The sequence below is a fragment of the Hypomesus transpacificus genome, chromosome 26 (genome assembly GCF_021917145.1).
Source record: "Hypomesus transpacificus isolate Combined female chromosome 26, fHypTra1, whole genome shotgun sequence".
NCBI classification, from domain to species: domain Eukaryota; kingdom Metazoa; phylum Chordata; class Actinopteri; order Osmeriformes; family Osmeridae; genus Hypomesus; species Hypomesus transpacificus.
Window position 1 is genome coordinate 6,844,271 of NC_061085.1, and position 120,207 is coordinate 6,964,477.

Here is a 120,207-nt window from a genome sequence, read left to right on the forward strand (position 1 = left end):
CTGAGTAAAAAAAAAATATATATATATGTTTCAATGTGTACCTGAAAGCATCCAAAGTTTCTTTGAGATGGGGCACTCACTGTAACATTTGTGGAAAGGACATCACCTAAAGTAGAACATTTATACTATTGACTCAATCATTTAGATAAATAAAAACAATCACCAATGTAAAACATTTTCTTCAGACTCACCTGACAGCATGCCTTTAGCTATGCCAAAGGCCATGTTCCCTGCGCCAATGAAGCCCACCCTGAAGGTAGAATCCATCCTCTAGGTCAGTTTGAATCTGTGGGAAAGAGGTGATGAATTGATAATCTACAGGGACACTAAAACAGCTTGGCGGTGTTTCATACACCAAAGAAAACCTTGGGCACACGCCATATGCAGAATTGTAATTGTTCCGATATTTTGAATCACAGCTAAAAAAAAGAGCAAGCAGTAGCTGGTGACAGCTTTGTCATAATTGATTTCACTACCGGGTTCAACTTGAAAAAGTATTTAACATGATACACGTGTTTGTCCACCATAACGTCGGTTATTATGTCAACTGGGCTGCTAAAGCATGCTAGCTAGATGGCTAAACGTACTTGTACTTCTACTGCTCTGTTATTGTTTCACTGCAAAGCATATTACAGTATATTACCTAGGTGTTTACCTTGATCTCTTACTTAATCTTGATTTTTGCCCCTAAACTTCATACATGCATGTTGGCTGGTTGGTTCAGGGTCAATCTTGCACTGTTTGGATAGTAAAATGGGGAACCACTCGATCGCTTGTTTTGTGTCGTTGCACCAAGCAAGCAACTTCTTGTGCCATTGCGTTTACGTTTGCGTTTAAATTGTACCTCGGCTGCGCAGTGGAACAAATCAAGCAGACCCACACTGTATGCCTTTCCAAGTGGCTATAGCTGCATGCTTGTCATTTGAAACAAGGCGGGGCCAAATTAAAGGGCTTCATCATCAGTTTCATCCTTACCAGCCGTGCAAGCCCAACCACAGAATTTCATTCATTAGTTAAACTGAATTATATTTGTCCAAGGACTTTTTAAAGAAATCGTAAGGTAATCGCGTTTTTATTTCAATGCTCAAAATAATAGATGTAACGTGCTATAAACTTTTTTAGATGTGTATTGTTATTGTAGCCTACGCTTAGATTGATGTAACATTTGAAAATGTAAAACGCGTAGCTTACATATTTCGTCTTCATCCTACTACACCATACACAAGTAGAAACATTTATAATTATTCTAGCAAATGTGTAAACATTGCTTTTGTGGAGCTCAAAATATGACTTTGTTTCACCAGCTAACATGTCCGGGCAAAGCGCGCTTTGTATGGCGACTGTTTTGAGCGCTGCATTCATTATGCAAAAGTGAATTGTTTGGTGCTGGGTTATCAAATTGTGCTACAACTCTCTTTTCGATGAATATACACTACGAAGTGCATATCTTGGAGTTGTAATCAAATTGACGTCTTTGGGCGTTAACATGTATATTCACAACATTTTGGGGGGTGTTTCTCTTAGGTTTTAGACGTCAAGGATGGCTCACCTGGTGGTGGTCCATCATGCTGTTCTGGCCTTGCTCCTATCTTGTTCCACATCCACGGCCTTTTTTGACTGGATAAAGCGGCCTGCAGCTCCATCTCCCTCTCCACCACCAGCTCCCGTACAACCTGGGGGAGATGCACCCCCCTTCGAGATGATGGTATCAGATGAAAAATTCCTTGTTGAGGCCAAGCAGATGGAACTTAGTCCCCTGGACAGCTGCCATTACATGGTAGGAACTACTTTTGCACAGTCTTGGGAGTGATTTGTTCAATGTAGGGTGCATATCCATCTGTAAATGCATGCATATTATTAATTGTTCCCCCAACAAATTAAACAAAAGTTGTTTGCTCTCTTCTAGGTGGTTGCTCAGTTGAAGTCGACCTGTGGTAGCCTATCAGAGGAGCAGCTGGCTAAACTGGGGGTGGTCCTTTTCAACTGTCAGGCAGAGGTGGAGGGGCGCAGGACCTATCCTTGCACAGACGAAATGGTGCGGTCTGATCAATTTCACAAACCCTTTTGTTTTCACACTTCCTGTCCCTAAATCGACAGTTTGTATTGCACTGTATTAACGTTATAAAAAATTAATTAAAAAAAAGGTTTCTCTTGTTAGTCTTTGAGACAGTGCACAGCAGACATGGACTCGGACACATGGAATGCGTACCACATCGTCAGCAACCGAGCGCGCGCCGTGTGCTACGCCACCCGCCAGCAGCACTTCCGTCGCAGGGCTGAGCTCACGGTCAACGCTCTCATCTCCACAGCAATCAGCCAACTCGATGCCATGAAAGACTTGAAGGTCAGTCCTGTTTCTTTCTTTGTTGGGGGGGGAGGGGGGCATATATGATGTAGTAGGCAATTCATGACCAGTGATCTGAGTCTTTTGTGGAAAGGAGGGGCAGTTGGAGCTAAGGGACCTGACTGCAGCCTCCCTGGAGAAGCTGCTGCAGGGCCACAGCGCCCTTCAGGCCCAGCAAGGGGCCTTGTGGCTGGGGCAGGAGCAGCTGGAGAGCTCCCTGAGCTCCAACCTGGAGCGGTTGGGCCAGGAGAAGGCCCTCATTGCCTCTGGACAGGAGCTGGTAGCTCAGCTCATCAAGGGCATCACACAGAGGATGGGTGAGGAGCATACACGATTCAGAAAAAGATGGAAATCACATACTTATGTGGAGTTTAAAGACTGGACAATAATTTAGCCCACTGACAAATTTCAATGTGACGTTTCAGCTTGGTATTGTTGCAAAGGGCATACACATGCATACTTTGGTTTGATTGTAGCAATCTCTTATTGACTTCCCTGTCTCATCAGCTCGTTTTTCTGAAAGGGTTGGAGGAACGACTTTAGTAACAATCTCAATTGGGTATTTTTGTTTAGTCTGTTTAGCTGTGAAACCTAAACTGTATCACTAAATGTGTCCATTGTTTGCCTTTTTTTTTTCTAGAAAACGTAAGTGAGCAGATGAAAGGTCAAGGCTCAGAGGTGCAGGAGGGTCACAAGGCCATTTTGGATGACCTCGCAGAGGTCAGAGGGCGAGCACAGGATATCTATAGTAAAATAGGTAAAACCCCCTTCATTCCTAATGTAATTTGAGGGTGAATCGTAATAAAAATAACATTGTACAGGAAACGGAAGGGTATGATGTCAGCATCTATTCTCTCTAATTGTGTCCACGTCCTCTTGCTTTCCATGACCCATGGATCTTCAGAGAGCAGCATGTCTGGGTTCCTGCTGTACCAGAACCAGACGGCCAGGTACTATGCAGACCTCATGGGCAAACTGGAGCGCATGAACGGCACGTTGGGAGCCATGCTACATTACCTAGACAACATGCACACCCGCCTGGAGGACCGACTCCATGCCATCCAGGACTACCTTGGCTGGGCAGGTACATTTATAGTAGTACCAGGATCAGAAGAGGCTACTTTTTAAAAGATTTTGATTTCGTATTTGTCTTGGTTTGCCTGCACCAACCACCTCCAGCAATGTCAGTGTTTAAGGTATAAAATGTAGATGGAAATTGTACAAAACCATTTTTCTGTCTGTGTGTACCCAGGTCTGAGCTTGGCAGCGCTGTGGACTTGTGTGATGCATGCTGGGTATTTCCTGCTCTGCGCAGTCCTGCTGACGTTTCTTCACTGTCCGTGTTTCACGCGGGCCATGCTGCTGCTCACTGTGCCCCTCAACGCTGTGGCTGAGATCAACCGGCAGCCTTCCCTGGACCTCATGGGCCTCAGCCTGCTACTGGTCACGCTGTCACTAGGTACCTTTTTTTAGAAGGGAGATTTGCCCATCAAAACCCTGTGTTGGCGTATTTGCTTAAATTTCAGTAGGAATTTGATGGTCTAAAGTGATAGGCTTGTGACGCACGTGTCATTTGTCTCCCAGGTCATTGGTTTGTGACACAGTTGTCGAGGGCTTGTTCTTGGATTGGAGGAAAGCAAACGAGTTTGCCCCTTCCACCTGCGTGTAAAATCCTGGAACCAGAGAAGCAGATTGAGTCCCCTCAGTCTCACTATCAGAAAGGCCCATCCTGCTCCACCCCTCAGAAGTAAGTTTGGTCAGCCCTGTTAATCCTGGAGAGCGGTTAGTAACCGGTTACACCAGTTTTGAAGTAACGTGCCCTCTTCCAACCTCTCAGAGATGAGTTGGATGGGGTCATGGAGCCAGAAGACTTCCTAGATCAGGAGAGCTACATGGGTGGTGAGAATGTGTTTCATGTTAGAAATGAAGATCATTTTTCTAATGGAGTTCCTTAATTCAGCACCCAAGTGAAATTCTTGTGACCCTTTTTCTGCAGTGCCGTATAGCGGCCAGCAGATGGCAGAGGCCAGCTTTGAACCGGTTATGGCTGCACCCAACCAATCCACACCTTGTGTCATGGTTCGGCCAAGCTTTTCTGCGGTGAGGGAGTAGCCTATGGTGACGAAAACAAACAAATGCAAAAGGCTGTACTGTAGGATGTGCATTTAGATTTTACTTTTCAAATTATTTTAGTGTTAGAAACCCTTCAGATGCCTTATTGACACCAACACGTACTCTGTATGTTGTAATTTCTAGGCTGTCCTAGAAAGTCTTCCTCACAGGAATCTGGGTGGGGGTTTTGAGGCAGTGTATGGATCCCGCAGTTCCAGCCCCAACCAATCCTTGGCCAGCAACGGGTTTGTGCTTTCTTTCAAAACCTCACCCCAACTGACGTTTGAAACATTCTCAGTATTGTGAACAGAAACAATGATTGGGACCTTAAAGCCATAAGGTGAACCCTGTTATCGTTTCATCCCACTCCAGTCTGGCATCTACACAATTTTTAGCTCATGAAAAAGAACGAGTCGTGTTAAGCCACCAAAAAAAGATTGCCGATGCATCTTTTATGCAGAACTAGTTTCTTCAGATTGTAATAGGATTTTGGTGGCACGGTTCAACGCGTGATCGGTCTACACCAATAAGGTAGCTGCTTTTTGTCAACAGAGTGGCAAGATGGATGGATATAGTTGGCAAATATAGGATGGGACCTTGCACGTGACCTGTGTTGCACAGACTTGATGTAAAATTAAATTCATTCATTCTTACACAAATGAAAACAACACTTATCAACCATAAAAACAATCTTTATGAGAAATATGATATATTAAAGGAATAACAGATTAAGGACACTTAGTCCTCACTGTCAGGACAGTTATCTTCCATTTCCTCGGGAAAAGAATTGTTGTGTTGGCACAATTACAACAACGACATAAGTCTGTGCAACACCGTCTTGCAGAAAAACAGGAACCCATCAGGTCCCATCCTCTTTGCCAACCATAACCATCCATGTTGACAAAAAGCAGCTACCTTATTGGTGTAGAACGATCACGTGTCGAACCGTGCCACAAATCCTATTACGCTCGTAAGAAACTAGTTCTGCATAAAACATAGACACATCGACAAACCACTGGAATTTCAGCGACAAACTTTTTTTTTTTTTGGTAGCTTAGCACAACTCTTTTTATGAGCTAAAGATTGTGTAGATGCCAGACGGCGGGAATCATTTTGTAAAAGACTTTCGTGGTTCACCTTGCGGCCTACTTCCCTTCTGATGTTCATGTACGTAGGTCCTTGTCTTGTCGCCAGCTGTGTAACGGCACCACCAGAACAGGGAAGCCGTGTAAAAAAAGGGCAGTTCTGGGGCAGGACTACTGTCGTGTCCATGACGGAGGCTACACGTCCTATATCCACCCTTGACTGATGTCAACCGAACACCTCCAAGATTTGTACCCTTTTTATAATTGAACCGTTTGAGTATTTTAAAGCTTTGATTTTACATGTCAATTTCTGCTTACATGTGTGGGTAGTGTGTGCATTAGGTAGATATGTAGTCGTTTTTCTTGGTGTTGTAAGATATTTGCATTTTTAGTAAATTATTAAGTGTCAGTCATTTGAACCCACATATGTGAATAAGTTACATTAAGCTTAAAATCAGGCTATTTGTTTGAATAACATTATAATAAAGTGTTTTTTATTTATTAGACATATATACAAGCGAAGTTATTCTTGAATTAAGTTCCTGCAGGTTTCAGTATGTGAAATTTAAGACCATAAAGATTGAAATTTTAGGATGCTGAAAAGTGACTTGAAAATGAGTTAAGTTCATCGCACCACAGAAGAATGTTCTAACTACACATCCAAATTCTAATGGAAAAAAACCATGTTAAATTAGGCTTTGAAATCTTGAGAAAATCAGCAGGTTTGAATCGCAATTTGATTAAAAATAGAAAACATTTGTGAATCGTGATCCCAAGAATCTAATTGTCAGGTACTAAAAGATTCCCACCCCTAAAAGAAGGTAAGCTGTACATTTCTGTTTAATATTTATCCATGTTGCAGAAATAAATGTCCATTCAAGAAAAATCTACTTATCGTGTCTACTGCCAAACACTGTACCCCTGGTTCAAATCTCGCTCAAACCAATTGATAATTCATTTAACTGACATCAGTTAAATGAATTGTTATTTCCAAGTATATAGAAGGGGGACTTCACCTTTACAGTTGCATAAATATGGTCACTCTCCTCTCCACCAAACAATTGTTAATTTCAGGAAGATTCTCTAGTTTGGTTAAAAAAACGGAGTGCGAATTATACTCAATACTTTTTTTGCTACTTTGTAATAACTTTCTGTGACCAGTGCTTCTGGAAATAAACGAGGGTTAAACATTTTTTTTAGACCTGACTAAATTAAATTTAAGACCTCGGATGAAAATCTGGCCGTTTAAGACGTTTTGAGGCCTTGAATTTAAAGTACAGAATGTTTTAATTTAAGACACCACGGGAACCATGTAAGACGCCTACACCAGTGTAAAACAAATTTCTTTATTTTTTCCCGGTCCATGATTTAACAAAATGGATACAAAAACCACAGCCCACAACTGAAAAATATCCAGTATGACCATTAGAGATTGCCCACCACATATTAGGGGTGGGGGAAAAAATAGATTCAGTCTTCTAGCGATTCAGACATTTCAAAAATCAAAGATTTTTTTTAATTTAAAATAAATACTCATGAATCGATTTTTAATCGAATCGTGAGGTATCAAAAAATTCCCACCCCTACCACATATGTACAGTAATATAATCAACCTAATTGAAGGCATGTATATCATGAAACATGTTGAAAACTTGACTAATGTATGTTCTATGGCGTGTAGACAGAGGACGTTACAGAGGAAAATTACAAATGTCTTGCTGATCTGTAAAGGAGCTCATTGATAGGGGTTATGGTACCTGAGCGAGACCGCATCAACATTGAGGTACATTCAGTACAGACAATCATCATACGTTCTGCCTTTCTACAGTACCCAACTTGGCAGCATTGACCGTCACTTACGAGCTGTGTCGTAATTGGCTACAAACCAGTCACATGTCTCCTTCAAAGCTGTAAAAACAGGAAGAAGAAAAGATTGTGCTAGCATCAGTCAGGACAGGTCTCAATGTTGACTCAATCGGTCTGACTCAAGTGGTTCTAAACCCTGGTCCTCAGGGCCCCCCTGTCCTGCATGTTTTAGATGTGTCCCTGGTCCAACACACCTGATTCAAATGAATGGTCGTTACCAGGCTTCTGCATAGCTAGATAACGACTCATTCATTTGGAGCAGGGAAACATCTAGGGTGACATCCTGTTAGGGTGATCCTGGAAACCGGTTAGACCAGTTTTGAAGTCACGTGTATCACGGCGTTTGCTACAGGGGAACTAGGCAGCCGTCTAGGGTGCCATGAAAAGGGATGCGCCAAATACAGAAGTGCGGGGTGGGGGTTGAAACATCATTCAAGGTACTGCACGCAGGGAGACGCAGGGGGCCCTGAGGACCAGGGTTGAGAACCACTGATTGCCATCATATCAGAGCTCCTACCTTGATTGAACGGCGTAAACTTGATGTCGGGCAGGTAGCGTCGCAGCTTGGCATTGCTGGCTGTCTTTTTGAACTGACCGTCTGATTTACTGGTGTCAAACTGGAGAACACGGTTAAAGAATGAAACTGTCATTTTAATATTGATAAAAACATTTCACGTTTTACGTTGTGCCTGTCTGTGTGCCTGTCTTTATCTGACTAATGTTACATTCTTTCATTGAAAGGATACAACTACTTCTCCCTTGAACCCCAGGGCTTGGACAACAGACTCGGCTGCTTCCTTGATAGACAGCTCATCCTCCTCATCAACTGTGTCACACAGGCAGGAGCAAGACTTAAAACTCAGCAGTGTGTGGTTAAATAAATACAAGTTGATAATACATCCAAATATAACCCCGGCCCCGTGTTGAGAACTCACCAGATAATATGATTGGGTCCACTTCTTTGTATTCTCTCAGAACCCACAGAAAAAGACGGGCCAAATCTAAGGAGTAAATGAACTGCCTTCTGGGACTGCCTGAGCCCCACACTGTCAACGGACTTCCTTCCTCTAACAAAACAAACACACAATAGAGATGCACAATATAAAAGATCCAGTCGGCAGGCATAAAGCTTACGCAGGGGTTGGTGAAGTCGTATGTTGTCGGAGCAAGGGGGTGTCTTACGTTGTGCTATAAAGGCCTTGTGTATGAGGCCTGGCAATACATGTCCATCCTCAATGCTGAAGTTGTCATGGGGACCAAACACATTCGTTGGGATAACTGCCGTGTAGCGACTCCCATACTTCTCTGCATGCGCACTGCAAAACACACACACGCAAACTGATTGGTCACACGGCAGTAACAGATATTTATTAAATGATTCCTTCTGACTTCTCCACACACCAGTTGTAGACATCGATCATTCTCTTTGCGTAGGAATACCCAAAGTTGGACGGATGAGGAGGCCCGTTATGGATCTGGAGAAGAGGAAATGAGATTAACATCAAGCCATTCAATAACCATCATATGGACATAAGCTGTAACCGTGACACACAGACACAGTGCCTCCTACCATGGTTTCGTCGATGGGGTATGTGGTCTTATCAGGGAAGATGCAGGTGGAGAGGCAGGACACCACCTTGACCACACCCACCTCGTGGGCTGCCTGCAGTACGTTGTCGTTTATGTGGAGATTGTTCCTCTGAAGCACACAGACAGACAGATCCATTAGCATCACAGCCCCCAAGTAAGCCCAAGTCTCTCCATTATCTATCTGGGTAGGAATAGGGTTGGGTATCGTTTGGATTTCTACAATTCCGATGCGGGGTACTTTTAAAACGATTCTGATTCTTGAAAAACTGAAAGACAGGCTATTTTATAGGTTTTTAAATACATTTTTTTTATTTAAATCGAACTAAATATTAACGTTTTTAAGTAGCCCACTTAAATATATAATACGTAAACCTAAGTCACCTAACACACAACTACAATAATTTAATAATAAAAAAAAAAATACACTATTAACAAGTAACAATGTTTAGTTGCTATTGTGGCAACCCAGGGGCACAGCACTATGGACAGCGTCCCAGAAGACACAACAGGCACTCCGATCAGCGGCATTACCCCTTGGTTGCCACAGTAACTAAACCAGCTTCAAACTTTAACTGTTTTTTTTTTGTTGCAGAAAATGTACCATATTTATATATGGATATATAGATGTCCGCAAGCTGTCGAACACGGTGCATCGCTTTTCTTCATGAAGTATCATGTTTTTCAATAAATTTGACGTGCTTCCCCCTTTGCACATAATCGTTTTCAAACATTTGTTGCATTATGCAACAAGGAAAAAAAATGGAGCCGAGTTTCGGTACCCAACCCTAGGTAGGACTCAAAACCAGTCCAGTATGTTAAACCGTCATTTAATTTCCATTTACCTTTGGCAGACATACAGTAAACACAGGGACATTCCCCTTAGGCAAGTAGGCTGAAGTGCCTCGCCAAAGGACACAACTTAATTTGGCACAGCCGGGAATCGAACTGGCAACCTTCTGATTAATAGCCCGATTCCCTAACCGCTCAGGCATCTTACTCTGTCTGTCAGACGGCTGTCACCATGATACAGCCTGGCTCTTACCCAAAAGTCCAGGTTGGCCCTCATGTTTTTGAAGAGGCCACCAACCATGGCAGCCAGGTGGATGACATGGGTAGGCTTGTGTTTCTGGAAAACAGCCAGCGTCTCCTGGAAGTCCCTAAATTGGAGAACACACACACAGACATTAAAGTAGTGTTTGTACTGAAGCAGGTGATCTGTCAAACTGAACTTGATTTTGTGTGCGTAATTAAAACAGGTGAGCACTCACATGAGGTTGGCATCCTTGGAGGAGAGGAAGACCCACTGCTCTGCCTCCTTAATTCCTTCTTCCTCATTGACGACGCGCTCTATAGCCCTGCCCACCAGGCCTGTGCCTCCAGTCACCAGCACCCGCATAGAGCCCTTCTGCTTTTCTGAACAATCCATCTGCTGAGAAAAATATTTTAGTTTCCTTTTGTTTTGGCAAACTCCACACATACTGTTGGTATAGAAAATAGTGTCAGGTTTTTAAGTGAGAATGGCTGACTGCCAAACCTGAGGCCTGTACTGCGAATCAAGATTTGGCATTAACGAGGTAACTTCAGGTTCAACCCAGGGTTTTCTGTATCACGACGGTGGATCACTTGTTACTGGGTTCAATCGCCGTGGTAACTCATGCTGAACGCCTAACCTGGTTGGGAGCAGGTTAAGTTGGATATCTGAGATCAACCGGTATAAAAGCACCACCCACAGACCGATTCAATCTCGGTAATAAGGGCGTCCCCGTTCTTAGAATATCCTGTGGCTTGGTGCGCGGATAGTGAGAGGTGCGCTCAGAAGAGCCAGAATATTTAGAGACCGACAAAACCCTTTGGCATTCCCTGATGAGTATCTTTATGAAAGTTATAGATTCTCAGCTAAGGGGAATGATGTATCTTTGCCAGCTTCTTGAGCCGTATGTTTCCAATGCGACACATCAAAACCGTGCACTCACAGTCCCACAGACTGTATGCATAGCGTTGCGTTACTTTGCCACAGGTACTTTTATGTATCAAGTGGGTGATGCGGAGAACCTAAGCAAGAACATGGTCTGCCGCGCAATTCGCGAGGTGGTGCTTGCTTTAAAAGCTAATTTGATTACATTTCTATAGGCCCTTTGTTTACCAATATCCTACAAAAGGGACTGACTCCGCCCCTTTTATGTGAAAGCGCTAGGGGTGGAACGGTACACTGAAGTCACGGTTCGGTTCATACCGCGGTTCAGACATCACGGTTCGGTACGAGTTCGGTACAATGGAGGGAAAAGCTAAAGAAAAATGCAGGAGCAGGGCTCCAGACTAACTACTGTACATGCAAGTCTTAGCTAAATGTCTTAAATGTATGATGCGCTTGTTGATCAGTCCTCCTACCATCCACGATAGGCTACTTGCTGAGCAACAGTGCAAACACAGGCAGGGATACAGTACAGTAGCAGCAACGCTAGTGCTAAATAAGTATTAAGACATGTTCGTAGTCCAGGTATAGCGAAAAATAGCCTAACTTTACTTTTAGCTGCGGTACTAATGCTGAGGGCTCGCTGATATCGCTTTCTTACTAGAACGTGCATTAGTCATTTATTTAGCAGACGCTCTTATCCAGATCGTCGTATCTATGAGTCGTTGCTAACATGTACTGTTGTTGTGCACACGCAATACATTCCACATTTGTAGGTCGCACATGCGCGATTAGGCTACAAGTAGAATTTTCTCGCCCTAGCTGTCTCAAAAAACTGTCTGAAGCCCTGAGAACTTAAAGCCAATTTATTTTTATTGTGTATGTCTCAGGCTGTATCACCTACAGTCTCTCCCCTGAGCTAGCTGCAACAGCATGAAGTGTGTAAAGTAGTAAACAGTAAGTACCCCACATAAACTCCAGACTCCATAACTTGTAAACGAAATAAGAGTTATAAAACTGAAAACACAGCATCTCTTATTTATTAAGTACATAGAATACCTCCTCACTAAGTCCTTGTCCTATCCACTACTCTCTCGCCTGTACTAGAGTAGCGTTAAGTGACTGGGAAACAAGAAGTCGGCAGGTCCTCTAGCTCGTGTGTGTCGCTAGCTATCTCTGACTCACTCAGGCACAGTTCGGCTACACAGGTGACGGCGACAATCAGTTTCAGAGCTTTCGGATCTACAGATTAGGTGTTCCTAAAGAACACGAGTATCAAACAGTAGTTCCACATTAGGCTACATTAATTAAATTGCACGCAAGTTTGATTCATTTTTATACCGTGTATTCTCCGTGTAATTTCATGCACCGAACCGTGAAGCCCCTACCGTACGGTTCGGTACGAATACATGTACCGTTCCACCCCTAGAAAGCGCGCGTCTCTAGATTGGACATACCTGGGGTGATTGAACTAGTTGATAACCACAGTTGTGACATAGGTTGTGCAGGAACGCGGTTGTTACCTAGTGAAGCCAGGTAACTGAAAGGAATCCAGGGCAAGTTGACCTTGATTTATAGTACAGGCCTATGGTGAATCTAAAGGGGAAAACAATGGTGTCCTTTTGTGCTCAGGGTGTGTATTGTTGCTTCAAAGTAATGGAGACTGGCACCAGAAATCTGAGGCCTCATGTATAAAAGATTGCGTAACTGACCTACCATAAGATGGCGTACGGCCATAACCTACAAAGAGTACCAAAGAAAAGTACCTACGCACAGAAATAAAACTGGTTGTATAGGTCCTGCGCACCTTCTGATTAATAAGTAAAGGTTTAGGCCAGTGATCCCCAAACTACGGCCCGTGCATTTGGACCGGCCCTCTGAACAATACCAGACTTATTTTTTACATTTATTAAAAAATGAAAAAATGTGTCAGTTCACACTGATTAATATGCATAAGTAGGTAACTGTTTTGATTTCAATAGGAATTTATCTGAAAAAAGGTCATTACGATAATAATAATGCTCTTTTAATAGGTTATATATCCCTTGATATGTACGGATGTATGGTGCATAACAAAATAAAAAACTAATCTAGCATAATAAATACATTTTTAATCATAATCAAATCTCCACAATAATAATGGTAGTCACTCCGGCCAAAATCTTTGTTACAGACCGACCCGGCCCCACATTAAAGAAAGGAAAATGTAGCTGGGCATATGGTCAGTTTTGGCCATATACAAATACTATAACACCTGTACAGGTGCACGTTGCATTGCTATATCAAGATCCCGGATCTTACCCTGTAAGACCCGGTTTAAAATTACAACATCACTTTTAGCTTTCCAAAAAACAAATTTGAAAATAATTCGGAAAGAAATAACATAAATATACCACATAAATGTGGTGATTAGCAATTAAAGCTAAAAGTGACGTTGTAATTTTACAACCAGGGGTCTTACAGGGTTAAACAGGTATTGGTCATTCACTATTATTGGCCACACATTGCTACCTAGGTATGTAGCTAGCTTACTTAGTATTATATTAAATGATGGGTAGGTGTGGGCACGTAGCTAAGTCTGTTAAGTAAATTATTAGTTACTGTAAGTGAAGCCACATTGAGTTAACACAACGAGGCTCCAGAAGTACCGGTTGTTAAGCGGTTTGCACACTTTGCCAAACGCTTCAGTCCAATTAAGTTGTCTAGCTACATGCCAACTCTGAAAGCAGATGCTAGTCAACTTTTGGTTGAAAAGCTGAGTACGTGCGTTAGCCGACTCGGCTAGCTAGCTAATTATTTGTCGCTAGTACTGAAACAATCACACCATTGCCAACAATATTAAGACATGACAATATTATCCAACGCTACGTGCCCCAAGCAAGAAAAATACATGTCTAGCTCTTACCAACTCGCTCTTCTTCTTTAGAAAACGTCTTCAGACGATTTGAGTTGGGTATGGCTGCAGTCTGGAGCCTCCCGTGTCATCATGCCTAGAGGATTGGCAGAAAACCGCTAAATGACGTAATCAGTTAGATTGTTGCGGTTTTTTGGGGCATTGAATAACTTCACACTTAGTCCGTTTGCTTGGTCCGAATGAGAGGATGATTTGCTACTTTGTTGTATTTTTCATTAGGTCCGGTTTGTGTTCTCACGGTCCTGTTTTAAGCGAACCAACGTTTGTAAAAATACAATGACGTTAGTAAAAAACAATGACACGTGGTCATACAGGTTGTTAATCTATTGGACAGAAAATTATTGAGGGAAAATCACTTCCTTGTCACAAACAACAATGGAGCAACAGCAGCGAATTGAGATTGCAATCTATCTTTAATTGTTATGACCACGTTTTTTAGCTTGCTCGTTGAGGATTTTATCCAGGTCATCAAACCATGGGAATTATTTTTTCTCGTCCGACGAGCTACCACTTTTCCATAGAAAATCACGCACTTTTCTGTTGCTGCCTACGTTTTTTAACTTTCAAACGACGTTGGTCCACTGTGCAATAATAACCCTTTATTTCAGTATATCACTAAATAATTTAAATACCTCGCTATTCTTATGTGTCTCCACAAGTATCTCTGCAATATGATCATATTTGCAGAAGAGCTTTCACTTTATCAGTTCCCCACGTTTTTCTCTCAACTAATTTTGCTGCTAATGAGTGGCACGGCTGTCTCTGTCAAGTGTCAACATCCTTTTTTAACCCACAATGCACTACATTTTGGTTTGCTTCCTGGAATAGGTCAATAATATGTCCGATTACGTTCACACCTAAAGCGAACCGAACCATGGTTCACATGGAACCGGACCGACAGATTTTAATGTTGATCGATACTCGCGTGATGAGATCAGTAGCTACAAAATGCTGGGGACACTAAACGAAAGTGTTAATCTTATAAGATTTTCAAACTGTGATAGACCACAAACATGAGGACGATTTTCACAGAAAATTCAGGAAAAAGAAAAGGGTTTGCTGTTGCCACAAATCAATTCCATTCAACTTGGTGCTGCACCGTGACTCCCGTTTGTTTTGCTTCCGTCTTCTCTCAGCTTGCTTTCTGATTGGATATTGTTTCGTTTCACGTGATAAACTCGGCGTTTGTCCTCGGGGTTCCCCCACACATCAGGATTTCTGATCGCAAATATTCAACATGTTGAATATTTAGGATTCGCGATCGGGCACCTCCTACGTCCTTCCGAGCAGATTCCGTCACTGTTGACACACGTCACGCCAAGGGAACATCTGATAAATTAATCTGTAGAACCATCAAAATAACCGGGACGTTACCTAGGATTGTCGGAAGGGGCGAAATCGGCCCGATTATCCTGTAGGCTAGTGTGTCCCCAGCATAAATTTCAATTTATTTTATTTGTCACATTCAGTAGGCTACACAACTCCCTTTACAACAAAGTGGTTGTGCAAACACCGCTCTCTCACTTCACTCAAGCTCACTTTGCCTCTCCCCAGCCTCCGAGTTGTTGCTGGCATGCACGACTCAGCAGCATTTTGACAAAACTCTTTGTCCTGTTTTATTATGATCATAATCATTATCAACTTATTAAAAGAAAAATCATTCAATGATCATGAAAATACAAATGTTCAATTTTCATTCGTGCATATTTATGATAGCCTACATTCACTTCATAGATTATGAGGCATTGCTTTCCCTTAAAATAAAGTATAAGCTGCTTTTCTAAGTAAAAAGTATCGGTATTAGTATTGGCAATACTGGCCCTGTATTTATTTGGCATCGGATCAATACCAAATTTAGCAGTATACCTCATGCCCTCCCGTCGCATGCCCAGGCTGTCCAACCGGAGTCACGGATAAGTTCGTGAGCACATTTGTTGCAATCAATTGAACACCTGTTAAATTGCCAATTTTAGCCATAGGCAGTGTTGCCAGGTCCGCGGTTTTCCCGCGGAATTGGGTTACTTTTGAAGTGTTGCCGCGGGTTGAATTTTTTGTCCGCTGGTTCGGGTAGACCTATTTTGCATGCAAATTACATGAAAATCTTTAAATAAAAATCTATATTTTAAAAGAAATCATTTATTCATGCCCAAATCCTACCAAACTGACTCCAGATCAGCACATTCACACATGGACATGGGGCATGCCCACATACACACGCACTGTGCGTGTGCACACGTGCCTAATGCTCTCAGTCTCCTGAGAAAACCTCCTGAAAACTGCTTTTAATGCTGGCATACTAAACATTTGGTGTTACTTTGTAGATATTACAATACATTTGGCAATGATAGCAATGCTGTTGGACTTTAAAAGCAGTGTATATGGTTTGACAGGGGCATATTTTGAGTTCAGATATTGGGCTGGTTTTGGGCTGGTTTTGTCACACAGACCTGGCAACCCTGGCCATAGGTTACATATAGTATCTGGATGTTATTGTTGGGTCCCTGATATATATTTGAAACCTGCAACGACTTCCATTTAAAACTGCATCAGGGTTTTATGTTGACATTTGTTAGCGAATATTAGCTAACGTTACTGTCGAAATAATTGAGAGAGTCCTTACTTTAACTCCAAGCCGGTTTTGTTTATTTTATAAACTTCTTGAATTTACAGGCTACACAATATAGCCTATACTTGGCGGGAGGTGAACCCGAAGCCAACCACGGATGTGCACTTCCTCAAGTTAGGTGTCAGGTACGTAGCATAATCGCCAACATAATCATTCACCAGAATTAGTTAGGATATACTGAGGCATTTACAGATCTGTAGGCCACCTCTCCATGAAGCCCAGTTGGAAGCTGATGCCAACTGCAGAGATATTTACATATTACATTGAGTCATTTAGCAGACGCATTTATCCTGAAGTGCCTTGCCTAAGGACAGTAATTTTTTCACAGCCAGGAATCGAACCGGCAACCTTCTGATTAATTGTCCGATTCGCTAACCGCTCAGCCATCGGACCCCACTGATGGGCATTCCTTCCCAGACAGAGGAGTGCAAAGGTCTTAAATCGCTCTTAATTTTCTGTGGGTACAAAACAGTACCTTTAAAAAAAAAAATGAATGTAGACTACTGGCACAAGTGGGTGCTCAGTATTTTCTGTGGGTGTTCAAGCCCGGAGCACCCACGGTATCGGCACCTATGGGCTATGGCCGTTACTGTTTAGTAACACAGAAAACACCAATGAAGGAAGGAGACATAGTGGACCAGACGCAAGCTTTTATTTTGGAAAGTAGAAGCTCGGGGATGGCACCAGGCGAGCTGGCATGAGACAAGAGGGCACAGGAGGCTCCAGCCATACAGTCTTGGACGATTTTCATGCTGGTGGGTTTCATCAGTGTCCTGTGTGACTGAAGTGCATAGGACAAAACCTTTATCGCCTCCTTCTGGACATAAGGAACGGAGTCTCGATTAAATCAACATCGTTTTAGTACAGACCCTTAGACCGACGTAGATGTAGATTCTCTAGAATATGACATTGACTAAGAGAATGACGGGACAGAAATGACAACTACAGTTGGAGACATTTGTCATAAGGGGTACTCTGACAGTATATCTGACATTGAAACCGTATTGTATAGAGTATGGGGCCATATTTGAAGCAAAATAATGCTAACCCTTTGAAACAAGCTCAACTACCGTGTCTGAGGGCGTAGAATTTTGTAAGGACGGTACTAAATGCGTCTAGTGACATAATCTCATCATGTGGAGTGAGTTTTTCTGGGAGTTTTTCCTTGTCTTCCTTGAGGGGTTAGGTTGGTTGAGGGGCAGTTCTATTGGCATTTGTAAAGCCCTGTGACATGCTTGCGTGTACAAAGTGCTATACAAATACATTTTCTTTATATTTATTTTCATTTAATGATACTCAAATGCGTTTAACAATCTGTAAATTGGCGATTTGTCTGTGCCCCAGTAGCTATACAACCTCCATACCACCAGTTGGCGGTATAGTACCCAGTGATTTTTATGTCAGTCTAGTGTCTTTAAAGCAATCTGTAAATTGGCATTTGTGAATACTTTTGCAACAATAATGGCACTGTAATTGAGCATCCAGTGTTGTGTGCATTAATACAATAATAAGATATTTTTATGAAAGTAATGATCTAATGTCAGGTGTGGCAGGAACATCATATTCTAAGAGCAAGCATCTTAAAAAAAAAAAAAGAAAACGATTGTCAATAGTTTAACAGTATATGTGTCCCAACTTGCTTTGGGTGGAGTGACTTTAATTATTTGAAACATCAACAACGTTGACCACATCACCCCCACCCGCCACCTACGGTCTTCTTCAGACAACCGCCTGGTGGTCCCACCGCTCAAGACCAGCCGGGCTTAAAACAAGCTCTTCTCCTGCCTGGCCCCCCAGTGGTGGAATCAACTCCCCACCTCCATCAGAGACACTGACTGTCTCCCCACCTTCAAGAAAAGGCTCAAGACGAACTTGTTCCGGGAGTACAACGGTACTTAGGAATGGTTTGCAGGACCCAATATTAGTTTCCTCAAGGATCACAAAGTTGTTCACAATATGTGCTTCATGTTTTGGCTACCCATAATGTTTTTGGAGCTATCTTGTTGTTATTATCAGTGACCTACGCACTTTGTAAAGCTCTCTCTTGGAAGTCACTTTGGATAAAAGTGTCTGCTAAATTAATACATGTAAATGTAGATGTAAACATTGCAGCTACATGTCATATCAATTTGCATACAACATTTGATTATGCCTGTGTGTGTCATTCCACATTCTGGTTACTTGGTCCACATATAGTGAGTGCAGTGTACTTTATAAAGAGCTGCTCCCAGTTAATGTTCAGTTGATCACCTGCCGATCCAAGATGAAGCTGATCCTGACTATCTCCATTATCTGGGCTTTTCTCCTCACAGGTAACACAACATCCTCCACTGAGCTGAACCACAACCAAGGAGTTTCTTAAAGGGGTGATTGACTGAGTATTTCACACTGTTCCTTAAGGTCTCCAATGAGGGTATGTAACATTGGTTAGGCTGAAAATGGCCCGGGTGCTGTTCTATGCCCCGTGATGCTTCCAGTGAATTTGTCCTGGGGAAAAATGCTAGGTTTTTTCGTTTTAGGGTATGCTCATGAATATATAGATGAGCTGCATGCTGATTGGTTGGTCTACAACGAGTTAAGCTGCGGAGCAAAGACACAACATGGCCAACACTCACTGAAACGTTGAAGGTGGAGACTTGAAATAAAAACGTACAAATAAATGTATTGTGACTACACAGCACTGTTTTCAACAGATTGACTAGATGCCATTTCAAATGATTATGTTGGTTGTTTCCACTTCTGTTGTCGAAGCAAACAGGATCAACTTAGGTGGGTAATGTTAGCACTACAGCTTAGCAAACAAACTATCGTGATTCAACTCAGCTTCAGTTTGTTAGCTCTAGCTATCTTGCTGAAAAATAAGTCTGGACAAACATGCATCTTGAATTGTAGATTTACATGACAACATAGGTTATTTATTTGAATGAAACACAGTCAGGTACATGAAATAACGTTAGCCCCATTGCCAGTAAACTAAATCATCACACATTCTACCAATGCTATATACAGGTGTATAAAATAATTCGAGTGGCACTCTGTAGATCTGAACAGTCAAGGGATGAGGTTTCAATACCATTTATTTAAATTATTCAATTACATAAGATTAAACAAAGTACTTTGTGATCAGTCATTAATGAAGGGTGTGCTAGTCACAAATGTTTCGCAAGAGTGATAGAGGACAATAAGGAAAGGTCTCCCTTATATGAACAGATACCAGATGTTAATAATCAATCAATACAGCGGTAACCATGATTGGCCAGCACTGGTCAGTGACAGTTTAAGACAATAAACTCCCAGGCCTGGTCCCACAGTTCTGGAGTTGGTTAATGATACACAAACAGGATGTCTGACTTGGCCATCTCCTTGGCCAAAAGGTCAGGGCAGCTCTTCCCAACCCCCAGACCTAACTAAGGCCCTCTGGCTCTTAGTTAGGTATCATAAAACGACACCATAAATACCTTAAGACCATCCGACTGTCCTTTCTACAGAGTTTCACTCCACAAAACCTCAGTTCCTTACATTTGACTGTCTATAACAAAGGAACTTACTTTATACCGCTTAAAGGAACATAGATATTGTAACTATGTCAAAATATACCATTACACAGTCAGGATACGTTAGCATTTCTAATAACTGTTGGCGACAACATCATACTACAGCTTGCGGCTGTGATGAACATAAGGTCTGAACAACACCTCTTTTCAGCAACAGCTTCATAGCAAATCCTGCTTTACATTGTCATAGGTTTTCAAAACTTTACTCAGTGTAAGGATTCGAGCGTAATTGAGGGTCGAACTGCACAGGGATCTTCTCATAGACAAACATCACAGCCAGTCGAGTGTTTGGTTCCTTGGGAAGACTCTGAAAAGTGTCAGCATTCCCTGTACAGGCTGGAACACTGCATTTACGACCGTAGTCCATTTTCAATGTCTTTGAAAAATGTTCTTCTTACAAATTCCGTGAAAGTAAACAGAGCAGCACGCAGCAAATTTTGGGGCGTGACAAAGGAAAAGACCAAAGCCAAAAAAGGTGGAGCCCCCGTTGTGACATCACAACGGTGGATTTTTGTAACCGACCGTTTTACAGCAGCAGTTTCAAATGGTGAGATTTGCATAGGAAAGAGGTGTCAATGGACTTTGCGGTTCACTGTATGTCCATTTTACCCATTGAACAGTCGTTATTCAACTGTGACAAGGTAAATTCGGTTCTGCAATCAATGACCCCTTTAATAAATTACATGAATGATGGTGAGATGCAGGTCGGAAGAGGTTTTGATTATGTCCTTACTGTATATATTCTATAGACTATTTATAATAAGTTTCTTGAAAATTTGTTCTAAATGTCTATTTGTCTCCCGGGGAGCCCCCACTACTGGCCCGGTGACAACCCTAGCTCGCACCATTGGTGCGCCAACTATTACAGCCTCGGGTACTGACCTGGTGACTACCACGGCCTCCACTACTGGTCTGGTGACTACCACAGCCCCCACTAATGGTCCTGTGATCACCCAAGCTTCCACTATTGGTGCAACAACTACCACGGTCTCCACTACTAGTCTGGTGACTACCACAGCCCCCACAAACGGTTCGGTGACCACCACAGTTATCAAAGACCCCACTGCTAGTCTGGGGACTACACCAGCCACCACTACGGGTGTGACCAGCAAAGCCCCCACTACTGATCCGGTGACCACCACAGCTCCCACTTCTGGTCCGGTAACCACCACAGCCCCCACTACTGGTCTGATGTCTACCACAGCCCCCACTAATGGTTCAGTGATCACCCAAACTCCCACTATTGGTGCGCCAACTACCTCAGCCTCCACTACAGATCTGGTGACTACCCAAGCCCCCACTACTGATCCGGTGAACACAACAGCCCCCACTTCTGGTCCGGTAACAACCACAACCCCTACTACTGGTCCTGTGATCACCCAAGCTTCCATTATTGGTGCAACAACTACCACGGTCTCCACTACTAGTCTGGTGACTACCACAGCCCCCACAAACGGTTCGGTGACCACCACAGTTATCAAAGACCCCACTGCTAGTCTGGGGACTACACCAGCCAACACTACGGGTGTGACCAGCAAAGCCCCCACTACTGATCCGGTGACCACCACAGCCCCCACTTCTGGTCCGGTAACCACCACAGCCCCCACTACTGGTCTGATGTCTACCACAGCCCCCACTTCTGGTCCGGTAACCACCACAGCCCCCACTACTGGTCTGATGTCTACCACAGCCCCCACTAATGGTCCGGTGACCACCCAAGCTCCCACTATTGGTGCGCCAACTACCTCAGCCTCCACTACAGATCTGGTGACTACCCAAGCCCCCACCACTGGTCCGGTGACTACCAAAGCCCCCACAACTGGTCTGGTGACCACCACAGTTATCAAAGACCCCACTGCTAGTCTGGAGACTACACCAGCCACCACTACGGGTGTGAACAGCAAAGCCCCCACTACTGATCCGGTGACCACCACAGCCCCCACTTCATGTCCGGTAACCACCACAGCCCCAACTACTGGTTCAGTGATCACCCAAGCTCCAACTATTGGTGCAACAACTACCACGGCCTCCACTACTAGTCTGTTGACTACCACAGCCCCCACTAACGGTCAGGTGACCATCACAGTTATTAAAGACCCCACTGCTAGTCTGGGGACTACACCAGCCACCACTACGGGTGTGACCAGCAAAGCCCCCAGTACTGATCCGGTGACCACCACAGCCCCCACTTCTGGTCCGGTAACCCCCACAGCCCCCACTACTGGTCTGATGTCTACCACAGCTCCCACTAATGGTCCGGTGACCACCCAAGCTCCCACTATTGGTGTGCCAACTACCTCAGTCTCCACTACAGATCTGGTGACTACCCAAGCCCCCACTACTGATCCGGTGACCACCACAGCCCCCACTTCTGGTCCGGTAACCACCACAGCCCCAACTACTGGTCTGATGTCTACCACAGCCCCCACTATTGGTCCAGTGATCACCCAAGCTCCCGCTATTGGTGCAACAACTACCACGGCCTCCACTACTAGTCCGGTGACCACCACAACTCCCACTTCTGGTCCGGTAACCACCACAGCCCCCACTACTGGTCTGATGTCTACCACAGCCCCCACTAATGGTTCAGTGATCACCCAAACTCCCACTATTGGTGCGCCAACTACCTCAGCCTCCACTACAGATCTGGTGACTACCCAAGCCCCCACCACTGGTCCGGTGACCACCACAGCCCCCACTTCTGGTCCGGTAACCACCACAGCCCCCACTACTGGTCTGATGTCTACCACAGCCCCCACTATTGGTCCAGTGATCACCCAAGCTCCCGCTATTGGTGCAACAACTACCACGGTCTCCACTACTAGTCTGATGACTACCACAGCCCCCACAAACGGTTCGGTGACCACCACAGTTATCAAAGACCCCACTGCTAGTCTGGGGACTACACCAGCCGACACTACGGGTGTGACCAGCAAAGCCCCCACTACTGATCCGGTGACCACCACAGCCCCCACTTCTGGTCCGGTAACCACCACAGCCCCCACTACTGGTCTGATGTCTACCACAGCCCCCACTTCTGGTCCGGTAACCACCACAGCCCCCACTACTGGTCTGATGTCTACCACAGCCCCCACTAATGGTCCGGTGACCACCCAAGCTCCCACTATTGGTGCGCCAACTACCTCAGCCTCCACTACAGATCTGGTGACTACCCAAGCCCCCACCACTGGTCCGGTGACTACCAAAGCCCCCACAACTGGTCTGGTGACCACCACAGTTATCAAAGACCCCACTGCTAGTCTGGAGACTACACCAGCCACCACTACGGGTGTGAACAGCAAAGCCCCCACTACTGATCCGGTGACCACCACAGCCCCCACTTCATGTCCGGTAACCACCACAGCCCCAACTACTGGTTCAGTGATCACCCAAGCTCCAACTATTGGTGCAACAACTACCACGGCCTCCACTACTAGTCTGTTGACTACCACAGCCCCCACTAACGGTCAGGTGACCATCACAGTTATTAAAGACCCCACTGCTAGTCTGGGGACTACACCAGCCACCACTACGGGTGTGACCAGCAAAGCCCCCAGTACTGATCCGGTGACCACCACAGCCCCCACTTCTGGTCCGGTAACCCCCACAGCCCCCACTACTGGTCTGATGTCTACCACAGCTCCCACTAATGGTCCGGTGACCACCCAAGCTCCCACTATTGGTGTGCCAACTACCTCAGTCTCCACTACAGATCTGGTGACTACCCAAGCCCCCACTACTGATCCGGTGACCACCACAGCCCCCAATTCTGGTCCGATAACCACGACAGCCCCCACTACTGGTCTGATGTCTACCACAGCCCCAACCATTGGTCCAGTGATCACCCAAGCTCCCGCTATTGGTGCAACAACTACCACGGCCTCCATTACTAGTCCGGTGACTACCACAGCCCCCACTAACGGTCCGGTGACCATCACAGTTATCATAGACCCCAATGCTAGTCTTGGGACTACACCGGCCACCACTACGGGTGTGACCAGCAAAGTCCCCATTACTGATCCGGTGACCACCACAGCCCCCACTTCTGGTCCGGTAACCACCACAGCCCCAACTACTGGTCTGATGTCTACCACAGCCCCCACTATTGGTCCAGTGATCAACCAAGCTCCCGCTATTGGTGCAACAACTACCACGGCCTCCACTACTAGTCCGGTGACTACCACAGCCCCCACTAATGGTCCGTTGACTACTAAAGCCACCACTACTGGTCCGGTGACTACCAAAACCAGCACTATTCGTCCAGTGACTACCAAAACCACCACTATTCATTTGGGCAACAACACAACCCCCTCTACTGGTTCAGTAAGTGTAGTGCTAATGTCAATTTGGGTTACTCTGTTGATCAAACTTACCTACTAAGTAAACATTAAGACAAATATATGTATTTATTGATTGTACTGTACAACATGTTTAATTGTTGACCATTAATGATACTAATGAGATCATAAGAATTTAGGACATGTAAAGAGAATTACTTTTTAGGAAACCTTCAAACAATATGTAATTTTTCTGATTGAATGTTTGTTGGGTTTTTATATCACACAATGAATTATGTTAAGAACTGTAATAAACCACTTATGATAAGGAGGCCAGTCTGTTATTTTTGTTGTAAAAAAAGAAAAATGTATTGCCTATAAACCAGACCACATGATTGAACCTTTACAAAACCTATTTCCAACTGTGCATACATTGACAAGACAAACTAGAAGTCAATGGGATGTTCCATAAAATATTTTTATGCCAGTAAATCTCTACCCACTCTAATATATGAATACTTTCTCAGCAGTGTTTCAGCAGGGCTATTGTTAAATTAACATGTGACTATACAGGTTGTTGTCTGGTGGTGGTGGTATCATGTTATGTTGGAGGAGATGTGCTTTGTTTTCTGCATTCTAACTTTCCAAATACACAGCCAGTGAATTTGAGGATGTACTTGAATCAGTGTAAAGCTTCCTAAAATTGGTAATCATTCCATAAATAAATACATATATTGTATATACATATACAATATGTTAGAGATGAACAGTTCTGGGTTTGTGGTCCTGCTTTTGAACAGGAATAAAATGTAAACAACTATCACTGACACAGTATGAACACTGAGGTGCTGAACATCTTCAGAGAGCTATCTACAAAAATAAGATTGGGAGAGTAGTAGAAGTGCTCTGAGGGGAAAGTTCTTCAAATACGAAAAGTGTCTCCTTCCCAGCTGACCAGACTTATATCACTGTAGTCCTAACATCCTTGTAATACAGTTAAATAGATCAGGGTGACATGAAGATCTTCATCAGGGTGAGATATTTGTACAAAACAGATTCGTGAGCAGAATGGCCCAACCTTTTAAACCAAAAGTCATAACAAATATAGTACTTTATTTTGTCGATGTTTTGTATATTTATATTGTTGATGACTATATGTCTCTGTTACTCACTACCATCTGATGATATTTAGACATTTTCTCCTCAGCAAAACACCTTCCTTTGCTCGTCTTGGCTACGCATATTTGAAGTGAAGTTCTAGATGTCATTTAATGTGTGGATGTCTTTTAAGCAGGAAGCTGAATTCACATGACAATATTGTCCAACGCTAGGTACCCCAAGCAAGGAAAATACATGTCTAGCTCTTACCAACTCGCTCGTCTTCTTTAAGAAACGTCTTCAGACGATTGTCATACTGGTGGGTTTCATGTGTCCTGCGTGATGGGATTGCATTGTGGACAAAACCTTTGTTGCCTCCTTCTGGAAATAAACAACAGGGGCTTTAGATTGAATCGACATGGCTTTAATACAGACCCTTGTAACAACATAGATGTAGATTCTCTAGAATGACATTGACAAAAAGACAGACGGGACAGAAATGAGTGTGCCTCAGTAGTTATACAAACTCCATACCACCAGTTGGCGGAATAGCACCCAATGATTTTTAAGTCAGTCTAGTGTCTTTTTCTACAATAATGGCCCCATAATGGGGCATCCAGCGTTAAGTTATTTTTATGAAAGCAAGGAACATAGAATGATCTTAGTGAGGTGTGGCTGAAATGTTTACAATGACGCATTAATTGGTACTTTTGAGGTGGCCCTTCAGGTTTGAAGTTTGTTACGTACTGAAAGATGGGTGTCTATCCCATTACACAGTTACTGTGACTGTCAAGGCATTTATGATGACGCACCACAGAGACCAAGACAAATTTCCCTGAGCGGGACAATAAAGTTCATCGTATTCATCGTATTAAGGTGTCGGTTCCATCTGTAAATATATGTGTGACATCAAAAGGGGAGAACAAGGTGCTCAAAAGGAATGCACAAGGCATGATGTTGCACCCAAGATGGGTTGTTATTGTTCTACTGTAGGCTGACTATGAATACAATTATGTAACATGGTAGATGATATTGTTATTTTTGCTCTGTTTGGTTAAAACACACACTGTTCCTTGGTGCTAACCACTGAAATACTGTTACATTTGTGCACTGTTAGAACTGCATCTGCTAAACGGATGAAATGTAAAGGTAATGTTAATAAATAATAATACAATAAATATTGTCAGTCTATTCTTATAAGGGCAATGAAGGTCAGAACCTTCCCCTTATCTCTCAAACACATCCAGTGTATGAAAGGAGTCAGATGGCTGAGCGGTGAGGGAGTCGGGCTAGTAATCAAAAGGTTGCCATCCTTCAGTCAGACAGGGTAAGGTGGTTAGGTCTGTAGGGTAAAGTGTGTGAGCCAGGAGGAGGTAGGAGGTATACCTGAGGTGTTCTGATAACTACAGTTAATGAGGATGGTGTGGGACCAGATATTCCCCAGACATGGTTTTCACATACACTATTTTTTTCTAACTTGATTTTTGTTATGAAGTCTTGGATACCTGTAGCCTGGCTCTGCCCTCCTACGTAATTCCGTTCAATTTGGATTTTGCTTCTGTACTAGGAAGCTTGACTTTGAAGTCTGTTTCCAGAAACACATTTTTTGTAGGTCCAATCAGCGAACAGAGGGAGTGGCTGAGAACGATGACGTTATTGTCGTGCACTAGTTTGAGCAGTTTATTAATGGCGGCGGAGAAAGATGCGAGCAAAGCTATTCTGCGGTTGTGGCAACGCTGCCGAATATCCATAGGTTAAAGCCAGAGCAAGAATAGTCCTTGCTTAGTTTTGTTTACATTTACATGTATTCATTTAGCAGACGCTTTTATCCAAAGCGACTTCCAAGAGAGAGCTTCACAAAGTGCATAGGTCACTGATAATAACAACAAATAGTCCCACAGCATTGCGGGTAGTCAAAAACAAGAAGTACATATTGTGAACAACCAAAAAATAGTGCTAAAGGGAAGAAACCATAAGAGCATGTAGTTAAACAAGTTAAAAATTACATTACTTACAACATTAATCTCTAAGTGCAGGTGTACCTGTAGGAAAGCAATAAAAATAGGATTAACTAAAAAAGAATACAACAGTTTAAATCAGCTACCACTAACCAACAAGAGCAACAGTCTAAGCAAGAGTCATTGTGAACCTTGAGGAAACTAGCGTTGGGTTCAGCAAACCATTCCTAAGTACCATTGTACTCCCGGAACAAGTGTGTCTTGAGCCTTCTCTTGAAGGTGGAGAGACAGTCCGTGTCTCTGATGGAGGTGGGGAGTTGATTCCACCACTGGGGTGCCAGGCAGGAGAAGAGCTTGTGCTGGGACCGGGCGGTCTTGAGAGGTGGGACCACCAGGCGGTTGTCTGAAGAAGACCGTAGGTGGCGGGTGGGGGTGTAAGGCTGCAGGAGAGACTTGATGTAGTCGGGCGCAGTCCCGTTCACTGCTCGGAAGGTCAGTACCAGGGTCTTGAATCTGATGCGGGCCGTTATGGGTAGCCAGTGGAGGGAGATGAGGAGCGGGGTAACGTGGGAGCGTCTGGGTAGATTGTAGACCAGACGGGTCGCTGCGTTCTGAATCCTCTGAAGAGGGCGGGTTGCGCATGATGGGAGACCGGCGAGCAGCGAGTTGCAGTAGTCCAACTTGGAGAGGACAAGTGCTTGGACAAGCAGCTGTTTGTGGCCATAATGTTGTGGCCCTCCTCCCCAAGGGCTTCGGGAAAAGTTTGATTTTCCAGCTACGGCAGCTAGCTCCGTTACAGTGTGGTGAAGGAGTTGGCTAAGGCGAACGCTTGCGATTGGTTATGGCAAATCAGAGTGGCTCTGGGCAGATCCAATAGTTTTAAACTTCAACAGAGGACCCGCCTTCAAGGAAGTTAACGTTTGTCAATGGAGAGATCCCAGACCCTCTGTACAAATGAAATGTACGAGGGTCTGCCTTGTTAGGACCAGGCTAGGGTACCTGTACCATCATGGTGAATTATTTTGGCCGGCAACTGTCACAGCAGTAATAAAGGCCCTCTCCATATGACTTGGGAATGGAGTTAGACTTATTAGCTTCAAGATTGAATTTTTTATCATCTGGTGACTACCGCAGGCCCCACTACTGGTCTTGTGACTACCATAGACCCAACTATTGGTCAGTAAATTCAGTCATCTGCGCTGGATGGTCAAAAACATGAGGATTTGTGAGACCAAGACACAAAAGTTTCAAATTAAAGTCAATCAATTTTTGTGATTAAACTAAACTAGTGATAATACCTACAAGCAGTTAGTATTGTGTCTCTTTCACGTTTTAACAGGCCACCATCACTGGTCAGTCGGAAGCTTGTTATAAAAGCAATCAATAAGTCAATCAGAAACATCATATTCTAATCAAGCATCTAATTAAAAAAATAAAATGATGTTCAATAGTTATACACTGTGTGTGTCCCAACTTGCCTTGGGTGGAGTGACTTTAAATATTTGAGTCACCAATAACGTTGACAACTTCGCAGAATCATATCAATTGTCATCCCTGTATCTGGTTTCTTGGTCCACATTCCTATAGTGAGTGTGGTGTACTTCATAAGGAGCTGCTCCCAGCTTAATGTTCAGTTGACCTGCCCATCCAAGATGAAGCTGATCCTGACTCTCTGCATTACCTGGGCTCTTCTCCTCACAGGTAACACAGCATACTGTATTGAGCTGAACCACAACCAAGGAGGTTCTCAAGAATTTACATGAATGATGGTGGGATGCAGGTGGGAGGAGGTTTCAAGTATGGGGTTGATTATATCCTTACTGTATATATTCTATACATTTAGTCATTTAGTCATTTAGCAGACGCTCTTATCCAGAGCGACTTACAGTAAGTACAGGGACACTATAAACTATTTATAATCGGTTTCTTGATTTTTTTTTCTAAATGTCTAATTCTGTTTTTACAGTGGAATCATTGCAGTGTTCATCATGTGATCCACCGTGCACAAGTGACGTTTTAAACTCTTGTCACTCAGGCTCACTATGTATGACGTCTACCAAGTTAGGTAAGGTTATTTATCATTTTTCGAGGCCTTGTTTTTCTATCGCTGTTTTTGAATATCCAAAACGTCTACTTATAAACGTTTCATTGAGCATTCATTTCATTTAGCATTTCATTTTGTATAAAAAATGAGAACATTTTAGTTGATGCTCCGATTTGATCTATATTGCAGAGTCTTCTCCAGTTGGAAACTTGGTTGTCGTAAAAAAGGGCTGCAGAACAGCCTTGGAGTGCAGAGCACCTCTGAACGTTCCGCTGTCTTATTCGTTCAACATCGGTCACCTCCAGCAGTCTGAATCTGTGCTCTGCTGTGACTCAGACAGCTGCAACATTGAGACTCAACCTGGTAAAAACTCCTTTTAAAATTCTAAAGTTGTCACTTTAGCTAAACCATGTAAGCTAACAATAAGGTAGATACATACGTTTTAAACAGTGTGTCAAAAGTCAAAAGTCCGAACTATTTCTGAACTACAAATAGTGTTCTCACACTATTAAGAGGATGTGTTTGTCTATGAATAATAAATACAGTGAGAGAATGGGAGGTGGATACGAACCGTTAGGAATCTGAAATACAAGTACTTAGGGTCAACTTGGACATTTTTTTTAAGTTGACTGGCTGGTAAAAACTGCATATGGATGGAGAAGACAATAATGAATAATACTGAAACAGAACAGTACATTAGACATGTTGTGATCTGTGTTTCTCTGCAGTCCCAAGTTCAGTGCCAAATGGCCTACAGTGTGATTCCTGCAGAAGCTCCTCAGACACTGTGTGTAACACCCCGGCATACTGTGTTGGACTGGAGGATACATGTGCTCAAGTCAACGGTGAGTGTCTCAATGGTGAAATGATCATGAACATGTGTCTTGCAGAACTAACTGTAGCACCCTGTGTGCATTGAAGAGAAGTACAGCAATGTGTGTTCTTTCTTCTTTGACAGTAATCGGGAGCTCCGTCAAGGGCTGTGTAACCACAAATGTGTGCAGTGTGTCTCTCCTGGCCATTATTCAGCCTGATATAACCAATGATCAGTTTTCCTGCACTGGTGCGATGACTATCCCAGCCCCCACCACTAGTGCTGCAACTACCACAGGCCCCACTACTGGTTAGGCGACTACCACAGCCCGCAGTACTGCTCCAATAACCACAACAGCCCCCACTACGGGTCCGGTACCCACCACAGCCCCCACTACGGGTTCGGTGACTACCACAGCCCCCACTACTGGTCCAGTAACCACCACAGCTGCCAATACTGGTCCAGTAACCACCACAGTTGCCACTACTGGTCCGGTAACCACAACAGCCCCCACTACTGGTCCAGGAACCACCACAGCCCTCACTACAGGTCCGGTGACTACCACAGCACCCACTACAGGTCCGGTGACTATCACAGCACCCACTACAAGTCTGGTGACTACCACAGCCCACACTACTGGTGTGGTGACTACCACAGCCCACACTACTGGTCCGGTGACTACCACAGCCCACACTATTGGTCCGGTAACCACTACAGCCCCCACTACTGGTCCAGGAAGCACCACAGCACCCACTATAGGTCCGGTGACTACCACAGTACCCACTACAAGTCCGGTGACTACCACAGCACCCACTACAAGTCCGGTGCCTACCACAGCCCACACTACTGGTCTGGTGACTACCACAGCCCACACTACTGGTCCGGTGACTACCACAGCCCCCACTACTGGTCCAGGAAGCACCACAGCACCCGCTACAGGTCCGGTGACTACCACAGCACCCACTACAAGTCCGGTGACTACCACAGCCCACTCTACTGGTTCGGTAACCACAACAGCCCCCACTACTGGTCCAGGAACCACCACAGCCCCCACTACAAGTCCGGTGACTACCACAGCCCACACTACTGGTCCGGTGACTACCACAGCCCACACTACTGCACCGGTAACCACTACAGCCCCCACTACTGGTCCAGGAACCACCACAGCACCCACTACAGGTCCGGTGACTACCACAGCCCCCACTACAAGTCCGGTGACTACCACAGCCCACACTACTGATCCGGTGACTACCACAGCCCACACTACTGGTCCGGTGACTACCACAGCCCACACTACTGGTCCGGTGACTACCACAGCCCCCACTACTGGTCCAGGAAGCACCACAGCACCCGCTACAGGTCCGGTGACTACCACAGCACCCACTACAAGTCCGGTGACTACCACAGCCCACTCTACTGGTTCGGTAACCACAACAGCCCCCACTACTGGTCCAGGAACCACCACAGCCCCCACTACAAGTCCGGTGACTACCACAGCCCACACTACTGGTCCGGTGACTACCACAGCCCACACTACTGCACCGGTAACCACTACAGCCCCCACTACTGGTCCAGGAACCACCACAGCACCCACTACAGGTCCGGTGACTACCACAGCCCCCACTACAAGTCCGGTGACTACCACAGCCCACAATACTGATCCGGTGACTACCACAGCCCACACTACTGGTCCGGTGACTACCACAGCCCACACTACTGGTCCGGTGACTACCACAGCCCCCACTACTGGTCCAGGAAGCACCACAGCACCCGCTACAGGTCCGGTGACTACCACAGCACCCACTACAAGTCCGGTGACTACCACAGCCCACTCTACTGGTTCGGTAACCACAACAGCCCCCACTACTGGTCCAGGAACCACCACAGCCCCCACTTCAAGTCCGGTGACTACCACAGCCCACACTACTGGTCCGGTGACTACCACAGTCCACACTACTGCACCGGTAACCACTACAGCCCCCACTACTGGTCCAGGAACCACCACAGCACCCACTACAGGTCCGGTGACTACCACAGCCCCCACTACAAGTCCGGTGACTACCACAGCCCACACTACTGATCCGGTGACTACCACAGCCCACACTACTGGTCCGGTGACTACCACAGCCCACACTACTGGTCCAGGAAGCACCACAGCCCCCACTACAAGTCCGGTGACTACCACAGCCCACACTACTGATCCGGTGACCACCACAGCACCCACTACAAGTCCGGTGACTACCACAGCCCACACTACTGGTCCGGTGACTACCACAGCCCACACTACTGGTCCGGTGACTACCACAGCCCACACTACTGCACCGGTAACCACTACAGCCCCCACTACTGGTCCAGGAACCACCACAGCACCCACTACAGGTCCGGTGACTACCACAGCCCCCACTACAAGTCCGGTGACTACCACAGCCCACAATACTGATCCGGTGACTACCACAGCCCACACTACTGGTCCGGTGACTACCACAGCCCACACTACTGGTCCGGTGACTACCACAGCCCCCACTACTGGTCCAGGAAGCACCACAGCACCCGCTACAGGTCCGGTGACTACCACAGCACCCACTACAAGTCCGGTGACTACCACAGCCCACTCTACTGGTTCGGTAACCACAACAGCCCCCACTACTGGTCCAGGAACCACCACAGCCCCCACTTCAAGTCCGGTGACTACCACAGCCCACACTACTGGTCCGGTGACTACCACAGTCCACACTACTGCACCGGTAACCACTACAGCCCCCACTACTGGTCCAGGAACCACCACAGCACCCACTACAGGTCCGGTGACTACCACAGCCCCCACTACAAGTCCGGTGACTACCACAGCCCACACTACTGATCCGGTGACTACCACAGCCCACACTACTGGTCCGGTGACTACCACAGCCCACACTACTGGTCCAGGAAGCACCACAGCCCCCACTACAAGTCCGGTGACTACCACAGCCCACACTACTGATCCGGTGACCACCACAGCACCCACTACAAGTCCGGTGACTACCACAGCCCACACTACTGGTCCGGTGACTACCACAGCCCACACTACTGGTCCGGTGACTACCACAGCCCACACTACTGGTCCGGTAACCACTACAGCCCCCACTACTGGTCCAGGAAGCACCACAGCACCCACTACAGGTCCGGTGACTACCACAGCCCCCACTACAAGTCCGGTGACTACCACAGCCCACACTACTGGTCCGGTGACTACCACAGCCCACACTACTGGTCCAGGAAGCACCACAGCACCCACTACAGGTCCGGTGACTACCACAGCCCACACTACTGGTCCGGTGACTACCACAGCCCACACTATTGGTCCGGTAACCACTACAGCCCCCACTACTGGTCCAGGAAGCACCACAGCACCCACTATAGGTCCGGTGACTACCACAGCACCCACTACAAGTCCGGTGACTACCACAGCACCCACTACAAGTCCGGTGCCTACCACAGCCCACACTACTGGTCTGGTGACTACCACAGCCCACACTACTGGTCCGGTGACTACCACAGCCCACACTACTGGTCCGGTGACTACCACAGCCCCCACTACTAGTCCAGGAAGCACCACAGCACCCGCTACAAGTCCGGTGACTACCACAGCACCCACTACAAGTCCGGTGACTACCACAGCCCACTCTACTGGTTCGGTAACCACAACAGCCCCCACTACTGGTCCAGGAACCACCACAGCCCCCACTACAAATCCGGTGACTACCACAGCCCACACTACTGGTCCGGTGACTACCACAGCCCACACTACTGATCCGGTGACTACCACAGCCCACACTACTGGTCCGGTGACTACCACAGCCCACACTACTGGTCCAGGAAGCACCACAGCCCCCACTACAAGTCTGGTGACTACCACAGCCCACACTACTGATCCGGTGACCACCACAGCACCCACTACAAGTCCGGTGACTACCACAGCCCACACTACTGGTCCGGTGACTACCACAGCCCACACTACTGGTCCGGTAAACACTACAGCCCCCACTACTGGTCCAGGAAGCACCACAGCACCCACTACAGGTCCGGTGACTACCACAGCCCCCACTACAAGTCCGGTGACTACCACAGCCCACACTACTGATCCGGTGACTACCACAGCCCACACTACTGGTCCGGTGACTACCACAGCCCACACTACTGGTCCAGGAAGCACCACAGCCCCCACTACAAGTCCGGTGACTACCACAGCCCACACTACTGATCCGGTGACCACCACAGCAACCACTACAAGTCCGATGACTACCACAGCCCACACTACTGGTCCGGTGACTACTAAAGCCAGCACTACTGGTCCGGTGACTACCACAGCCCCTGCTACTGGTCCGGTGACTACTAAAGCCAGCACTACTGGTCCGGTGACCACCACAGCCCCTGCTACTGGTCCGGTGACTACTAAAGCCACCACTACTGGTCCGGTGACTACCACATTCCCCACTACTGGTCCAGTGACTACTAAAGCCACCACTACTGGTCCAAAGACTACCACAGCCCATGCTACTGGTCCGGTGACTACTAAAGCAACCACTACTAGTCCAGTGACTACCAAAACCACCACTAAAAATACATGCCCCTCTACTGGTCCAGTGAGTGTAGTCCTCATGTCAATCTGGGTCACTCTGTTGATCAAACTTACCTACTAAATGTACATAAAGACTCATGCACAATCTCAGATTTGTTAAAGAAACAGAAACATATGATGTGACATGATATATGATTGTCACAGAATCATCAGTGATATGATGTGTGTTTGACAGCATGCCCTTGTTCACTTATATTATATATATATATATATATATATATATATATGTATTTTACTGTACAACACGTTTTTTTTAAATAGTTGACCATTATTAATACTAATAAGATCATAAAGATTTAGGACCTGTTAAGAGAATGAATTTTTTGAAAACATTTAGTAAAAACAGCATGTTCTTTTTCTGAATTATGTTAAGAACTTTGTAATAAGCCACTTGTGATAAGATCTGTTATTTTTGTTAAAAATAAAATAAATGTATTGCCTGCTAACCAGACCACACGATTGAACCTTTACAAAACCTCTTTCCAAAATGTGCATGCATTACCGAGACAAACGAGAAGTCAATGGGATGTCCCATAAAATATGTTTATGCCAGCAAATCTGTATCCACTCTAATCTTTGACTATCGCAGCAATGTTTCAGCAGGGCTAGTGTTAAATGAACATGTGACAATACAGGTTGTTCTCTGGTGGTGGTGATGTCATCCTATGTTTGAGCCAGTGGGGTTCCCTCTCTTTGTAAGAACCTTTAATGCATTTACATCATGTTTCATTTTGAAGATAACAGAGAAATAAGGACTTGGACCGTCAGAAAACTGTCAGGGTAGGAATACATTTGAACCACAAGAGGGCAGGAGCGAGCCTTTGTTGTAACAGCCCCACAGCTGAGGCAAGAGGATATATGAAGACGAACATTTCTCTCCACACAATCTAATGAGGCTTTTTGAATCCTAGCTCTCAGTTATGTCTGTTTATCTTACAGCCATGTTGATGTGGTGAGTGTTGGGTCAGTGAGGACATGTGCTTTGATTCTGCATTCTAACTTTCCAAATACATCTTTCAAGAAGCTTTATCCATATAAAGCTTTGTAAAATTGGTTGTCACTCCATAAATAAATAAATACATGCATTGTTTATACAAATACAATATGTTAGAGATGAACAGTTGTCAGAAGCCAAATAGCCAAAGGTGCTTAGGTATGTGGTCCACTCATAGTGCTTTTGAACAGGAATAAAATATAGAAATATATCCCTGACACAGTATGAAGAGGTGGTGAACACCATCAGAGAGCTATCTACAAAAATAGTAATAGTAAGAGCTTCCTCTAGTAGAACTGCTCTAAGGGGAAAGTTGAAACAAAGGTGTTGATTGGATTTCAATCTGGATTTCAATCTGGATCTTCTAACCATACGCAAAGTATTTTCTTTGCACTCTCTTCAAATATGAAAAGTGTCTCATTAACAAGCTGACCAGACTTATATATCACTGTACTCCTAACATCCTTGCAATTCAGTCGAATGGATTGGTGTGACATGAAGATCTTCATCAGGGTGAGATATTTATACGAAAAAGATTCGTGAGCAGAATGGCCCAACCTTTTAAACCAAAAGTCATTACAAATATAGTACTTTATATTGTTAATGTTTTATATTTTTATATTGTTGATGACTAGATGTCTCTGTCACTCACTACCATCTGATGCTATTTAGAATTTTTTTCATCAGCAAAACACTTTCCTTTGCTCTTCTTGGCCACGCATATTTGGAGTGAAGTTCTAGATGTGTTGGCCTGTCTCGAGCTTCTGAATAAGTCATTCGATGTGTGGATGTTTTTAAGCAGGAAGCTGAACTCGCCAGCGACCTCCAGTCTCATCTCTCTAAATCATTCATTCTTTCTTTCTGGGTGTGTGAGCGACGGCAGGATTCGGAGGAGCACAGGGCTTTGAGGACGGAGCGATTGTTCTACGTCGGTTCTGTATTCCACCGTCTACCTGGTCTCTGAATCATTCATTTGAACCATCGAGGTTGAGTAGTAAGTTCTAGAGTAGTCGTGTATTCACACAGTTCAAGAAATTGCTACAAAGTATTTGTGTGTGTCTGTGTACGTGCGTGTGTTTGTGTGTGTAAACTGTAAGAGTGTGTGTGTGTATGAATGTGTGTTTGTTGGTGTGTGTTTTTGTGTGTAAACTGTATGTGCGTGTGTATGTGTGTGTATACGTAGAGTACTATGAGTGTAGATGTGTGCGTTTCTCAGAAGATCACTGGCTATTGACAATCTCAGGGCAAATAGATATACCTCTTCAACTTCGAAAAAAGAAAGGGCAAATGCATTACTTAAATTGTATTTTTACACAGATGTAGACAACATATATTCTTAATCAAACATATATTTAACCAAAATATTTTTTGCAACATAATTTACTACTTTTTTAGCATGCTGTTCCATTCTCCACCCAGGAAAATCTTCTCACAGTAATTGGGATGCCGCCAGCTCTTCCATTCTAACCTACTCAAAACCTATTCTATTCTCTCATTGGTTTAATTGCTTTTCCAGTTGTATGCTGAAGCTGTCATTGGACCTTTAGTTTCCATAGTAATGTGGCAGGACGTCCTTGAAAATGAACACCTACTCACCCCATATTTAACCCATATCTTCACCAGATTTTTTTTTCAATTAAATGACTAAATGTAAAATGTTAAAATAAAAAAATAAACTTTTGGAGAACAATGGTCACATGCAAATGAATCAGCCGCTGCTGTTGAACTGATTTGTGTTCGCAATTAAAATGCACCATTTGTCAAAAGTGTTACAGAGTGTTTAATTTCCGAACAACCTTGTCATTTTGTCCTTCATCAAGCCTAATTGATATAGAACATTCTGTAAATGTAATCAACATGAATAGAATAGACCACTAATTATGTTGGATGATGAATAAGAACCAAAAACGTACCGGCTAATTTCCTGTTCTCTCGAACTAACAATGATCTTTTAAGTACATACACACATTTGTGGATCAAACACAATTGACATTGTATGGGAATTCAAGGTAATTCAAGAATCAAAAGGTATTTCCTTCAAAAGGTATATTTTGTTTTTCCAGTATAACATTTTTAAATGATGTGATGGGTGTGACATGATGATAAGTGTCATATCTGGCCTTTAAGATTGCCTGGCAGTTCCAAGAACTGCATCCCTACAAAGCTATGCAAAAGTGAGTCCCGTCTATCTGGAAATGGTACGTCAATAGGCAATTCTACAAAAGTAATGTGATTCACCTGACTGGCAGGAAATGTGGCTGGCATAAAAGCACAAATTATCAACAGCAAGTATTAAAACCTCAAAACATTTCTCTAATGAGGGACTGACAGGTGCAGAGGACCATTAAAGGTTATTTTTCATCAGGATACGACAAACAGCAACATTCAATCAGCAATTAGATAACAAGGAAGGAAGAGTAAGTGAAAGAGAGAGAGAGTGAAAGAGAAAGACAGAGAGAGGGAGACAGAGGGCAAGATAAAGGCAGAGGGAGAAAGACTAAAGTAAAGAGACAGAGAAAGAGAGAACCAGGGAGAGAGAGGGGGGCAGACGGGCGGGCCACTCAGGTGCGGGTGCAGCTTCCCTCGTGCCACAGAGGTGGAGGAGAATGAGGTGTGGGTGCGTGACAGATGACCTGCATTAGAGGTGGTCACAGACAGCGAGCCAGGGAGCCTAGGAGGAGGGGGAAACGGAGGAAATGTTAATGAGTTACACACTAAATGACTTTCACAGAGCCTTTCTCACATACCCGCATGCATCAAGCGGTGATGGGGAGCGGAAAGGACACACATGAAAGAGGGAACGTGGGAGGGAGAGAGTGCGAGAAGGGATAGAGAGAGAGAGTGTGAGAGAAAGAGAGAGAGTGTGAGATAAATTGAGGAAAGAGAGAGGAAAGAGAGACAAGATCTCCAGGCATGGGGGAGGAGTGAGACTTGTTGCGTTGGTGCTTACTCCTCTGGTGATGATCACTCGAGGCAGCTAGTTCACTCTTGAGCGCTAGTCTGCAAACCTGGCTATCTTCCCAGGAGAAGCACACATCAGAACACTGCCGTATCAAACTAACACTGGAAACCCACCACCACGTGGCTTTTTGCGACAACAAGAGTAACAGTTGTAAGTACTATTTTTCCAACCCCCACGAGGAACAAGTGACTTTTTTGTTCTCGCAACTTGTGAACACATTTGGAACTTCATTCACATGTTCCATCCGGTACAGAAATCACTTCCGTTTATCTGAGATCGGCACTCATTTAATGAGGGGACTACACAGAGAAGCGTTGTAAACAACCAAGATGACATTTCTTTGCTCTGATTGGTCGTATCCTTCCAATTCCATCCAATTGCCTCCAGAGGCATTTTGGTCTGGTAACGTCCTTTGGATGTCGAAAATAAACTGGTCCCAGACTAATAACCATTTGCTAATTGGTCTGGCCATGCCAGGCTAATCGTCTTGGGTTTGGTTAATGAGACAGTGCTACGCAACACTGTCCAGGTTTTCCTCACAATCACAGATGTTGGTGCTGCATTCCTGCTCTTTAAGCTGGCAGAATTTTTGGGGTGTGAAAACATTTAATGTCAAGTGAATGTCCTCAGAGTAACGTCTACTTCAGGCTGACTGCTAACCATCACTTCAAGTGGCACTGGGAAAAGGAGACACATGGGTCTCTCACCAGACTATGGAGCAAGAGGTCACGGGTTCGAATCCCCCACCTGCAAGTCGCTTTGGATCAAAACATTTACATTTACAATTAGTCATTTAGCAGACACTCTGATCCAGAGCGACTTACAGTAAGTACAGGGACATTCTCCCCAAGGCAAGTAGCGTGAAATGCCTTGCCCAAGGACACGTCATTTCACGGCAAGGAATCGAACCTGCAACCTTCTGGTTAATAGCCCTACTCCCTAACCGCTCAGCCACCTGACCCCCGACAAATGTCCGATAAAGGCGTTGACTCATCACTAGTGCCTGACGCTAATGGTAGCACATTTGCTAGCGTTAAACTGTCTCCACAACACTAACATCTGGCGGAGAAAAGATCATCAGGGAAAACGTAATAATCATGAAGCCAATGAACCGTTCGCGTCGAAAGAGCAGCATCTATGGGGCAGAATCAAAGTGTGATGCAGTTATTTAGAGCAGGTGTTGTTTGTAGACGGCTGAAATTGCAGAGCTCCAAAATTGCCCCGACTGCGGCAAAGAGGTAGTGAAGGGTAATGAGAGTGCTCTCTTATCGACGAAATGCTGGATGATCTAGTCTGCCATTACATCTGGCCCTTAAAGGACATGAAAGGTAGGAGAGCACGTGAATCATCTTCTAATTAGGCAGCCATGGTCTGGAGTGGAACGTCAATAATAGCCCTAGGTGTACTCAGAGGGGCGGCCGAAGCAGAGATCTCTGGTGGGCCTCTGGCCTAACGTGTTTTATTTACCTCAAACAGACAAAAGTATTCAGTAAACTATATGAACGTGTTCATTTATTTTTTTGTTTTATGATGCAATGTACATGAAATGCATTTGAGCTTTTCCAATGCTTTTCCTGTATGTCTTTACCTGTTACTGTTGCTTTTGACAAGGAGTTTACAGTGAAACTCTTGTCTTTAAACGTCTGAATGTTTTCTTTATTTATTCCTATGGCACGTGGGAGTAGAAGTATTTTTATTTTTGTCTTAGCAAGACAGGGACACAGACAGTCGTTTGAAAACAGCTCAAGTATATAGTCAAATAGAACAGATCCTACAGGATTTCAAATCTTTGTTTTATTTGTCTTTTGAAACCTTTTTTTTTTTAAATGTTGTTCTGAAATCCAACCCACACCCACAAATGCACACACACAACATGCACACTCACAAACACAACCTCTGCATAATACATCTGCATGATTTATGATAAGGCACAAACCTACTTTTTCACAAGGTTCTGTACGGGTGATATCTGTCATTACTGGCTTCTCGCATTCACACACTTTTTCTTCTCACCATTAGTTCTACCCTCCAATGCAATCATGGCCTAATCACTGTCCAACCCAAAAACATATGTTTTATGTTTAATGTATTTTCTTTTTTTTGGAATGCAGGGGAAAGAGAAAGAAGACAAGCAGGAAATGGCCAGAGCCTTAACGGCTACCCACTCTTACCTAGTGAGCAACTGGACGCCCCTATTCAATATGTCTTCAAGCACTTCTCCATTTAAAAGCCTTCCCCTTGGCAGGCCTTCCTTCTCCTAGACTGACCCCAAACAATCCCACTGGAACCCGACGTCCTCTCTGAAGGAACTGACCATGAAAGAGCTCAGGAACGAGGCCCTGACCTCGACATTCACGGCAGAGCGATCACTCTCCTGGGCTGTTAGGGGAATCATGACCAGAACGTCTGATAGGAAAACAAATACCCCGTCTGCTGGCCAGCCAGCCAGCCAGCCAAGCAACCCTGTCAACCAGCCAGTATTATCTCCCAGATAAGTGGAAGTCCATTTGAAAACGGATAAATCCTCTCACATTATCTCCCACCACTATTTAGGTTGAAATTAGAGTGTGCTCTAACTCTAAGAGACAGAGGAAGCGGGGGCAGGGATAGAGATAGAGGCATAAAAAAAGAGAAAGAGAGAGAGAGAGAGATAGAGAGACAGAGAGACAGAGAGACAGAGAGACATAGAGAGAGAGAGAGAGAGAGAGAGAGAGAGAGAGAGAGAGAGAGAGAGAGGGGAAGACAAGGCCAAGAATGGCCCTTGATGAAGTTGTGAGATAAAACCCCTTGGCATGGACGCTGGCACCCAGGCGGCAGCAGCAAGTCGGAAAGCAACCAGGTTCAACCGCTTTGCACCCAAACCCAGCAGGGCTCCCAGCTGTGCAGCGGCCAGACACAGCAGCTCGGATCGGAAGGGGAAAGCACTCACTGGTATGACGTTCCATCGTCCTCAAGGCGGAGGAAGGTTGGCAAAGCGTCCTCACGGTTCGGGTGTGAACCTCCCACTCCTGACTGTCCAGGAACAACGGCTGGCTCTGGTGAGATCCACCTTATTTATGTGGAGCGAGACTCAGTGGACAGAAGCGCAACATTATGGGATGCTGAGAGTCTCAGGTCAAGATTATTTCAATCTAGAGACACGATAACGATACCATGACTGAGATATTCAGTGTCTAATTATACGTTTCTTTGATTCAGAACCCATAGGTTTATGGGCAGAAAGAACATGTTCAAGTTTGTTAAGCTCAGACGAAAATGCCCCAGAATCTCATTTGGATGAATTTGACCCTAGTGATTGGATCTAGGAAAGTCAAGGGCAGTTCTTGTGAAGATCTCTAAGCTTTGAAGTATAAGCCCAGAGGCCTGTGCTTGTTCATTAAGGTGAGGGATATACATTTTTTATGGTCAACAGGGCTGTGTCTCTATGGAGCTTGTTTGATGTGCATCAGATATTTTTCAGCTTTTGGACCGTAATGTTCAGAGGGTCAGGGCACGGAACTGTAGGGTTGGAATTTTAGATGAATGATCTGAACGCCACACTTTGTACCAAACCCTGATACATGATGACCTCCAAAACGTAATACTCACTGCAATTGAGGTGTATCAACACCGAGAGGGTGGAAGAAACATGTACCTTCGATCGTGTCTCCGATGGTGGGTATCCTTCCACATTTGGAGCTCAGTGGTTAGAGCACTGGACTGGAGGTCCGCAGGTCGCAGGTTTGCACCATCGCACCATTAAAGAAACGGCTGGATCTGTTTATCCAACCGATGACTGAAGAATCCTACAGATCCGGGGGATGGTTGATGAGAAACACGGCAGACTCTGAGATACATGCCATGTTTACAGGCCTCAGGTCTGTCGCAGGGTTCTTTTTTATGTCTGACTTTATTGTAAGAATAAGAAGCGTAACTCTGAGAGACAAGCCTGGAATCGTCAAGGTTACGCTGAGGTTTTCTTTGAAAATGTTCTCTCTGAGACAATTTAAAACTCTCCTCCTGTAACTAATCCATGAAATAAGAAATATCCAGACAATCTCCTACCTGAAAGAGCTGCATGAATGTGTGTGTGTGGGTTGTGTGCGCTTTGGTTTGTGGTTGTGTGTGTGTCATGTTCCTGTGTGTGTGTGTCTCTGTGTGAATATGAGCAGTAACCAGAGTTACTCATCTGGTGTAACACGTCAGGATTCAGCAGGCAGTAGTACATCTCCAAAACAAGGGAGATTGTTTGGCGCAGTTAGGATCCAATAGGTTCATTCAGTGAGAGAAACCGGAGCTGTATATCACGTAAAAGTCCAAACAAATCGACTAATCTTGTTTTGGCGCCTGGTGTTGTGATTATATAGCCATGTGGGTTCATCAAACAAAGTAGGAAACTTTGGAAGGTTTTGCTGAACTCTGCGGAGGTGAGATGCCCTTTGTGGACACACTATTGAGTGGCATCTGTCAGCTATTTACAGAACACTCCTTGTATTCTCGAGGCGGTCGTTTGGGAAATAAGCGCAACTCATTCTTCTCACGCAGGAGTTTTCTCAAGTTCAAGAGGTCCTGGTAATTATCCTTCTTTGCAGAGAATTCTAATTTACTTTCGTTCTGGCACTGCAGTAAAAATGAGCACGGACCAAAATCCGACGATGGAAAACGGTTCTTTTGTTCGTCTCCGGAGAGCGGTACGCAGATGTTAATTACTAATGAAGTACACAACAGGGATTTCAAGCTGAAGGTCGATTGAATTAAAAAAGATGAACGAAAACTTAAATAGGAAAATGAGCAGTTGTTATTTAAACTCACAATAAGATGAATATAATGAATGTAACATTATTGATTTAATTAAGATTATGAGCCCTTTCAAAAAGACTGAGGGCAATGTAAGGACATGTTTCCAGCACATGACCTTAGCAGGTAAAGTGAATCATTGTCTCCACATGAGACTGATTATGACTGTTTAAGGAGTAGGCTAGGGGTGAGTTACGTCTCATGATTATCCTGGAAAGTGTCTTGCAGTGCGTTGTTCATTGGGGTGGTCTCTGTCTCCGCCCGCCTTTCTCTGACGCGTCAGTAAGAGGAGTCCGTTCGAAAGGCTGCCTTCACTACCTCTGCCCAACATCAAAGCTCCCCTCGGGACCCGGAAAGATCACTAATTAGATTAGGCCAACAGTAAGGAGACAATCTGACAACTGATGAAATGTATATCGAGTTGGGGGGGGAGGGGAGGGAGGGGGCAGGGTCATGCTGACAACATCAACTCATTAAATGCACTTTTATTTTTGTTTATTTTGTACATTTCCTACAAGCTTTCTTTGTTTTTTATAAAAGCTGCTATCCCACTGTTGTTCCAAATGTTGTTTTGGCAACTTCCATGTAAAATTACCCAGTTAATAATTCCTTCATTCCTTGTGGGATTTGAACAGTCTAATTAGAATGTCAGATAAGCGGAGTTTGACGATTATGTGCCTACGGAAACCAAATGAAATGGACTCAAAATGGAAGACAAACAAATCTAATCCTTGAACACAGTTTTCTAATCACAATGACTTGAACACAGGCTTACTAGGAAAAGTGGATAGATAGGCCTACAATAACATGGTCATAGTAAACTGTCCTGTCACATTCCCCTGAATGCCAACTCTGGTCATTGAGTACAACTGTGATAACTAAGGAAAGATCTCAAGAAAATAAAAGGGACAAATAAGGAGGTTATGTGTTAGATATGTGAATGGTTAACTTCTACATATAGAATTAGGATGAACACATAAAGAGCATATTAAGAATATCCAGAGAGACAATTTATTGGTGACCCCTGAAGTGGACAGGTTTTGGACTAGTAACTTAGCAACAAGCAACCATACTTCCTTTTTATAGCCATTTCATTTGTCCAATAGAGGACATCCTTTATATAACAAAATGTAAATGACCTCAGAAATAGCTATGTAATTCTAGTTAGTTCATCAAGTAATTGACAGAACAGTAATAGACAGGAAAAAACTACAGTTGTGACATTTCTTTCCCAGTGTTACTAGTCATGTTGGCTGAGATGTGGAAAACGTGTCTCATTTGTCCAGTCCTGCAAGAGTATTTTGGGGGATTGTGCCTGCGCACTAAAGACAAACAATTAGTCTTGAGACAGCAAGACAGTCTTCTAGATGCAAAATGGAGCATTCCACATCTTACCTGGACTCATTTGTTCGGTTCTTCAGGCATGTTTCTGGGTGACTTGGGCCTGTTTGTTGAGTCAGCACGACTACAGGCCAACTCGTTTAAAATTCATCATCTGCAACGAGCTGCATTTGGACTACGGAGCATGAATACGTTTTAATATCAATATGGTTACCTTCAATTAATTTGGGGTCTTTTACAAAACGCTTGTGAGACGGCAAACAATCATTTCATTTCACGCAATACCTTTTGACTGTTTTTCTGAGTGCTTTGACTGCAAGGTTGACTGCTCTCCTTTTAAAGCAAGCGCGTCAGCAGTTTCAAAAGGGAGAGATGAATCGCAAAAGCCACATGAATGCTAAACATGTCTTCCCCTACGGACAAAGATCGCATGGGTCATCGTCCATAGCCGAAGGTGCATGTGCTTTAGTCATTCCATATGAATTGGACAAACTAAATCTACCTTCTCCAAGGGCACAGATTCGTCAACGTTGGTAAACAGATACACGCATGATACAGTCCCTACTTGGTTGAACGCTTGTTTTAAATCGATGTCTTGAGCATTTGATTGTTTTTCATTGTGTCATTCATTGCTTACAACACGGCTATCACTGTTCACTTTACATTCTCTACGCAAGTTCCAGTGATAAGGTGTATGTTGTGATGGTGGAAAAGGTGCCCATCCGGATCAGATTGAAGACTTCATACTCGGTGCTTCATGGAGACAGTCCCCTCCTACCACTGGCTAACTCTGTGGTGACTAACCTGATTCAATCCGACAGCTTTCAGATAATCTTTCCATCACGGCAAATAGAAGAAGGAAAAAACGAGGCTATGAATTTAAAGCAATCCTCGATTTCAGCTGCCACAAAATTAGTCATAGAAATCTTTTCCATCTCATCCACTTCATGCTAGCCTTTTTTAATCTCGTGTGCCCCCAGCAGCTTTGCAAAATGTGCATTTCTCAAATATAAATCCAATTGATCATTAGTTGCCGAATGTTGTCTGAGTCTACAAACACTTATGGAAGTTTGGTCAAACTCTGATGTGTGAAATTATGCATTTTAATCACATCAGAGTTCATTTGACAAAGACTGCATCGAATCTTCACAGTTCACGTCCTGTTTTCGTAACAGTTGCAGACTGTCTTTTGCGTGACTGAGTGGTGCTGTGACTCATCCATCCTGAATGAAGGGAAACATAATTTCTCCCAGACCAGAGAAGGATGAGGAGAATAATGAACAAGGCTCCACAGGAAGTGTTACGAGAGCCATGAAGGAACCACATCAGTGGTCACTCAGTTTGGCTAACAAACATGTTTTAAGTAGGTAAACGTCATCAAATCTTCAACCAACCAGGAGCCAACACTTCCTGATAACCAACTATCTGCCTGCCTCGCCCACAATGATCCGCTAAAATGGAAAAATACAGTTTGCTTTTCCTCAGATATATAGCCATGGGAATTCTTGTGGCTCATAAATATATGTAATTTTAACAAACATGTATTGTCCCCTGGAGCACTAAGGATGTAGGATATTTTACAAAGTAGAGCCAAGTAATTTATAAACCTCTCTGCTTGTGTTCCATGGCAACAATTTAGGCAGATACTAACACTGACACCGTGCCCCTGGCAATGCAAGGGAAGTTGGTGATAATGCTTCTCTGGTATTGACTGGAATCTCTTTATTTCACGCAATCTTTCCAGCTCTGCTGTTTGTGAAGATTGAAGTTCTTTTGTACGACAGTGTTGCTGGTTCGAATGCTTGTTGGTTAACTTTAAAACTTTGAGTTAACTTTCGTTAACTCATTAAAACTGGACTTGGTTGTGCCCCTTTTCCTGCAGGTCTCTCCTTAAAACAGAGTGGAAGGATGTAGGAGCTGGTGAGATTTACACTTAAGTGTATGTAGAGTATAGTAGCTCAAGGGGAGGGTATAGCTGAGTGGTGACTGCGGACCAAGAGGTCACAGGTTCAAATCCCCACTGTACACTGCTTTGGATAAAAAAATGAATACATTACATTATCTAGAGTACAATTACAGCTTTGCAAAACACCGCCACTATGAACCCTGCTTGAGTCTGGGCTTCATTACCGAAACATTCAACAGAATCAGATATACACCTTGAGGCTTTTACGTCGTTAGGATTCTTGGGGAGAATAATTACATTATGTGATCACAGATTTGAAGAACTAGGGTATAATCTGAGGGTAGGCCTTCTCCACTTTCTGTCCTCACTCACTCATACACACACACACACACACTCGCTCACTCGCACACACGCTCAGTCACTCACACACACACACACACACACTCACTCACACACTCACACACTCACACACTCACACACTCACACTCACACACTCACACACTCACACACTCACACACTCACACACACACACACACACACACACACACACACACACACACACACACACACACTCACTCACTCACTCACTCACTCACTCACTCACTCACTCACTCACGCAAAGGAACAGGGATACAGTGTTTTCAGCCAAAGATGAGCGTGACATGAATAAAGGAACAGTTCTCGGTGGAACAGCTCCCCTGCTGGCCCCTCCTCACGTTCACAACACAGCACCAATTTCTGCAGCCTCAGAATCAGGCTGCCACAAACAGGTCATGGCTAATTACCATTCACAGAGACGAGGACTAAATAATACATATAGAAATGTGCTTATATAACAACCAACCGGGACAACTCTCTCTCTGAAAGATGTAGCCTAAAACAACCTGAGGAAAAACAAACCACATATAGCACAGAGACCTGGGTATTGTTGATGCATGAAGCGTAAAACACACGTCAGTGAGCTGGATTCTGACATTTGACGTTTCTTTCGTCTCACAGACGCTCTTATCCGAAGTGACGGTCAAATACTGTCGAGAAAGTCCAGCAGAAGATCAGGGATCAGTTGTGTGTGGCTCACACAGTGTTTCAGTGGTCAGAGTCAAGGAAAGGTCTGACTTTTTCCAGACCCATTTACGAGGCCTTCTTGACCTCACCGAGTTTGCATCGTTCATAATACAGTAGTACGTGATGGTGTTTGGTGGTGCTGAGTATTGATTCCGTTTTTTCCTCTCCACCTCGTTCTCTCCAGGCCGTTGATCCAGGATGTGTCTGGTAATCTGCTCTTTATAGAGACTCCTTCAGTACCAGCAAGGGGATCACAGAAACCACAGACGTAGGCTCCCAAATCAGGCCGGCTCTTACCGGGAAATCAATTCCCCGGGTATGGGTTTGCATGCGAGACGGCGTTAAGCAGTTGAGACCCGAGCCGGAATCATATCACAAACGCTCCACACGCTCGTTTAATGTCACCTTGTCGTGAAAGCGTTGCCGCGGCGACCCCCTGTTCTGGCCACGACACATTCCTGCCGTGGGCTTGCGGTGTGTGTAAAACAACATTGTTTCCTGAAATAAACCCAGGCCGTGTCTGTAACTGAGCAGGGCCAGAGACCTAACGACAATCGAGTGTGCAGCCTACACACCTGTGACTCACAGCAGGCAGACTTCAGTGGTGACTTAAGCTAATGTGACACGCTAGCCAACGCCTCTCACAACCCCCTACCGTCACATGAACCACCTTCCCCTCCTCCCTAACCTGCATGGACCACCTTCTTCTCCTCCCTAACCTGCATGGACCACCTTCCCCTCCTCCCTAACCTGCATGGACCACCTTCCCCTCCTCCCTAACCTGCATGGACCACCTTCCCCTCCTCCCTAACCTGCATGGACCACCTTCCCCTCCTCCCTAACCTGCATGGACCACCTTCCCCTCCTCCCTAACCTGCATGGACCACCTTCCCCTCCTCCCTAACCTGCATGGACCACCTTCCCCTCCTCCCTAACCTGCATGGACCACCCCCAAAATAAAATAGGATAAAAGACAGCGGTGTCGTTTCAAGCTAATGTCATCTGATTCGCGTTTATTTGCAGGTAGAGTCAACTGGACTACTAGGAGGACAATAAGCGTACTCCAGTACGAAACACATCAGACGTGGACATGTTTGGGTTCAGACGGCTGTCCACAGTATTTCTTCAGACTGTAAGCCCACCTGCAAATCAGTCCACACATCCATGGCATCTCTCCGGCTGTGTTGGGTTTTTCGTCGAAAACACCCCAACTACGATTTGATGGGGAAAAGACACGAAAGAGGTTTGCATTTTTAGGGGGGTGACGGAAGGAAAGGTCCTTCTCCTCCAGTGCTGCTCCTGCCTCAGCCTGCCTCGGCCTGCCTCGGCCTGCCTCGGCCTGCCTCGGCCTGCCTCAGCCTGCCTCAGCCTGCCTCTTCTACTGATGTCCCTGTCCATCACCATCAGGGGAATATGTTGTCTTCTGCATATATGTGAATACATAAACCCGTCTGGAGAGAGATTTGTTTTGTTGCGGAGGGTTGAGGAAAGGAGGAGCAGTCAGCACTGTGGGGGATGGGGGCTTCCAATTATCTGCTCCAGTAAGTTTGCTTTTCGTAACTCAGAGAGAGAGAGAGAGAGAGAGAGAGAGAGAGAGAGAGAGAGAGAGAGAGAGAGAGAGAGAGAGAAAGAGAGAGAGGTGCGATAACAAAAGAGAAAGAGAGGCGTGGCAAGAGAAAGAAGAAATGGAAAGCAGCAACAAAAAAAAGAGAGAAAGTGAGCGAGAGGGAAAGAGAGGGATTGAAAAAGGAGAGAGAGAGAGAGAGAGAGAGAGAGAGAGAGAGAGAGAAAGAGGTCGCAAAAAAAGAGATACACTTTCCTAACGTTCATTCAAAATTGAATTAAAGCGATTTGCTTATAATGGGACTCATGCACTTCAGAGGTTTGATAATGTGAGGGAAAACGCTGGAACTTTAAAACTGCTGATAAACTAGCCTCAAGCTACCATGGGAAGATATCCTCTCCCATTCTGGATGGTTCTGATGGTTCGGGGGCAGTACAGCCTAAGTCCTATCCTTTCTCACAGACAGAGTTCAGCCTGCCATCTAGTCCTTCACTTCACAGTCTATTAGCTTCTTCTGCACTCATTCTTTCACGATTTCCAACCCAGGATATGTCCCTCTTCGGCTGCCGTACCCCCTGGTTAGACCTGTGTCTGTGTACTCAAACAATTCCACCGTGGTTCTGACAGCATCCAGTCTCCACCCTGTGTACAAGTATGACAGCTTCCACAAACTCGCAGTGTTCTGTCGCTCCCAAACCAGGGGAGTCCAACCGACAGCCAATCAATACGACAACTCTTCGCTGATGTTCCAGAACAGATGGCGCGGATCCCGATACAACTGTTTGGAGTCCATCTGAGCCGTCCTAACGGAGCTTGACTCGTAGGTTGGATAGCGGAGCGCTTCTAAAACAGCTCATCGAGGCCCTGCATGAGCTTCTCGTGCAGTCTGTTGTCAGCTGCAGGTAAGGCTCTCAGGATCTCAGAGAGACAGCTCCGTTTGGCTCCCTGCAGCTCATTTGCGCCACAGATGTAATGAGGTTTGGAAAAATGAGGAACATCTACCAATGGCCTCAAGGTAAAACCTGCTTGTTGATCACGAGAGTGGCTCCGGCCAATGCAGAAACGCCACACTGAGGTCATCACCAGTGTTACTGGCTACAAAACGTAACTATGCGAGGAGCTATATTTCACTAATGAGATAAATAACGCAGCTATTTGTCTCTGGTCTGGCCTGCAGCGCTGCGGCCCGACTCGAGAGATGGGAACTCTGAGGTGCAGCGACAGAATGAGGACTGTAATTGTTTGTTTACATCAAAACCACACACACACACACTGACCAACACACACTGACCCACTGTAATGGAAATGTTGGTCATATGCATAGATGTATGTGTATGAAATCTATAATCTTCTATGTTCATTGGTAAGAGACAGGAAGGCAAGATAATTAAGTTGAGTTCAAAGGAATGTGAGGTGCTGATGGCTCTGTGGGCAGCTTGCCCTGGGGGATGGGTGAAGCATCTTATATGGCCTTCTGTCCTCTGGTTACTGTAAGGGGTCAATGAGATAGTTGCTCTGAACTTTGGCTAGAAGGACTGTGTCCTGTTTCATTGTTTGTGTTAATTAAAAGTATTGTTTGAAGATGGTCACACAAAGGACAGTTGACCATTTGACTGGTCAACCCCTGTGGCTTTATTATCTACTGCTCTGGAGAGAGCTGTGACATCAAAGAACTTTGGGACACTGGACACTTGGTATTGTGTTAAGCTGTCACTAAGTTGAGTTAGCCAATCACAGAGTTTGCTACATTGATGGATTGACCTTATAGAATGCCATTTGATCTTAAGTTTATATAAGGCAGTGCATGTGTGCTGGCTGATCATCACTCCTGCGAACGACCTGTGTGGATGGCACACCTCCTTCGCTGTGATTGATCAGCAAAGCTTTGTTTATGTAATTGTATAGTCTAATAAATTGTATTAAAACCATATCCCTTGACTATTCAGATCTACACAGTGCCACTCGAATTCTTCCTTTACACTTGGTGCCGGAACTCGGAATCCTCGTCTGCTCAGCGTTTAACAGACTTCTCCCTCTGATGGCGATTTGATCAATCCGGCTGGAACAGCTGCCTTAACCTCCAAAATTTTTCGGAGACAGCGGGGCCGATTCTAGGGGAGTTTTACTGGTTGCGCTGTTGCTGACGCGGGGTCTTAAAGGAACAGGTGAGATATTCTTTTTGGTCACTGTGTGATATTGAATTGTCTAAATATGGTTTTAGGCTATTGCCAATAATTCGGTTAGGTTAATTGGGAGGGCAGAGGCCGGAGGAAAACTTTGTCCTGTACTGTTGAAGTCCGTACAAATTAGGAAACGTTTGGAACGTTTGTCCTGTTACGTTAAAGTCGTACGAAAGCATGCAGGGTTGCGTTGACGAACGCACAAAGGGTCATAAGTCACATGTGATATCGTGTTATGTGTCTTAAAGTCCCTGGGTCAGGAATTGTATTGAGTTCTGAGTCCCTAGAAGAGGTTTAAGTCCTTTTCCGGTATTGGGTTAGAGTCCCTGGGTTAGAGTCCCTGAAGAAAGAGTAACCAGCTGAGTGTTAAAAAAAAAAAAAAAAAAAAGGTTAGGAAGTGTCCTATGAAATTTCAAAGTGAGTTTGTAAACGCGCGTGTTCATTTTTGTTTTACTTGCAAGTTATGTTTTTTGAGGTTAAAAGAAGTATGGGTAGTAATTAATGGTGTCAACGTAAAAGCTATATCTACAAATTACAAAAATCAACATTTTTAATTATTTTTTATTTTGGTTTGAACGTTTGTAATTTACGATTGTAGGCTATTCGGTAAGGGTATATGTTCATTGACAAGTTGTGAAATCGGAATTTGAGAGTAAAAAAAAAAAGAAAGGAAGGGGGTAATTGTGTCTTTATGTTCCTTCGTTGGTTATTGTTGGTTCAATGTGTTCAAATACGGATTGTAATTCGAAAATGAATAGGGCTAAAGATGGTCCGGAGGCAGAATTAACCTGCCCAAACATCGATTACATGAAGCAAAAGTATGGTAACGATAGTTTATTGCAAATGCAAATATGGATTGATATATGTGGATTTCGGAGTGTGGGTTCATTTTTTTGTGAAATTATGAAAAGCTTGTGCAGAGAGAAATTGTTACACGATTTGGAAAATAAGAGATGTTCGCTTGGTTGGATGGCTTTTCAGAATTGGATGGAGGCAGGTAGAGTCAAAGAGAAATAGATATTAGAACAGATAGTGTGGGGAAATTTTCATCTATTTCCACACAGATTCACGATTCAAATTGCATGGCTGTTCCGCAGACAAACTTTGCGTATTCATCCGTAGACCGTAGTGGTTAGCGGGTGGATGCGCAGGCGCATTAGGTCTTGCTGGCTAAGCGAGAAGAAACTGAGGTCAGACGTTTGTCTTATGACTGAAATGTTTTCTGACAGACGGTTGTCTAAGATAAGTCAAGAAAGCAGGATCCTGGAATTTGTTTATAGATTTGCTTTGGATTCCCGCAAAGATTGCGGCTTGTGCTTTGACTTGCACTATTGCACTATTGCCTATTATTCAAAAGAAGGAGAAGTTAAAGTCCCCTCCGGTACAAAAGGGTTTGAGTCCCTGAACGAGTTTAAGAATGTTATAGGCTTGGGTGGCATTGTTTCTGTCTCGAGGGACAGCACTGAGTTACGATTGATCAAAGTGAATGCAGAACATGTTTAAATGTGGTTGGAAAACATGTAGGAAAGTCGAAGACACAAAGTTAGGCCAACACGATTGGATAGGAGTGGTCAATCTATGTTGAGCACAAAATGTGTGGTTTGATTGGGTGTATTGAGCATTATGGACGTGAATGTACGGAGATGTGTCATCACTGTTGAAAGTTTTCTTGAAATTGGGGGCAAACTCGCAAATTCGTGACCGGAAGTTGAGGTCCGAACTGATGACGAAGGCTTCTATGTTGACACACGTACACAGATGAAACACTTGGGAGAGACTTTGTTATATTCTCTTCAGATTCTTATGGATGTTTATCGGTTATGACATCGTTGGTAGAGGAGTGACGATTGACTTGTTATATTGTTTTACAACTGTGTGTTAACCGATATTTGATGTTAGATTTTACATCTGTCTGATTTGTTTTGAGGATGGAGACAGTCTGTTTTTGAAAATGCTAATGTTAATTCTTTGGCTGAATTCTCCATTTGAAAAGAGGCGCATGCGCTTGAGTCTAGCGGCTCATTCTGCGTGCAGTGGCCCACAACATCATGAGTGATAAAAAAAAAAAAAAAAAAAGAGAAAACAAAAAATACACTCATCTGAAAGAGAATTTGACGTTGAAAATAGAAATGTATTGGTTTGAAACACATGTGTGTTTCTGTTTCTTTGTCAAAGTTAAGAAAATATTGTGAGTTGGCATACTTTTGATTTGGAAATCATGTACAGACCGAGTTTCTATCTTATGAGCTTGATTCGATATTGGATAGTAGGCTATGGCGCTGCTAAATTTCGGTTCTTGGGTCAGATAATTGGTAAAGGCCAGTTTTGGCAACGAAAGCGATATTCATTCGAAGAATTACAATCCAAGGTTATTGAAACGTTTATAGAGTTTTTTTATGTGTTCAAACGGAAATTTCAGTTTATGTTGTTAAAGGAATATTTTTTTGTTTAGGCCTACGTATTGAATTTATCTGGAAATCTTGCTTCGGTTTTGTGTTATGTGAATGAGGTTACTGTAATATCTACATTTGATTGTAACATGTGCGTACTAGATATCCATTGACATGGAAGTAAACGATGGTTTTTATTTTCATTTGTGTGGGAAGTTCACAGATGTGATGGTTGTTTAAAGAAATATGTAAAGGGTTATGAAGACGTGATTAGAAAGGTTGATATGATTTTAGTTCCGTTTTAGGCCAGCCTGTTGAACGAAGTCTGTTACAAATTGTTAGGATAGCTTTGGGATCTGAGAGGAAAAGATCAAAGCTGTGACTTCGTTAGCTAGCTAATGGCTAACAACGAAAACGTGGAGAAAGTGCATTTTGCTGTCCTGACTGAGGAGAGTCCAGGAAGTTGAATTTGCAACTGTGGAAGCGACATTTGTGGCTAACAAATTTACAGACAGATTCAACAGCGATGGCGGCGGGTACAGGCTAGTAAAGGAATTACAGCTTGACATTTGAGATCCAGGATGGGAAGCGTATGACGCATGCGCAGATGTAAATTTGAGAAATTGAGAAAGACGCAAATTTAGAGTAATAGATGATTTTGGAGCGAGTTTTACATAGACTACTAATTTGGTTGCTTTTGAAAATGTTACGTGATGAGTATTTTGATACATTTGTTAACAAGGTTTTTGTTTGTTTGAGTACATTTTATGTGTTAGAAATTCCGAGGAGAAATGGAGAAAGGTGCATGGGGGCTAAAACAGAGTCCCGTTACGTTGAGATTTTACAGAGGTGATAAGTGAAAAGAAGGTAAGCGCCAACCATTTGTGTTGTCAAAAGAAAAAAAGGAAAAGTTTCAGAGTTTTGCTCTGTCCCAGAGCGCTTGTTTGATTCGAGTTTAAAATGCGTGCTGATAGATAAGCTATGTTTATTTGAGTTGATTCATTGAGTAAAACTAAGAGTAAAAGTGAGAAGTGTTACACTAAACCATATACAAACTACAAAATAGTCAAGTTAAATGTTTTCATTTTGGGGTTTTTGGTCCGCCAATTTGAGATTTGAGATCTGTGCATTTCGCATGCTAAGGGTGTTTTGGCTGGTACATATAAGAATATTCAAAGGAGTATTCTGTATTACATGCTTTGATAAGACATTTGAAAAGTTAAAGAACAAGGTTTTGTTTTATGGGGTTATGTTACTTTTGTTAAATTGTGAATTTAAAGGTTTAAAAAGAAAAAGGAACTATGCATATGCTTTGAAGAAGTATATGGGCAAACATTTTAAGTAAAAAAAAAAAGTAAAATCTAAGGTTTTTAAGAGTTTGATAGAGTATTGGATGTAATTTGGTTTTGAAATGAGAAAGAGAAAATTATTACAATGTACTTTTATTTGAGTTTGATTGTAATGTGGTTTTAAGTTTTATTTGGGTGTTTTTATCAGAGCCTGTCACAAGGTTTGGGATGAACAGTTAGGCTGTGATGAGGATGTTTTATTGTGGTATTGATGCATGAAGAGGGTTATTATAACTTTTGGGTTTGAAATGATTTGGGAAGACTCATTATGTCTGATAAATTGTGGTTATGATGGTTTGTGCTAATTAGCCTGTTTTGGACTGCAGCCAAAGCAAGTTATGAAGCTCTACCTATCTAACCTATATAGAAATATACAGGGGGTATACGTTTGGTTAAGATTTATGTTTCATTTTGGAATCATGCAGATTAAATTCTGATTTGGGGTAGTGGATGGTTTTCCTAATGTCTTGGACAAAGAGAGATTTGATTTGGTGAATTTAAATACAGAAAAATAGAAGAGAATCTCAAATATAAAGGTAGTAATTTGAACGGTTCCTAAAGTGTTTTTAAGAAAAGATAATAAGAGATTAAAAGTTGAGGTTATTCTTAATTTGGTTGTTTTCTAAAATAGTTTGATTCTCTAAAGATTGGTTCAAAAGTTGGTTGCTTCAGTGTAAGCTTGTCAATTCATAAAAGGGAAAAGAGTTAAACACATTAGCTGATGGTTAAATACATCATTGGTGTTACATATGAATTTGGGAAAGGTATGGTAACAGGGAGTTTCTTATTTTCACCTGTAGAACAACTTGCTGTATGCAAATGTGGGGTTCACTCTAACAATGATGATTATTTCACAGAGAAATGCTAGTGCTGAAACTAGCTGGAGCAGTTTCTAGACTACCTGCAAGCAATGATGAACTAACTAGAATATGTTTTTGATGTTGACATATGTTTACAGGAAGTGCTGAGATGGTGTTGCCATGTTCTGATAAGCTTAACTTAACAAATTTGGGTTTTACAGGAGTCTTTCGAGGAAAATTGTTGTGTGACTTTGTTGCAATATTTGTCACTGATTCTTTAAGGGAAGCGCAGGCTTCTTAGAGAGGAAGAGATGACGTTTAGTAATTTATGACTGACTGATGACTGACTGATCCAAACAGAAAGTGACTATGGGGGTTTTATGGTTTTATGACTTTAGTGTCAGAAGTTTGGCTCTGTGGTAAGATTGTGGGGGTTTGATGAAATACTGCTAAGTTGAAAATGTTTGACTGTATTTAACCCAGAGTGAGAATTGTGTTTTGTTTGAGTATATTTGACAAGAATTACAGAATGCAGCAGACAAATGGTGGAATGGAGATTTGGACTAATCCACAAGAAAATGCATTTTGGAAAAAGGAAGGATATGAGAATGAAATGGAGGTTGTATGGTCTGCATAACACATTTATCTTGAGATTTTGCTCAGTTAACACATGGAAAGATCATGCCTCTACAGTTTGTGTGATATATTAATTTTAACATACATGGGGATTTGTAATGAATGCATATTCATTTTGTTAGACTCATATGTGGAACAAGTAATATGGGAAAGGGAATTTAACACGTTAAGCTTCACGTTTAAGGTTAGAGAAACTATTTGATTATTGATAGAAGGAGTTTTTTAGAGTTACATTTTGGAGAAGTGATACTGTTTCATGATTGTTGATGATTGATAGAAGAAGTTGTTGGAAGAAGTTTTAGACATTTCAGGCAGATTTGGGCTCAGTGGTCAAGCTTTTGGTAATTTAGATTATTCTTCAATTAGATTTTTCTTTTCTTTGAGGATATATAATGATAATGGGTCACACTTGGTTAAGGAAGTTATTTTTGGAGTTGATAGGAGTCAACATTGTGTCAATTACTTCAGTTGAATGAGAAAATGGGATCTTGAAGATGAAGTCGGACGACAAGAAGTCAGTTAACTTTTTAACTGACCTTTGTGAGTGTGCTTGTTTATCACTGTGCAACCCTTTGTAGTGTACTTTGTGTGAGATTCACAGGCAGGTGGAGGTTATTCTTCTTCCGGTGACTGGACCGCTGCATGATTTGATACCAGGGGACTGGATCGTGGTGAAGGACCTGAAACGCAAGTCCTGGTACCATACCAGATTCTCCTGACGACTAATTCGGCGGTTAGGATCGAGGGGAGAGCAACGTGGATACACGCTAACCATTGCGAGCGTGCGCCTTGCCTGGAGACGGAAGGAGAGGATGCGCGTTCTGCGTAGTACCAAGGAAAACTCAGAGTCTGTGCGCATAGTGCAGTTCTTTGAAAGTTGCTGTGAACAATTTGATCGTCGTTTGCAATTGGTTCGACTAGACTACACTGCCGAAAGAAGATTGCCTATAGCCAACTGAAGATGGAAGAAGAGGTCAATGTGAATGATAGTATGAAATCAGATTTACAGAAGAAGATATTAATGTGTTTGCTTCTTATGTTCTAAATATAAGGGTATGTTTAGATTGATGGGAATACATTTGCTTTATGTATGTTTGTATTCGGTGTGGACGCTTTTTTACTGAGTTGCATTGCATACTTATGTGGATGTTTGATTTTGATTTTTCTCAATGCACTGTTTGAGTTATGGTGTTGTTTTAAAAAAAAAAAGAATGGAAATGTAATGGAAATGTTGGTCATATGCATAGATGTATGTGTATGAAATCTATAATCTTCTATGTTCATTGGTAAGAGACAGGAAGGCAAGATAATTAAGTTGAGTTCAAAGGAATGTGAGGTGCTGATGGCTCTGTGGGCAGCTTGCCCTGGGGGATGGGTGAAGCATCTTATATGGCCTTCTGTCCTCTGGTTACTGTAAGGGGTCAATGAGATAGTTGCTCTGAACTTTGGCTAGAAGGACTGTGTCCTGTTTCATTGTTTGTGTTAATTAAAAGTATTGTTTGAAGATGGTCACACAAAGGACAGTTGACCATTTGACTGGTCAACCCCTGTGGCTTTATTATCTACTGCTCTGGAGAGAGCTGTGACATCAAAGAACTTTGGGACACTGGACACTTGGTATTGTGTTAAGCTGTCACTAAGTTGAGTTAGCCAATCACAGAGTTTGCTACATTGATGGATTGACCTTATAGAATGCCATTTGATCTTAAGTTTATATAAGGCAGTGCATGTGTGCTGGCTGATCATCACTCCTGCGAACGACCTGTGTGGATGGCACACCTCCTTCGCTGTGATTGATCAGCAAAGCTTTGTTTATGTAATTGTATAGTCTAATAAATTGTATTAAAACCATATCCCTTGACTATTCAGATCTACACAGTGCCACTCGAATTCTTCCTTTACACCACGCACACACACACACACACACACACTGACCAACACACACTGACCAACACACATTGACACAAACACACACTGTCCAACACACAAAGACACACACTGACCAACACACACTGAGACAAACACACACTGGCCAACACACACACACACTAACCAACACTGACACAAACAGCACCGTATTTGTCCTACGGCACTCTCAGGTTTCTCAAATATTTTCCGTCATCGGACCACATGATTCATTTTCAAGTCGCACCCAGCCTTGTTTGTGTCCCGAGGTTCATTAGGTCGCTGTGACGACGGGAGGGGGCCGATCATTCGTCAGCCCCTCAGGGCTCCATACCGTCGTGGGAAACACGCATCAAGGTTTGCCATTTGAGGTGTCAACAAGGCTTGACGTCAACGAGCGGGAAAAATGACACAGCAGAGTTCCGCAGTTCAGTCACCTGACCTGTCCGGTCAACGAGACTCGTTACCGTGACGACCCGTGTGAGATGACAGTCAGAGATGGCACGGTCGGAAATGGATCCTGGATCTGTGCTACTGCATTGAGGCTCCACTGGGTAACTGGGTTTAGTGATGGAATTTGATCACCAACCCACCCTTTCAATCCCTTGAGAGATAACGTTATGGGACAGGTGGAGAGAGTTGGTTCAAAGGGCATCAATTAGATTAAACATTCACATATAATTTTTATTTAGGGGACATTGTATGGCGAAAGCCCAGGGCTGAGGCCTGGTTTTGATTAGAAACTTCGGAACTGGGATATCTAGCATCGACGAAGACTTGGGGGAGGGGTGGGGGACGTGGCGAGGGGTGGGGGACGTGGCGAGGGGGGGGGGGGGCATTCGAAGAACTCGAAGAGAATTGGAAAATGGATGGAGAAATGAAAGATGGCCTCCGTGGCCTCATAATGGCTTGACGTTCCAGGCCGGCTACGGCAGGAAAGACAGGAAACTAACTCACAGGCTCCCGGGAAGCTGAGTAGGCGCGCCCGCCGCACCCCAGCCCTCCCAGGAAGGGCTTCACCTTCAGGGCTGATCTATTGCATGCACACTGGCGGTAGTCATGCATGTCATTACCCTGCGTGTGGAGGGGTTTTATCGGCCAGTGTTTTCCCCTCGGGGGACAACAAAGCCAGCGTCCCCGTGGGAGTCGAGCAAGGTGTTGGTAGCCCTTACTGGTGTCCTGGTCCGAAAATGCAGATTAGCAGAGGAAACGACTGCTGAGTTACGAGACAGGAAAGGGAACGTTGTGAAAGTGGGATCTCTTCAACGTCTCAGTTAGGGCGTAGTTAGGTGTAGTTAGGCAGATGGATACATAGGGGCGGATCGTCGAGTCCTGCAGCAGGAAGTCTGGCATGGTTTTGCTGACTGGTGGAGCAGTAAGTAGATATCCAATGATGGGATGCTGTGGTACAAAGAGGTATGAATCATCCCAGGGCCTGTTCCTCTTCTATCAGTGTTATAAATAACCACGTGTGCCGGACACTGAGACAGGCGCTACTTTCTTGACAGGGACATTTAAGGCAGAAATAGATGGTTCTAAATAGCTTGAAAATAAATTGGCCCCAAAGGCTACTGGATGGGAGTTGAATCTGACACTCGACTCCGAAGCCTGGTTCCACGCGAGTACAGGACACCATGTACAGGGCACAACGTCACCCCCGAGCTAAACCTCAAACAGCCGAAGAAACTTGTTCTTCTGTTGATTGCACAATGACTCAAATTCTATCTCATTACCTGCATCGACTGCACAATCCATTTCCATTGGGGGCATTTGTGAACATTTGGCCTGGGTGATGCGGGCGATGACCAATTTGCCTGCCTCTCGCCGCTATCGACGACATCAATTCTCGGCGGAGTCAATCTGTATTGTTTCATCAAACGTGCCCGGGAACAACAGCGCCCATTAATCCAGCACAAACATGCTGAACATCCTGTTTTAACGCGGCAAGGTTTCACCCCCGCGCTGCTTTTAGTCAATGCGTATTTGATCAAGTGTGCGATGCCCATGCCGTCCGATTAATCCTTGCCACCTTCCCCGGTCCCTGTGTTCGGCCCACTGGTATCCTGCCATCCCTGTGTGGCCTGTGGACTGACAGCAACATAAGTCATTGGCTGCATTAAAAACACATTAGGCCAGGGGATGGAATTAAAGATTCCCTTATCTGACAGAGGGTGCCTGCTTTGAAACCAGTCAGAGCCCCCCCCCCCCCCCCACCCCCCTTCCATCTCCAGGCATCACCCTTGCCCTTCTGACAACTGTGTGACTTATGGACTCCCCGAATGCACTCCCAAGCACTTTTAAGAGAGCACAGGCAGCGTGAATATATTGAATTCATGAGATGTAAGAGGAATGCTGCGCGCGCTCTCTCTTCCCTTATTCCTTTTATGCCGCAAAAAAAACCCCGAAATGGATGGAGAAGGAGCAAGATGGCAAAAGAGAGATGATGCTACACAGTAGGCATGGAAACAAGATGTTGCGATTGTCCACGTCCTGTTGGGTTGGCTAACTGTTCCCAAGCCAAGTCTGCAGTTCAGTTCGCTGTTTGACGACACACAAACTCAGTTATTCAATTGAAAGAGTTAAAAGGATAATCTGCCCTGTTCAGCCAAGTAAGCACATTGGCCCATCTCCACAGCAAACACATCTGGTTGCTGATTCCTAGTATCCATTGTGCGGTATTGACTCACCTCAATGAGAAGTGTAAATTGGGATTGCAAATGACAGGTTACATAGGCTTTGTTTCTAACGGGCCAAACGCAATTCTGCTGCAAGCTATTTACTCTCAAACAAAGACCTAATGAGCATATAATGAACAAAACAAACCGACCATGTAATTAAGACAATAGCTAGCCAACCAAAACCGACCCTATCCAAACGGTTTACTTTGGGAAGCAAACGTGATCGCCCTGGTGAGACGCAAACACTAAATCAAATCACAAGTTGCATAATAGTTTACAAATGTCAACTGGTAGAACAACTTAGAACTGTACAACTTTCACGGAACTTGATATCAATTCTGTGAATACATGGTAGGTCCATTCCCTTCAAATTGTTGTCTGTCCTTTTTAGTTGTTGGGTTATTTTTTTGAGCTGTATGTTCATTTTTATTTATGTTTTCATACTTGATCTGTTATTCATTTCCTGTGTTGAAATTCACCTACCAAGACAATGCGGTGTAAAACTCTGCTTTCTGTCTAATACATAAGTCTCATAGATATTGGAGAGGGAAGGGGATGAATGGATCAATGTGGACTCTGACAAGGTCAGTCTAATTGAGTATACAGAGCCATTCTCTATATTATCCTGACATGGTGTTATCGCGCAGCAAGTCCTTTCACACACAAATTCTGCCATTTTCCTCATCCATCTATGCTCTCGTCATTTCTGAACGCGTTTGGCATGGTATGATTAATAATCTGAGACAAAGCCTCTTTTTTTATGCATTCATCTTCTGTTCTAATCAATACACAATCGCTATGGGAGTCAAACCGATGAATTACAAGTTTAGATCCAGGCTCCATTCTGTCATTGTATCAAACGGTCTGATTCCCATTGCATCAGTTCCATTTAGGCCATCTTTCATTTATGGAATCATGTTTCTCTCTGCCGTGGTGTAAACTCCCTGAGTAAGAGGAGTTAAACCATGAAAACAAGGTTACCTTTACAGATATCAAAACCATCCATCTGTCTGATAATGTCTTCCTGAATACGCCTGCAGAAAGCTAATATTTATATTGACACGCAGCTGGTTATTCTCCCAAATATCACGGAAAAAAAGAACAAAACGGCATCTCGGTGATCAACATCTGTTAAATTGGGAGCAGAAAAAAATGAATTGGAAACTGGAGATCAATCAATGTTAATTTCTCCTGGGAGAGCATGTAGGAGTGATGTTACTCAAGCGGAATTGAAATGAACGCAGCACGGCTAAAAGGAAAGACAAACCAGTCTGTCCTGGTTTGTCAGACTGTCCTACCGGCAAGGTGTATAGGCACTTCAAGGTTATGGTGAGCCCTATAGTTTTAGTAAGCAAATTGGCAACAGTGGGGAAAATCTGCCAAGGTCACAGAATATAAAGAATACCCGCCCAAAATATTTTGTGTAGGTCCGTATTGATCAAATGAACCAGCTCAATTGGCCTAGGTATTCATTATGTGGATAACGTCCCCATTTTGCCCACATTCCCCCAAAACGGTGTCTACTGTGTTGACAGGGTGGAATTAATGCACAAGTCCAGCAACACGAGGCGACATTTTAATGACTTAAGATACTGTAACTGTGGCTGCTCCCCACCTCAGAACAGACAACAAAAGGCCAAACCCTGCAGGCCGAAACGCAGCCTCAGGGCTTGAGGCAGCAGGAACGGAGGTGTGTAATGTAACGCTCTCTCATTGTTACTGATAGGTAATAATGAGAAAATGTATGAGCGGATAAGAATTCCCACACAACCCAACACTGCCAGCCTTTCGATTTCCACTGGAGAGTTGGCTGTGCATGTAATGAGGGTTGGTGAGCCACACACGTATTGCCTCCCAACAAGCTCCGGCGCATGTTTAAAGATCTGATCGGTGCGGTTAATGCATATTTACATGATACGCATAAAAAATAAGGCAATGTTGGTCGCACCTGAAACATGTAAAGAGAATAGCTTCTTTTTCCATTTTGGTTAGCTGATGGAGCTCAATCATAAATAAATAAATCAACGAGATAATGTTACCTAATGATGTAGGATGTGCGTGTGTGTGCGTGTGTGTGTGACAGAAAAAACAGGACAGAAGCTTAGGGGATGAGAGTCTGTGTGTCGTTCGAGCACAAATCCCATACCATCAAGATACCACCGGAAACTGAAGTCAGGCCACAGACAAAATACGAGTGGGATTAAACGGTTTAAGATTACATGCGTGTCCAGATGGCACAGTGAAGGTGAGATTTTACAGCGCGCTGCCAACAATGGAAGACAGACAGTCTGAGGGATGAAGAGATCAGAAGCGTAAATCAAGATGCAGATGGAAAATCCCAGTTCTGTATTTTCTTGCATCATGTGGGTTTGAGGGAAATAGAAAGCATGGCTGGAAATCCATTGTATCACACTCCTGCACACTTCTCTGCAAAATCCTCCAATCATCCAGTCAGAGAAAAAAAACTTTTTCTATTGAAGAGCTGAATGTATTTCGGTCACGTTTTCCCCGCGTAACCTATGGATATTTCAAAGCAAAGCATTTTAACTCCTGCTCATTATTTATATATTAAGGGTCAGAGGGTTAAGAAGTCGAGTTCAGCATTCCATGACATGAAAGAAACACGAAAATCAGTATTCTGGGATGAAGGCTCAGGTTGTGTGCTCTTGAGCAGGACCAAATCCATTGACGTCGAAAGGAGGCATCTTTTTCTGGGAAGCAGGTACGACTGTGTCTTCAGCACAAGCTAAATGCAGCTGGTGGCTTTAGCTCAGTGGTGGAGCAGGTCAAGAGTTTGCAGAGTTTTCAAATCCCTCCCTGTGTAGTGCTTAGGATAAAAGCTAAATTACTTTGTTGTGATTATAACGGAAGCATAAATAGAGTAGAAAGCAAAGCAAATTCACACCTACAGATACTACACATACACATACAGACACCTACTACAGTTGCTGTCTGTCCTTCTTGGTGTTTGGTTACTGCGGGAGAGCAGTACAGCTGGGCCAAACACACACTGTGCGGGTCTAAACACACTCCGTCACTGCCGAGATCAAACACAACACCTGAGACAAGCGAGGCATGTGTGTGTATCTATGTGTGTGTGTGTGCGTGTTTGTGCAAGCGCGTGAGCCGTGCGGTTAATGGGCGTGGTTCAAAGGAACTCCTGTCTGTTTTGCTGTGGTGATTAGTGGAGGCCGAAGCCAGATTCAATTTGAGTTTCTCCTCTTCAGCGTGTGACACTTGTCTGCAAGATAAAACGCTGGGGACACCAGGTCCTTTGTGCATTCTCTAGGCTTGCTAATTACGCCCACCCTCTCCTTTAGAGACCCCGGTGCAATTAAAAGTTTAGCGCTGAATAATCATTTTGCTGGTACCGGAGTTTAATGACAGAAAGTGTTCCGGAGCAAGTACATGGTGTGGAAAACCATTCTCTACGACAGCCCTCTGGCTAATTATCCCTGATTCAGAAACAGCTCTCGATACCAAACTGTCGTCTTAGACTGACACATGCATGTAAGATGATTAACATGCTTCTTTCCATATTTGAATAATGTTCTTCTGAATGTGTTTAAGCTTTGACAGAACTAAGAAGGCAGGGTTTTTCTGCTCGTTATCGCTCTGGTTAATTACAAAAAAATTCACATCCTAAGATAGGACTGAATTCAAAATCAATATGTACACGTACATATTGCATGTAGAAATTGTATCATTGACCCAAAAGGTGGGATTAAACCTTGGGCATCCCCCAAGGAGGTGTGCAGAATTTAATTGATCTATTATTCATGGCATCAATGTGCGTTAATGGTGCACACATTTTCACAAGGCTAAATTCACCAAGCGGAATGAATTACTTATGCAGCTTCTGCAGATTATCATGCAGACTATCATGCAGATAGTTTTTTTTTTCAGTTAACCTCCACAGTAGAAAACAACAAACCATCACCTTTAATGAGAATAATAATCGTGAAGGCATTGGAGGTATTGTTGACATGTTTGCCATACTCAACCTCAATAAAACAAAACAAACTCTCAGAAAGTAAAACATTTTACTTGTTTGAAGATTGCACATTCAGTCAACTTTGAAAACATTCTTGTCCCAGTGAGATTCAAAGCCAGCCTTGCAGACAGAGAGTTGGAGATGTTCTGCATCTGTGCTGACCAGAAGTCAGATGTCAACATAACACCGGGGTGAAGAAGAGAGAGAAAGAGAGAGGGTAAGGGAGGAAGAGAATCAGAATCTGAAAGGGTTAAATCGCCATGAAAGTTTGCACAGACAAGGAATTTACTTTGGGTAAAGGTGCAAACATTCAACAGATAGGGCTTGATCTTAAAATATAGGAGTAGATCTTAAAGTATAGGGGTAGATCTTAACGGGAGAGAAAGAGAGAGAGGGCTGAGACAGGAATGAAAAGGATGAAAAGGGAGAGGAAAAGAGAGGGTGACGGGAGATGGATTGGAGTAAAGAAAGAGAGGGGGGCGGGGACAGGTGGAAGGGGAGGGGGAGGGGGAAGGGGAGGGAGAAGGGGACAGGTGGAAGGGTAGGGGGAAGGGGAGGGGGAAGGGGAGGGGGGCGGGGACAGGTGGAAAGGGAGGGGGAAGGGGAGGGGGGCGGGGACAGGTGGAAGGGGAGGGGGAAGGGGAGGGGGGCGGGGACAGGTGAAAGGGGAGGGGGAAGGGGAGGGGAGCGGGGACAGGTGGAAGGGGAGGGGGAAGGGGAGGGGGAAGGGGACAGGTGGAAGGGGAGGGGGAAGGGGAGGGGGGCGGGGACAGGTGAAAGGGGAGGGGGAAGGGGAGGGGGGCGGGGGCAGGTGGAAGGGGAGGGGGAAGGGGGGCGGGGGCAGGTGCAAGGGGAGGGGGAAGGAAGGCATTCCATGTATTGAGAGTATCTATGGCAAAATACTTAACCAAATAAGTTTCGGGATGAAAGAATGAAGCTGATATTTGCAACCCTCTGTAGTTATTTCATGAACAGCCTTCACATGAGTCATGAATCATAAATCACAAGACCCATGAACAAGGTTTCTCCGCCTCAAGTCTCTGGAGTTTTTACCCTCTTGCACAAGAAGAGAAAACTCACTAGATGACAGTTTCCAAAACTACTTATGACATATTTTTTGTCTTTACAAGCCTTCAGAGGTTGCAAAGTGAACTGAAGGACCTTAAGTTCATTCGGTAGTCTCACAAAACGATCGTTGTCGATGGTGCTCGTTATCTATGCTATGATGTCAGTAGTGAGTTGTGGTAATAGGCTATTGTTCATGTTGCTTTCGCTAAATCTTTAGTTTGAATTGATGTTTTATTCATATGTGATGCATCTGTCTCGTTGGGTTCCCAGATCCAGCTTGGAATTCTGAGTCTGACTGTAATTGTCAGCACCCACCGCCTAACAGAAATATCATATCCCTGTTGCTGGGAGAAATCACTTGGGTGCTGGAAAGATGCTTTCACAGGCTCTGATGGTGTCACATTTGATCCATTCATACGGGGGCAGAGGGGGGATCAGAGGACCCGGGTTAAGAGCTCTTACTGCGGGGCCACGCTGCCCCCCCCCCCCCCCCCCCCCCCCCCCCCCAAGACCCAGCTCCCTGTCTGCTGCCTGCATCCATTACAGTCTCTGTGTATGACCTCTGATTGGAGGGGAGAGGATGGTCCTGGTCAAACGGATTTTGTCGGAGTGTCTGATTGGCTGAAGACACAGACAGAATCTGTTCTAACCTGGGTCAAATACATGAGGGGGAAAAACAATCATTGGGCTTAGTGGTAGAGTACGTAGCCCTTGAGGTGTTGGTTTAGCTTAGTGGTTAAGAGCATTTGACTGAGCAAGAGGCCGCAGGTTCGAATCCTGACCGTCTGGTAATTGAGTGCTTGACACACGTGGTTAATAGACACTGGAGGAACCATGGCACCATCGCAATATTATTTGTTCTATGTTCTGCTGTTCTTGGGTGCACACGGCACGGCAGCAGTACGGACACGGTGGAACGCCACTTCCTGTTGTAAGGAAGGCTGTCAAACCAAGTTCAGTCACACACCCGTAACACACTCCGTTCACACCCAGCGAGCTAGGCTTTCAATGTCCGTCAGTTTTTTTGACAAGGTCTACTCTACAATACACAATCTCACAAGTCGGCTGAAAGGTGACACTTGACAAGTGGATTTGTATTCCGCACAGTGCCTTTAAAAGGAATCTGACCTGGAAAGCAACGAACCAGAACTCGCCAAAAAGCATTCGCACGTCCCCGAACTCTGGGGAACCGGACTCCTGGGGTGCTCAGTGTGACGCCGCGTCATATTGTCAAAACAATTAGGTGTGTTTTGTGTGAGTCGTGAAGGGGCCTTCACACACAACCTTTCTCCTGAAGGGTTAATGAGGGTTCTATTCCTTTCCTAGGTGGGAGTTAGAAGCTATATTTAAGCATCCTGCTGAAGACTGTTTTTCCTCGTGACCCTCAAAGGTCAACCTCATTAAACACCGACTTCAGAGCTGAGCAGTGGAAAGTAGGGTGACTTACCAGTCAGAGAGGTTGTCTTTGATGTGTAAAAGACGCACAGAGGATTTGGTTTTTACAGTATCAAGGAATTAGCATTAGTAAAGTCCATATTCCGTTTTTGTTTGGGGGGGGGGGACGGACGTGTGTGATTGGGCACAATTGTTGAGAATGTTTGTGTACTGGAACATGAGACTGACGCCATTAGGATTCAGTAATCATTGAAGAGTTCTGCTTGCGAGGCAGTGACAGCAGAGCTTGGGATCAAGCACATTAACTAAAACCTCATGACTCTGAATAATGTCCTATTAGAAAATTGGCCAAATGACTATGATGTCAACCATGTCAAATCTGAGACAAGGAGGAGTGTCGGAGAAGTCATTAATGTCGACGCATCATTAGAACTCTGCTTCATCACAATGAATTAACATACGAAACTGAACGGAGTTCAGTTCGGGTGCGATGGGCTCTTGGGGATCAGTATCACTGCTCATCCTCCCGAGACAGTGGAGGTTCTTTCGTCTATGTAATGAGCAGTTTGTTGCAGGAGCTGCACTGCCACGTGTTGTCATCTCATTATGAGATGGATGAGATTCCAGACTTGATAGAATCAGCAGCTCCGTAAAGAGTACTGTTCCGTTGCTTTGAGACCGTGAGGAAAGGCATCCAGCGTGGTGAGGCTGGATGGATATCAGAGGGGTACCATTACTGTAAAAGTCTGTTGACATGAGTGTTATTCGGGTTCAGCTTGTGTTGTGTGTGCATGTGTGGCGGTGTGTATGTGTGTGTCTGAGCGTGGGTGTTTTTGAGCGTGTGTCTATATGGATGAGTGTGACCATGCGTGTGAGCATGTTTGTGCATATTTGTGAGCGTGCGTGTGTGTGTGTGCAAGATCTAGAAGGACAGAATAATGTATCACATGGTGTAACCCCTTCTTAACATCTTTAGCTTACTTGCTTTGATCTCAGTCTCCCGATGATATGATAAAGTCTTCCTTTTCCAGGCAAACTTGGTTAAAAAAAAGATCTGAATAATGTTCTGACTCAAATCTCCAACTTAGACTGAAGAACCATGCCTCGGTGTAGCGAACTCGAGCCAGTGTTTGTCATCAATTGCTTTCACTCCCAAAGAAACACAATCAACATAATGGCTGCTGAACAGAACCTCTATGTTCAGGGGTGTCGAGCTCCGGTCCTCGAGGGCCGCTGTCCTGCATGTTTTAGATGTTTCCCTGATCCAGCTCACCTGATTCGAATGAATGGTCGTTATAACAACCCTTTTAATTGAATCAGGTGTGTTGGAGCAGGGAAACATCTAAAACATGCAGGACAGCGGCCCTCGAGGACCGGAGTTCGACACCCCTGCTCTATATCATCGTAATAGCAGCTGCATGTTTACCAGTGCAGCTACTGGCATGGACGTCTTCAGAACTGCTGTAAGATAGTATGTGTTCTAAGTATCCGCTTGCTGTGAAGGGAAAGCTCTATCAGAACCCATCACTCTGCCTCCACTTAGGACAGTCTTCGACAGCAATTTGGCCGGCAAATTCTCAGTAAGTGCCTTTTCCAAGATGCGCTAAAGACGAACTTTCCCAGTTACGACTATGCTCTACCCTTCGAGTAAAGTTTTGTCACCGGAGAAGGCTTGACAGTTCATGCTTAAGTATAAAAACCAAAAGCATGTTTGATGTTTCCCTCCCGGCCCCGTACAGTATAGGCAGCTAGAGCTAGCCCCACTGAGCAACATTACAAAACGTGCCAAACATATACTGTATCATAACCCTATATTAAATCTGACACATGACATGGCACAGAGTCATTTTCTTCATGGCACAATAGTTCTCTGATGAAAATGAAGGCTTCGAGGTTCTCACTGTGTGTACTCAATTCTAATGAGATACGTGGCTGTTGAATAGATTAGACTGCCTGTCAGAACAAAGGAATCATAGTCATGCATCAGCAGGAATCTGCCCGTCTGGCATAAGTGATGAAGTCATGTAGTTAATATCTGATTCGAAGAGGAGAAATGAGCAATCGGACGATTCAGACCCACTTTCAAGGCTCAGGTTGTTATTTTAACCTTGTGCTAGTCTTCCCTGATCCAACCCTTGCACACTTGAAAACAGTCCGTCATGGCCTTAACGTTGCATTTTTGTTTTTCTATCATTCAACGACCAGTATCTCTGCAGTGTTGGCAGCATAATCCTGCTAAAACTCATTCAAAGGAAATGGAAACGACAAAGACATCGACCTTAAGCAATGTTGAGAATCCTCTCGCTTCACGATTGCGTCTGTGAAGCCTGGCGTCCCTCAGTACCGACACTGAAGAGGAAGGCCAGGAACAGTGGGAGGAGAAACACGTTGTCTATTCTTCGTGCCTCACAGATGATTCCTTTCACGCTCCCCCCCCTCCCCCTCCAGTCTACTGACAGATCCTCATTACATTAGATTAACTTTCATTTATTTGGCTTAAAGCACAGCTCCGACCAGAGGATCAAAACTCACTCCTGTCCTCTCGCTCTGGCAGTTCCTGGAGTTTGCCATAACTCACACTCCGCGCCGCGGCCCGCATTCCTGCCTCTGCTCGGATGTCGGCTGTGGGGCAGTTACTGAACTGTGATTTTTGTCTGTCGGAATTACCGTCGACCCACGGAATCCTCCCTGCCAAAGTTGACCTGTGGCTTCTTTTAATTAATCAAGTGTTGGAGTGATCCCCCCCCAACTATATAAAAGGAAGAGGGTGGGCAGATGTCAGATAATGTTATCTGGGAGTGGACATGGTCATTAATCATCTTGGCGGGGCCCTGAATTGTAAACATGGCTAATTCCAAGAACTTGTTCTTGGCTTTAATTGGATCAATTGCTTCTATGGTATGTCAGTTGGGCTGGGCGACTTCGGGAATAGATTTAGACATATTTAAATGTCTTGGAGCATTCATACTGAGGATATCGAAATGGTTTAAAAGGCGTAAAGGGGACAGTCAGATTTTTTGTGTGTGGATGAAGAAATGGTTCCTGGTGGATATCGAAGGAAAGCGATAATGCACACTATTCCCAAATGTTTCCATGGACAGATTAAGTCCATGCGTCAATAACTCTGGCCATGTTGTAACCTACAGACACACCGTAGCGTACCGCGACATAACATCCCATAGCTTCATATGCCTCCGATTGTCCACAGACTAAAAGAGAAAGTCTGTTAGATCTGCACATACTGCACGCCATCTACATTGGTATGATGCCTTGTCTCTCTAGGCTTCAGTTGGCTTGGGAGTCTCGCTGTCATTGAATGTACCAGTTGGAGAACTTTGCGGACTATGTACCGTTAGATACAGACCATGAGCTTGCGGACTGATTTACAGAACGAACACGTTACAACATCAGTTCCTTCAGGAGAGTTGTACTGGGAATCCACAGTGCTTTTATTTTGTGTGACATCTCCTTTCACTAATAGAGGCAGGGAAGGCAGGGAAGGGAGGCAGGGAGGCAGGGAACAGGACAATAATGGATGAAGTGAAAGTGGATGCACTGTTTGAGACATCTGCTGGATGTCTGTTTACATCCTATTCACCTCGGAGCACTATGCACTCTGCTGGAGCTGTGAAGTGCTTCATCTAGGGAGACTCCTTCATGTTTATAGTGCCACAAAACTTCTTTACCAAGGAGGAAACATGGGGTCTTCAACAGTAATACAGTCTTCTCCGGTCAGTCCTGCAGGCAAATCAGGTAAGCTGTTTTCCCAAATCTGCAGTCTGTATTGCACAGATATTTTGGTGAGATCATTTGCTCAATGTATTTACAATGACTCCTCCGTTTAGTAGGTTGAGCTAAAAACACACACAAAGGAACAGGACAAAAATGACCTTATGGAGTTTTGGACTTACATGCTATAGATGGAATAAGCACAGATGCATGTTATGTGCTCTATTTAAAATCTAAGGAACAAATCTAAGGAACCTCTTGGAAATGAGGCCCTTGGACTGAACAGGAAGTGACATTGACTGTGTAGCACTGTGTGTGTGTGGGGGGGGGGGGCACCAGAGTCAGCACCGCCCATTTATCACAGCTGAAACAGATCACCTCAACGCTGGGTAAGAGGATGGCTCCTGATCAAGAAGGAGATAAAGGGAGGCTGGCGTGTGTGTGTGTCTGTGTTCATTTGTGCACGTGTGTTTCTGTGTGTGTGGCTGTGTATGTGGGTGGTGGAGGAGGTTTGTACCACCATCTGTGTCGACAGATTCACCCCTGCTGCGCTGAGCTGTCTGTACCTACTGAGGTCAGTGCGTGTGTGTGTGTGTGTGTGTGGGGGGGGGGGGGGTGCACTAAGATGCAATAAACCATTATACAGTGGAATTCTAGTGTGCATATGAACACCAAAATGTGATAACTTTATGATGTGACGCAAAGCCACTCTGAGGTGTTCCTTTCAAAACGATGCCGCCAAAACTCAGCCGCCTTGTCGGCCATTTTGGCTCAAGAGGCCTCTGGTGGCCCGCGTGCCGTGTGTTTCCCATCATCAGGTCAAAGAGGCTCGTCGAGGACTTTTCTCACGCCCCGCGGACACTGTCATCAACCCAATTAGACCACAGCTCAATATGTCGTCAGTCAGAGGGGAGGGTGATTCTGCCTCCTCTTCCTGCGGGGGCCCTGGATTCTTTTCACCTCTAATCAGCCTGCCTCACTGCTTCAGCAGAGCGAGGCAGTTGCTCAATCATTTCCTTATTATCCGCCCCATGTTAAGCATATGGGGGTATTTACACTGACAAATCGAATCCCTGGGACATCCAAATGAATTAAAACTGCATGGTGAGTATCAAGTGTTTGATTCGTATGTTTCATAAATGCGGCTGGGCCTCATTTCCGTGGGATATCCACACATTTATTTTAATATGTTTTTGTGTTTGTTTGTTTTTAAGTAACTTGGGGAAAGTAATGTGAATGAGGTAGACTAGATGTTTATGAAATGTGCTGTAGAACTTCTTACAGGTGTGTCTGGAGAAAACATCTGGAAGCAAAAAAAAACATCTGGCCTTGCCCGGCTCCAGATGTTGAGGCATTCATGTTTGGAATCAATAAAGGACTTCTTCTGTCCCAGCCTGAGTCAGAGCTGACCAGCAATGCCATGATGTGGACAAGGGGTTTGGCCCAGACCACCTAACAGACTTCCCCCTTCTGCTTATTAGAGACACATACAGTTCTTTCATAGGCTCTCCGTAAATGCTGTTGAAATGTCAACGGGGGAAACAACTGCAGTTACATTCGGGGCAGACCGTACTTCAGGTTCTGGACCAATTTCCAGGTGCAATTTCCGATGCGTGCGGTGCCATTCTGATGATTACGACAGATCCCTGCGGTTTCATCAAATTCGATGACAAACATCATGCCATTTAGTTTTTAGAGAAGCAATTATGTGTCTCACACGCAGCGTGCCAAATATAGGAGAGCTACGCTAATATTTCATCCGCCGATGAAAATACTAAACGTTTACATCTATGACACAACCCTGCATCACAATTATATTCTGTTTCTAAGTTTCCAAGTGGTTTTACGGACACCAAATGTTCATCAACCAGCCAAAAGGGTATACATTTCACTCAGATTAACTGCAGGAAGTTGTTGAATTAAATGTTGGTATTCTGTTTGCTGGGCTACTCTTACTAGGACATTGCTAGGCAGTACAGTTGTGAGATTTGGATCTCTGTGTTTGAGACGCTACAGATGGTGTTGTTGCTCTGTAGGTGCCATATGCCACTTTGGCACAGGAAAACAATTTAGATACTCCAAGATAATGATGAATCGTTCATTTTAAAACACCCAAACAGCGTCTATTAAATACCGTGTATCACCTCTATTTCATGACTCAGGTGTTTTCACTTAGATTACGATGTTAATATCGCGGCTCTGTTGAGCGCTGGAGCTGTTTGTGCGGTAATTAAGTCCCTGTCAGGTGTTATGAGACAGGAAGTGACAGGGCTGGTTGAAGGCCAGCTCCCAGAGTGCACTTCTCGGCCCCCCCCCAGCACCGACGCAGCCCCGGACCGACACCCGTCGCCAACGTTTCCCTGGCCTCCCGCTCGCTTACCCAACCCATCCCACTCATCAGAGGAGCAGCACCTTGCGTCTCAGGGGCTGCTCTGTGATGGGAGAAGGCACAGACCCTGCAGTGTGAACGAACAGCTGCGAAACAGCCCGGCCAACACTGGAGCATGGGCGGAGGGGGGCAAACGTCTGTCTGTCATGCCCAGTCACGACGACAAGCGGCGGCGTCAAACTTTTCCGTACCGCCTGGCGCTTGTCCCCCGCGGCGACTCGGAAGGGCAAGGATGACATCACGCCCGGCTGGACGGCGGGGCTGTAGCCTCCGACAGGTAGACGATTAGAGGCAGACTGGGAACCCCATTGGAACGGCACAGACAGGAACAAAAGCTTCCCTGTGAGCTCCGAGAAAGCAGAGCACCGGTTGAAAGGGTCTGGCTGTCAAGGCTAGTTTCTCCTTTCTTTTTGATAGGTCTGCCAGATTTCTATCTGACGGCTGAATGGCCCGATTCTTTCTGAGGTGGGGGGGAGGAACGGATGATGTGTCTTTTTCCCCTGTTTCCATCGTGACTCGAGGGCTTTGTGTTTGAGACGAGATCAGATGATCTGCTGCTGATGTGCGTCATGAAAACTCGTACTCGAACAGGAAGTGTGGGCCGATTCATCACCATTAACCGCTAAACGCTTGGGTAATCCTCGTGGGGGAGAAATCTGAAACTGATCTGATGATTGTTTGATGTTCTGTTGTCATGTGTCGGGAGGAAGAAGAAAAAAAAACCTTCCTCATGCAGCTTTGTGATAACAGTACCAATAAAGACTACATTCATGTGATGCCACACAGCAGATAGCGGGTGAAATGACTTTGTTTTCGAGAAAGCATATTCACATTCCACATTCTCTTGCTCTATGTCCTTATCTGCCACAGTGATCAATGTTCTCTCATTCAGCACCAGAGTCAGCTGTCACAGTAGGTCCTATCAAGAAGACACAAAGAACACACACACACACAGCATGCAGAAGTGTCCACTGATATTTCTCTTCAGTTTTTTTTCTTCCTTTCCTGCTATCCCTCCTCCGAAGGCAGCCAGGAGCAGTAATCAGCCACATCAAGACGACCAGGGGCTACGTCCAAGTGTTCGTCCCATGCCTGGCCAGGGACATGGGCAGGCGAGCGATCTGTTCGACACGTTTTTATATCTGGGGTTTATTTCAGGAGGAAACCCATGTGAACACTGCAAGACGATGCAAACTCCGCACAGAGATGCCCGGCAAATGGGCCACCTGAGCGCTGAAAAGTACCCAGAGCGTTTCCCATTCCATGAACATGCATGTCATTCGACCGCGCTTCCAACAAGCTTCTCTCAAACAGTACTGCCACGTAATCATCTACATCTGCACTCGCACGGACCGAAAACCCCCTACAATAACCCAAGGTGGACTCGAGTCCGCACATACGCCAGTCACACAAGTCGTTAAAAGACATGGACATAATAAGTGCAGAGCCCTCTGACCAAACTTGTCCTCCAAAAGCCAAGGTTTCATTGTAAAAAAACCTTGACACATATGGATTTTGGTCTGCTCTGCTTTGTCCAGAGTTCAGCGGATCAGGCCCCCGCCAACCAACCTGCTCCACAGCCCGTCTGGGTGATTAGGCGAAAATACGGGCCTCCGCAACCGAGGACAGATGGACGGCAATCACTAGCTGAAAAATGTGAGCTTTTGGCAGAAGGGCTATTGTTGTTGCTCAATTTTCCCGGTCACACGGGCTCACCTACAGAGTCCTTTTTCGGAGCCAGACATCTTTTTCTCTGAGCCCAAAAGAAAAGCCCAATTACCCCCCAGCCCCACCCTCGCGAGCCCTTTGTTGAGAAATAATCGGAATGATGAATGCTTGGAATGGAATCGCTGAGTTCCGACCCGTCTGAGAAATCCGCCGTGAATTCAGCTCAGGCACAATTATCCCCTGATAATACAATGTGGCGTTTTCGATGAAATTGCTTTCAATAAGCGGGGCCCCACCATTCCGCAAAGTATAGGGGCCAATCACACGCATCGGGAAAAACGCTTAGATCCAGGTGCTGTTGAGGTGATGTGTCTTGTTGTCTGTCTTGAGGGGGGGGGGGGCGACGACAAGAAGAGTTACAGAACGAAATTCACTTCATCTAGTCATCTCCTGGAGTTTTGGGTATGGCTGTAGGCAATACAATTTTGCAGGTCATTAACACATTGCAGACCCAACTGCCCTACTGTACATGATGCGTGTTCCAGACTGGACCATTCACCTCACACGGACTACTGGAGATTTGTCAATCATAGACACACACACACCTATCTGCCAACTATTATACAGAAGCATCACCATTTGCATCTTCTTTCGAGTCGCCCATGTTGTACAGTGTTCTCGATGCTGACTGATGTGTGCTTCCAAAGCCACCCAGGCCACCTACACACCTCTGATGAAACCACAGAGGAAGTCCAGGAGGAGGAAGTAATCAGAGGTGAAAGGCCAACGGCACGGTGTGACTCAAGCCCCTGTGACCCCTAACCAGTCCCTAGCGAGTGTGCTTCTAGACAACCCTCGCCGGCTGGTTTACTATCCAATCACAGAACTCTGTGGGAAGTCGGCGCTCAGCCACAGAATCAATCAACTTCTATCTGCATGGACATTAAAGGTGTGGTTAATGCATTGAGTGGGGAGCATATTGATTACCAGTGAAGCAGACAGACAAAAATACAAATATTTCTGACTGCATAAGAAATGTTAAGAATCATTCCTGACATTCAGTGAATAAACTTTGCCTTTCGTGTACATCTACAAACACACTGGTGACTTCATTTGCAACTCCTGTACACGGCACGCTCGTCTTTTGCAGCTATAAATGTATTCAGTGTGTTTGCTTGCCTTTTCCCAGATTCCTTATTGCCTCAGAATAAAAGATTAAATAGGCCTATATTATTCTTCAAGTATTTATGAGGTTTGTGTTCGGCTGTGCAGCACTTGGCAATTGAGAAACACAGTCCCTGAAGAATTTGTCTTAAAATCTGACGAAAGCAAGTGAAGAAACAAACAGAGCACTGAGATGAGGAACTTTTAGCTGGCATTATTCCAAGGGAAAGCCTCACTTCAGATGATTAGGATGTTACATCCTTTTGGTACAGTGCACAGCAGGGGTCTGTTCACAAAGCTGGTCTTGAGAACAAGTTCTATATTTCGCAAAAGATATGCAAGGAATCTGAGAGACTGAACAATTTACTCCACTGGTATGGATGGAGTCCTCGCTTTCCTTGTTCCTGAACTGGCAGCCCATTTGAAATGTTTGGTGTAAAAAAATATAACTTTTCATAAGTTTAGCGTCAACAAAGCGAATGTACATCCCTAATTTCCCCCACATCTAAATAGACAGCAGTTGTTTGTGTCCAACCTTCTTGCGTCTGAGTATCCATTAGTATCTGTTGGAATCCTTGAGAGAAAAACCTGCTGTTTGCTTGCATCTCCTGCCTTCTGGGAGTGTAAATTGTCGGGTAGGTAAAAACGAGTACGAGTTGAAATGAGTACGAACTGTCAGAGATACTAATCCTCTCTGGTGCTATTCATGCTAGATATTTTTAGAGTCTTTTATTTTTTAGCGTTGTTTTTTGTCTATCTAACGCTGCGGCCAAAGGTGAACACAGCTTGGTTCCAACCTTGAACCACACGATGATGTGCTGCTCTGATACTCCTTCACTCAAACAGGAATCTCTGAGATTAAAAAACTTGTCAAGTTAGAGACACCCCTCCACATCCTGGCACAAGACAGTGTTTCTCAGAACTCACCAGCGTCTATGAAGAGGGTAAGCGAGAGGTCTGCTTGCACATGTCCAGTCCTCTGGACCTTGAACGCCCCTGACTGGCGTGTGAAACGGCTTTAGGATTTCCCACCATACGCTTTGTCAAAGTTTCTGCAAGGGGGGAAAAGACTACCTCAGATAATAATAATAATAATAAAGACTTTATTTCTATAGCACATTTCATGTAAGAATTGCAGCTCAATGTGCTTTACATAAAATCAGTAAAAACAATAAAAAACAATGACACAAGTGATAAAAGTAATACAAATAAATACAATAAAAAAATGACTGATACAGCTGGGTATATATTGTAGCCGGGCAGGCTACAATATATAGCAGGCTCTTCTTCTACTGGCGTCATTAAAAATGGGATGACTAACAGGTGTGAATCACGCTCCAACCCCGGCCTTCAGCCCCAGCCACCAGGAGCACCTGGTGACGTGTCTGTGATTGTGAAGATTCCCCCCGTTTGTGTCACGGCCACAGCCGTGCCCCCCTATTGTTTTTGGTTTTGCCCTGCCCTAGTGTTTCCCTGTCATTGTCGTCACCTGTCTCGTTCAGTTGTCGTTAGTTTCATTGTGTTCACCTGTGTCTTGTTTGGTTCTGTGTATTTAGGTTCCTGCTTTGTGTCCAGTCTTTGTCTTAGCATTACCCTTTGTCCCTGCGTGTACCCTGTCTGTTTCCCGTTTTGAGCATTAAACCCTTTTGTTTTTGGACCATGCCTGCTGACTCTCCTGCGTTTGGGTCCTACCCCTCCACACGTCGTGACAGTTTGTCTCTCAGGTTTTCCTCTGAGTTCTTCCTTGTTCCTCGAGGGGTTTGAATTGGGTTTAATCGCAGTTCTCTGGGTCTCTCTGAAGTCCTCTATGACATATAAATAGGGCTATAAAACGGCTATAAAACAGGCTATGTAAATACATTTGGATTCATTTGGTCTTCAGCATAATATTATGGCTTGTGCCTGAGAACATGGGCTGAAGTATGCTTTCCATTCAGACTAAGTACGTGTCACCGTAGACAACCATCGCTTCTGGAAGCCTCCCACCCCCTTCTCCCGGCGTCCCGTCGCAGAAGAACGTCCTACCTCGTTCCACAACTTTCATCTGCCCCGAAGTTTCATCGTCCGCAGGGTAACTCATCCCGTTTTGTGGAGAGGAACGAAAACACCCCACACTGTTGGTGGTCTCTTGTTTATCCATGCAGATGAGGGGGGTGGGGGGGGGGGCAGTCTCCAGTGTATGGGGCTGGCCTACATAAGATCCCAATCAAAGGCAGTTCGAGGAGGGTGGGACGGGCTGTCCTCTTTTCTGCAAACAGAATGTGTAAATGTTTTTCCTCATGTTTTTCTTCTCCGAGTGCTTCCATGACAGCCAAGTGTTGGAGCTGGGGAGGGAGAGAGAGAGAGAGAGAGAGAGAGAGGGGGGGGGGGGGGGGAGAGATAGAGAGAGAGGGGGGGGGGGGCGAGAGAAGAAGAGTGGGATAGACAGGGAGAGAGAGAGAGAGAGAGAGAGAGACTGTGCTGGCTCCTGCTAGAGTTAAGGGAATACAGTCATGGAGAGAGTGAGACAACAGGATGGAAAGCATTGACAATGAAAGAGAGAAACAGAAAGAGACAGAGAGAGAAAGAAAGGGAGAGACAGAGGGAAAAGAACCAGAGCTTGAGACAAGAGACGTCGACGTGGAGATGCACAATTGGCATGCAACGTGCTGGTCTACTTAACCAGAACAGTCAGTTCTGTTCCCCAGCACAGCCGCACATTCTCAGACACCCATAGGATTAATAACATCACGGCACACACTCCTCAGAGCTGAACTCACATGTATGCGCGCAGGCCTATTCATCATCGGCAACGGGCTTTGGATTCGTGGTCATCTGTATCTGTCGAGGGTGGGGGGAAGTGGGGGAGGGGGGGGGGGGGGGTGAAGCAGGAAGTGGGGGTCGGCGGCAAGAGAGGTTTCGGGCGCAGATGTGAGAGGCAGGGACAGGTGGCCCGGATGAGTCATCACATTACGCGTGGACACGTGGGAGACGCGCCACCGCCGCTCCCGGCTCTGGTGACGGCGGGTAGCAATCTGTCCACCGCTACACGCCCACCCCCAGGTCCCTGACTGACCGGCAGCTACAGTCTGGGCTGTGGAGGGGATAGGAGTCTGGTTCTGACAAACGTCCGTCCACTTCTGGAATTCTGCGGACAGTGCAAATAAGGATGTTAAGTGGACCTTATTCAACACCAAAAGTAGGCTAATCACGTGGACAAGTCCAGTGCATGAATAAAAGGATGTTTAGTTAGGGCTGGAGTTACTGTACAGCTAAATCCTGCACACTTATTGCAGATGACACAACATTTTTGTTAAAGGGGAAGAGGAATTTGATAGTTATTCCTAAAACGGAACAACAAGCATTCTACAAAGCATGAAAGCAGCAGCTGTTTTCAACTGTTTCCACCATTGCCTCCCTTGGGGTTCAGTATTTTATTTGTTCTGGTGGTGGAAGGTTTAAAATAGCATGTTGCCTAGCCCCTGGTGCGCTGTACTGGGTACATCTGATGCGGCGTATGCCAAAGATTGTTTGTTTTTGATGTGGTGCATTTGATCTTTGAGGAAAACACAGCATTCACCTTCTCAGCAAAAACATTTCCCTAGCACAAACAGACACGTTGATATAATCAGAATTTAGTCCGTTTTTTTTCATTTTAAGTCGAACCATTTCAGGCTTTAATCAAAGGATACAAAACAGTTCAACCGGCGAAAGGAACCACCGCACATGTGATTGTTTGAAATCGCCATGGTTACCTCGACACGGGAGGTCGTTACAGTGCTTTTTCCCCGACCTGGAGGATCCGGAGATAGGCGCCCGACAACCTACACAAATTGCTGCTATCTGTCACCATTTAAACATTAGGCTGTCAAAGAGTAGCTGATTTCTCTCCATTCATAGATTCCCCCGGTGGCTTTGTGATGAGGAATCGTTACAATACAGAGAAGCCATTCTCTGTTCCTCCACCGGAACATTCCGGCACTCCTGTAGAAAAGTATGGAGGCAGCTTTGGTTAATGTCTCTTAGGACTCAGGGAGGCTTGTGCTTGTGGTAGGAGATATGGATTTATTGTTTGTGCCCCGGTGAGAGGTGCTGTCGTTAAAGCCCCTTTTACACCAGGCACCTCATTATAAGTAGCATGAAAAAGCTGGTGTCAGTGCAGCCGATTCTTTCTGATTACCGTAGCTCTTTGTAACCCTGACAACCCAAATGAAGAGGCATTCACTGTCTGTCCTTGGTCAGTGCTTGAATTGGGATTTAAGAGGCAAACATTAATCCATCACACTGGCTGTCTGACAACCCCACCTGAAGCTGTTAAGGAGAGCCCGAGGCTCATTTACCTCATCAAATCAGACAAGCCTCTCCCTCTCCCCTCCCCTCCCCTCCCCTCCCCTCCCCTCCCCTCCCCTCCCCTCCCCTCCCCTCCCCTCCCCTCCCCTCCCCTCCCCTCCCCTCCCCCTCTCCCTCTCACACACACACGCATACGTGCGCGCGCCCCGACACGCGTGCGTGCCTGCACCCCTTTCCTTCATGCATCATTCAGATGCACTTCTACTTTACGTGTCCACCCTCTGCCTCGGTCTCCCTCCGTCGCCCCTCTCTCCGTTTTCCAAAAGGCCCTCATTAGGTCCACTCTGTCTTTTTTTTCTTCTTCTCTCGCTCTGACTCACCCCTCCTTCCCCTCCTTCTCTCTAAAGACACAAAACTCTAGAGGGATGAACGGATTTCTTTCAGCCATCAGTAAAAGTTGTTCTGGAAACTGTGCTCGTTACTCTCCCTCCCTCTCCGGTGTGGAGAGTGAGAGAGGAACACAAGGGGAAGGAGTTGGTTTTTGGGGGACCAGACGGGAGAGGGGGGTCACGGTCAAGGCTTTCCCCACACTGCGAGCTTCCAAGTCGGGCTTCCGCGGCTCCTGCTGCTGGTCAGTGGGGCTCTGACGCGGGCTTGACAGGACGGGCAGGGGTGAGGGCCGCATCGGAGAGCCGAGACAGCTCTGCAGGGTTCATTAAAGCAAAGACGTGCTCTCTCTCTCTCCCTGGACACCCCTCTCCTCTCTCTCGTTCTCTACACAGCCCCATCGCTCCTTCTCTATGAACCCCTCTCTCTCAGGTTCTCTATCCATCCTCAAGTGTGTCTTCCCATCTTCCCTTCTCTCGGCCTGCCCTCTCCCACCTGTCTCTCTGTGCCCTCCCTCCCTCCCTCCCTCCCTCCCTCCCTCCCTCCCTCCCTCTCTCTCTCTCTCTCTCTCTGTCTCTTTCGTGTCCTCTTGCTCTCTTTACTTTCACTTCTGTCTCTTTTTGCCTTTCTTACGCCCCTATCTGGCCCTCCCCCCTCTCCTCCCCCTCTCTGGGTGTCCCTCCCCCCTCTCCTCCCCCTCTCTGGCTCTGGCTCTCACTCCCCCCCTCTCCTTTTCCTCTCTGGCTCTGGCTCTCCCTCCCCCCCTCTCCTCCCCCTCTCTGGATCTGTCTCCCCCCCTCTCTTCCCCCTCTCTGGCTCTGTCTCTCCCTCCCCCCCTCTCCTCCCCCTCTCTGGCTCTGTCTCTCCCTCCCCCCCTCTCTTCCCCCCTCTCTGGCTCCGGCTCCGTGCTCTTTAATGACGAGCGAGAGTCACTGCGCCCGCCGCGGTGTGGCACGGAGATAAATCTACGATAAATGATGGGCCACATAGTTAAGTGTACACGACAGCATCCAGAGACGCGCCATTGGGCAGACGTTCAGCTGGGGTTCCTGTGTGTGTGTTTGTGTGTGTGTGTGTGTGCGTGTGTGTGCGTGTGTACCTGTGGTCAACATGCTTGCACACAAAACGCGTCCCTTCACACCAACAGTGTGAAACTGTCGAACCTGCCTTGATTAAGCGCTCGCGTACATGTGGACGCTCGCATTTGCGCGCGCACACACACGCAGACACACACACCACGCGTGTGGCCACATGCAGACAGGCTCATTAGTATCCCCCCAGGTGCAGAGTCCTCTCCCTGGGCACAACAAGGCCATGTCTGTAAGGATATCTATCATGGCTCCAGCAGAGCCCCGGAGCTGCACAGACTAGCCATCCGTCACAGGCTGCCGTGCTGGGACACAGGTGGCAGGCGTGGGCCCTGCTTTCACACCCCTCCCCTGGAGCCCGAAAGCCAGGCAGGCTGCCCTCGACACAGTGGCACACAACACGCACACTAGGGGAAGTGCTAATAGATGCTAAGCTAACCAGCTCGCTAACGCTAATCACGATCCAGGCGTTGCCCGGGAACGAGCCCCCGTGTGCGTGAGGAGGTGTTGCCACGGTCGCGGTGCCAAACAAAACAGTGCCTCGAAAGTCTTCGAAAGTAAGACTGGTGTCGGAAGTTAGGGAGGCTGGTTTCGGGCCGTTGGGTAACCCCACAGTCGCGAGCTTCTGAAAGACGCGTTTTTGCAGATAAATACTGAACACTGTATAATAATTAGCAAGTTTGATTCTGGGGGGGGGGGGGGGGTTTCTCCCCAAATGAAGACATCCACTTGCATGTATACAGATCTGAATTATTTAACATTCATTAGCACCCACCTCCTCCCCATGTGTCCACACAGACACATGCACACACACAAACGCACATACACATGCCCACGCACGCATATGCGCGCGCGCATACAGTTTCTGCCTGCACAAACAGATCTCTGCCCAGTTCTCACAATCAGGAGGCATTCTCTCTGCAGCCTCAACCATAATGTGATCATATCCAACTGGTGTGGCGCTCATTACTTGAGCCTGACTGTTTCAGGGCTCAGCTTTGAATAATGAGGCTGTTATGGTAATTACACCTCCAAGACAGGACTGAAGGGCTTTTAAATACCAATGCCAAAATATAAAGCTGAGCAGAGATGTCTCTTAACCAAGTCAGCATTGCGTTGTATACGGCACACAAAAAATAACGCATCTTTGGTTTTGTTTTTTTGGAGGATCCTCTGAGATTTAAGGATTGGTCATGATGGTGTATCGTATGGAGAGATACTGTGGCATGTCCTGGAAGGATGTAATGCTATCCTATCCTGGTTCTTCAGAGTTCTTCCCAAACAACCTACTCTCTCCCCTTTTCTCCCTTATTGCCCTCCACATCCTCATCGCAGCACGAGGAAATGGAGGTTCAAAGTTGTGGGCTTCCCTCCCTGGGGTGCATAGCCTCATTATCTTAGAAGCTGCCTTCACTTCACTGGTTTGGTTATTCTAGAGGGGGAGTGGGGGAGAGAGAAGAGAGAGGAGGAGTGGGGGAGGGAGAAGAGAAGAGAAAAGGATAGAGAGAGAGAGAGAGAGCAGAGAAGAGGAGAAGAAGAGAAGAGAAGAGAAGAAGAGAAGAGAAGGAAAGAGTGAGGAAGAGAGTGAGACGGAGATAATCTGTCATTTAACACATTCGCTGTTATGAGCTACTTCTTGAGTTCTCTCTATAGATAGAAGTGCAAAGTCGTGGTAATATAATTAGCCACCTGTTTTTTTTACCAACCATCTGGTTCTTGTCAAGATTTTCTCATTGCAAATGCAACAAAGTCGAAGTTTACATGTCAGAAGTATTGGCACTAAACTTGCATTAAAAAGTATACATAATTCATTGAGAGGACCAACAACTTGTGAATACAAAAAATGGCATGATCATTGGATTGTTCTGTTTGTTTCAAACATGTGGGAGTTCTTTACCCACCCTGGGATGTGAATATATTTGATATGATGGAACTTAATTGACAGATCAGACTATGCACACGCAGTAAAACCGTTGCATAAATCTCCAAACTAACACCAGGACATCAGCTTTCTTATGTCCCTCCTAGTCTATCCATAAACCACCCCCATCACAGACAACTTGAGATGCCAGTATGAAAGCTTATGGCCGACATAAAATAATCCAACCCTTCGCCCCCCCCACCCCACCCCCACCAAAAAAAGATAAAATCCTTCCATAACCCATTTTTTTTTGCGTTTGACAGTGTTCCATCTCTGCAAGACCATATCGCCAAGTTCTCTCGGACAATATGACAACAATCAAACACCTCTAAGTGAAGATTGAAATCGCCCCGGCTCTGCACACACTGGCCGGAGCCCGCCCTCGATGATGTTCCTCTCCATCTGGGATTAGCGTCAGGGATATGGTAAAGCCGCAAATTTAAGGCAACGACACGTAATCTCCTTTGTATTCCCCTCCGTATTTCGCCATCGCCCTTGGCCCCTCAGGATCACCTCCCTAATCTCCTGCTACAAGCGCTTTACCTTCAATTCAGTGGCAATTTCCTGAAATATAACAAAAGCTGAATTAGTTTGACCCGTGGCGGGCAGGGGAAGCCAGGCGTCGCACCACAAAGGAGACTGGCCGCAACGGGAAGGATAAAGGCCGTCAAATGTTTTGTCGTGGTGCCAATCAAAAAGAGACATGTTTCCCCCAATCTGAGCGGCGTCAATCTCGCTGTGTAAACCTGCCACCGCGCGTTTATTCCAGCGGAGCAGCGCGTCGTCGCCTTCCTGTCGGGATTAAAGAAAAACGTCAGTGGGATTGTTTGTTGTAAAAGTAGAGGGGTGTCTGAGCTTGACACGACAACCTTAATATGACTGCAGCCCCTCACAGCTCCCGGGTACATGCGATGGTCTGAAAACGATCGTTTTTTGCTGGTTTCTGAGAAGACTTGACGAAGACAGAATGAGGTTTTGGAGAGTAGTATCAGTCATCAGGTTTCCTGCTAACAGGGTTTGAAAAATACCGTTTTGGAAAATGAGAGTGAAAAGCTAAAGTGAGATGAATAAAGACCACAGAGATGATTGCGGGCCGTAACTGAGGTCTAAGATGTAAATCGAAAGAGTAAATTAATTTCACTATGAACTCTGTGTGTGTTTGTGTGTGACAGAGAGAGTGAGAGAAAGACAGAGATGGAGATTGAGAGAGAGAGAAAGAGACTAAAGGAGAAAAGATATGATTGACTTATTCAGTTAGTGAATACTACACCGTCATTTCAACATGTAATATCACAAAATAGGGAAATATCCCAGCCTTTTATAATGGTTGTTTTCCCTCCACAAAGTAAAATACCATAGATTTCGGAGAAATTACACTTCTCACAATAGGGGATCAGGCACCATGCAAGATAAATGGAGAAAGACAGCGAGAGCAATTTAAAAACTCGAAGAGCGAGGAGGAGACAATTTGTGCCTTTGTCATTACCAATGCATGAGGCATGATGCAAAACACTTCCACTATGGTCTCCCCAATGTTTTGCCACATCGTTGGACTAATTGGCAAAGGGGAATCGTCTAACAAGGAACAAAATTAAAGGCGGTTAATGGCGTCTCCCTCCTTTTGCTTGCAGGGGGAACAGTGGAGGTCTGACTCACTCTGGCTCTCCAACCAAACTTTCTCCAGATGATAACAGCCGATAACCTTTAAAAAGATGAAGGTTTGCTGGAGCTCTGTTAGTACTGCATAGATGTCACCGGGAGTGATTTCCAATTGGAGTGAACGCAGAGGGCAGGAGTGTGTGTGTGTTAGTGTGTGGTAGGGGTGAGGGGAAGGGGGGGGTGGTACGACCGCTCGGCTGTCTGGAATCTAAATGGCAGATATGTCCGATCTGACAAGAATGCACCAACGTATCGACCGGTAACTGGGTCGGACGTGCATGAGCTCAATATCAACTACGGCCGTGCTCGTGGCCGGGAGGCGGGAAGGGGAGGAGAGGAGGGTGCTCACGTCGGGCTGGATTTGACGCCATCCTTTTCGAAAAGACAGAGGTGAAGATGGATGGGCACCGACAGGGCGTGTCAATTCATGTCGTTCACCCTTTCGCTTGTCGACTTTCCAACATACATGTCATACACGTCACCAATACATCGGCAGCCTCGTTAGCGCCAGGGCCCATTTGTCATCTAGCTGTTCTTTAATCCGTCAGATTTCACCCAAATGTGTTTTTGCGGTATCTAAGGATGTGGATGTATACCACTTTACTTGCCACATAAAACGTGCTCGTTAAGCGCTGCTCGGCAACGGGACCCCCCACCCCCCCCCTCTCCAGAAAGCTGAATCAGGTTGATTGGTCACTTCACACCCTGTTCCAGTCTGCTGATGAACCTTATCAGGGTGATGAATATGTTCTGCCAAGGCCATTGAACAAATCATGATGCTTTTCTCCAAATAGAAATGAAAGAGCCGGCGATTTCTGCCCTTGTCAGATGGGCCCTATTCATTACTGCCTAACATGTGGCGGCCGTGCTGAGTTGAGGCAGGCCTGCATTTGCCCCATGCCGTGACCACAAATCTGCCACAGCCAGCGCCAGCAGCCAGGTTTTGCTGAGAGGAGACCGAACAGGGCTCGGTTCCACAGGCTGGCACCGGAGGAGGAGACAAAGGGGGGAGGGAGGGAGGGAGGGAGGGAAAGGGAGGGAGAAGGGGAGAGGGAGGTAGATAGGATAAGGGAGAGAGATGGAAAAGGAGAGAGGTAGAGAGAGGGAAAAGGAAAGAGAAGGAGGGAGCGAGCCGGGAAAAGATGGAGGCAGAGAGCGATAGATCAAGAGAGAAGGGGAGAGCGAGGGCAAAGGAGAGGTACTCGAGTGCACCTCCTCCACACTGGAGCGCTGAAAAGTACTGACTTTATCAATCAATCACAATCAACTAATTGCAAGGCTGGCACATTCAGATGATGGCGCCGCTGGGTGTTAATGAAAATTGCACCTCTGTTTGACACAACATCTGATCCTGTTAGAGGTGGGAGTGAAGCCAGATCTTGACTGCCTGACAGACTGTCTTCTACAAAACTGCATTGAAAAAGCTAACATATGTGTGTTTAACCAAACCTGTCACATCAGAGGCAACCCTCTAATTTAACTACATTTTTCTGACAGCTTAACAAAAGCTTAATTAAAATTTGCCATTACGGACAATTGTTTATCTAGTCAGTTCGGCGTGCACGTGAATGTGTGGGTCACTCATTGGTATGAACTGCTGTGCGTGCGATGTTGTGTTTATGAAGAACCAAATGTTTACTCGGCGAAGTGTGAACACAGAGATGCGAGTGCGTTGGCGTTTGTGTGTAGGTGCATGCGTGCAGGTATGCGTGCGTCGCTGCTGCACATGTCCGGGCGTGTGCGCGTCGACGCGTGTGACTGAAGAGTGTGTGTCTATTTCCGAGCGGGTCCACTGATTGGAGGACAAGCCTAACGAGGCGGGAGGAGGGGGGGGGGGGCGTCCACAGACATCAGCAGCCCATTCCCAGTCATTAAGCGCTGCTGTAATCATGCCCATTACAATGCTCATTAAAAGAAAAAAAAAGACTAGCATAATCCCCCACAGGACCGGAGTCACCACTCCGATCCTCCATGAATGTCTTCCTAGCTGGGATAAGCGCCCGCTCCCCGTCAGCCCTCCTAATGACGGCCCCCCTGGCTCCATATCCCTCCTCAGTGATGGGCTCCCATGCTCTCTCGCCTTCCAGAGATGTGGCCCTCCGGCAAACAGCACAGAGGCCCAGTCCACTCGGAGGCCCCCGCCCGCCCGCTTCCAGGCTAAGTCGGCTTCGGCAGAGATTCGGACTCGGAGGAGAGTTACTGGCCGGGATGGAGTTTAAACGCTTCGAAAGGGGAGGAGGATGTCTGGTCTTCATCCGGCCGTCAAAACAAGAGAAGGATGTGAGAATTGGGATTGTGGAGTTTGGAATTTGATTGGCAAACGATTGTTTCTCGCATGCAATGATGTTGACAACAAACTTGATTTATCGGTTGCTCTTTCAGACATGGGGTTGCCGTAGTTATTTTTGTGTCAACAAAACACATCAACACTTTGACCACTTTCGTTCAAACCAGAACAACTAAAGGTATTCTCAGTGGGAGGACATCGAGTCCTGAGGCAGGTGCAGTTAATGAGGGAAGCTCCGTCAATCACCGCTAACGAATGCAAACCAAACCTGCAACTGAAGCCAAAAATAACATGGTCTCTGTTGGAAGTACAAGGTTAGAATATTCCCACGGCAACGCTCACCCCCTTGCAGTGTTTGTTTCCGAAAATAGCAATTCAGTAAAACTGACTTGACACTGTATTGCGATGCTGACGAGTGCGTGTGCGTGCGGTCTGTGTTTTGCGCGTGTCGACGCCGCGTGAGTCTCCTCGCAGCAGAGGATGGCAGGGTTGGGGTTTTGAAGGTGCGGTGAAGGATGGCAAGTTCTGAAGGCGTTGTGAGAGTTCCCTGGCTGTGGTGTGTCACTCAGATTGGAGACAGCTGTCAGCCTGGAAGTTTCTCCACCTCGGCGGATGGCTCCAGAGATCTGGAGGTTCTAATGATCTCACGGAGTTGATGGGATTTCATCTCTCCTGCATCCATCTCTCTTCCTTCCTCGCTCTCTTTGTCTGACTTTCTCTCCCTCTCCCTCTGTCCTTCTCTCTCCCCCCATTCCTTCCTTCCTTTTTCTTCCTTCTCCCCCCCCCTCTCTCCCTGTCTCTGTCTTTCTCTACATCTCTCTCTACCCCCGTCTCTCTCTCTCCCTCGCCTCCCTCTCTCTCCTCTAGTTACCCTCCACGGCACAGCTTCCTAATGCTGTGTAGAGTTTTCAAAGCAAGCGAGTACAGACAGTTGGTCTGCTTTCATGTTTTTGTCACAACACCCCCACACTCTGTGGCTCTCTAGTGGTACCAACTGTTGACGTGAACTGTATTGTTACACGTTCATAATTCCTCCCTTTGTTTATTCGATTTGATTTCATGAATACACCACTAAAAAACAGTGCAGCACAGCTTCATTCCAGTGATGCAGTGCAGGCATTGTGAGGGAGTTCCAGAATTAGTTGGTGAACTCTGGCCTCATCCAGCTTTGAGATCATAAACAACTGGTTCTACAAGACGGAAATCAACCCAATTATACAAGAAACAAATCCATTGAAGCTCTGATAAAGGAACAAATATTTCAACATTTGCTTGGATTTAAATCAAAGGACATTTTAAACCGTGGCACCTCTCTTTAACAATCATAGCATGAGAACTGAAATGACTCTGGTAATCAACTGAGCTTTGTGGGACTCGGTGGGAAACATCTGCTGTTTTCGCCCTGAGAAGAAACTACCGACTCCTTCCAGAACGTAGCGACGAAAATATGTCATAATGGAAGCAGTCCACCCTCTCTGGAGATAGAGAGAGAGGGGGGGGGGGGGGGGTCGGCACAATGTACGCTTCTTGAGGAACTTGCCAATGTAACGTAATCTCCATCTGAAAATGTCAAATTGCAGAACCTTCTCATCCCCGCACTCTTTTCCCGACCGAGTACTGAAGCGGGAACCCTCAATCTCCTCTCTCCCCCTCTCGATGTCGACGACTGCCTCGTGGCCCTTTGTTCTCTCTGGCTCAAAGAACCTCCTCAGACTCTTAAGATGGTTCAGAAGGAAGTGCTTGGAGCTAACCACCCTCCCCTCCCCCCACCCCCCCACCCCGGCCCTCCCAAGTGAAACCGAGACAAGACGATTCCCTCCCAAGATTCGTTAGCACAGGAACGTCTTCGCAAATCTCACTCAAATGCTTGGCGCTGCAGCGAGTAAACAAACGGGTTCTGGCCATCCGTAGGAACAGGGATTCTTCAGTTGATCTGACAGGCTCAACCACAAACACATGGGAACAACGGTGGCATATGTCATCACGCCGAACCGTACACAGGAAAGGTCCCTCAGGGAACCTCCGCTGAGCCTTCTGGGAACCAGAGACCACCAGGGTTCCCGTCGGATTGCCCGACGACGCGGCCCGCTTCTCAGGAGGAGTCCTTGCTGGAGGGTGTCGCGAAGAAGCCCGCCTCAAACGCCTGGTTTTAACTGCTGGGCAGTCAACCATCTTGACTCTGAATCCCCAAACCACGGCCCCCTAACCCCCCTGAAACCAAAGCTCGCTTGATAAGCACAGGCAGCGCAGTCGGTGGTGTGGGGACAACTGTGTCCGAGCACATTACCACAGAGAAGCGGCTCTCTGCCCACCGGCCACAGCCGGTTTCCTTCCTTGTAGGACGGTCTCCCTCCCCCGATGGAAACAGCTGTTTGGATGGAGCTCTTCAGGGCCTGAGGAAGGTCTCAGCCATGGAGATAAGACACGAGAGAGAGAGAGAGAGAGAGAGAGAGAGAGAGAGAGAGAGAGGGTGAGAGAGAGAGAGAGAGAGAGGAGGGAGAGAGAGAGAGAGGGGGGGGGAAGAGAGAGAGAGAGACCAGAAGACTGAAGCCTCGAGTGAGACGCCGTCCTCTGTTCAGCTGTTCCTGTGTCTAAAACAGCGAATAAGCATTTCTACAACAATCTGGTCAACGGAGGGTAAAGAAAGGTTTGAGGAACATGTGAACTGACCACGTGTGGGTGTGGTTTAGGGTTAGGGTTTAGGGTTGTGTTCGGGTTCGTCTAGAAGGTCTAGTGACTCCTGGTCTGGGGTTTGTCCTGACATCAACCCATGAAGATGTGCGGTTAAGTAAACATGGGGTTTGAATCCCAACCGCCCAAAAAAGGAAAGTCAGCCTTGATATTTCCCTTGAAAACAGATATTTTCAAGGATGCCTCTTCATTTTCCCTCCAGGTAATTGTGTATAGGAGAGATATGCCTGTGCTGTGTGTGACCAGGGTGGCGATACGTTACATAGAATTCCCCCTGAGGCGTTTTGAATAGGAAGCTGCTGATAAGAAATGCTTTGCCCCACTGCAGCAGTCGTTCCTCTCCAAACACAGCCAGGCAATCAAAGACTCATCAGGAAAACCCCGGGGAGAAAAGAATGCTTTGGCATTTACTCAAACCGGAAGAATAATCCTGCACCAAACAGCATGCAAACACACAGTATGGCAGTGATAAAAGGTTTGTAAAGGAGGGTCAAAATTAGAACTGGAATGTTCCTCAACGTAATGGGTTTGTTCCGCGCAAAAGGTTGTGAAGTTTATGGTTGATGTACAAATTATCGAAAGTATTTCAGTAGTCACAGATTCAAGGATTGCACCAAAAAAACGAGATGCAGTGGACCGCCATGTTCGATTTAAACTGTGAAAACCCAAACTGTATCATTACCACCTTTTAGCCATCCATGTTCGAGGCTAAAAACTGAAAAGAAGGTGTTTCCAGAATATCTGTCTCATCGCTCAATATTCATATTGAAACCAAATGAGCTTTCCTCCATTCCCCTGCAGAGAATAATTCCTCTCAGCACAGAAGTCACCGCTTGGAATGAAGCCAAGCGATAATTTGGGGGTTTTGATTAAACAAGCCACAAAGTGATTCATCATTTCCAACGACTACAGACTAACCAGCATCCAAACATTTCGTTTAGCGGTTTAGATTCCAAGCTTGCCAGCCGGTGTTTGAGTTAATAAAAACCCTTGGTAGTTTTAGTAGAACACGTGTCACCTATTGATGGATGGATGTAGCGGGCACCTATAGAAAACATCATTACAGCGTTATTGATTTGGATGGGATCCCGAGTTTGGAAAAGGGGGAGTTTGTTTCGGCAGAGGAACAGCCACAGTGATGAGGTTTCCATGCTTCGAGTTTCATATTCCATCGTTATCATTCCGACTGTTCCACACTGCGGCCATCTCAACACACGACACTCACTTTAGTCGTCTCTTGATTAAAAAAAGGGGAAGTCAACTTCAGGCAGTAAATCATATCACTACGCCAGATCTCCACAATTTACCCTGCACAGTAGTGGCTACAAATTAGGAATCTGGAGATTGGGGCTGAATTGGTTTATTTGAATCAATCAAAACTATGCCTCGAGGTAACTTTTATGAACCAAAACAACATATGGCACACAGACACACACAGACAGATAGACAGACACACACACATACAGACACACACACAAGAAGCAATATCAATAAACGGCCTCTGAAAGTTAACAAAGTAAACATACCAAAACAGAACCAGTGCTGCAGTAATTGTGTGCATGTGTTAGGTAATAAAACACCTGGGACTAGAGCATGTGCTCCATTGCTTTTGGCAAATAACATGTCTAGTAAATATGCCACTGTCTGTTTTTTGGGGTCTGACAATGGACGCATGTATCCTTAACACTGACCTTTGGTTTGTGCTGAGAAAGCTGTCAATGACTCTACCAGGGATTCAGAGTGAAAGATATGTGTCAGATATCATTTGTATGCATAAACTACTTGACAGTACGGTCCATAATACACAAATATGATCTTCAAACCCTCTGGCGGTACTGAAACTAGACACTGTCTAAAAGGATTACATATTCTCCACAGACTGAATTAACATTGATGCCATAAGCTCCCCTCCGCGAAAACAAACACCGTACCCAAGGGGTCATGTGCAGGCTTCTGTGCCTGCTCAATATTACATTGTATTTTAATGATGTCCCTCACTGAAGCGGCGTGAATAATTTGAAAATATCCTCGCGCTTTCTCCCTTTCCTGTGAGAGGCGACGTCCAAACACTGGCTGACATTTTCCTTTTTGATCAGTCTGCCTCATCCAATAACAGGAGTCTGGGCCGCACTGGAGTCTTATCGTGTAGCTCTGACATCCATGCGAGGTGCAGCTATGAAGATGCTCGCAGACAAGCACAACAGAAGGCCTTGGAGGTCCAGCTTCGCTCTAACGTGATGAAAAAGCTTCACAGTTGAAGCACAGCCTGACAGTATTACTGGGTGAGTGCGAGGAGAGCTTTCACGATGAATAAAGAACTGACATTCTTCCCAGGACTCACAAGGAGAAAGGTAAAAACAAGATTATGATCTTTTCTTTCTCGACATTTTGCTGTGTTTGTCTTGCCACTGGAGCGTCCAATGGAACTGTAACAGTGGAATGTAACCGAGGCTCCATATTTATATCCATTGTTCCGTTCTCTAACATCGTACCTTGGTCTTTGTAATGAACAAATGTTCGGCTAAATCAATAGATAACAGGCGGAGAGCGCCTACCACACAGGAGCCCGGGTATGATTATCTGTCTCTCTCTGTCTCTCTCTGTCTCTCTCTGTCTCTCTCTGTCTCTCTCTGTCTCTCTCTGTCTCTCTCTGTCTCTCTCTGTCTCTCTCTCCCATAAAACAGGCAAAACAAATTATGTTAAACACAAACCAGATAAGAGAATGAGGTTTTTGTAATGAAACACTCAATTTTAGCTTATCATCCTTTGATTAAAGCAAACTCAACAAGCTCCAAACCCATCCGGCACTCACCCACACCCCCACACACTCCTTAGCAAGAACCCCCCCTCACACACCCCCACACACTCCTTAGCAAGAACCCCCCTCACACCCACACACACACACACACACTCCTTAGCAAGAACCCCCCCTCACACACACCCACACACTCCTTAGCAAGCAACCACCCCCCCTCACACACACGCACGACACGCAGTCTCTTATCATAATGAGAAGGTGTACTCCTACAAGGATCCCGAACTTATAGAGAGGTAATGACCTCAGAGACTCAGCCTGCATGCGTTTCCCTGGCCATCCAGACATCAAGCCCAGTCAGGGACCCCGGCGATGCGACGACTCCCTAACTACTCTGCTCATAAATTGGCATTCCAGGCCTGGCTGAGTTGGAGCCTGTGTCTGCTTCTTTAAAGACGAGCTACTTCTCATCTCAGAGTTGGAGCCGTTTCTCCCCCGTGGCTATCCCTCTCCTCCTCTCATCTCTCCTCTGCTATTTTTTTTCTTCTTTCCACCCTCCAGTTCTCCTCCTATTCCCTCCTCCCTTTCATTGGGAGCCAGCGCTCTCTCTCTCTCTGGCAGCGAGGGTGAACCGCAGTTCCCCTCTGACCCGGCGCACCCTGCCCGAGCTCCTCAGAGACGGATCAGAGCTGTCAATTAGGCACCGTGGCAGCATTAGGAACTGAGGGGGGATTCTCGCTGGCCGTCCTAATATTCACTTAGACGAGCCCAGACGACTGGGGGGAAAAAACACAACAACAAAAGACAGAAATGAAGAAAGGAAGTGTCAGAGTAGGAGAGCGAGAGAGAGTGAGAGAGAAGGGGAGAGAGAGCCAGACAAGGATGCCTCTTGATGTTGTGCTGTTCAGAGAGAGGAGAGAGAGGAGGGAGGGAGGGAGGGAGGGAGGGAGAGAGAAAGAGCATGTGTCATCCACCTGAGAGACAGTTCATCAATAACTCAGCATCATCTGGACTGTGGGGTCAAAGGTCAGGTCCCAGCAGGCACATAGGTCTCCCTTACATCTACAATATTCATGCAAGATCTGCCGCAATACATGTAAAAAAATATATAACAACCTCACAGTACAGGCGTTTATACATCTTTATAAAAACAGTACACTACATAGTTGTTTTTAAATCTTCAAGTTGAGTATTCAAATGAGCTTTCGGTATTATGCCCGAAGATCTCTAGAATGCCATGCCAAGGTTTGTTTTTTCACTGAATGTGGAGAACACTGTTCCTGGACCCAAGACAAGAGTTACATGAGATCCTTTTAAGACAAAGTGACTTCTGGCGGAGTGAGATCATTGAGAGAGCGCTTCGTGTGAGGTCCTGATAGCGCTTTGCAGGGAGGGTGGGGCAGTGCGCATGCAGAAGCACATCAACACCATGCTACATCCAGTTTTCGGACTTGTGGATGTATCAATTTTAATGACTGCTGCTACACAGATGTTCTCTCTCACTAAAAACCAATAGTAAATGGTCAGTGTGACTGAGAAAAACAACAAATGCAGATGTTATATTTTCTGCCTTGTAGGCTATAACATTAAAAGCCATGCTGAAGCGACAGCCTTTACTTAGAACAACACTTCGTCCCCCCAAAAAAACAAAAGTTAATCCATGACTAATAAACGCATGTCACGTGACAACTGCATTGAATTGTTTTGATGGTTTTCCATATCTAGTGGGGAGAGAGAGAAAGAGAGAGACAGAGAGAGACAGAGAGAGACAGAGAGAGGGTGAGAGAGAGACAGAGAGAGAGAAAGAGAGAGGGTGAGAGAGAGACAGAGAGAGACAGAGAGACAGAGAGACAGAGAGAGAGAGAGAGAGGGTGAGAGAGAGAGCGAGGGTGAGAGAGAGAGAGGGTTAGAGAGAGACCAGAAGACTGAAGCCTCGAGTGAGACGCCGTCCTCTGTTCAGCTGTTGTGGCTGTTTTTGTGTCTAAAACAGCGAATACGTTTTTCTACAACAATCTGGTCAACGGAGGGTAAGGAAAGGTTTGAGGAACATGTGAACTGACCACGTGTGGGTGTGGTTTAGGGTTAGGGTTTAGGGTTGCGTTCGGGTAGAGAGAGAGCAGACATACTCCATCCATCCCTTCACGGGCAGAAAGATGATAATAAACACCAAACGTCCCCAAAAAATGCATACTGAATATATGGAGGGTAACACATTCCCAGCTGGCCTCCTCTACACCCATCGTGTCCCTCCTGAGCTGTAGAACAGCTGAAGGAGAACAGAGGCCTTGGTGCTTTAGTCATCAAGTGGAGAGCAGAGCAGAACGTGTTCCCCGTTTCATGACAGACATGCGTTGCGATCGCAGGCATCCCCGGGGGTCGAAAGGTCAAAAAGGCCCCCCAGACTTCTGTGTTCATGGTGAGGGGCGTCGAGACGGACCCCCCATGCAGCGCCGGGGTGTAGCGAGGCGTCGCATCCGCTCTTTGTTTTATCGACATACGGATTTCAGGCGGCTCGGCCCTGAAAGTGGAGAGAGGATAAGGGCTTATCGGTCTTTGTCCTCGGCAGCTTGTAAAACAACACTGGAACAGGTACAATCTCTGCCGTGATAGATTATACCCTCCGTGAACGCCCAGCATCCTACGCTCGCCAACCCAGACAACGGGACAGCGCTCAGGCGTGCCACGCGGACGGCCTCGCACACACAGCACCCTCCCACACGGACAGGTGTTCTTCCGGGCAAGGACCCCCGGACTCCACACAGGCTCGAGTTGGGAAAGTGGACGAGCGATGTGAGAGGGGGGGGGGGGGGGGAAGTCATGTGACTTTGCGGTGGACGTGTGCGCCGGCATGGAGGAGCCGTAATCTTGATATCCGGTTGATTGGATGCATTGAAATCACAAGTTGGAATCGACCACGTTTCAGCTTTCTGCAGTTCATAGCCACATTTGCAGGTATTGTTAATGTACCACGCAGCTCACAGTGCGGCCTGGTAATCCACCTCTCCATTAGGGTGCTGGCTGTGCCTTTTACTTTGATGGAACAATGTTCAAAGCTCCATTCAGTATTGTCTTTTGGTCTTATTTCTAAGTGGGCTCCGGAGTTTGCTGCAGATCATTTGGTTTCAAGCCTGGTCCGTGCTCGAATTCTCTGAATGCTCGCTAGGAAACACTACATTACATTCAACATGGAACATCGTATACAAAACGGCACAAAAGAGAATTATAAATAGGACATTCATTAAACTTGGAACAGTCGTGTTGTACTTTTTATTTCCACTTCGCTTCTCACTCAACTTTCTTCAAAGACCAGCTCTTCCAGAGGATGGTGAAGATGAACACATAAGGGCTAGTTAAAAAGAAACTAATGAAGGCGAGCGCTGCTTGGAAAGGAATTTGAGAAATGATATGTTATTAGAAAAGAGGCTTCCTGGAGGCTTCTCTAACTGCTCAACAGAGCACAGCCCAGCCAGGCAGTTGTTTTCACAAGTAGTCAGGCAGGCCTCTTGCGAACTAGCGGGTGTCACAGTGGAGGGGAAAAGATGTGAACGTAAAAGATTATTCATCCACGGAGCCCAATATAGATATTTTAGGATGTGAAGAGTTCAGAATGCTAAATTGCAAAGAGAAGTTCTGCTTTGAATGTTAAAAAAAATACTGTTACCCCTCACCACATTCTTCCATTTGTGTGTACATGATGTCACGTCACGCTCCATAGTCACCTCAACAGTCAGACCTGGAAGGCTGATTATGGAAACCTGTGAAAAACATCGACCAGTCCCTCTTGCAAGCAAATAAAATATGCACTTAATAACAGGCAAGGCATTTCCAAATAGGATTTTTTTTGTTGTTGATCATCTTTCATTGATTTTTAATTTCGTTTTCCATATTTACCATTGCCCTCCATCTTCAAATATAACACACTGTGATTTTGTTTTATTTTTTAATTCCAACCCCCCTTTTATCCCTCGCCAGAGTTGATTCGCAATGCCTTGTCTAATCACAGGAATTCATTTGGGGAGAAGCCAGGCAGCATAAACGATCTGAGCTGCCAGAGAAGATCAGATAAATCCCTGTGTTCAATAAACCAAAGCGCCTTTCCTGAACGCAATCATTCTTAACGGGAGCATGAGTGCTGATCGTAATCCGGGATATTTGCTGTGCCCGTCCTTAAAACCGGCCCGCCCACCAACCCAATCTGCTCGGAAAAATAACTCTGACACACATGCAGCTGTGTCTTCCATGACGGCTCTTCAAAGGTCACCCCATCTTTGTCATCTCTGCCAGCCAGGCAACGGTGTTTGCCAGACAGACAGCCATTTTATTCTTAGCCGTTAACAAGTAATTATACCATCTGTCAAGTTATCGCATTGCAATTATGGAATCTGACAGTTTAAGGCTTGAGTCAGCCAAAGCTAAGAATGACCTGTCACATGGTAATATGATAGGTCCTCCCATCTGAAGAATGTTGAAATTCAGGTAACACATTTCTTTTATTGTATTCTGATTATCTATATTCAAACACGTATTTATGTGATTAATGTGCTAATGACCATGCCAGTCATGTGGCATAGCTTCTCTTTGCCTCTTCCTTTAATCCCATATTCAAGGAACAATATATTGTGGGTGGGAGTTTGAGCCGGGAGATTTTGCTTTCATGTTATTATCAAGCCCTTTTGCCTCAGTACAAGACCAGCATGCCTAATGTCTAATGAATATGCTTTGAATAAAAATTGCAGGACATCTTTCTTTCTGATGTCTTCCCTTCAAATAACCATAACCCCGGCCCACAACACAGACGTTTGGCAGTATTGAAAATAATGATGCCGGTCATCTCATCACAATGTCATTATCATGATCATGATCATGATATCATGATCATTATCATGATTCTGTATTGAAGGGAGTCCCCTTTTCCATTAGGAGACACAATGACATCTCGGCCCTAATAATGATAATTACAATCCCCGTGCATTATCGTCTTGATAATCTGCAGCCTCATCGTGGGCCTTTGAAGTGGGAGAGAAGAGAGGACGGCCACAGATGCAGCTCTGCTGAGAGTCACAACACGACAACATGGCCGCCAGCCAAACAGATGTTCCTCGCGGAGGTCCTCGTCCAATCACGCCACGGCATACTAGAGCTCCCTGGCAATCTTCGCCAAGAGACAACCTGAGAATGGCAGCGAAGGGTGGATGACGTCCGGGGCACGTCGACCGTCCACTACGACCAGACGAACTCTGTCGAAGGGCTCAGTGCAATTAGACAATTTCATATGCTCATTATTTCTCTTGTAAGACAGCAGTGTGCTTTCGTAAAATCCCATCCAGCTTTTCAGCATTTAAATCCTTTAAAGCCAGTGTGAGCTTTACAGGGAACAAAAGGGGACATTTCCAGAGGTGGTGTGCGCAAGTTCTGGATAAATTAACGGGAAAAGAGATTAATGTAATCACCTGCCTGTCAGGGAGGTCATTTGTCACCTCATTGGAACCCCAGACAGATTTGATTTATTTCACTGTTCTGACATCACTCAAACTCTAATCCTCTCCTCCCTCTAGAGGAAATGGGCTCGGCCTCCGTACCAGATGGGAATCCATGTAGTCAGAGGTTATTTTCGGAGCATTGGTAGTCCATCTTACTGTCTGCTCACTAATTTTAACAATCCTCAGGGGTGATCTGTCCTCCTCATGCTCGTGGCACAGGGCTGGATGAGGAGAAGGCCTCGAGTGTAATAACCAGTCTTGTGTTGCTCGGTAACAAATAAAGGCAAATATCAGGGGGCAAAGCTTGTTTTTTCATGACTCGCTTTATTACTTCTTCTGGCCATGTCCAAGTTTGACAACATTACAGGCAGAGCATCTCCCAGGGGGACAGCCAACCCGCCTTAACGACTCTCTGTCTCGCGTGTTTCCGTGTCGACGCACAAAACAAGCACGCTGAATCGTGCGACTCCGGAGGATGCCGCCAAACATTGTGTCCTCGCTTTAAGCGAATCCTCCGAATTCCTAAAGGCACTCAGGTTTTACCGCTCCGTAAATCACAAGCTAGGATCACGTCCAGATTTACACAATAAAAGGCTTTCTCCAAAAAAAAGAATTCCAACTAAGCCCTACTCAGAGGCAGTGCCGGCCTCATATTTCATCAGTTTTAGATTTCGAAACTTTGAAATTGACATTGGCTTTTGGACGATGTGGGCCTCAGAGCTGAGCTGGGGGGGGCCACGAGGACTTTCATCATCCTGACAGGATGTGACACTGCAGGCTGTCGTCAAGCCACCAGCCTCACTGCGTCCTCCCTAGGTGAGCAATTATGTGCGAATACCCGGCTCTGTGTCATTCCTCATGGTTTTCATACAGATTCTCCTTCGCTGTGCTTCTGAGAGGAGGAGCAGGAGCCATCGTCTGCAAGGACACTCTGTTTTAATTAGTCTTCAAATTACAAACCAGGGGAAAACAAAAGCTCAGAGTTTTAGCAGAAGGTTTGTGTTCTCCTTCCTCTTCCTTGTTGATTCGCTGTGATGTTAAGTCCATCAATTCTTCATGGTGACTTTCGAGTCAAACAAGTTGACTTTGTTTCAGTGGAGATGACATCAATAATGTTTAGGGTGGCCCTCATAAAATGTGGATTCCTTCCTGGTAGGTGTCGCACAGTGATGACATCACAGGACGTATCCTGAATAGGTGGCTAGAGTAAGTGCAGCATTCCATGTAGGACCACTCATATTGTCACTTTTGGAGAAAAAAGAGGGGATTGGGGATGGGTACTGTGCTCAGAAGTAAACATTTGATAGCAGATAAACCCCCCCCCCCACCACTGTCCGTCGCTTTGAATGCAAGTGTCTGCTAAATGAACACATTATTAGTGTTATCGTGGTGAAATTGGTTTTCTGCATCCGTTGCAATCCCAGGTTTACCTGTCTCTTTACAATGCAGGAGGAGGGATTCACTGTCTTTGAAACACATCACCCCTAACATTAAAGCAAAGACCCTGCTGATCTGACAGAAAGCTGTTCTTTTTGACTGATAGCATACGGTCATTAAGAATTCATAGGAAGGAGCTATCCACTAGGTTGAGACCACTGATGCGGGTACTGAAGTGAATATTAACTTCAAATGATCTCATTCTTTCAAGTCATGATAACCGCCAACGTTCTCACAGCCCTTCCCTTCCTTTCGTCCAGCGTCTTCTGCTTCTAACTTCAGTCAGGTATGAAACTCATAGATCTTCTAGAGAGTTCTTCAGAGAGTTTGTCAGCAACACAGTTGGAGACAAAATTACAACACCACCACGTTGTGTTCTCTCTACATATATTTTTTGGATCGACAAAGCAGGAGAACAGAATCTAAAAGCATTCTTTGCTGGTCAAATTTGAGCCAAAACAAATAGATCTCCTCTTGACATCCATTTGCAGGGACTGTTCTGGAAGCTGGAAATGCTATTCAATCATACCCAGTACCTAAGTGCACTCTCTCCTGTTGTACCTCGCAAAGGCGAGCCTCAATCTATTTTCAGCTCTCACCGAAGGCCAGCACTCAATTGATTGTCGGAAGAAGCCTGATTGACTGGTCTGGGCCCATGTTTAACTTGCTGTCTTTTTGCCGTCTTCATAGACTGGTCTCAGGGGGAGGGAGAGACAACACAATGGTCAGAGAAGAGGGCTGGTACACACAAGCAACCAGGGACAGCGTGAAACCTGCTGAGAATCAACACAGCCTCTCACAGGAGAACAGCCTCCAGCCGACTCAGACAACATGATACACACACGTGCATCTGGAAGGTCGCCATTTTATGCACGGAGGAGGAAAAAACACGTGCCGTTCTGTGTCGGCCGCCAAAGTGATTGGGTTAGGACGCTGAAGTGAAACAACATTGCTAGGAGGAGGTCAGCTTGTTGATTATCGTCGCTGGCTTTTGAGTTTGATGCGGTCTGATCGGAGCCTGCAGAAGCTGGAGGGGAACGCCAGGGACGCGCCGAGGCTTGTGGCGGGTCTGACACTGTCTGGGAGGGAGGCAGGACTGTTCACTGCTGAGCTGGAGAGCAGCTGCAAGCCTGATTCCACCCCGCCAGCTCAACATTAGGTGTTGCGGCTGTGTGGGAAGAAAAAAAAAAGATCGAAAAACATATCAGACTTCTACTCAGGTATTCTCCAAGTGTTCACCCTGTTCCTCTATCTGACAGGATAGAATTTCCAGTGCCTTATTACTCATGTAAAAACGTAAACAAAAAACAAAGAGAGAAGAGGGAAAAACAGCTCTGAGGTGCAGCTCGTCAAGGCTCGACTTGCAGCAAATAATGCTATTTCCCGGTTGCCTTGGTTACCATGACACGTTCTGTTGATGGTCCCTGGTTCCGTTGCTAGGGAGTAACCGCGGCGACATATTCCAGTGCCTGAGTCTCCCATGTCTGCACTGTGCACATGCAGCATTCAGGAATCAGATTCAATCAATAAAAGGTTTGAGGCATGGCCTCTAAGCCCTACTAATTACATGCAAAGCAATAAAACCCAGGGAACAATTAAGGATTCAATATAGCATACAAGCCCAGGAGGGAAGGGACCAATTACTCATGTTCAATTGGCAACGAGAGATCAGTGTCTCCAGCAGGAAATGGCAGACGGACTTCGCCACTCTCTTTTATTAAAACTTCAAATAAAACACAATCCTGTGTCAGTAGAACTAGGAGTTCATCATTCATTTGTTATTATTAATAAGGATATTGGATTGGTTGGGTTGATAAGTGACCCTGTGTCTACTCCTTTCGGTGCTATTACTGACTTACAGATAAGGTCAGTTTGTAGAACAAATTTGAAGCTTTAGACAGCTCTACTGATGCCATGTATCCTATGACTCAATGACAGCGTACCAGACGATTTGCAGCCGTTTGTCTGGTAGCAGAAAACTCTCGATCCTACAATACCAGCAAACCAGACGTTCTTCGCCGTAGACAAAAGCATTATCATTGCAAATGTAGCAAACCTGATAATGTGTCCCTAGTGACAATAAAAATCTATTCATTTAAGTCATCATTAAATAAACAACTCATTTAGTCAACTGCCTATAACCACTGAGCTCGACCTATCCCCTCTGTCGACTCATCTCTGATGATGTTGGGGTGCTGAGGTTCTCTGACACCCCACAGCCTAGCTCCTGGACGTCTGTGAGTCGGGGCCCTGCGTGCCATCCCTCTCGTGTTCCGTGCTGTGACTTTCAGCCGGTCTCCTTGGGAGAAGTGCATGATGGGATAGGCCATTTCTTTTGATTAATGTATGGCGCCAAAGCCCCCAGGTGTAACAAGCAAATTACCCCGCGTGATAATTGCGACAAAAGTTGTTCGGTCACGTCACATTAACCCGATACTGTTTCGTTGGACGGAAACAGGGAGGAATCCATTAAAGGCTCCTCATCATATGATTAAAACCTGTATAACCCTCAAAAGGACTCACGCAATCCTCAAGTCAACCTTGCCTAAGTCCACCAGTTCTACAAACAATTCATCAAGTGTATCAATGTTATGGGCAGCAACCAGATGTTAGGATCCAGGGGAGACAAAATGGCTACCATGCCGAAATGAAGTTGGTTTTATTCACTAGGGGGCATCGACATAGGGGTGGGGAGTTGGATGGGGGGGGGGGGGGGGGCGTGGGGGTGTAGACACAGCCACTGCAAACTCACTGAAATTGTAAAGACACTGTCGAAAAAACCCATGCTCTGAGACCATTCATGTCAGACCCTGTGTCTTCATTCCCTCAGCGAGGAACATGCAGTCTCTCACAATCAGAAGTGACAGCCCATGGCAACCGAGGTTCTCTCCCGGCCCTAATCTGCAGAGAGTAGACACTGTCAAGAGAGACCACACCTCGTGTTCCCGACCCAGAGGAGGGGGAGGAGGAGGGGGGAGGAGGGGGAGTTGGAGGAGGAGGGGGAGGAGGAGGGGGGAGGAGGAGGGATGGGGGAGGGAGAGGAGGAGGAGGAAGTGGAGAAGGGGAGGGAGAGCAGGATACGAGGCAGGACGGGGAAGGGGGGAGGAGGAGGGGGAAGCAGGAGGAGGAGGGGGTTGCCATAGGAACATAGACACAGAATGTCCTCTGCTCAGGTTTGAATGCTCACAGATCAATAAGTCAACGTGGCAAAAGGGAATGAAGAACAACAAAAAAAACGAACAGACCTCCCCCCTCCCCCACACACACACATTTCTTAAGAATCAAAGTGGGTTTGCGAGATGGCAGAGAGAAAGACAAGGAGAGAGCGAGAGAGCGAGAGAGAGAGAGAGAGAGAGAGAACATAAAACAGCAGCACTTTACCCCTGTGCACACAACACAGAGATGAGAGGCTGGCTGTGCGGCCATACTCAATATTTGTGCCATGCGCCGATGAAAATGGGGGTGGCAGAGGCCTTGACAGGGAACACAACACAGACAGGCAGAGAGCGGGAGTCTTGATGACAATAAACCAGGATGCCATTTGAATACACTGACCTGGAAGTCCACTGTTTAGGAAGCTGAGAAGTATAGAAAACTGCATGCTGTTGTCTTGACCTTCTCTGAAGTCTCTGATGGCTTCTACGATTCACAAGGGCAGTGTGTATGTGTGTGTGTGGAGTGGGGATGTGCTTTTGGACCATCTGCACCTTTATGGTTCAATAAACTAGAGTTTGCTCATACGGGTGCACTAGCTTTACAGGCTATTTACAGACTGATAATAAACACTCACACACATGCACACACATAACTATATATATATATATATATATATACATATACACACACACATATGTATGGTACTTCCAACCAGCTTACCTTGCCGAAAAGTACATGTTCACCTAACTAGTATTTTGATTTCATTCCTACATGGATGATGTAATTGAACGAAAGAATTGGATGGGCTGTGGTGTGTTTGGGTCTCTGTGAACTCAGATAACGGCCTCGTTGTCGTCTGCTGTACACCGGTGGTGACAAGACTAGGTGTCGCTTAACTCCTCAAACACACCAAGGACTCAAAAACACAGAGTCAATCAGATGAGCACAACCTCCGGACCCTGCAGTTTAAAATCGAAAAAGTATCGATTTATGGGCCTGGTGAGGGCGCCTGAATCCGGCATGTTGGACGCTTTGAAGCTGTATGAAATATAATATTCTTCTTTAACGTGGGGTGGGAGAGGACCGAAAGGCGCCGTTAGCCACAGCGTTGGGTAAGATGATGTGGCTCTACCCGGCTAACAAGGCGGAAGACTTTAACCTCTGTCGTTTCCCCCATCGCGCCTCGCCGCGAAAACTCATCGAGAAAAGAGATCCCGATGAACAGAGTGAGACTCGTGGAGAGAGAGACCCGCACACAGTGAGAGAGCAATGAGAAGGATGGGGCAGGGAGGAAAAAAAAGAGACAGGCAGAGAGAGAGACCCAGAGACAGAGAGAGAGAAAGATAGATGGGGCAGAGAAAAATAGAAATCGAGAGAGACACACACACACACACAGAGAAAAAGAGAGAGCGACCCCGAGAGAGACCCAGAGGGAGAGACACAGCGAAAGAGAGAGAGAGAGAACTAAAGTGAGGGGCGAGAGAGAATGCATGGCCTTCCATTAGCTTAATCTCATGTCATGTTGCCGCAGTCAGTGACAATACCGAACATAACAGCTGGGTGTAACCCACCAGCCACAGAGGAAACCAGCAGGTACAGCAGGTTAAAGTGTCCGGTTGACTTAAGTGACATCGATAGGTGTATTTATGAAGAGGCAGGAAATTGCCTGCTGTACTGCATGATAGTTCTGTCAAGGTTTTTACCTGTGCTAAACATGCTGGGCTCTGCGACACAGCAACCTGCAAGCCCCACCATCTCCTTCCAAACATTAGTTTGGATTTATGATCTGCCAAGAAGCAAGCTAGCGTTGCTTATAGACTCTGTTTGGCCCTGTTGTTCCATCCTCTCGATCATTTGCGCTCAACACCATCCAAGGAGAACGAGCTCCTCGTGATAATCGCGAGAGAGTTACCGTCGCTGTAAAACCTGACGCTTTCCAGCACACAAAGAAAAAAAAAGCTGAAAATCAATTTCAAAGTACCCCCACAGGAGCTCCATCTACAGAGGAGGAGAACACCTTGTGCGTCAGAAGAGGAGAGAGCGATCCGACCGCGCGCTGAGCTACGACGGTCCGACTGCCCCGGGTGCTCAGAGATCCCCGCCGTGTCCCACCCGGACGCTAAAATCAACGCGGGGTCGTTTAGAACCCCGAAACGAAGCCGCCATGGAAATCCCAGCAACAAATGGGCGCTCTAAAGGAATCATATCCGGCTGATGTCAGCAATCATCACCGCGGTGGTCTTACATCATTTTTACGAGTCGGCAGGAAGGAAGGGGCCTGAACACCACACATCTCTCTTGTTTTGCTTAATAAGCCAGAGCGATAGATTTCCCCCCCGGGCCGATAAGGCAGCGAAGCCCCTGGTTTGGATGTATGCTAGGACTGACCTAGAAATGCCCCATTCATCTGGGGTGGTGTGGACACTCTGGACTGTCACAGTGAAGATAAGCGTGCAGTGTGGCACTGCGTGTGCCGGAACAGCTGCGTGCTGACGGTAGAAGAGATGGAGAAGAGATCAACCGTAAACCAGGTTATTCAATGTAATATTGGAAAGGCTACGATCCATATGTCGAATACAACACACAAAGCAGTTTATGCTTGTTTGGATGGTAAACACACAGTGACCTTTTAATGACTAAGAACGTAAGTCTAGCTGTCTGATATTGCATTTGCTTGACAATAATAGAAAATAATAGAAGTAACATGGTAAAACCATCTCTATTGACGTCAAACTGACATTTTGTTCACTTAAACAGAGAGACCTATTGTCTACCATAAGCCGTAGTGCCAGCTATTCACATTGCAGGTGTAGGTTTAAATGGAAGTATTCAGTTTCCTATGCTAATTTAGTTTTTTTTTTTTTTTTTTGAGAAATGACTCATTAACCAAGCAATATATTCCAGTTATTACAACCAGGCAAACAGTTATTGTACGAATGCCAAACTGTGAATGCTATAGAACAGAACAAGGGGAGAAAGAGCCGCAAATGATTTAATTAAGTGGAGAAATGTCACTCGAATGTGACCTCCGAAATGAATGAGTCATTCGTGGCGATTGAAACAAGGTGTAAGTACCCGGGGGGCGGGGGGGGGGGGGCCGCAGCGAAATCCGTGCACCTCCGAAAGTCACCTGCTCCTCGCGCAACCACGAAACGCCTGCAGCTCTGGAGGGAGAAGCTGCATGTCCGGCAGGAACACAAAGCCGTGCGTCTGGATGCTTTATGGGGGGGTTTCCAGTCAGACAGTCCTGATGAGAAGGCTCTTCGGCAGCCTGGAGGAGGGCCATGTCGAATCCCTGCACAGGGAAGGCAGACGCTGGCCCCCGTTGATCCGTATCTGGGAAACCGAGAGACGAGCGGGGCTTAGCATCTTAAGTGGGATTTGTGGGCAGCTGGTCTGTTTTGTGGGCGAGGCGAAGGTGTCGGGTGTGCATGGAGAAGACCAGCAGACGCCTGAACCAGAGGACTGGGTTTTTAGTCTCAGACCAGCCCAGACCTGAACCAGGGGGCTGGGATTCACTGCACCTCAGACTCACCCCACTGGGATAGATGGATGGAGAGGGGGGTGTTTATTTCCTTTGTTGATACTTTGTCGTGTGAGAGAGCCCGAGAGACAGATGAGGTGAGAGGGAGAGAGACACAGAGAGCCGGAGACAAAGAGGTAGAGAGAGGGAGAGAGAGAGAGAGAGAGAGAGAGATGAGGTGAGAGGGAGAGAGACACAGAAAGACAGATGAGGTGAGAGGGAGAGAGAGACAGATGAGGTGAGAGGGAAAGAGACACAGAAAGACAGAGACAAAGAGGGAGAGGAGGAGGGAGACAGATGAGGCGAGAGGGGAGCAGATGGGGATGTGGGGCGAGCGAGAGAGCGAGACCGAAAGAGCACGAGACATACAGAGAGAGAGAGAGAGAGAGAGAGAGAGAGAGAGAGAGAGAGGGAGAGAGAAAGAGAGAGAGGGGGCAGAGAGAGTTCAGAGACGTACTCATGTTGGCAGAGACGGAGTCAGGGACTGAGGCATCCAGACTGATGTGTTCAGGCTGTCCTCAGGCCGTCAGCTGCAGCTAAGACCCGGCCAGGCTTCCAGGCCCTGTGTGCCTATTAGGAGGATGAATCACAGGGCGGCGGAGGAGGACGTAGGGTGTTAAAAACACATTATTAACATTCATCTGCACAGGCCAGAGCCACGGTAACACGAAAACTGTTGGTTGGATGCGAACGGGGGGGGGGGGGTCCTGGAGTGTGGCAGGGCGAGTGCTGGGCGTCGAGGTTGGCGGCTGGCGGGGCTTGTAGAGCCAGCCCACAGGCGCACCCCATCGTGAGAGGTCCAACCCACCCAGGTGGTCGTTTTGGTGGCGGCGTTCCAGAACCGCTGTTGTTCTTGCGTCCCGCTTCCGCCTGGAAGCTTCCGTCTGGGCACGGTTGAATTACAGACGCAAGGCCCAGTCAAGCAAACACGAAGCCAGTGATCCGAAATGTATTCCACATCGACCGTTTTTATGTCGGGGAGAAAGAAAAATACAGTATATATTTTAAGACTATTCCTAGGGGCGGCGGGGGGGGGGGGGGGGGGGATTCTGTATTGTACTGTGAAATATGGAAAACTGTTATTGCAGTTTTGGTGATGCATTCTAATGTTTATTGGCTTCTACATCTATGTAACCTAGTCTTTTCCAGGGCAGAAAGAGGGTGGTGGAGGTAGTGCTCATTCTGAAAAATAGCCAGAGGCTGGAGATGCATCATTTGTTTGATACGCTCCATGGCTTTGCCTTCTTCTACTTCATTTACACACCGCTGTGTGGGTTAGTTTGCATATCAATATACTTTTGTTTCATATTTCATTTTGTATACCTGTCATTAGGGCACACTTGATTGTCAATCATATTTTCTGTTTTTCGGCTTTCTCTTTTTCATTTATATTTTTCTGCCAGCATTGCTGGACTCTGAATTTGGTCTTTGAATTTTCCTGTGTGTCTGTGCATAAGGTTTGATTGAAACACTCCGCAACAGAGAATTACATTGATCCAGATTACCCGACTATTTCTCTAAGAAGTGAATCATAACTAGTTTTTCCAGTTTATAAATATTTTCCTTTCAGCCGCCATGAGTTAATGTCTGAGATGAAGCTTTCAACACCGTCACCTGACAACCAAACAAGCACCGCACATTCTCCCTTAACAACCCTGTGTTCAAACAAAAATCAATTTGGAGCCTGTTCCTCCAGTCCTCTACAGGAAAATAGACTACACTTCCCTGGCATCCTGTCTTGCCCGAGCGTGAAGATGAATTTGAGAAAAAGAAAGAGAGAGAGAAAGAGAAAGAAAAAGAAAGAGAAAGGCATCTGAAATCGGAGGTTTCGTTTTATTTAGGAGATGTCTGTTGGAGGAACTGGTTCGAGGCCGTAAACATCTGACTGTGACAGATAATCCAATCAGAGCTGGAATACCGGAATATCATCTGCGACATAAAACCCAGAGAGGGATTGGCAGGAAACAAACTTGGCCAGATTGTAGGAACAACAGTTCTGACCCTGTGCAGCATAAAACCGAGAATCAGCCTTCTCAAGCACATTCAGTACTGTACTAAGGGCAGCGTAAATTGGCCGGGTCGTACCACTGCATAATGACCTTTCAATATGAAATGGACTCTTCTGTGCCACACTGATAAAGTGTTCCCCTTCTCCCACCACAGTGCAGTGCACCATCACATAATACAGTTTGACCATTAATTACCCTGTGTTTGTCTTCAAATGCTCACCAAATCAAATATTCATATTTCATACACACCGCAGTCCTTTCTGTTTGGCTCCCACACAACCAAGGCCTATACAATTAGACCCGGCTCTGAACCATTACCCTGCGCCGAAAGATAAATCTCCATAAATATGGATTTAGTGCCTAGATCTGCATGCAAGGCAACTTTGCAGTCTTTTAAGTTCACAAGTTCTCAACATTGGAGTATTAGTGCACGGGTAATCAGAGAGGCAAGTAACCCAAACATCGTATCTGTCTGTAGCTACTTAATGAGCTCAACTTGCCTGCTCGGCATCTTTCACCGCTTGAGAGATGAGCAAACTCGCACGGCACACAGCGCCGAAGCACCGCACGACAACCCCCACTGACGACATCAGCTCCTTACTCCTAAAGACAAGGAATATGTTTCGCTCATTTTCGTGCGGACTAATCGAGGTAATCGACGGTCTCCAGTTGCTGCGAGGTTTTGTCACGTAAACAATATTCTGTACTATTTTCTGTGGATTGGTTCAACAGTGATTGCAGGAGTGCCACAGCCCTGACCTCATTGGGTGTCCCATGCCCGACACCCTATATATTAAACTGACCTGGTACCAACTGGAGAAGACAGGTTTAACATAGCCCCCACGGTTGGTTGCTCCTGTTGCTATGCCGGTTGCTAGCATATGACAAGAAGCAGGCTGAGCATCTATGAAATGCTTGTGAGCCATATCCGTGTAATAAGATCTCTGCAGAGAACAATCTGGCTCTGTTGTCTCTTTAGCCCTGAAAATACATTTATGTGACCTTCTAGTAGACTAGGACTCTGGGGCTCTAGCTATGGGAAACTTCACCCTGACAAGGACTGAATGAAGAACAAAAGGCTGATTGAGCCATCCAGTAGTTGACCTCTGTCATGAAACAAACATGAACACATGAAGAAACAGTTAGGGGTAACCAGCCGTGGACTGGCTGGTATATTTATCAATATGTTTTGGGCTACCTCCTCCTCTGATCAGTTTGTGTCTTGGAAGTACGCTGACATCCGTTTTTGATAAACATAAACAAACCTTTTCACCTCAATAAAAGAGAGGAATGCCTGGAGCTCTTGTGCAATATCCACTGTGTCCTGTCTGCCTCCAGACTGCTGTGATGAAACTCTTGACTACTGCACGTCTGCAGAAGCCTTCAGAAGTGCCTTCAAGTTTGATAGGGTTACGTTTGTTTAGTCTCCAAGCAGACCACATTTGCATTGCCCTAAGGCTTGCCTCACACTATATATATATATATATATATATATATATATATATATATATATATAAGATAAGATGACGTGTTTTGGGGAGTATATATATATGTATACCCTCTACTATTTGCATATACATCTTTTTTTTTTTTTCAAAAGGAGGAAAACATTCTCAATTGGCCAATCATCTCTTGATGTATCCTCATTTGTAGTGTCCAGGATCCGTGAAGACCTCTCCCCAGCCATATTATACTGCCAGATCTCCATCTCTGGGCATCATCTAAATTGTTTTGTTTGTCTTTGATAGCTTTCACAGACTTCTTCTAAAGCTTAGCAAGCTTGTCAGCTGGAGTGGGGAAAGACGTTTCACGCACCGACACCCACCGCGGATCAGGAGAAGCAACATCTGGAGGACAAGACGGCGGCAGATACAAAACTCGGAAGGTTCTAGAAAGAGGAGCCAAAGCACGTTTGAAATGGTGGTTTGGGCGAGGCGCTTTCGGCAGATCAGCCAGAGATGCTGGGCTCGATCAGTCACATGATTACTCAGCGCGCTGGATGACTTTTCTAGGTCATTGTAGAGGAAATGTCTTTATAATAGGGAGAAATGAAGGAATCATAAAGAGGTCTCGAACACACTACCTCGAATCTCTATTCAAACATATCGCAAATATTTATGAGCATGAGAATGGATTTATTTGCACAAATATCCATAAGAAAACTAAGATGAAATAAGAAGTTATATATATATATATATATATAAATATATTTACTTATATATAAGTATTATACTGTATTCCCAAAGTGCTTGGTAAGAATCCCCTCCAGGGCTAGCATGCTGTACCTGAGACAAATCCTGACAAGACGACTTCCTGTCAGTCTTCTTCTTTGGAAAGGCTGAGTTGGAGGTGAAGGGATATCCTCACCCCGTCACTCCTTGTCTCATCACCAGCAGGGTGACTAGGGATGTGTGGTTTCCCACACAGGGCTACTCTCCTCACGGACTGCAGATAGCATGATGGGTAGAACAACCTCACCTAGCACTCTTACAGTCTGCTCACGTCCAGTTTATTATTATTATTTATTATCATTACCATTATTGTTATTTTTATTGTTTTAATCAAAACTAAAATATGAAGAAACTTTCATATGAAATGTAAAACAGGACGTGCTTTAGAAAGTAACATTTTAAAGCCTCGAATATGAAATGAATCATTGTATTTGGGGGGCTTATTAAAATAACCCCAGGTGATTTATCATCTGTAACCAGAGTGCTTTTGCATCCAGCGTCCTCAAGCAAGCGAAGCAGAGGCTGGCGGGCTCAGGGAGGGAAGCTGACGTTCGCGGGGAGAGAGGAGGCGGGTGGAGGGGAAGAGCTGACCCACACCACTGGAGATCACGCTGGTGGGAGATAAGGCAGATGGCCTTGTTCCCTCCGGCTCATTATCCCGCCCGGCAACTGATGACAGGATATGAGATGCAGGAGGGGGGTAGAGATGATCAACCCACTCGTCATCACCAGCCCCAAACCTGAACTCCACTAACAAGGTTCAGTACATACAACTTTGTCAACAAAAAGAAAGACTCAGGCCTACGTTGAAAAAGTCCTCAGGATCCCCCCCTAAAATTACCAATCCCATTCCTTTTTGTTTTTTTTCTACAACATTCCAATCTATTTCATCTTCCTTGTCGGGTTTTAATCTGGAGTGGGATTTTGCGACGCAGTCGCCGACAGTTGAGCACCCACACACGGCAGGGGATGATAGCAGGATTATCTCAGTGGGACGAAGGCTTCACACTGAGCCGAGGCACGCTTCACTCCCATGTCGTACGCATGCTCAGCGTGAAACTGCGCTATGATTATACAGTGTTTGCAGACAGTTGTACAAGTCAGGCCTCCCGTGTGTTTGGCTGCACTAAGGAACTGTGACCGGGGAGCAACACCGTGCTGTTTACATTTCTCAAGGGCCCCAAACCAAAAATGGGAGGTGGGATGAACGTCGTGAAACAGGACTGAACCACGATGAAATAGTTGACTTCACAGCACACACACACACACACAAACTGACATTAAAAAACGATCCAACAAGGCCCATATGCTTGAGCTAACCCCTCTAAGCAGGAGTCTCCATCAGTGAGAGCGTGAGATGAGAGGTTCACCGAGGCCGCTGGCAGGAGTGACTGGCAGAGGAACAGAGTCACCACCGACGATCCGGCTCGTCGTCAGGAGGGAGGGGGGGGGGGGGGATAAGTCAGGGAGCTCCCGACACGTCGAAGCGCCACCTCAGCCTCTGGCCCCGGGAGAGCTCAACTCAGGACCCCGTGTCGATCCATCAGGAACACAAATGAGGCGACGCCGGGGAGAAAGTGCGAGGCTTGCATCGACGACCTCAGCCCCTGGCTCCCTGCACATGCGTCATCTTGACTGTCTCTCCCCCCCCCTCCCCCTTCCCCTTCCCCCTCAGGATTTATCATCTCAACATCTCCGCTGCTTTTTTCTGGTGTTTATTGGTTTCCTCAACGCTTTGATGCCGCAAAGCCGTCCCAACCCTCGCACTGTGGAACCCCCACCGAAGAAAATCTCTATTGATATTTTTAGCTGACAAATTAAATAGTCAGTATTCTGGAAATGTATTCCGTCTGTGTTTCATAAATGCCACCAGTCTTTGACTTTCTTTTCCAAAGAGTCAGTCATCTTTTGTGCTGGGTGGACTGCAACGGGCAGGAATACAAAGTGTGGGGCGTTAAAGAGACAGTACGAGCAGAACGTGAGGCTCTGGGATCCACCGTGCTTCACTTTCAGGATTGTGACTGGCGTGGAATTCTTTCAATGACGAGGCCACACGAAACAAGTTTCAGTTCAGAGATTTCAAAGCGTTTCCCTTCATGTTCTTCAGAGCTTGCGTCGGCAGTATCAAGTTCCCAAACCCTGCAGTCCTGTACTGTGGAAAGATTCAATAATGCCTTTAATTCCTTCTGCCCGGTCACTCTCACACAGGCTGCTATGGGGAGCCATTAGAAGGAGATGGAATAGTGGGGTGTGCCCATTGAATCTGTCCATTGTGGTTTGCGATAAGAAATCTCTGCCACAATATTCTCTGCCTTCTTCGCTTATTAAAGCGCAATTCCATTCCAGCAGGCTATAATTACAGTGGACAAACTACTGTGAATGGATATATTCTTCGGCAAATGGGAGCAGTTTCAAAGGAGCGGTCCCTGCTCTCCGTGCCAAGGTGGCTGTGCGGGACGTCACAAGCCAGGACGACAAGAGGAGCATCGGCGGGAGTAGAACGAGGGGCGTCGAGGCAACAAGGACGAGATGCACATGTGCCTCCCCCTCCCCCCTCTCCCTCCCCCCATCTCCCCCTCCCTCCCTCCCGTCCTTCTATGCTGTCAGAATAATAACAAACAAGGCAGAAACACCTCAAAATATATGTTAAAATTCTTTTTTTTTAGGCTTCTTTTTCACCAAGGCATCAGTGCTGGTGGGGTAAAAAAGGGGAGATTCACCGTGTGACTCCATGGGTTAGATGGCACCCTATCAAACTGTGCCTTGTCCGTCTTAATTGATGCAATGGCTACAACAGGTCTATTTATACACACAGACTGTCCCTGCAGGAAAGGTCAATGTGCGATCTTGCTGTTTTATGAACAATTATTATTATATAAGTGAATTATTAGTACTTCATTATTATTGCTATGCAACACTGGGAGAGGATATACATGCTCGGTTCCTGATTAAACCAGCCCTGACGAGGATGTCATGTTGGAGAGATTAGTGGTCTTGTTTGTGTGTTGTCGTTCTTATCCGTAGTTAAAATCCCAACATCATTACTCAATCCCACTAGATTTGAAAGGACGCTGAAAAGGTAATTGCAAAGTCAATAAACCCCCAAAATCTCGGCTAAAATGAATTCCATTTCGGCCTCTTTAGCACTGGGAGTTAGATTTAATCCTTTACAGGAGGGGAGAGAAAGAAAAAAAGCCTTTCCATTTGCCAGTGAAGCACTTAGCGAGATGAACCCCCTCCCCGGCCCTTTTAGAGAGCAACTCTGCCTGTATTAAGCCTAAGTAGACACACAGAGAGAGGGAGGTGGGGTTGTGGAGGTCACTGCCAGGGGCAGGTAATACAGGCAGCTTCCTGCCCCCGCCCTGGCATTGCCAGCAGCTGGCATGACAGGGCACCACTGGCCCCTGTCATTAAATAAATGTCCCTCGCTCTGTCTCGTACTCCTTCAGCTCTGACGGGGGTTCAGAGAGCATGTTTACGCGCCAGACAAACACACGGTGAATGTTCCTGCAGTGACAAACGGCCGCGTCCCCCTGGAGGAATAGGGTTAGGGTGTCAGCATCTCAGCAGGAAGGACACAGACAGGGCTGGGCCAGGACAGGAAGCTGTGTGTGAGAAAGGGAGGGAGTGTGCGAGTGTGAGAGAGAGAGAGACAGAGAGGGAGAGAGGGAGAGAGAGAGAGAGAGAGAGAGAGAGAGAGAGAGAGAGAGAGAGAGAGAGAGAGAGAGAGGGAGTGGGAGAGAGTAAAAGAGAGTAAAAGAGAGTAAAAGAGAGTAAAAGAGAGTAAAAGAGAGTAAAAGAGAGTCTGTGTATGAGAAAGAAGAAGAAAGTGTGTGAGTGAGAGTGAAAGAGGTGTGTGTGTGTGAAAGAGAGAGACAGAGGAAGAGAGAGTGTGTGTGTGTGTGTTTGTGTGTGTGTGAACAACAGGAAGAGATGGGCGAGCGTTTCCCTGCATGCTTGTCGGTGTGTGGAGGGGTTACTGGAGATGCTGGAGGCCTCCGGGCCACATGTCTCAGCGCCAGGCAGCTGAAACGTTTCTTTCAAACCAAACAGGAATAACTAATTGTACATTTCAAATGCAAAAGCCTCCCCACCAGGGAGTTAGACAGGGTTGCGTGTAAAAGGATTGAGAAGTCTGTTCCACAGAGGCAATGCATCGACATGCCAAGCTGCACGCCTCTCTGGAGGCAGACCGCGACGCAAAACAAAACGATCAAATGAGAGCCATTATATTCATCTCTCAAAGGCACGCCGCGCCTGATAAAACCTAAATGGCGATGGTGTAGGACGTCTCGAGAGCAGGATGGTTAGGGTCCAGCCTGTAAACAGCGGCTGGGTTCTACTGGGGGAAAACCCCAGACGTGAATCATGGCCCTTTGGCATTTCAATATTTGGAGCGGGGCAGCATCTCAATGGTTGTGTTTGTTTTTTTTTGTGTACCGAGGTCTGAATCGCGGGTAGCTGTCGTAGTTAGGAACCTGGTTCAGGGTCAGTAGAGAGATAACAGTGAGCAGGGAGAGATTTCAAACATCTCTTGGATGTTAAGGCACACCTCCTCGATGCTGCACACGCACTCAGTGACCTGGCCAGGTATGATAGGGACAACCCTCCGCGGGGTTTCGCCGACGGTGAGGTCAATCTGCAGTCAAATGCTCGACCCACTGAGCAATACCCATCGGTATGGCCGTCACGTTTTAGGATCTCTCGACGGCGGCTAGTCCATCTGTTTGACCCCAGAGAGAGGCGAGCGGCCGGCTGGGGCGGAGGCGTTTTTGGGAGCTGGGGGTGTCTCCGTTCCCAAGCTCCACGGAGGAGGGGTCCGAGATAAGAAGAAGGAACGTTTTCCCTTTGATATCCAAAGAATTTCGGCTCCCGTGGAATTCACCCAGAGAGAGAGAGAGAGACCCCGCGTTTCAAAGCCATTGGAAACAGATTAATGTATTCCCTTTGAAGGCCGGTATTAACGAGGGCTATTTGTGGCCAGATCTACTTTGAGATACAAGCCTGTACTGTCATGAAATAATAAAACTCACCGGTTGGCTGGGAAAGAAGGGAGAAGCAGCTCAATAAAGATGGCATATATAACACCCCGGACATATGAAAGGGAGGTAGTTGGAGCCTGCGAAATAAGTTTCTCCTCGCTGGAGAGTGCTTTCAGTGGGAATGCACCACCGAGGAAGGACGTCGACAGTTGAAGTAGTCTACAGGCCTTCTCCCTGCACTGTGCAGTACAGCTACTCCACTGGGGATCAGAAGGACACAAAAGAGCTCACCATCCGACTAAACTGAGGGATGGGGGGGGGGGGGGGGGCTGGGGGCAGTTTGGGGGGGCTCGGGGCGGTTTGGAGAACACTGAATGTCTTTCATTTCAAAGTTCAAAAGGTGGCTACTTAGAATGTCATTGGAGAATAGGGCCAAACCCGGTTCGGCCCGCCATTCTACAACAACCTCATTGTTGGGTGTATTTTAGTGACAAAATCAAGTTGTCGCATGACCCGCATGTAGAGTAGCATGCATGTCGCTGTGATAGGACAGCCAGCCACTGGGTTACTCTGAAGGCACAGCCGGTGAGTCACGCTGACAGAAATGCCGTTTTTCCAGCACTGAAGCGCTAGAAACGTTCAACGTGCCAATAAGACAAACAATGGCGGCTTTCTCTCACCCGCCACTTGAGCGCATCGACCAGTCCTCATTCCTCATCCCTCATCTGCAGCACCTAGGAGACACGTTTCTGGAGCTCGACTTGACCATGGCAGCCACTCTCATCATCACGCAGGGTGCCTCGTCGCCCTGGTTACCACCCCCCCAACCCCCCCCTCCCCCAACCCTCCCCCTCCCGTAGGTTGCTAATAATCTAACCTGATTTCTCGCAAACTTATGATTGCTGGATGATTACAAGCGAGCAACACTGTACAAACCAAGACTCCAACACTGTTGTTTACTCTCTCTTATTTAGCCTCTCCTCTATTGAGCCGACACCCCCATCCCCGTCCAATTCATCTTCAGTTCCCGGCCTATTTTATAGCTGCTGGCTAAGCCCAGAATCTGGCTATGTGTGAACAGCTTTCTGACAGTAGTTACAATTCAGGTGATATTGAAGAACAGACATAAATAAGAAAGAAAAAAAGGGAGAAGATGCTTACAAAAGCAGTAAGTGTGGTCAAACTCTGCTGGTACATCTTCCAGGGAGCGGTGGTCCATCGAGGAGAGGGCGTCATGGTGATTCATTCCTCTATTAGGGTTCATGACAGAGATAAGGACCAGCATGTTTCAAAGTGATAGCTGACCTCTGCGTTTTACCCATCTCGCAAGACGCCAGGCCCGGCATCGGGTCGGTTTGTCAAACACGCACAACCAAACTGGTTTTCCCCACCCGGCCGTTTCCAAGACGCTTACCAATTAAATTGACATCCCTCCTCGTCGCACCCGATGAGAGAGAGAGATGGGCTCGCGAGCGTGCCAATTGGTTTACAAAACAACAACACGGAAATACCTGGAATTGCCATCACAGATAGTTGGAAGTTGTACTAGTAACATATTGCGGAGGACTCAGACTAGGTTGTCAATAAATGTGTGAGCGATGGAGGCTGTCGTGCGATAGAACCACCCCGGCGATTTCTGCTTCTCCTCAGAGGGAGAAACATCTAAGGAACACCAAAGACTAACAAACCTGATGCTTCAGTTCCTCCTTTCATTAAATCCCAAATCCCCCCTGTTCTTGTGAAGAGGATTCTGCTCCTAACTAACCTGCCCGGTAACAATGAATAAATACCTTAAAAGCAATATTTCCATAGAGCAGGTCCAAGAGATAAACCTCTTTCAGACCGATGTACAGTTCTTGTTCCTAGTGTCCTGGAGACAATGAGATGCAGATCTCCTGTCGATCCAGAGCCTGCTTCATTTGCATGATAAAGTCTCCCCATCTTCCATCATGTCAAAAAGCCCCATTGGGGAAGGGAAATATAAAGAGATGGTGGTCTGTGAAACCAACTGCCGACAGATGGAAATGTACTTTTCACACTTTCTAATTGTTATAAACGATCCCACCATATCTAAACCTAAAGTCCATTTCAAATAACGATAAAAATAAACACCAGACATGTACTCCATATATTGCATTGAGTAGGAACCAAATACAGGAGCATGCAGATTTCTGTGTAAGGCTGCTTCTTCAAAAAATGTAGACATTTTAGGAGAAGCATCTTCAGGTCCTCATTAAAAGCATGAAGATCTTCAGACTACAAGGTCCATGCTAGGCCTGCTGTGCCGATGGTTAAAATTCACTTCCTCTCAGTGGCAAAACTGATTAACTGGAGACGGGAGTCTATGGAAGGCAGCGAGATGCAGGGATATCACTCCAGTCTGAGCTACAGGATATTGCATCTGCACTCCTCATAGGAAAGCAATCGCAACTCACATTTCACCCTGGACGGCGGTTCCTAAAAACCCCCAGAGTGCATTTACAGTTTTCGACCCTTTAGGCAGTCGAAAACAGCAAGCAGAGGGGAGAGTATGTTTATAAGACAAAAAAAAAAGCACTTTGGAACAAAGACAACAATTTACATTTCAAAACGAATAAAATATGATGTCAATGTGAGAGGAAAAAAAACCACACCAGCTAAAAGCATGCTATCTGCAGTGTGATTGGCCACTTCGACTCATCGCTGCAATATAGAGAATTGCCCTGGACAGAAGGCATAGAAATTAGAAATTATTCAAATGTGAGAGTGCTTCCAGACTGCTATGCTAATGCCGAGACGTTTATCCTGGACTTATTGCTTTAAAGAGAATAGGAACAGGGGCATGACTCACTCAAGCTAGGAATCTGGTCCCTGCTTGGCTGTGTGTTGTGAAAAGCACGTCACCTCAATAGACCGACTCGGCCTGACAGCACACCTGTCTACATATGGTGTGATTCTAACCAGGACAACACAGAACCACTGTTGACTTGTAGGTGGAAAAAAACTCAAGCGAAATCAACAAAATCCCACCGAAGCCCTGTGTGCATAATGTCTGGTTTATCCCCACACCAAACAATTCTATTTACATTTTACTTACATCATTCACACTACTTCTACTATTAGGTGGCTGTTTATTTGATGACGCTATCAAAATGTACTGTATATTTTCCTACGGCACTGAAATTGGACTGATCTTGTGGGTGTCGATGTACAGTATCTTACAGCGTGGAGCAGAAAGACAGGTCAGTGTGTGTGTGTGTCAGTGAGGGAGTGTTTGAGTAGGTGCACTCTACTCCCAGGGCACCAACAATTAATGATGACAATTTCAATTTCGATACGATAGCCTTCAACACAGGCAGCCAGGCCCAGACGCAATTCAGGAAGTCACCTATCTGAGAGACGCCACAAGATATTAATGTGCCCGGGCAGTGCCTCCAACCTGGCAGGCGCGGGAAATCAATCATCACCCCCCCCCGGCATCCCTTACTTCTGACAAACATGCTCTCGCAGGCCAGGTAGCTGAGCTAATGGCCTCCAAAGTATTTCTGCCAACGAGAGGGCTCTTATTAATTATTTAGTCTTGTGTGC

General features: G+C 45.8%; 4 protein-coding genes and 1 long non-coding RNA gene across 8 annotated transcripts in view; 2 read left to right on the forward strand and 3 right to left on the reverse strand.

Annotated features, from left to right (window-relative positions):
• pycr3 (pyrroline-5-carboxylate reductase 3) overlaps nucleotides 1-793 on the reverse strand; it is a 3,242-nt gene extending 2,449 nt beyond the window's left edge. Inside the window, exons 1-3 of one of the 3 annotated variants that reach the window (XM_047049441.1) lie at nucleotides 656-793; nucleotides 192-286; nucleotides 42-79 (exon numbers count right to left, since the gene is read on the reverse strand). In XM_047049441.1, the coding sequence (XP_046905397.1) occupies nucleotides 42-79; nucleotides 192-267 (114 nt within the window). In that variant the 5' untranslated portion in view covers nucleotides 268-286; nucleotides 656-793. Of the gene's footprint in view, nucleotides 1-41; nucleotides 107-191; nucleotides 287-643 lie in introns of all 3 variants that reach the window. The other 2 variants (XM_047049439.1, XM_047049440.1) reach the window with 2 other exon arrangements.
• Nucleotides 794-942: 149 nt separating this feature from the next.
• On the forward strand, nucleotides 943-6,799 carry bmb (brambleberry). Its single transcript, XM_047049436.1, has 13 exons — nucleotides 943-1,060; nucleotides 1,525-1,777; nucleotides 1,907-2,035; nucleotides 2,159-2,344; nucleotides 2,439-2,661; nucleotides 2,985-3,101; nucleotides 3,249-3,428; nucleotides 3,597-3,803; nucleotides 3,929-4,091; nucleotides 4,182-4,243; nucleotides 4,341-4,444; nucleotides 4,601-4,701; nucleotides 5,632-6,799. The coding sequence occupies exons 2-13, from the start codon at nucleotides 1,541-1,543 to the stop codon at nucleotides 5,759-5,761; spliced, it is 1,839 nt and encodes a 612-aa protein (XP_046905392.1). The 5' UTR covers nucleotides 943-1,060; nucleotides 1,525-1,540; the 3' UTR covers nucleotides 5,762-6,799.
• Nucleotides 6,800-6,873: 74 nt separating this feature from the next.
• On the reverse strand, nucleotides 6,874-14,101 carry LOC124487254 (GDP-L-fucose synthase-like). Of its 2 annotated transcripts, none has more exons than XM_047049438.1 (10): nucleotides 13,815-14,101; nucleotides 10,266-10,423; nucleotides 10,040-10,154; nucleotides 8,978-9,106; nucleotides 8,809-8,882; nucleotides 8,590-8,723; nucleotides 8,343-8,474; nucleotides 8,154-8,233; nucleotides 7,925-8,024; nucleotides 6,874-7,449 (listed from the first exon to the last, which is right to left on the reverse strand). In XM_047049438.1, exons 2-10 carry the CDS (start codon nucleotides 10,421-10,423, stop codon nucleotides 7,394-7,396), a joined length of 978 nt encoding a protein of 325 aa, XP_046905394.1. In that variant the 5' UTR covers nucleotides 13,815-14,101; the 3' UTR covers nucleotides 6,874-7,393. The 2 variants fall into 2 exon arrangements, with proteins under 2 accessions (XP_046905394.1, XP_046905393.1); XM_047049437.1 differs by having other exon boundaries at nucleotides 10,266-10,426.
• A 4,546-nt stretch (nucleotides 14,102-18,647) lies between these two features.
• Nucleotides 18,648-21,617, forward strand: LOC124487610 (salivary glue protein Sgs-3-like; the record flags this gene model as incomplete). The annotated part of the gene is made up of 2 exons (XM_047050036.1): nucleotides 18,648-18,761; nucleotides 20,812-21,617. Coding segments are annotated over exons 1-2 (855 nt in total), but the record flags the coding sequence as incomplete, so codon positions are not given.
• Nucleotides 21,618-37,681: 16,064 nt separating this feature from the next.
• Nucleotides 37,682-78,986, reverse strand: LOC124487426. Its single transcript, XR_006958378.1, has 3 exons — nucleotides 78,791-78,986; nucleotides 77,693-77,817; nucleotides 37,682-38,477 (listed from the first exon to the last, which is right to left on the reverse strand). It is a non-coding gene; the product is annotated as an uncharacterized LOC124487426 (long non-coding RNA).
• Between the last annotated feature and the right edge of the window lie 41,221 nt (nucleotides 78,987-120,207).

What these genes read in the sequence shown, in the direction of transcription:
- bmb (XM_047049436.1), top strand. Translation starts at nt 1,541, where the DNA reads ATGGCTCACCTGGTGGTGGTCCATCATGCTGTTCTGGCCTTGCTCCTA. An exon ending in GGGCATCACACAGAGGATGG is followed by an intron (nt 2,662 to 2,984) that starts GTGAGGAGCATA and finishes TTTTTTTTCTAG; the next exon opens with AAAACGTAAGTGAGCAGATG. An exon ending in ACTGGTCACGCTGTCACTAG is followed by an intron (nt 3,804 to 3,928) that starts GTACCTTTTTTT and finishes TTTGTCTCCCAG; the next exon opens with GTCATTGGTTTGTGACACAG.
- LOC124487254 (XM_047049438.1), bottom strand. Translation starts at nt 10,423, where the DNA reads ATGGATTGTTCAGAAAAGCAGAAGGGCTCTATGCGGGTGCTGGTGACT. An exon ending in GGGCCAACCTGGACTTTTGG is followed by an intron (nt 9,107 to 10,039) that starts GTAAGAGCCAGG and finishes TGTGTGCTTCAG; the next exon opens with AGGAACAATCTCCACATAAA. An exon ending in GGTTCAAGGGAGAAGTAGTT is followed by an intron (nt 8,025 to 8,153) that starts GTATCCTTTCAA and finishes CGTGTTCTCCAG; the next exon opens with TTTGACACCAGTAAATCAGA.